Source organism: Ranitomeya variabilis, chromosome 1 (genome assembly GCF_051348905.1).
Source record: "Ranitomeya variabilis isolate aRanVar5 chromosome 1, aRanVar5.hap1, whole genome shotgun sequence".
Taxonomy (NCBI): Eukaryota; Metazoa; Chordata; class Amphibia; order Anura; family Dendrobatidae; genus Ranitomeya; species Ranitomeya variabilis.
In genome coordinates this window covers 798,661,931-798,806,109 of record NC_135232.1, presented here as the reverse complement: position 1 = coordinate 798,806,109, position 144,179 = coordinate 798,661,931, and the positions used below count along the sequence as shown (strand labels likewise).

Here is a 144,179-nt window from a genome sequence, read left to right as displayed (position 1 = left end):
AATCCGTGGCGTTGCAGCGTCCTGGATAGCGATCTCGTTGTGTTTGACACGCAGCAGCGATCTGGTTCCCGCTGTGCCATCGCTGGTCGGAGCTAGAAGTCCAGAACTTTATTTCGTCGCCAGGTCGGCGTGTATCGTCATGTTTGACATCAAAAGCAACGACGCTAACAATGGATGTAATGGAGCTAACAACCAGCGAGAACGAGAAGTGAGTCGCCGTTACGTCACTGGATCGCTCCTGCATCGTTCTGGAGTTGCTGTGTTTGACGTCTCTACAGCGACCTAAACAGCGACGCTCCAGCGATCTAGTTTAGGTCGGATCGTTGTCTATATCGCCGCAGCGTCGCTGAGTGTGATGGTACCTTTAGAATGTTAAAACTGGTGCCTGAGAGCATTTGCAGTAAGAAGCTCCACAACTGTGACCTGGAGTTCACCTATGTCACGTACTGTCATTTAGAAACACAGAGTGGCCAATCAGTATTAGGAACCTCTTCTTACCTCAGCACTAAAGATGAGCGAACCTTTCAAGGTTCGGATCAGTTCGATTTGACAAACAATTTGACATTTGATGAACATGTTCGACGAATGTACACGAACGCTATTATATTCGATGGGAGGCCAAATCAAGAAGTATATACAACACCTTAAGGGGTGACAAAAAGCTTCCCAAACAGTTAAACTTAGGGGCAGACACCATGAAAACTGGCATTAATTGACCCACGGTAGACATTTGCAAATGGAACAGTAGCAGTCAGCCATGGGTCATGCATGAGGTATCAGGGTCTGGCCCAGCATTTACAGTTTGGAATTGAATTTTCAATGAGGACCTGATATTAAGGGAGCTGTTTAAGCCTTCTTAGCTGGGAGACCTGATACCCCATGCAACACCTCCAATTTTTTTTATTATTCCAGCCACACTCAGATGGCACAAACATCAGTTTCATAGACTGCTATTGGTAGAAAAATGTAAGAATAGTAACACAGGTAATTGACTGATCAATTGACCCACAGTAGAACCTTTTATAATGGCACAGAAGCTGTTAGCCATGACCAATGCATGAGGTATCAGGATCTGACCCAGCATTTACAGATTGGAACTGTTTGCTGTGCTGGGATCCCTGATACCTCATGCAACAGCTCAATTTTTTTTTCCAGTCAGACTCAGGTGGCACTAATATCAGCTCGAAAGAGCACGAATGTTAGAAAAATGTAAGGATAGTAACACTGGTAGTTAACTAAAACTAAGTGCAGGCCTTCCAGTCTGGGAGCCATACTGCAACAGGCACCACACATAAAGTAGACCCAACTTTGAGTATAAATATTCCCCAACATTAGGGGCAGACAACAGGAAATGTGGCATCAATTTACCTACAGTAGAAATTTGATAATTGCACAGCAGAAGTCAGCCATGTGCCATGAACGTTGAGGTATCAGGGTCTGGGCCAGCATTTAGACCTTTGAATTGAAGTTTCAATTAAGACTTGGTGGTTAAGGGAGTGTTGTAAGCCTTCTTATCTGGGAGACCTGATACCTCATGCAACATCTCCAATTTGTTTTATTTTTTTTTGCAGCCACACTCAGATGGCACAAACTTCAGTTTCATACAGTAATATTGGTAGAAAAATGTAAGGAAAGTAATATAGGTAGTTGACTGAAAGTAAGTGCAGGCCTGCCTGTCTGGGAGCCCTACTTACATGGGCAACCCACCAGAGGGAGATCCAACTTGGAGTCTCCACATTTCAAAAAATAATTGCCACACATCACTAAAGTAGCATCAATTTCCACAGAGTAGAAACAGTATAATAGGCCTCTGACACATCTTCTACTACAGGCAACCCACCAGATGGAGATCCAACTTGGAGTCTCCACATTTCAAAAAAATAATCATCACACAGCACTAAAGTGGCATCAATTTCCACAGAGTAGAAACAGTATAATAGGCCTCTGACATCTACTACAGGCAACACACCAGATGGAGACCCAACTTGGAGTTTCCACATTTCAAAAAATTGTCTGTAACATCAGCAGCAGTAGCAACAGAAGGCACAGAAGACACCACAAAGATGGCACAGACTGCAATAACACGAGATCTATACATGACAGTAAAAACAACACCATCACCTAGTCTGCTCAATCTATGACTGAGGTGCAAAATTAATCGGAGATCCATGACTTGTTCATTTTGATGAAAGTTAGGCAGTCTACACTTTCAGGTGACTACTGGATGCACTTATCCATCGATACAACACCAGCAGCTCTGAAGACACGTTCTGAGAGAACACTGGCTGCCGGGCATGACAAAACCTCCAAAGGCGTGACAGGACAAGCTCAGGAACTCTTCCAGTTTTGAAGACAAAAATGAAAAAGGGTCCAAACCCCACCTGATGGATGGCATTGATATTGAGCTCCAGGTACTACTGCACCATCCTCTCTAGACGTTCACAATATATCAGACTTGTACTCTGTTCTGCTGGTGCAGGGACTGGTCTAAAAAATGTTAAATGACTCACAGAAATTGCTTATGCCACTTACACTGCTGCTGCTAATGTTTTGGCGATGACACCTTAAGGTTTCTGGGGTTGGATGTCTAGAACTGGGATGCACACCATGTGCCTCACTGTTGTCTTGGGGAAAACCACTCTTGAGATTGTCTACAAGCGTATTTAGATACTCCAGCATGCACGCAACCCTTTCCGGGTGGGAAGCATCTGGCTAAATTTACTCTTGTACAGCGGATCTAACAGAATGGCAACCCAGTAGTTTGCACTATTTCTAACCCTAAGAATACATCATGTTGAAGATAGTGCAGCAAGAAGGCGCTCATGTGTCGGGCGCTTCCATGAGGTCTAAGTCCATACTGTATTGGTGGTAACACTCAAGGTTGCTTCCTCCATTCCCTCCTGCCAACCATGGATCGGACAACAGAGAGCGGATCATTATCCTCTTCATCTCCTGAATGTTGCGCATCCATCATCTTATCCTCCTCAATTTGTTCCTCGGCTCCTGCATCTTAACTAACAATTTGTCTTGTACCATGAGCCGCCCCTTGGTCGTTGCAAACCACCCTCCCATGGCACCTGCCTGTGCAACGACAGTCCGGAAATTTGAGATATTGTTATACCTTCCGCATCCTCCTCTGTTTCCAACTCTTCCTTTAGGAGCGTCAACTCCTCATGAAGACTATTCAAAGTGTGCTCCAGCATGTAGATGACAGGAATAGTGATGCTAATTACGGCATCGTCAGCGCTAACAATCTTAGCCATTTGAAAACTGTGCAGAAGGGTGCAGAAGTCCTTCACTTGTGCCAACTCCACAAGCGTGATTTGCACCACGACTGGACTGCTCTGGCTCAGGCTATGCAAAAGGACATACTGCACCAGGGCTCGCCACTGCTGCCACAGCCGCTGCAACATGTGCAGAGTGGAATTCCACCATGTCGGAACATTGCTAATCAAATGGTTAACCAATAGGCCGAAATACCTCTGTAGCGATATCTGTTCTGTCCTTGTAACAGGACAGGGGTTCGTTCCATGCATTAAAGGTTAATTACTATTAGTGTTTGGTTTTTGCTGTTATAGCACCACCCAGTGGTGGATAAATTTATAACCTGTGTTTTCCATGTAATAATAGAGTGTTGCATTATGGGATTGCACCAAAGCATCATGGGACAGGGAAATCCCCCATTTTCTCTCTGTGCATCTCCCTGGACACACGTGTTATCTGCTGTTGGAACTACCTCACTTACTTCTCATCCTTGTTAAGTTTATCCGGTAAGATCATTATCCCTGTTCCTACAATGTAGTGTTGTACAGAGTGTGATTAACTGTATAGCAGCCAGTACACAGGAAATGTGGTTACCAGGAACCTGCTGTATGTAGTTATGTAGAAGTTGCACCATACTGTATGTTTCCCTGTTAGTTGCAGTTGTGTTATTGTTTAGCCCAATACTTATACATATCATTTGTATTCTTCTAGTTTTACCGCGCTCATGTTTACCAATAAACAAGTTAGACTACAGAGGACAGTCTGCTTATTTGGGAGACAGAAGTGGTTTATGCCTTATGTCGGATCACACACACCGTAACAACGTGTATGAAGACAGAACAGTAAAACGGAAGCTAGGCGCCGGGATTACAGTAAAGGGAGGCTAGACGCCAGCGATAGCAAATACCACCTACGCAGCCGCTTGTACCACACCGCACTGCCTGCAGATACCGCAGCGGCCGCCATACAGTCACAAGTACCGAGAGTGCAGCCCACCAAGCACTACACGTCTCAGTCCACGCTGAAGCCACCCCTACCCGCTCTGAGACGTCCTACAGCCTGCAAACGGACATAAAATGTCTGCAAGTCAAACATCTTCACTCAGGACGAGGTCCCAAACAAGCCGCTCTAGCAAGTCTTCCTCGAAAAGGTCTGCCACCCTCGCCCGAGCAGAAGCTGAGGCGGCGAAAGTGAGATCCTCCTTCGCTGCACAAGAGATGCAGTTAAAGTTAAGACAAGCAGACCAAGAAGCAGAAAGAGCTCGCCTGCAAGCAGAGCAAGAAGCAGAAAGAGCCCACCAAGAAGCAGAAAGAGCCCGCCTGCGAGCAGAGCAAGAAGCAGAAAGAGCCCGCCTGCAAGCGACCTTAGAAAGGCTTTCCGCTGAAAAAGAAGCAGCAGCCGCAATAGCCAAAGCTGAGTTTTTAGAAGCCGTGGAGTTTCCTGAATCCGAGCGAGGCAGCGACATACGCGGACCAGACCTTGATCATCAGGACCCTGCTCAACGCGTCTCAGAATATGTCTGCCAACATCCCAAAGTGGAAGACAACTCTGATCCGTTACACCAACCAGCCTATACAGATTACCAGAGATCCTTCCTCCAAACACCGTACTGGAAGCAGGAAAGTATACTGCGAAACGACATTGATCACCACTTCCGTCCTACGGAACAGAAGGTACGGCCTCCGCCCAGACTAACAGGGACACCCTTCGCCACTGAACGGGTTTATACAGACTTTCCTATGCCAGAAGCTCCTATCAGGTATGAGGATGCACCACAAACACCGCATAACAACAGCACACCAGCTCACGTTGGCACAGACTCAGCCACTATGAACTTTGCAAGGTTCTTTACCCGCCAGGAGCTGGTGACCAAGGGACTTGTAAAGTTCACTGATCGAGCTGAAAGCTACAGAGCATGGCGAGCCTCTTTTCAGAATGCCATCAGAGACTTGCATCTTTCCAGTAGTGAAGAGTTAGATCTATTGGTTAAGTGGCTTGGGAGCGAGTCAGCTGAACATGCCAAAAGAATCAGGAACATTAACATAAAGTACCCACACACAGGACTTCGTATGGTGTGGGAGAGACTCGAAAAATGTTATGGGTCAATAGAAGCTATAGAAAATGCTTTGTATAAAAGAATTGATGATTTCCCCAAGATAGCAAATAAGGGTTATCAAAAGCTCAGGGAACTGAGCGACTTGTTAATGGAGGTACATGCTGCTCAGGCAGAAGGTGATCTACCAGGGTTGGCATTCCTGGACACTGCCAGAGGTGTCAACCCGATTGTCCAAAAGCTCCCTTACAACTTACAAGAAAAGTGGGCCAGTCACGGGTCCCGTTACAAACAGGCTCATAAGGTACCATTTCCTCCCTTTGGGGTGTTTGTAGACTTTGTTGCTCAGCAGGCGAAAGTTAGAAATGACCCTAGTTTCGATTTCACTATGTCATGTACCGCTGCCTCTGGTGTAAAACCCAGTAAAACACCAGTGGCAGTCCACAAAACTAATGTTACCTCCACAGGTTTTCCTTACAGGGCAAGTATGTCCTCTCCAGAAGAGGACAAACCGCAGGATCTCATCAAACACTGCCCCCTACACAAGAAACCTCATCCTCTACTAAAATGTAGAGCCTTCAGGGAGAAGTCTCTAGAAGACCGTAAGAGTTTCCTAAAGGAAAACAAGATATGCTTCAGATGCTGCGCGACAACCTCACACTTCGCCAAGAACTGTGAAACCAGTGTGAAATGCACAGAATGTAGTAGTGTGGAGCACAACACAGCCTTACATCCTGGACCACCCTCAGGGGTATCGTCGCGAGTAGAAGAGTCTGCCGAAAAACAGATGGACACTGACATGGACACCCCAGTGGTCACTTCTCAGTGCACCGAGATCTGCAAGGAACTCGTAGCAGGAAGATCATGCTCAAAGATCTGTCTTGTCAGAGTATTCCCAGCGAGCCAACGGGATAAGGCGATCAAGGTATATGCAATCTTGGATGATCAGAGCAACAGGTCTCTAGCTAAGTCCTTTCTCTTCGACACCTTCAAAATTGCTGGTCCCGGCTCTCCGTACTCCTTGAAGACATGTGCAGGTACTGTCGAGATGGCGGGGAGGAGAGCAACTGGATTCAAAGTAGAGTCTATAGACGGTCAAACCTGCTTATCCTTGCCATCAATACTGGAGTGCAACCAGATTCCAGACAACAGGTCTGAGATACCTACACCAGAGGTAGCAGCTCATCACACCCACTTGAGATGTATAGCTCACCTGATACCAGAGCTCGACCAAGGAGCTCCTATCGTCTTACTTCTTGGAAGAGACATACTACGGGTCCACAAGGCTAGAGGACAGATCAACGGCCCACAAAACGCCCCATATGCTCAGAGACTTGACCTAGGATGGGTCATTGTGGGAGATGTCTGTTTGGGTGGAGCACACAAGCCGACATCAGTCAACAGCATGCTCACCAATACCCTCGAGAATGGACGCCCGTCTCTCTTCCAGCCATGCGAGAGCAGTTTCCTGATTAAAGAATTGCCACACCACACCCCTCCACCTTGTCCGTTAGCTGATCCTTCCTGTGAAGACCATGTATGCGACGGTGAGCAAGATCATATAGGGTGCACAGTTTTCCACAGGACAAGAGAAGACAACCAGGTAGCAATGTCCATAGAGGACAGACTGTTCTTGGACATCATGGAGCGAGAGATAGTAAGAGATGAATCAAAGAGTTGGGTCGCACCTTTACCATTCAAACCACAGAGGCAACGCTTACCCAACAACAGAGAACTTGTCTACAGTCGATTTGTCTCCCTTACGCGCAAACTGCAGAAGGCACCAGAAACAAAACAACACTTCTTTACCTTCATGGAGAGAATATTCCAGAGTGGCCACGCGGAAATTGCACCTGTACTTCAAGATTCCGAGGAATGTTGGTACTTACCTATTTTCGGCGTGTATCATCCGAAGAAACCAGGTCAGATAAGAGTGGTATTTGACTCAAGTGCCAGATACGAAGGTGTTTCTTTAAACGACGTCTTCCTGTCTTGTCCAGACCTCAACAACAGACTTCTGGGAGTACTTCTTCGTTTCCGCAAAGACGCAGTAGCATTTATGGCCGACATACAACAGATGTTTCACTGCTTCCTTGTTAAAGAAGAACACAGAAACTACTTGAGGTTCTTCTGGTACCGCAATAATGACCCCTACAAGGACATCGTGGAATATCGTATGAAGGTTCACATCTTCGGGAACAGCCCTTCCCCTGCTGTCGCTATCTATAGCCTTAGGCCGGCGTCACACTCGGCGTAAGACAATACGCCACGTATTATACGTCCGTACTACGGCCGTAATACGGAGAAATGTTCCCAAAATAGTGATCCGTAGTCAGGGTGTGTCAGCGTATTTTGCGCATGGCATCCTCCGTATGTAATCCGTATGGCATCCGTACTGCGAGATTTTCGCGCAGGCTTGCAAAACCGACATCTAATGGATTTATGTGCTCAAATGTTCATTAAAACATATATACAGTATATATATATATATATATATGTCATTGAGACACATATATATATATTCTGTATTTAGATTTCATTCAGCGCGATATCTGTGAACAGCCGGTAATTCAATTGCCGGCTTTTCATTTCTCCTGCACAAACCCGACAGGATATGAGACATGGTTTACATACAGTAAACCATCTCATATCCCCATTTTTTTTGCATATTCCACACTACTAATGTTAGTAGTGTGTATGTGCAAAATTTCAGCGCTGTAGCTGCTGAAATAAAGGGTTAAATGGCGGAAAAAATTGGCGTGGGCTCCCGCGCAATTTTCTCCGCCAGAATGGTAAAGCCAGTGACTGACGGCAGATATTAATAGCCAGGAGAGGGTCCATGGTTATTGGCCCCCCCGTGGCTAAAAACATCTGCCCCCAGCCATCCCAGAAAAGGCACATCTGTAAGATGCGCCTATTCTGGCACTTGGCCACTCTCTTCCCACTCCCTGTAGCGGTGGGATATGGGGTAATGAAGGGTTAATGCCACCTTGCTATTGGAAGGTGACATTAAGCCAGATTAATAATGGAGAAGCATCAATTATGACACCTATCCATTATTAATCCAATTGTTGGAAAGGGTTAAAAAACACACACACACATGATTAAAAAGGATTTTAATGAAATAAACACAGCGGTTGTTGTAATAATTTATTGTTCTCGCAATCCATTTCCAGGCCCTCGCTTGGCAAAATAATAAACGCACAAGATACATACCTTCTGATGTCAGATCAGGTCCCACGAAGTAATCCATCTGAAGGGGTTAACTAATATTACAGGCACGAGCTGCGATAAACCACTCGCTGGTACCTGTAATCCCCGGGTGCTGAAAGGAAAGCAGGATCTGTACTTACATTGAGTCGCGGTGATGCGCCCTCTGGTGGATGTTCTCATGAACTGCAGCCTGGGAACTTTTTCCCACGCTCCAGGTCATATGAGGACATCCACCAGGGGGCGCCTCACCGCGACTGAAGGAAATGTAGGTCAATGACCTACATTTCATTCATTCGCCGGGGATTACAGGCACGGAGCACACAGCTGCATTAGCAGGGCTCCTGCCTGTAATATTAGTTAACCCCTTCAGATGGATTACATCGTGGGACGTGATCTGACATCAGAAGGTATGTATATTGTGCGTTTATTATTTTGCCAAGCGAGGGTTTGCAAATGGATTGCGAGAACAATAAATTATTACAACAACCGCTGTGTTTATTTCATTAAAATCCTTTTTAATCATGTGTGTGTGTTTTTTAACCCTTTCCTACAATTGGATTAATAATGGATAGGTGTCATAATTGACGCCTCTCCATTATTAATCTGGCTTAATGTCACCTTCCAATAGCAAGGTGACATTAACCCTTCATTACCCCATATCCCACCACTACAGGGAGTGGGAAGAGAGTGGCCAAGTGCCAGAATAGGCGCATCTTCCAGATGTGCCTTTTCTGGGGTGGCTGGGGGCAGATGTTTTTAGCCATGGGGGGGCCAATAACCATGGACCCTCTCTAGGCTATTAATATCTGCCCTCAGTCACTGGCTTTACCACTCTGGCGGAGAAAATTGCGCGGGAGCCCACGCCAATTTTTTCCGCCATTTAACCCTTTATTTTACAAGCTACAGTGCACAAATTTTGCACATACACACTACTAACATTAGTAGTGTGGAATATGCAAAAAAAATGGGGATATGAGATGGTTTACTGTATGTAAACCATGTCTCATATCATGTCGGGTTTGTGAAGGAGAAGGAAAAAGCCGGCAATTGAATTACCGACTTTTCACTAACACCGCTGCGTATTTCTCGCAAGTCACACTGCAGGTCCGTGTGGAATCCGTATTTTTCTCGCCCCCATAGACTTTCATTGGCGTATTATTTGCGCAAATCGCTGCGATTTTGTACGGCCGTAGAAAGCCGTATAATACTGAACCGTAATATACGGCTAATAGGAGCAGCCCCATTGAGAATAATTGTGCCGTATGTAATGCGAGTTTTACGGACGTAGTTTCTGCGCTCTTACGTCCGTAAAACTCGCCAGTGTGACGCCGGCCTTAGACATTCAGCCAGAGAAGGTGAAGCGAAGTATGGATCGGATGTAAGATCTTTTGTGGAAAAGGATTTCTACGTAGATGACTGCCTGAAATCCACACCCACAGAGGAGTCGGCAGTCAGTCTCCTGAAAAGGGCACGAGAAATGCTCGCTTCATCCAATTTGAGGTTGCACAAAATTGCTTCCAACAGCCAGAAACTAATGGCAGCCTTTCCCTCTCAAGATTACTCAACCGATTTAAAAGACTTGGATTTAAGCACGGACTCCCTTCCCATGCAGCGGAGCCTGGGTCTACTCTGGGATTTGAAAAAGGATGCATTCACCTTCCAGATCAGCGAAGAAGAGAAACCCTTCACGCGTAGAGGAGTCCTGTCCGTTGTGAACAGCTTGTACGATCCTCTGGGATTTGTAACTCCTGTAACTATCCAAGGTAAAATGATGTTGAGAGACTTCACCCAAGAGACATCCGATTGGGATGATCCGCTTCCCAGCGATAAAAGAGAATTGTGGGAAAGATGGAAAAATTCTTTAGAAGCCCTGTCGAGTCTCTACGTGGCACGACCATATGCTTCTGTGCCTTCATCAGAAATCAAGGTGCAAAGGCTTTGTATCTTCTGCGATGCTTCAACCAAGGCAATTGCAGCAGTGGCGTATTTGAAAACAACTGACATCAATGAACAATGCCACGTAAGGCTTGTTATGAGCCGGACAAAATTGGCCCCACTCCGTGAACACACAGTACCCAGACTGGAACTCTGTGCAGCTGTGCTGGCAGTAGAGTTAGCTGAGCTTATCTCGACAGAAATGGACCTGGAAATCAAAGAAGTCGAGTTCTACACTGACAGCAAGGTAGTGCTGGGGTACATTTGCAATGAAACTCGTCGCTTCTATGTCTATGTCAGCAATCGGGTGCTAAGGATCAGGAGATCCACCGAACCTAAACAGTGGCACTATGTGTCCACGCACCACAATCCGGCGGACCACGCAACCAGATCCGTTGAAGCAAGACACCTTAAGGACATAACCTGGTTCACCGGCCCTACATTCTTATACCGTTCGATGCCATATGTGGACGAGTCAAACATCTTTGAACTGGTGGATCCAGAGGCAGATGAGGAAATCCGCCCTCAGGTATCCGTTCTACGTATGGTGACTAAAGACAATCACCTCAAATCCCACCGCTTCAACAGGTTCTCAACTTGGGACTCACTTGTTCGTGCCCTCGTTTGTTTAATTCATGTGGCTCTATCCTACAAGTCAACGTCACCCGCCATCCAGAAACCTTGCAAAGGTTGGCACCACTGCAAGTGTGCCTTTACCGTTCCAAGCTTGGAAAATGCCAAGAACTTTATAATCCGTACCATACAACGTGAATGCTACGCCAAAGAAATAGATAACCTCGATAAAGGCCAACCTGTTTCTAGAGATAGTGTCTTGAAGAAACTCGATCCAATCATTGACCAGGATGGGCTGTTAAGAATTGGAGGTCGTCTTCAAGAAGCTGAAGTGGAATTTGGGGAGAAACACCCTATAATAATTCCTGGATATCATCATGTCCCGACCCTGCTTGTGCAACATCACCACGTCTTGGTGAAACATCAGGGCCGACTGTTCACCGAAGGAAATCTACAAACTGCTGGACTATGGATAGTCAGAGCAAAGCGATGCGTGAGTAAACTCATTTACAATTGCGTGATTTGTCGCAAACTCCGTGGCGGGACTCAAAAGCCGAAGATGGCCAATCTCCCACCAGACAGACTTAGTACAGAACCTCCCTTTACCAACGTCGGACTGGACGTATTCGGGCCATGGTCTGTGGTTGCACGGAACACTAGAAGAGTCCAGGCCAACGCCAAACGCTGGGCGGTTATGTTCACCTGTATGTCCGTTAGAGCAGTCCACATTGAAGTAATTGAGTCCATGGACACTTCAGGGTTTATAAATGCACTCCGACGTTTCACCGCCATCAGAGGTCCCGTGAAGCACATACGCTCCGATAGAGGTACCAACTTTGTAGGAGCAGTGAAAGAACTTCAAATTCCTTCCAACCTAGACACCACCAGTGTGGAAAGATACCTGAGTGAGCAGGGATGTACCTGGACTTTCAATCTACCACACTCTTCTCACATGGGAGGTGCTTGGGAGAGGATGATAGGAATAGCACGCAGAATCCTTGACTCCATTTTCTTGCAAGCAGGTAGTGCAAGACTCACACACGAAAGTTTGACCACATTCCTAGCAGAAGTTTCGGCCATCATTAATGCCAGACCATTGACTTCACTTTCTAGTGACTCTGAGGATCCGACCATTCTCACTCCTGCCATGTTACTTACTCAGAAAGCCAGCGTTCTCAGCGCTCCACCTGGAGAATTTAGCAACAAGGACCTCTACAGACGACAGTGGAGACAAGTCCAAAGTCTCTCCAATACCTTCTGGGACAGATGGAGGAAGCAGTACCTCTCCACCTTACAACCAAGGAAGAAGTGGCAGACCGACAAACCAAACATCAAAACCGGTGATGTCGTTCTCATGAAAGACAGCCAGTCACACCGTAATGAGTGGCCACTAGGCCTCATCACTAAAGTATTCCCAAGCAAAGATGGGAAGATCCGTAAGGTCGAGGTCAAAGTAGGCAAGTCCGGGGAAAGCAAACTATTCCTCAGACCAGTGGCGGAACTTGTCTTACTGTTTTCGCCAAAAGAACTTGTAGGTGGCATCGGTTGATGCCAAGCGGGGAGTGTTCTGTCCTTGTAACAGGACAGGGGTTCGTTCCATGCATTAAAGGTTAATTACTATTAGTGTTTGGTTTTTGCTGTGTTATAGCACCACCCAGTGGTGGATAAATTTATAACCTGTGTTTTCCATGTAATAATAGAGTGTTGCATTATGGGATTGCACCAAAGCATCATGGGACAGGGAAATCCCCCATTTTCTCTCTGTGCATCTCCCTGGACACACGTGTTATCTGCTGTTGGAACTACCTCACTTACTTCTCATCCTTGTTAAGTTTATCCGGTAAGATCATTATCCCTGTTCCTACAATGTAGTGTTGTACAGAGTGTGATTAACTGTATAGCAGCCAGTACACAGGAAATGTGGTTACCAGGAACCTGCTGTATGTAGTTATGTAGAAGTTGCACCATACTGTATGTTTCCCTGTTAGTTGCAGTTGTGTTATTGTTTAGCCCAATACTTATACATATCATTTGTATTCTTCTAGTTTTACTGCGCTCATGTTTACCAATAAACAAGTTAGACTACAGAGGACAGTCTGCTTATTTGGGAGACAGAAGTGGTTTATGCCTTATGTCGGATCACACACCGTAACAACGTGTATGAAGACAGAACAATATCAGTCGATTACCTGCGGGGTGCAATCGTCGAATGTGAGCACACAGCGACCAAGCTTTCTGTAGCAGCGCATCCAGGCCGGGATAGTGATGTAGAAATTGCTGTACCACCAGGTTGAGGTGGTGAGATATGCAAGGCACATGTGTGAGGTTGCGGCTGTGTAGAGCCACCACCAGGTCTGCACCGTTATCGCACATGGCTTTCCCTGGCTCCAGGCTTAGTGTAGAGAGCCATTGCTCTTACTCAGCCTGGATACCTCTCCACAACTCTTGAGCTGTGTGACTGCGATCTCTAATGAATTTTGATTTAAACACTGCCTGATTGTGGTGAGCCATGGCTGTGCAGTATGGATGTGGGGGAGTTTCTATCGGCACTGTTGAAATTCATGTCTGATTAAGGGAGAGGTTGAGGGCACAGGTGGAGGACCTAGAGGAGGTGGAGGAGGCAGAAGCAGTGGAGGAACTGTTAGATACAGAGGTTTGCCTGCAAACCTTTGGGATTCAAAGAATTGTGGAGCAGCCTCTTGACCGCCTGCCCCACAGTCACCAGAGTCACCAGTGCCCAGTCAGCGAAATGTAACGTCCCTGCCCATGTTTACTCTTCCACGTGTCAGTGTTGAAATGCACCCTGGTAGACAGAGTTTTTCAGGGAACGGGTGATGTCGGTGACATGCTGGTGTAGCGTAGGCACAGCTTTCTTAAAGAAGTAATGGCGACTGGGCAACTGGTACTGGGGGACTGCGATGGCCATAAACTTTCGGAATCCATCACGTGTAAAGGTAGCATTTCCGCGGCCAACAGTTTGCAGATGGTGGAGTTCAGCTTCTTAGCTTTGCCATGTACAGGAAGAACAATCTTTTACGTGACTGCAACTGCGGGACTGAGGGTTTTCTGCTGTGCTGAGAAGGGGCAGAGTTTGGAGAACAGAACAAACTGCTGAACTGTGAGTGAGGTGCAGCAGTCATGTCTACTTCCGTAACAGCTGACTCACTTTCACCCACCCGGACTGTGGTGGGTAAACAATTGTAGTTTCTGCAGCCGGAGACCTGTGTGTGAAGACTTGGAATGGTGACAGAGGAGAAAGAAACAGCAGATGAGGTTGATGGGACAGCTGATGGTTGGCAAAGCCCGCTAGTCCGCATTTTAGCGCAGTGAGATTCCCACACTAAGGCATGTTGATCACGCATGTGCAGGTTCATGCATGCAGTTGTCAAATTATTGCAATTTTTTTTTGCAAATTTGACTGATAACATGTGTTGGGTCATCCTTTGCAGTCTGAAAAAACACCCAGACTAGGAAACCCTTGCCACCCCTGTGAACTGCACACTTGCGACCAGTGCTGGCCACAGCCAAAATTGAGCCTGAGGATGCCGTGCTTGTCATGGTTGCATAACTTCATGTATGAGTGGGAGGCCGCAACATAACCTCCTCCCCTTACTCCTCCTTCATCTCCTCTGCTGAGCTACTTAGCTGCATACCTCAGGGTTCATACCAAGTGGGATCTACAACCTTATCGTCATCCTCTCTGTTTTCACACTCTTCACCCTGAAAGTCATCCTTCTCCTCTTCCTGCCCTAACACCACAGTACAGTCTGTGTGTGCCTCTGGTATCTGAGTCTTATCAGGAACACCTCCACCCTTGGTAGTTAACGTATGGTGACGGATCCAACATGAAAAAATTTTGGACATTGGTGCAGATGTTTTCCTCTTCTAGATTCTGTGATTTTTCAGAGCCAACCTCTGATGTCCATGGAACAGAATGTGTGAGTAAGGGTGATTGGGGCACCATCTCTGATGACTGTAATATGTGTGATGATAAGGTGGAGGAAGAGGAGAGGCCACTTGATGCAGCTCCATCCACTGGAGCACATGCTCTTTCTGAACCTCATCTACAAGGTGTACCGCTGTGCGGCTGCCAAGGAAAGGGAGTCGAGTAGGCCGGCCAGTAACAGATGTTGTCAGTGGCCTTTGGAAAGGACAAGGCGGTGTTTGTTCAGTTGAGCTTTCCTTCACATTAACACCTAACCCATGTACACATCGAACACCAAGCCTATTCCCCCTTCCAGCACGACCTCGCTGTTTCCCACTCATGTTGTAAGCAGCCTTCCACTCTTGTACTGTTTCACAACCTCAGACTGTCACCTGTCACTAAATGAACAATCACTATTTATTTTCTTACATAGTGTGCCTGGATAACACTTGTTACGGCCACAGGGCATGATGATGTATAGTGGACTCACTAGACCACTGATGGTGCAGTGATAGCTGTATATCCGATACTCAAAAGACAGGAGAATGAGCTTAAAAAAAGCAAATATATTTATTAAAGGAAGCTTAACAAATGGGAAAAGGTGCCTGAGGGGAGAACCTTCTGGGCCATAACACTGAACCACGTAGTGGAGCACCAGGCAAGGTATACCCCTATACAGGGATTCCCCCATTGCAACACCAGGTTGCCTAAATGCCACGACACGTGGACCAGAGCGACGACCCGTACAGACCGTATAGATGAGACTGTGGAATACTGGCTCTGTCAGTGGAGAGAATCCCAGAAGCTCCATGTAATCCCGGAAAGGCTGATCCAGTCGGCAGTGATATCTGGATGGTTCAGTGAGGAGAGGCTTGGTCAGTCTGGAGTGGAAACCGGAGAGTCCAGAAGGATCCAGGATAAGGAGCTAACAGCAGAGGATTCTGAGGAGACAGAGGTATTAGTAAAATACAAAGAATCAGCCTTCAGATCGCAGAGCACAGCAGAGTGTGGCCTGAGCAGGAGGCAACGATCCTAAGGAATGAAAACGTTGCCCAGGCACCTCCTGTAAGGTGCCCTGCTGCTTTAAGTATGTGCAGAAAGCGGGGCGCGCCTCTTAAGAGCATTTCCAGGAGATCTGCCAAAGGGATGCAGGTTCCTAACAGAGAAAGGAGCCATCGATCATCTGGAGCAACGGACAGGGTGAGCAGCACCAGTGGAGCTGCGCAATAGGTGCCGGTCTCCCTGCACAGCGGAGACCGGTCCCGTGGCTGAGGGCATGACAACACTGTTATGCCTAACGACTCTTAAGTGGAAATCTGGCCTTCTAAATTTTACACTGAAACACATTTTTAGCACAAATGATTTGGAGTAGCTAATTGGGCCTTGTGGCTGCACCACTAGATTAGGCTGGTTTCACACTTGCGTTTTGATCTGCAGCGTTTTTTAAAAAAATGCATGTGGTGAAAAAACGCATGAAAACGCATGCAAACGGTGCGTTTTTTTGACGCATGCGTTTTTGTGCCAAAAAAAAAAATTGCGGCAAAACGCGGCGTTTTCCCGCGTTTACATGCGTTTTTTCCCGCGTTTGCGTTTTTGAAACGCATGCTGAGAAGTGTGTGCCAGCTGCCAAACATCAAAATCAACTAGAAAACACACTATTAATAGAATTAGCTAGGGTTAGGGTTAGGGTTAGGATCCCTAGGGTTAGGGGTAGCTTTTTATTAGAATGTCCTGGTCACCAGGTCACTGATAAGCCACCCCCCACCATCAAGGTGATAAAGGGATCCAAACCCTAACCCTAACCCTAAGCCACCCCCCACCATCAAGGTGATAAAGGGATCCAAACCCTAACCCTACCCCTAACCCTAACCCTACCCCTACCCCTAACCCTAACCATAGGGATCCAAACCCTAACCCTAACCCTAAGGGTTAGGGTTAGGGTTAGGATCCCTATGGTTAGGGTTAGGGTTAGGATCCCTAGGGTTACTAGGGATCCTAACCTTAGGGTTAGGGTTAGGGTTTGGATCCCTATGGTTAGGGTTAGGGTTAGGGTTTTCTTGTTTTTTTGTGTGTTTTCTTGTGTTTTTCTAAAAAAACGCATGCGTTTTTAACGCAAATAAACACATGTGCTTAAAAACGCATGCGTTTACATAGACAGCAATGCATTTTTTTGCCGCAAAAAAACGCAGCTAGAAATTAGGCTATTCACATTTGCGTTGTGCGCCGCAGCGTCGGCGCCGCAACGCACAACGCAAACAAAAACGCAGCAAAACGCATGCACAACACTGCGTTTTGCGCCGTATGCGTCCTTTTTTTGATTGATTTTGGACGCAGCAAAAATGCAACTTGCTGCATCCTCTGCGCCCGGATGCGTGCGCCGCAGTGACGCATGCAGCGCAAAACGCAAGTGCGACGCATGTCCATGCGCCCCCATGTTAAATATAGGGGCGTATGACGCATGCGGCGACGCTGCGGCGCCCGACGCTGCGGCGCAGACCGCAAATGTGAACGTAACCTTACTACAGGTTGCATTTCTGCAAATGAATGCACGCGTCAAAAAACGCATGCGTTGCCGAAAACGCGTCAAAGCGCATGCGAAAAAACACATGCGTTTTTAATGTTAAGTATAGGGGAAAAAACGCATGCGTTTTTTGCGTTTTTTAGCGCTAAAACGCAGCTTACAAAAACGCAAGTGTGAAACCAACCTTAGGCTTAACAATTTTTATGTGGAAATCTGGCCTTTTGATTTGCCGCTGAAACACAGTTTTAGCACAAACGATTTGGAGTAGCATATGGGGTTTCTGGGGATGCTGGAAGATTGATTTCACACAGGACAGGATGCTGCCTATTTCACTGACAAGTTCACTTTCAGCACTAGCACTAGCACAGGAGCGACCTCTCTGCACTGCGACACTTAGAAAATCACGCTGGCAAAACAAGATGTCCACTTTTTATTTGGCCAGGGACTTCGACAGCCAATTACAGATGATGTAATGACATGATGTTGTGGATGGTTTCTGTGCCCTGATTGGTTGCTGGAATCAACACACATAAATGGTAAAAAAAAAAGCATGCGCTGCTCCTGTAATCTCTTCATGCGCTCCTCTAACCTCTCCACACCCCCTCCCCTCATTAAACACATCCCCCCCCATCTCCCCGCTCATCAAACAGCACCACTATCCTAGCCAAAGTAATAACAAAAGCATTATTGGAAACGCGATGATTTACCGAACTGTGACTGACTTTTGCCGACTTTGAGTAAAAATGCTCGTGAAAGCGAACACGAATCCGAATGTTCTACGTTTTGTGCTTAACTTGCGATTGGCGAATGTTTTTCAAACATATTCACTCATCTCTAGATCTAGTATTAGAGCGAAAAAACAGGGAGCACAGCAGTTTCTTCTTATCTCAACACTCCTGGTATCACCAGTATTAGGGTGGACAGCAGTGAGAGCAGCCTCTTCTTACCTCAGCACCCATGTTATCTCCAGTATTAGCTCAGATAGGGTGGACATGAGTGTGGGCAGTCTCTTCTTACCGGAGTACTCGTATTTCCAGTATTATTATTAGTGTGTGCGGAATGCGGATACTTCTTACCTCGGCACCCTTGGTATCTCCAGTATTAGATCAGAAAGACAGGATGGACCACAGCATGAGCGGATTCTTCTTACCTCAGCACCCTTGGTATCTCCAGTATTACATCAGATACACAGAGTGGACAGCAGTGTGAGCAGTAGGGTGCGGGAAGGGGAACCTTACTTTCAGCAGGGACAGATTCTGGCTGTGTAGAGTGCAAGGGGAATGTAGTGGTCTGGGTCAATGTACCAGCAGACTCATCTAGCAGTGGCTGGGCAATGGGCAGGATGAGGAGGAAACACATATATAGTCCCAAAGAATAAAGTAGGCTAAATGCAGTTCAAAATTGGTAACAGGACCAACCAGGCGGCATTGCTTTGTTCAGTGGAGGACAACTGTAATGAGAGGCAGACACAGTTAGTAGGCCCAAATAATAAAGTGGGCCAAATAAAGTTAAAAATTGGTAACAGGAGTAAACAGGCGGCACTGCTTTGTTTAGTGGAGAAGAACACCAAAGAGCGGCAGACACCGTTAGTAGGAACCAACCAAACTAGTAGGCCAAATGCAGTTTAAAATTTGTAAATATAGGCCGAAAGCCTGAAGATTGAAGCTCAGCTTTGTTCAGTGGAGGAGAACACCAAGGAGCGGCAGACACCGTTAGTAGGGCCCAACCAAACTAGTAGGCCAAATGCAGTTTAAAATTTGTAAATATAGGCCGAAAGCCTGAAGATTGAAGCTCAGCTTTCTTCAGTGGAGAACACCAAGGAGCAGCAGATACCGTTAGTAGGCCCCAAACAAACTAGTAGGCCAAATGCAGTTTAAAATTTGTAAAGATAGGCCGAAAGCCTGAAGATTGAAGCTCAGCTTTGTTCAGTGGAGGAGAACACCAAGGAGCGGTAGACACCATTAGTAGGCGCAACCAAACTAGTAGGCCAAATGCAGTTTAAAATTTGTAAATATAGGCCAAAAGCCTGAAGATTGAAGCTCAGCTTTGTTCAGTGGAGGAGAACACCAAGGAGCGGCAGACACCGTTAGTAGGCCCCAAGCAAACTAGTAGGCCAAATGCAGTTTAATATCTGATATAGGCCGAAAGCTTGAAGACTGAAGCTCAGCTTTGTTCAGTGGAGGAGAACACCAAGGAGCGACAGACACCGTTAGTAGGGCCCAACCAAACTAGTAGGCCAAATGCAGTTTAAAATTTGTAAAATATAGGCCGAAAGCCTGAAGATTGAAGCTCAGCTTTGTTCAGTGGAGGAGAACACCAATGAGCGGCAGACACCGTTAGTAGAGCCCAAACAAACTAGTAGGCCAAATGCAGTTTAAAATTTGTAAATATAGGCCGAAAGCCTGAAGATTGAAGCTCAGCTTTGTTCAGTGGAGAAGAACACCAAGGAGCGGCAGACACCGTTAGTAGGGCCCAACCAAACTAGTAGGCCAAATGCAGTTTAATATCTGATAAAGGCCGAAAGCCTGAAGATTGAAGCTCAGCTTTGTTCAGTGGAGGAGAACACCAAGGAGCGGCAGACACCGTTAGTAGGCCCCAACCAAACTGGTAGGCCAAATGTAGTTTAAAATTTGTAAATATAGGTCGAAAGCCTGAAGATTGAAGCTCAGCTTTGTTCAGTGAAGGAGAACACCAAGGAGCGGCAGACACCTTTAGTAGGGCCCAACCAAACTAGTAGGCCAAATGCAGTTTAAAATTTGTAAATATAGGCCGAAAGCCGGAAGATTGAAGCTCAGCTTTGTTTAGTGGAGGAGAACACCAAGGAGCGGCAGACACCGTTAGTAGGGCCCAACCAAACTAGTAGGCCAAATGCAGTTTAATATCTGATAAAGGCCGAAAGCCTGAAGATTGAAGCTCAGCTTTGTTCAGTGGAGAAGAACACCAAGGAGCGGCAGACACCGTTAGTAGGGCCCAACCAAACTAGTAGGCCAAATGCAGTTTAATATCTGATAAAGGCCGAAAGCCTGAAGATTGAAGCTCAGCTTTGTTCAGTGGAGGAGAACACCAAGGAGCGGCAGACACCGTTAGTAGGCCCCAAACAAACTAGTAGGCCAAATGTAGTTTAAAATTTGTAAATATAGGCCGAAAGCCTGAATGTTGTGAATTTACCTTTTGGCTCCCTCTGGTGGCTACTAGTGTTTTTACTCTGGGTATGTCTTTCATCCCTTGTATGCTCACCTGGGTCGTTAGGTCAGGGGTGTTGCTATATTAGCTCCCTGGACCTTCAGTTCAATGCCTGGCAACGTTGATATCAGAGCTAATCTGTAGTGCTCTTGTCTACTGATCCTGGTTCCTGCTTGATTAAGCTAAGTCTGCTTTCTTGCTTTTTGCTATTGTTTTTGTTTTGCATTTTTGTCCAGCTTGTACATAATCTGTATCCTATCCTTGCTGGAAGCTCTAGGGAGGCTGGAGTTCTCCCCCCGGGCCGTTAGACGGTTCGGGGGTTCTTGAATCTCCAGTGTGGAATTTTGTTAGGGTTTTAGTTGACCATATAAGTTATCTTACTACATTCTGCTATTAGTGAGTGGGCCTCTCTTTGCTAAACCTAGTTCATCTCTGTGTTTGTCATTTCCTCTTACCTCACCGTTATTATTTGTGGGGGGCTTGTATCCAACTTTTGGGGTCTATTCTCTGGAGGCAAGAGAGGTCTTTGTTTTCCTCTTCTAGGGGTAGTTAGTCCTCCGGCTGGCGCGAGACATCTAGCGACCAACGTAGGCATGTTCCCCGGCTACTTCTAGTGTTGGCGTTAGGAGTAGATATATGGTCAACCCAGTTACCACTGCCCTATGAGCTGGATTTTTGTACTTCGCAGACTTGCCGATATCTCTGAGACCCTCGCCATTGGGGTCATAACACCTGAAGATTGAAGCTCAGCTTTGTTCAGTGAAGGAGAACACCAAGGAGCGGCAGACACCTTTAGTAGGGCCCAACCAAACTAGTAGGCCAAATGCAGTTTAAAATTTGTAAATATAGGCCGAAAGCCGGAAGATTGAAGCTCAGCTTTGTTTAGTGGAGGAGAACACCAAGGAGCGGCAGACACCGTTAGTAGGGCCCAACCAAACTAGTAGGCCAAATGCAGTTTAAACTTTGTAAATATAGGCCGAAAGCCTGAAGATTGAAGCTCAGCTTTGTTCAGTGGAGGAGAACACCAAGGAGCGGCAGATACCGTTAGTAGGACCCAACCAAACTAGTAGGCCAAATGCAGTTTAAAATTTGTAAATATAGGCCGAAAGCCTGAAGATTGAAGCTCAGCTTTGTTCAGTGGAGAACACCAAGGAGCGACAGACACCGTTAGTAGGCCCCAACCAAACTAGTAGGCCAAATGCAGTTTAATATCTGATATAGGCCGAAAGCCTGAAAATTGATGCTCAGCTTTGTTCAGTGGAGGAGAACACCAAGGAGCGGCAGACACCGTTAGTAGGCCCAACCAAACTAGTATCCCAAATGCAGTTTCATATTAAAAATATGGGCCGAAAGCCTGAAGATTGAAGCTCAGGAAAAAAAACCTGGAGAACACCAAGGAGCGGCAGACACCGTTAGTAGGCCCAACCAAACTAGTAGCCCCAATGCAGTTTTCAAATTCCTATAGGCTGAAAACCTGACAATTGAAGCTCAGATTTTTTCAGAGGAGGACAGCTGTATTGAGTGGCGCAGACACAGGTAGTAGGCCTTAAACAAAAAAGTTGGCTCAATGCAGTTTAAAAAAGGTTACAGGGGTACACAGGCAGCATTGGTGTGGTCAGCATAGGACGATTGCAAGGAGGGACCGCAGACAGACTTACTAGGCCTAAAATAAAAAAGGAGGCTCTATGCAGGTTTAAATAGGTTACAGGGGTACACAGGCAGCATTGGTGTGGTCAGCGGAGGACAATTGGAAGGAGTGGCGCAGACTTACTAGGCCTAAAATAAAAAAAGTAGGCTCTATGCAGTTTTAAATAGGTTACAGGGGTACACAGGCAGCATTGGTGTGGTCAGCGGAGGACGATTGCAAGGAGGGACCGCAGACAGACTTACTAGGCCTAAAATAAAAAAGGAGGCTCTATGCAGGTTTAAATAGGTTACAGGGGTACACAGGCAGCATTGGTGTGGTCAGCATAGGACGATTGCAAGGAGGGACCGCAGACAGACTTACTAGGCCTAAAATAAAAAAGTAGGCTCTATACAGGTTTAAATAGGTTACAGGGGTACACAGACAGCATTGGTGTGGTCAGCGGAGGACAATTGAAAGGAGTGGCGCAGACTTACTAGGCCTAAAATAAAAAAAGAGTCTCTATGCAGGTTTAAATAGGTTACAGGGGTACACAGGCAGCATTGGTGTGGTCAGCGGAGGACGATTGCAAGGAGGGACCGCAGACAGACTTACTAGGCCTAAAATAAAAAAGTCGGCTCTATGCAGGATTAAATAGGTTACAGGGGTACACAGGCTGCATTGGTGTGGTCAGCGGAGGACGATTGCAAGGAGGGACAGCAGACAGACTTACTAGGCCTAAAATAAAAAAGTAGGCTCTATGCAGGTTTAAATAGGTTACAGGGGTACACAGGCAGCATTGGTGTGGTCAGCGGAGGACGATTGCACCGAGGGGCAGACACAGTTAGTAGGGCCAAAAAAGTAATAGGCAAAATGCAGTTAAAAATAGGTTACAGGAGTACGCAGGTGGCCTAGCTTTGTTCAGTGGAGGACAACTGTAAGGAGTATCTGACACAGTTAGTAGACCAAAATAATAAAGTGAGGTTAATGTCTGGCAAAAAAAAAATTCACAAATAAACAGGTGGCATACCTAGGTACAGGGGTGGGCTCCTCTGCTGACTTGCAGACAGTGGTAGTTGGCGCAAAGTATTAACTGGTGTAAATGTAGGACAGGGCCCCTGAATATTTTTACTAGCATCAATCATGTCAACAAATTGGTAATGGCAGTGCCACTGAAGGATTTAACAGCACAGACTAAACAGTGGTGGAGCAGTGAGAGGTAATTTTGCAAGTGGTAGAGCACTGTTTGAGCTGGGGGGGGGAACACTCTCTCGTGGGCAGTGGTACTGGCCCAGGGCCCCTCATGTTACGAAGGTGTGTCTGACGTTGGGTGTGCACCACCACTACCGCCAGAGACACTTCATTGTACTATGAGGGACCCTGTGCCAGTGCCGTCGCCCAAAATTGGGCACACCCACCTGTTCAGCCCAACAGCACTCGCCCGGGTGCTTGCGCCAAGTGGTGACCACGGCCCCGTGGGGGGAGTCAGCCCATTTAGGGAGGTGTAAAAATGGCCTATGGTGGACATACAGCAGCTGCAAATGGAGGAACTGGAGAAGTCAGTAAGACGAGTCCAAAAGCAAGACCTTTTTACAGGAAAGCTAGGTGTCAGCAGGGAAAGGTGGGGCCAAATAATTAGAAATCCATGATTGGTTCATTTTAATGAAGGTTAGATCATCAACATTTTGGGTAGCCAGACGAGTCCTTTTTTCGGTCAGTATTGAACCAGCAGCACTGAATACTCTTTCTGATAGCACACTAGCAGCTGGGCAAGCAAGCTCCTGTAAAGCATATTCTGCCAATTCAGGCCAGGTGTCTATTTTGGATGCCCAATATTCAAATGGGAATGACGTGTGAGGGAGAACATCGATAAGGGAGGAAAAATAGTTAGTAACCATACTGGACAAATGTTGTCTCCTGTCACTATGAATTGATGCTGCAGTACCTGTCGTGTCTGCGGTCATTGCGAAATCACTCCACAACCTGGTCATAAAACCCCTCTGTCCAACGCCACTTCTGATTTGTGCACCTCTAACACCTCTGCCATGTTTCCCCCTGCAGCTCGTGTGAGAACCATCACCGCAGCTGTGTGCTGGGAATGCCTGAACCAAGCGGTCTACAAGAGTTGCTTGTTTGGTAGCCAATATTTGCTCAAGGTTCTCATGTGGCATGATATTTTGCAATTTCCCTTTATAGGGTGTATCCAGGAGGCAGGCCAACCAGTAATCGTCATCGGTCATCATTTTGATAATGCGGGGGTCCCTTTTTAGGATACGCAAGGCATAATCCGCCATGTGGGCCAATGTTCCAGGTGTCAATTCACTGCTTGTGCTGGGTTGAGGAGCACTTTCTGGCAAATCAACATCACTTGTCTCCCTCAAAAACCCTGTACCTGACCTTGCAACGCCACCAGTTTCTATTGCCCCCTGAGAAGCTTCCTCCTCCCATAAATATTCATCCCCATCATCCTCCTCCTCCTCCTCTTCGTCCGCCACCTCGTCCAGGAGACTTCCCTGAGCAGACAATGGCTGACTGTCATCAAGGCTTCCCTCGTCCTCGGCTGCAGACGCCTGCTCCTTTATGTGCATCAAACTTTGCATCAGCAGACGCATTAGGCGGGATGCTCATGCTTATGATGGCGTCGTCTGCACTAACCGGGCGTGTGCATTCCTCAAAACACTGAAGGACTTGACACAGGTCTTGTAGCTTCGACCACTGCACACCTGACAACTCCATGTCTGCCATCCAACTGCCTGCCCGTGTATGTGTATCCTCCCACAAATACATAACAGCACACCTCTGTTCGCACAGCCTCTGAAGCATGTGCAGTGTGGAGTTCCACCTTGTTGCAACGTCGATTATTAGGCGGTGCTGGGGAAGCTTCAAAGATCGCTGATGGTTCTGTATACGGCTGGAGTGTACGGGCGAACGGCGGATGTGTGAGCAAAGTCTTCGCACCTTCAGGAGCAAGGCGGGTAACCCCGGATAACTTTTCAGGAAGCACTGCACCAGCAGGTTCAAGGTGTGAGCCAGGCAAGGAATGTGTTTCAGTTGTGAAAGGGCTATAGCAGCCATAAAATTCCTTCCGTTATCACTGACTACCTTGCCTGCCTCAAGACGTACAGTGCCCAGCCATGACTGAGTTTCTTGCTGCAAGAACTCGGCCAGAACTTCCGCAGTGTGTCTGTTGTCGCCCAAACACTTCATTTCCAACACAGCCTGCTGATGCTTACCACAAGCTGTTCCATAATGGGACACCTCGTGTGCAACACTGGCAGCTGCGGATGGAGTGGTCATGCGACTGCGGTCTATGGACGAGCTCTCGCTTCTGCTGGAGGACGAGGAGGAGGAGGAGGGGTGGCGAACGCCTACAGCCAACTGTTTCCTAGACCGTGGGCTAGGCAGAACTGTCCCACTGGGGCTGTCCCCTGTGGACCCTGCATCCACATTAACCCAGTGTACCGTGATGGACACGTAACGTACCTGGCCATGCCTACTGGTCCATGCATCTGTTGTGAGGTGCACCTTTCTACTGACAGATTGCCTGAGTGCATGGACAATGCGGACTTTCACATGCTGGTGGAGGGCTGGGATGGCTTTCCTCGCAAAGAAGTGTCGACTGGGTAGGTCATAGCGTGGTACTGCGTAGGCCATCAGGGCTTTGAAAGCTTTGCTTTCAACAAACTGGTAGGGCATCATCTCTAACGAGATTAGTCTAGCAATGTGGGCGTTCAAACCCTGTTTATGCGGATGAGAGGCTGAGTACTTCCTTTTCCTAACAAGAGTCTCTTGTAGGGTGAGCTGGACTGGAGAGCTGCATATGGTGGAACTAGCGAGGGCGGTGGTGGACATGGCAGACTGAGAGAGTGTTGGTGATTGTATTCTTGCTGTTGGCCTACATACAGTGTTTCCTACCAAGAACCTGGTGATTCCCTGACTGCTTTGGCCTTGCGACGATACCTCCACATTTGCTGCAGGTGGTGTCGTAAACGGTGGGCTTACAGCGAGGGAAGAAATGTTGCGTTGCTGACTAGCTTCATTGTGAGCGGGTGCAACAACATTACGGGACGTTTGGTAGTTAGTCCAGGCTTGCAAGTGCATGGCAGTTATATGTCTACGCATGCAAGTTGTATTTAAATTTTTGACATTCTGACCTCTGCTAAAGGTCCTTGAGCATTTCTTACAGATCACATTGCACTGATCATTCGGATCTTGGTTAAAAAAGTGCCAGACTGCACTCTTCCTACTATCGAATACCTTTTCAGGCATTGCACACTGTGCTACTTTAACCGGATGACCACGCTGTCCTACAACTGTTTTTGGTTTTGACACACGTTTTTGGCCAGACACGGGCCTGCCAGATGAAAGCTGTTGCGATGTTGATGCCTGCTGTGGCTCGTCCTCCTCCGCTTCAGAGCTACTGCTAGCGGCACCCTGTTTCCCCAATGGCTGCCAATCGGGGTCAACAACTGGGTCATCTATCACCTCCTGTTCTATGTCCTGTGCACCTTCCTGTGTGTCACCGTGTAAGCCGGTGCTATAGCGTTCGGGACGGGGCACCATAATCTCATCAGGGTCAGATTCTGGCTCGGTACACTGCGAGGGCAATGTTGTGATCTGAGTCAATGGAACAGCATAATAATCTAGCTGTGGCTGTGCATCTGTGCACTCCATGTCTGATTCATCTTGTAATGGGCATGGCCTGTTAACAATTTCCCTTTCTAACCCAGGCACGGTATGTGTAAAGAGCTCCATGGAGTAACCTGTTGTGTTGCCTGACGCATCCTTCACTGTTGTTTTGGGGGAAGGACACAAGGAATCAACTTGTTCCTGACCGGGAGCATCCACCGACGACTGGCTACTTTTCAATTCTGAACTATCCGAAGAGGAGGCGAAAGAGCTAGAGGCAGAGTCATCAAGGAAAGCCAAAACTTTTTCCTTCTGCTCCGGGTTTAACAGCGGTTTTCCTACTCCCAGAAAAGGTAGCGTTCGAGGCCTTGTGTAGCCGGACAATGACGCTGGCTCAACAACTCGAGACTTAGGTGCTATTTTGATTTTCCCTCTACCACCCGATGCTCCACCAGCACCACCACCACCACCACCATCAGCATTACCAGATGGCAATGACCGCCCACGGCCACGACCTCTTCCACCAGCCTTCCTCATTCTTGGGAAAATGTAACCAAACTAACAACCGTTATATGGTACTGAAAAACAAGGTAGAAGGTGTATGTTAACTTGTGAATATAAATCTCCCTTTTTATGTGTGGCTGAGTGGTGAATAAATCAGGCCCACTGTATGACAGTATAGTTTCTGTGGCAGAAAATGACTGACAGAGATACCACAGACAGAACTGGCACAGATTTGCCAATATTAATCTCCCTTTTTTTTTTATATGGGAGACTAGTCAATAAATCAGGCCCACTGTATTACAGTATAGTTTCTGTGGCAGAAAATGACTGACAGATACCACAGACAGGACTGGCGCAGATGCACAGATTTGGCAATATTAATCTCCCTTTTTAGGTGTGGGACAGTGCAGAAAAATACAGGCCCTCTGTTTTACACTACACAGTTTCAGGGGCAGAAAGTGGCTTGAAGATATATATATATATATATATATATATATATATATATATATATATATATAAAAAAAAGGGACTGTAATACAATTACTATCTCCCTACAATAATCTCAGAAAAGTATGGCAGGCAGCAATAAAAAGGACTGCTGCACACAAAAGTGTGGACAAACAAACAAGATAGCTGTGCAGAAAGGAAGGAGCAACGGGATTTGTGCTTTTAAAAAAGCAGTTGGTTTGCACAGCGGCGTACAAACAGCAATGCAGCTATCAGGGAGCCTTCTAGGGCAGCCCAATAAGCTACAGAGCTGATGAAGAAAAATCTAGCCTCCACTGTCCCTGCAAAGAAAAGGTGGTGTTGGACAGTGGAAATCGCTACAGCACAAGCGGTTTGGGGGTTAATGTACCCTGCCTAACGCTATCCCTGCTTCTGACGAAGCGGCAGCAACCTCTCCCTATGCTCAGCTCAGCGGTCGGCGTGCACGCCCCTTTATAGCCCCTGTGACGCCGCAGAGAGCAAGCCAATCACTGCCATGCCCTTCTCTAAGATGGTGGGGACCAGGACCTATGTCATCACGCTGCCCACACTCTGCGTCCACCTTCATTGGCTGAGAAATGGCGCTGAACGTGTCATACGAAACGCGACTTTGGCGCGAAGATCGCCGACCGCATGGCCGATCCCACAGTGGGATCAGGTCGGGTTTCATGAAACCCGACTTTGCTGAAAGTCGGCGATGTATGAAAATGACCGATCCGTTTCGCTCAACCCTACTCCTCATAACTAGTTGTATCCTTAAAAAAATGAATACAACACGTATGTGAAACACGGACTTCTGAATAAGGTCACATAGACATATATGAGGCAGTCAATAGATCTGCGGACATAGTCTGTGCTTGGACTGTGGCACATGGATTTGTGTATATGACATAAGGCCTCATTCACACATCCTTCTTGTGTTTATGTGTTGTATCCTTTTTCTTTTTTCACGGATACAGTACGGACCCATTATGATCTATGGTGCTATTTATATGTCCGTGTTTTTTTTCAGGCATTAAAGGAAAAGAGAAAAAAAAGTCTTTGGGTCCATGAAAAACACATATAGCACACGGAAGGCATCTGTGTGCCATCTGTGTGCAACATTGGAAGTATAAGAGAAGCTTTGTCATTTATTTATTTATTTGTGAAAAACACAAATTTTTCTTTTTGGGTTTCATACTAGCTGCACTTCATTTAATCTCATCTAATAGATAGACAAAACTATTTTTTAATCCAATTAGACTATGTCTCCACGTTCAGGATGGCCGGCGGTATCGCCGCTCGACGCTAAGCCCCGCCCCCTTTCTGGGACGCGATCATGCCGGATGTGTTAACTCTTCACATCCGGGATGATCGCTCTGTCCCATAGGGCCCTGTGATATGCCTTGCGGGGACGCTGCGTCCCCGCAAGGTGTACGGACATGCTGCGATCTGAAAAGACGTGCAGCATGTCCGTTGTCGCAGGGCCGCCGCGTGCGGGTTTCCACGCATAGTGGAGACGGGATTTCATAAAATCCCCTCCACTATGCTGGAACATCTGGACGCTGCTTGTTTGACGCTGCAGCTCTGCGCAGCGTCAAACAAGCAGCGTTTCCTGAACGTGGAAACATACCCTTACTCTTTAGCCATGGATAAGATGAAAATGGATGGAACGCTGAAATACAAATTACCATATGTCTTCCGTGCTTCATCCTTTTTGGAATGAACCCCATAAAAACCTTAAAGACGGAGTCTAATCGCAAAATGGATCAAAATAAAACATGTTCTCATGGATCCGAGACATGAATCATTTTTTAAGTTAGACGTGTATATGATGGGTCCGTATGCTGTGTGTGAGAAAAGGGACAGAATACGAACGTGTCACACAGATGTGTGAATCCAGCCTTAGGCCACAATCACACTCTCAGTATTTGATCAGTTTTTTACCTCAGTATTTGTAAGCCAAAACCAGGAGTGGGTGAAAAATGTAGAACTGGTGAAGTGTTTCTAATATACTTTTCCCCTGATTGTTCCACTCCTTGTTTTGGCTTACAAATACCGAGGTAAAAAAATGACCAAATACTGAACGTGTGCATGAAGTCTAAAAGTATGGTAAGTACAATTTTTTCAGGCACATTTGGAGCGGGTCAGGTTAAAAAAACACTTCAAAGCTCAGAAATCACTAAAAAAAATAGTCTTACTATTCATTTCTATGTAAAAAACTATTTGTGTTCACCTGTTGAGGCTTTTGAGCATCTTGGTTTCCATAAATGCCCAGTGGATAAAAGATGTGTGCTGACCATTTTTCAGGTATTTTATACTAGGAAGATGCTAGATGCTTTTTAAGGTCAGGGTCACACTTGCGAGTTCAATGTGAGTCTTTCGCATCAATACCCGGCACTGCCGCCGGCAATCGGGACCGGAGCGTTCAGCTGTATAGAAATACATGCAGCCGCAAACTCCGGTCCCAAGTGCCGGCTGCAAAAATGACAGTAAAAAAAGCGCTCTAAAAATGTAAAAAAAATGACACTTTAGGTTTACAAAACTTTAGAGATGAGTAGCAATTCCTGAAGAGTCTTCTGCTTGAAAAATTTTCATTTTTGACCACCTGAAGAAACTCTGTTGTGTGAACATAGCCTAAGGGTATGTTTCCACGTTCAGTTTTGCTTCAGGCTTTGGTCAGGATTTTATGCAGGTAAAATCCTGACCAAAACTGCACCTGAGGTCACTGGCAGGTCACCTGCGGTGTACCTGCATGTTTTGCTCATAGTAGTAACATGCTGCGTTTAGAAAAAACGCACCACGCATGCGTTTTCGCGGCAAAAACGCATGCGTTTTTTAACGCATAGTGGAGTCTGGATTTCATGAAATCCCATCCACTATGCTGTAACATCTGGACGCTGCGTTTTTGACGCTGCGGAAAAACGCAGCGTCAAAAACGCAGCGTTTCCTGAACGTGGAAACATACCAAGCAATAGATCTCCTTACTAATTCCATACATAGAGCTTAAACCACTTTCTTTGGATGATCAGGTGTGGCAAATGTTTGGCTAATACTGAATTGTCAGCAGCTGGCACAGGATAAATAGTAGTGCTACTGAGACTTTTCTGTGTTTTTTTTTCTTTTACTTTTCATTCTCTAGTCCAATGTTGTCTTAGTTCAGTAAGCTGCTTATGTAGACGTGCCATCTAGAAAACAATGTCGTGGATATGTGCCGCATGGCTTTTAGGTATTTTTACTGGACTTTTAGGCAATTTGGTAGCAGGTGAGTAACTGGTCACACTCAGTAAAGACCTCAGAGTATGTGCACACGTTGCGGAATGGTGTGTGGATTTTTTCCACTCTGTTTTTGTAAAATCCGCAGGTAAAACGCACTGTGTTTTACCTGCGGAATTCCTATGGATTTTGTGCAGATTCCACCTGCGGTTTTACACCTGCAGATTCCTATTGAGGAGCAGGTGTAAACCGCTGCGGAATCCGCACAAAGAATTGACATGTTGCGGAATAAACAATGCAGCGTTTCCATGCGTTTTTTTTCTGCAGCATGTGCACTGTGGATTTTGTTTTCCATGGGTTTACATGGTACTGTAAACTCACGGAAAACTGCTGCGAGTCTGCAGCGGCCAATCCGCTGCGAATTCCGCAGCAAAATCTGCAATGTGTGCACATACCCTCAATCTATTAGAAGCATTTTTTTAAAATTCTTCCTAAACCGCTAGAAAAGAAAGCTTTGCCCAATAAAACTTTTTATTTTTTATTTTTACAATTCATGGTGAAAATAGTCTAAAGGCCTGTGCACACGAGGCAGATTTAGTGCAGATCTGCAGCAGATTTTTCTGCTGCAGATCTGCACTGTGATTTACAGTACAATGTAAATCAATGTGAAAAAAAAAAAAAGCTGTGCAGAAAAATCCATGCAGAAACGCTGCAGCTTTCAAAGAAGTGCATGTCACTACTTTTGTGCGGATCTGCAGCGTTTTTGCACCCCTCCATTAATCGAAATCTGCAGTGGTAAAATCTGCAGTAAATTCCGCACTAAAACCGCATGAAAACCACGGCAAATCCGCAGCTGCGGATTCTGCCAGGAGATGCGGATTTTGTGCAGAAAATTCTGCACCTCTTTTTTAACGTGTGCACATAGCCTATTATGTTCACACTGTGTTTTTCTTGTTTTGAAAAATGTGCTTTATGTAACTCTTCCTTTTTCCTGGATTCTTGAAAACCTGAAACATGTATGTGTGTTTTGTTTTTGTTTTTTTGTTTTTTTTTATCTTGGTGTCTCGAGACACTGAAGCATTTTAAAAGCACCCAATAGTCTGAATATATGATCAATGAATATAATTTTTTTATTTTTTTTAATTTTGCCTAGTTGTACAGTGCTGTTATTCTGTAGACCTTTACAGAGATCCTGGCTTCCTTTGGGGCATGCCATCTAAATTCTTTTGCTCGTCATTGTAATATATATTTTTTTGGTGCGTTTTCCACGCTAAAACAGCGGAAAAAGATGTTGTATGATTATACACTGTTTTGTTTTTTTTTTGGTTTGTTTTTTTTTCTGCTGAGTTTTAGGCTATATGCAGACGTTCAGGATTTTTTTTGCACTTTTTCGTCCGTTTTCCGCCGAGAAAAAAAAAAGCTGATAAAAGCTTACATAAGCATCCCATCATTTTTAATGCATTCCGCATTTTTTGTGCATATGCTGTGTTTTTTCTCACGGCGGAATTGCATTCCAGAAAAAACGCATCATCATCAATTCCACACAAGGCAATCATGCCTTACGCAGGCGTGTACTATGGAGGACAGAGAATGAACTTCAATCCAATATTGCAGCCAGCGGGTAAGGAAAGGGTGAATCAAACACCCGAAAACCCCGCCCATATGGCTGAAAATTGTTCCCTCCAAATTCAGGTGAGAGTCCCTTTAAGATGTCGGCATATCTGCTGAATCGGTCTGGGTTTCTCAATCAGAAATTGCTTCAGGGAATACTTCCCCTCCGCCCCTCCAACTGTTCTCTGTAGTCTCTTGTTCGGACAGCACCTAGATTGGAGAGGTTCTCCTCAATATCATCTTCAAAAAATGTTTTTAATTTTTTTTGTAATACCTTTAAAATCCCAATACAAAATTAACACTTGTAATGTATCTCATGTAGCACAAGCATTGTGTATGAGCTACCTTGTTACTACTAGGAGTAGTGGCTAGGAATTATGAAGATTGCTTCATACAAATGGAACTTCCTATTTTTATTTTTTTTAAATATAGTCTTCTAATGTACGTACGTATGTTTCCCAGACCCTTCAGGATGCAGTGTTCTGCAGCAGTCTGTATGTAAGGATAAATGCATTCCATTCTCTTGGTTGTGCAATGGAGAAAAGGATTGTCCTGATGGTACTGATGAGCTATGTGGTAAGGATTTTTTTTTTTTGTCAATTTAAGTCTGATGTAATGGCATCTAATAATAATATAATGGTAAAACGCAAAGAAATGGGCAGTGGCAAAGATTGTTTAGAAACTGCCACACGCCTATCAGGAAAAGTCAGCCCAAAAACAGCCAAGGTGGAAAGCTATAGTGTGCATGTAGTGTGTTTTTGTTTCTTTTTTTTGTTTGCCCCTGTATGTACTTTCAGGACCATAGTACCATATTGTATATGTATATAACATAAAACAAATTTCTGCCACAAAATGTCTTCTGCACTAATCAAAGATTTAAGGATATTCTGACACGGAAATCCTCACTGGAACACTTTACTTATTGAATGTTGCCTCTGGTCTAATGTGAAATTTCTTCCTGCAATTCTTTGCAAAATTTCTTTACAGATCTACCTTGCCGTGGAGATACAAGCGCTTGGCAATGCGACAATGGAAAATGTATTTCTAACAACTGGAAATGTGATGGTGTTAGTGACTGTCCAGATGGTTCGGATGAAGCGGACTGTGGCAAGTAGAACATAGTGCCTGGCCATTTTTGCGCTTTTTTTTTTTTTTTTTTTTTTCCCCCCCCCCCCCATTTAATTCCAGGACTTTTCTTTGTCAATACAAAACAAACTGGCTCAGGATTTATTCCTACAACCAGTGGACATTCATTAGAGGAAAGGAAATCCCTCAGCTATACAGGAAGGGTTCAGGCACTGCGGAATGCCCAACCACAAGAGGTAGTAATGGTGGACCCTATGGCTATGTGCATACGTTGCGGATTGGTGTGTGGCTTTTTACGCACCGTTTGTGCAAAATCCGCAGGTAAAATGCACTGCGTTTTACATGCGGGTTTCCTGCGTTTTTTTTTTTTTTTTTTTTCAAATGCTGTTTTACACCTGCGGATTCCTATAGAGGAGCAGGTGTAAACCACTGCGGAATCCGCACAAAGAATGAACATGCTGCGGAAAATACAATGCAGCGTTTCTGCGCGGTATTTTCTGCAGCATGTGCGCTGCAGATTTTGTTTTCCATAGATTTGCATGGTACTGTACATCGCATGGAAAACTGCTGCGAGCACAGCAAAATCCGCTACGTGTGCACATAGCCTATAACTGCATTTTGTATGCAAAAAATCTAGATGGTTTTTTTTCTTCTTAGAATTAATGACCTAGTCCTAGTGGATTATAAATGATCTAGTGATAATGTATAACTGGTTTCTCTCCCCAATCCTATGGAACTATGAATTAAATTTTGCATATTGCAGATGGAGAAATTAACAGCATGTCAACCTTTTGGGAAAATACCCTAACTGGAGTATTGTGCCCATTCACGTGGTTGCTCCATTCAATGTTGCACTTGTTTTATCCCTGCTCCCACCACAGCCATTAATTGTTTTGTATAAGTCTATTTTTGAACAGCACTAAGGCTATGTTCACACGGTGCGGTTTTTGCTGCGGATCCGCAGCAGTTTTCCATGTAGGTTACAGTACAATGTAACCCAATGGAAAACAGGACCCGCTGTGCCGACGATCCTTTTTTCCACAGGCAAATCCGCAGCGGTTTTGCCTGCAGAAAAAAGAAGTACCATGTCAATTCTTTCGGGTTTCCAGCAGCACCAATAGGAAACTGCATTTGGAAACCCGCAGTGGAATCCGCAGAAGAAAAAGGATCAAAAACCGCAGCTAAAATCAGCGCTGAATTTAGCTGCGGTTTTTCAAAACAGGACCTGAAAAAAAAGGATGAAAAAAAGGAACGTGTGAACGTAGCCTCAGGGCTCGTGCACATGACAGTATTTTTGGCCTGGGTGCGACAAAACATCAGATAAAACACAGACCAATGTAACTCTACAGAATGCCAGAGTTTGCTCTGTTGGTTGGATCGCACTCAGCCATGCAAGTCACTGAGTCTGGAGAAACAATTGGACTGCACTTGGATGACATCTGAGTATGGACTCACAGAATGGAGGGTTTTTTTGTTTTTTTTCTTTCTTTCCCTTCCATAACCTGGCTGACTCTCCCGGATGACAGAAAATTGTATGACCCTAGCCTAAGGATTACTGTGACTTTTTTGAACTGTTATATTGGAACTGTATTGTTTGGCTTTTTTCTCTATATATTGTTAAGCACTTTTAGTAGAAACTGTTTCACCCCAAAAAATTTCAGATTCCCAGTTCAAACAAATTCCCCCCCCCACAAAAAAAAAAAAATTTGTCCCAAGAAAAAAAAAACATACTGTATATACAGGCAGTCTTGTAGTTTAGTTGGTTAAACAACTTTTTCTAGTGTTTCCCAGTAGGCTTAAAGTCTATTGTAGATCTATTGTGTTTAACAGACTTTTTTTTTTTTTTTTCTCCACTCAAAGGTTGCACAGATAACAAAATCCAGTGTGTTAACAGTGATGAATGCATTCATGTATGGGAAGTTTGTGATGGTTACCATGACTGTGAAAATGGTTCTGAAGAACAGAACTGCTCTATGCAAAGCTGTATGGATCATCAAGTGCAGTGCAAGAATAAAGTGTGCATCATGGCGTCCTGGCAATGTGATGGAATAAATAGCTGTGGCGATGGGTCCGATGAAGAGTCTTGTGGTTAGTATTTTCTAATCCAATGCTTGTTAGGTATGTAAGGCTGCCCATACACAGGTTTTACAGCACATCGCTATGATTAGGCATATGCTTTTTTATTTTGCCATGCAGGAAGTACATGGGAGACGTTAAATACATGCTTTGTGGCTTAATTTGCATACTGTATTAAACAAACCATTCTGTATGGGGGTTTGCTGGGCTTAATACTCCAGAAGTATTAGTAATAACTTAAATGCTGCAACGGGTGAGATGAAAATACTAGAATGAGGGGGGAAAAACACAACTTTAACGCCTGAGCCATGTTAAATATTTTGGATTGCTTTTGTACCTTTGCCCAACAAGGGGGTGATTTTTCTTTAAACGTGTGTTTTTTATTTTTATTTATTTTTTTTTAACGGGCAACACAATGTGCTGTAACTTGTGCCAAAATTATTTTAGTTACAGGACTTTGTGCTGATGGCTTCTATCAATGTGGAGATGGAAAATGTATAAATGACAGCAAAGTCTGTAACCGTAAAGTGGACTGCCTTGATCGCTCAGATGAATCAGATCTTTGTGGTGAATAATTTGATTTTTATTTTTTTTGTTCCCATTCTGTCATGTTCTTGAGTAGGTAGCAGAATATAGTACTAATCTGTTAAATTGCTGGATGGGTCAAGAGTAGCAATGAGTGGAACTTCTAAAGTTTAACTTGCTATGATGCTCTTTATTGCAGAGACTAATTTCCCAGGTAATAAGGGATAATGCTGATGTCGGCGCACAGGCTAAAATGTGCACACTGTCTATGGGTCTCCTACCTTGGCTCAAAAGCATCATGGGCATCTACGAGGCTGTCTAGTTTAGGCTATGGAAACCCATGGATGGACAGCTTTACCTGTCTCTTAAGGTGCTGTTACTGCAGTGTATCACATCAGTTCAGTCACACTGACTATACAGCTTCAGCATCTCCCCCCCCCCCCCCCCCCCCAATATCACTTGAATCATTGGATTAATGGGAGACTACCACTCACATTATTTTTCAGTGTACATCAGCACTGCAGTAGTATACCACAATCTGATTTGGGCCCTCTACAATACCGGTCATGAGATGTGCTTTATGGCCACCATTATCTAGCCTGTAAAATCCTTAAATTGTCACAGCCTTTCCTGCTCTCCTCTTAGTGCCTGTGTGCCAGTTTCTCATATTAATATCCACTTGCGCCGCAGCAATCGTCAAGAGTATAAAATTGTGCAAATTTAATCTTGTGCTCGTCTGAAGTTAACTTAAAGCCTATGGGCATTTCCAGGTTGCGTTTTTTTTTTTTTTTTTTTTTTTTTTGCAATGGGGTTTAATAGCCTAGAACACAGTGCAAATCCATGAGTGCATTCTGGCGCCAGACTAATAGCTAAGCTTCACTTCTCATGGACATCTAACTGACTAATCGTGATGTTAACTCCCAATAGTCTGTTATATACAATAATTCATAAATTGTTAAAACAGTTTGGTTTCTACAATTTAACCTTTTCTAAAACCCTATTGCAAAAAAATGCTTTCTATAGCTTTAGAAAAAAACAAATTTTATCACAAGTCACTGTCTGAGTATTGCTCTTGCCTAGGTCGCCAGTGCTCAGATAAAAATGGTGGCTGCTCACAGGCATGTAAAGATGCTCCATGGGGTGTAACTTGTTCCTGCTTGGAAGGATGGAAACTTAAGCAAGACCGCCATAGTTGTTATGGTAAGATCAAAGTCTCATTGTTTAATTGCGAAGAGGATAATCCTGGACTAAAGCATGGCTACTCTTCCAAACACCGAACCACACCTGACTTAAAGACTTTTTTTTTTTTTTCGTAGACATTGACGAGTGTTCTGTAGATTATAGTCCTTGTCATCAAATTTGCAGCAACTCAAAAGGGTCTTTCACTTGTGGTTGTGTTAAAGGATTTAATCTAAAAGGATCAGTATGCGAAGTTATAGGTAAGTACCCACACTTTGGCTATATAGCATCCTTTGGTGGCTTAAGAATAAGCCGGATTACTTACCGGTAATGCTCTTTTAATGAGTCCACGACAGCACCCCACATGAGAGAGAGGGATCCGCCCCATAGGAACAGGAAACCTACAGAATAAAAGGAGGCGGTCCCCTCTCCTCCTCAGTTTAGTTTACAGAGTATAAAAAGGAACCGCAAAAGCTTTAGTATTAATTCTTATTCAGCAACATAAATATCTTAAACTCTATACAACCATTATTTGTGAACTTGAAAGAGCTGTGCATAATTTTAGGGAGGGTAGTAAATGGGTGCTGTCGTGGACTCATTAAAAGAGCATTACCGGTAAGTAATCCGGCTTTTTACCCTTCGCCACAACAGCACCCCACATGAAAGATTTTCAGAGAGTCATTATTTGGGTGGGATTACTGTACTAAGAACAGCTCTACCAAAGGTCAGATCAGAAAATGTAGATAGATCGAGTCAATAATGGTTGTAAAAGGTAGAAGGTGTAGACCAGGTTGCGGCCTTACATATAAAATGGATCGGTACATCTGCTTGTTCCGCCCAGGAGGAAGCCATGGCTCATGTTGAGTGCGCTTTAATACCCGCTGGAGGAATCTCGCCTTTTGATGTATAGGCCAAGCAGATAGCATCTCTGATCCATCGAGATATGGTAGCTCTCGTGACCCCATGTCCTTTCTTGTGGCCCTGAAAGGAGATAAACAGAGCCCTACTCTCCCTCCATGTCTGAGACCTTTCTATATAAGTCAGGATGGCTCTTCTGACATCTAAGGTGTGGAATTTATGCTGTTCTGGAGTTACAGGTGAATCAAAAAAGGAAGGGAGAAATATCTCTTGGGACCTGTGGTAGGTGGATGCTACCTTAGGGAGGTATGAGGGGTCTGGTTTTAGGACTATCCGATCATGGAATATCAGTAAGAAGGGTGGGTCTACTGATAGGGCCTGGATGTCGCTAACCCTTCTAGCTGACGTTAGGGCTACCAAGAAGGCTACTTTATATGTTAGGACATTTAAAGGTATGGAATCTAGTGGCTCAAATGGGGAGCTGGTTAAGGCCTCTAGTACTAGATTTAAATCCCACGGAGGTAGACGGGGAATATGGACGAGTTTACTACATTAACAAGATTTTATAAATCTGGAGATCCACCTATTAGCTGCTATATTGCATCCATATAGGGCTCCTAATGCCGAGACCTGAACTCTTAAGGTATTTACAGATAACCCTAAATCTCGGCCTTTTTGCAAGAACTCTAGAATAGGTGTGACTGGAACTTGCTTAGTGAACGGTACTGTGTAAAAATCTAAAAATTTATTCCATACCCTACTATATATTAGGGTGGTAGATCTTTTTCTGCTCAATAAGAGGGTGTTTACTAGTTCTACTGAGAACCCTCTTGAACTTAATAGTTGCCTCTCAAATTCCACGCCGTCAAGTGAAGACCTTTCACTTGCGGGTGGAAAAAGGGGCCTTGGAACAGCAGCTCGTTGTCTGATGGGAGAATCCATGGGTCACATAGACACATGGTCTGGAGACAGGGGAACCATGGTCTTTTCGGCCAGAACGGTGCAATGAGGATCACTCTTGCTTGCTCCCTCCTGATTTTTCTGATCATTAGTGGAATCCGAGACATTGGAGGAAAAGCGTATGCCAGTTTGAACTTCCAAGGATTGTGGAGAGTCCAACATATCTGGGTGATCCATGAAGTTCAGGGAAACTAACTTTTTTACCTGCCGGTTGTCTCTTGTGGCAAACAGGTCTATTTGTGGTGTACCCCATGATTCTGTTATAATTTTGAATATGGATTTGTTTAAGGTCCATGCTCCTTGACGTAACTCGTTTCGACTGAGGTAGTCTGCCCTGATGATCTCTGCCCCTCTGATGTGTAGGGATGCGAGATGAGTCTCTGCTAGCTGGAAGATGTCTGCTGCTATGGTCATCAGACTTCCTGACCGTGTACCACCTTGACAGTTCACATATGCCACTGCGGTGGAATTTTCCGAGTAAACTTACATGTGCTCCTTGAATCTGCGGAAGAAAATGATTTAAGGCATATTCTACCGCTTTTAACTCTTTCCAATTGGAAGAATATGTCAATTCTGCCAGCTCCCAAGTATCTTGGGCCAGATTATCTTCCATATGTGCACCCCACCCAATAGGGCTGACGTCGGTGGTAATTATTTTAGAAGGGTCTATTATCCATGGTGTTCCATATAGAGCCACCAGGATAGAGATTCTAAGACCTCTTTGGAAAGAGTTAATTTACTTTCCAGATGTCCTTCTTTTCCCTGAGCCGACAATACTTCATACTGTAACTGCCGGGTATGAAATTGTGCCCACGGTACAGCTGGGATGCACGAGGACAATGATCCCAGTAAGGACATGGGTTTCCTTAGTGTCATATAGGGGTTGTCCATTGCCTCTGACACTTTTGATTGTATAGTCAGTCTTTTTGACTGGGGAAGGAAGCATTTCTGACTTACAGAGTCTAGCTGGATTCCTAGGAATGTTTGAACGGTCTCTGGATTCAGTCTGGACTTTTCGAAGTTGACGATCCAACCTAACTCCTGTAGGGACGAGATCGTATTAGATAAACGAGCTTTACACTGAAGTATAGAGTTTGATAATACCCTACCTAGATGATTTTCTAGTAGTAGCAAAGTGTCCAGTCGGCGTAGATGAGCCATCACCTCTATTATTACTTTAGTAAAGATGCGGGGAGCCATAGAAAGCCCAAAGGGCATTGCTATGTATTGGAAGTGACGAACCTGTCCCGCCAGGATGACTGCAACCCTTAGGTACTGCTGATGTTCGGCATGTATGGGAAGATAGTAGGCATCTTTTAGGTCTATCCCGGCCATGACACACCTAGGGAATAAGTTTTATGGTAGAACTAATGGATTCCATTTTAAAGGTATGATTACGCAGAAAGGAATTTAGTTTTTTGAGATTTATGATGGTTCTGAATGAACCATCTGGTTTATTGATCAAGAATAAAGGAGAATAGAACCCCTTCCCTTCTTGATCCTGGGGAACTTCTATCAGGACTTTCTTAGAAGAGATAGGATCTCTGATTCCAGAGCCCTTTGTTTCTCCCGTCCTTTTGGTGATGTTAGTATATAAGAATCCCAAAGGATTCGATCAAATTCCAATTTTAGGCCGTATTGCACAATGTCCAAAATCCATTGGCTAGATGTTATTTGTTCCCATTTGGGAAAGAAAAATCTTAATCTGCCACCCACTTCATGGTTAGCGGTATTTGTTGCGTTTAGGATTATAGGCTCCGCTAAACAAAGTACCTTTTTGTTTCGGATCTTTCGACTCCCATCGCTCCCTTTGTTCAACCGGTTTGTTCCTGGTAAAGGGGCGTCTTCTGAAGGCTCTCCTGTAAGATGGAAGATATTGGTTAGGGAAGCCTTTCTTCCTTTCACCTGCTTTATTCTGGAGTTCATCCAACGTCTTCCCAAAAAGGAACTCACCCTGGCAGGGGATCGCACAAAGTTTTGCTTTTGCCTGTGCGTCCCCTTTCCAGTTTTTCAACCAGAGTGCTCGCTGCTAGGCGTAGCGAATCCATGGAGGCATCTGCCAGGAATGCTACTGCTTCTTTAATTAGAGGGATTTTCGGCAAGATTGATTCTCTCGAAGTTCTACCTCTAATCTGTTCCTCCAGCTGTTCCATCTACACTAGTAGCGACCTTGCAGTGCAGGTACTAGATATAGCGGGCCTGAAAGCCCCCGTGTTAGCTTCCCACGATCTTTTTAATAAGGCTTCTGCTTTCTGGTCCAGTGGGTCTGTCAGGACCCCTGAATCCTCAACTGGTAAGATCGACTGTTTGGTTGTGGAGGCTACTGCGGCATCAACCTTTGGCACCTTTGACCAGGAATTCAGCTCCTTGTCGCTGAAGGGATAGCGTCTTTTAGAGGATGATGGTAGAAAACCTCTTGTGTTTTGCTTATCCCATTCTTTTTTTAATAATTTCTTTAATAGTTGGTATGACGGGGAAGGATCTACGTTTTTTCTGTCCTAACCCCGCAAACATGTCTTGAGCTGATTTTTTTTTTTTTTTTCCCTTTCTCGTCTGGGCACCCCATTGTGCTCCGGACAGATTTAACTAAGTTATCTACACTGCTATTGGGTAGACAAAGCCCCCCTTCAGTTTCGGATGAGCTCGGCTGAGATCCCGATTTCGTCCGAGGATAGATGTACATACTCTGAACTAACTGGAGATCGGGACCTGCTAGATTGACGGGTACTGGTGCTACTTGTCTGCGCCAAACCCTGCATTTCTTCCCGGATTATGGCTCTGACATCTGATGGAGTCATTATATTTTCCTGCCGCAAGGTTTGTATGATACATTCTGAACACAATCTTTTAGCATAATCATCCGGGAGGGGCTGTGTACATAAAGCACATTCCTTGTGCTTGGACTTGTGTGTCCTTTTCTTAGTCTAGAGGAAGGGATACAGGAGGAACATATATCAGCATATAGGAAGAGGACTCTTTTTTTAAAAACTCACCCAGTGAAGCTGACAGGTACCGGTTCTGGAGGCGGATTCTGTTTGGTGGTAGATCTCTTTTCTGGAGGTCGACCACCACTTTTTGTGCTGCTCCTAGCGCTTCTCTCCTTGCTGGGAGAACGCTGTTCTGCTGCGGGCAGGTGCGCTTCGTCGGCCGGTGAAGCCATCTCACACACCGGTCCGACGCCAGCGCTGCTTTTTAAATCTGGCACCGAATCTCCTGCCTCCCCGGACCAACCCGGAAGTGCTCCAGCGACTTCTGGGTTAGACGCGCAGCTCACTCACCATGCTGCGGCCAGAGGTATTAAGCTGGCCGCCGCAGCGCGTGAGTCCTCATGGTGCCGGGCGGACCCACGGTGACCAGACCATGGATGTTCGGCCAGACGAGGGGGGGAGGCTGCAAGCAGGGGCTCCCCCGCCGCTGCTTCTGGAACCGCAGCCCCTGCCGTTCCCTCAGAGACCGACGCAGGTGGGTGCATGGCCCAGGGATCCTCTTCATCTGTAGGTAAGCAGGGATTCCTATAGGAACAGGAAACCTAAACTGAGGAGGAGAGGGGACCGCCTCCTTTTATTCTGTAGGTTTCCTGTTCCTATGGGGCGGATCCCTCTCTCTCTCATGTGGGGTGCTGTTGTGGCGAAGGGTAAAAAAGTATATGAATGTATAACAATAATGGAGCTAAATTTATTTTACTCTTATTGATCTGGGTTATGTAGAAAATAAAAATGCACTTTTGAATATCATTTCAAATGAATGGCCAACCACATATCCAAGATGGAAGGAGATCTCTACTTCATGAAATGGGTCCCTAGCCAGGTGACCCCTCTTGAATTTGTATGTACCACCGTAGTCTTCAAATAAGTGTACACTTCCTGAATGCCTTTTCAGTTGCATTTAGTGGTCAACACCATTTCAAAGGTTTTCTGCTTATTTTTGGGAAATGTTTGCGCTATATACAGTAAATTCTATTTCTCTAGCTATTGCTTACTATCTATATATTAAGCCTCAAGGCAGTTTTGTATGCAATGCATAGTAAATCCTGTCACAGAAATTCTCTTCTACTGCCAATAGTTTACATATAGTCCAGAATGGTATCAGATCATGTTAGAAAATACAATATAATCTAACCAATCGAACCAAAATAAAATAAACTGTTCATTTCTATTCCTATTCCAGACAATGCCACAGTTATTCTGCTTGCTAAAAAAGATGAAATTGGTGTAGTGGATGCTAGGGGTGGTGACTACCAGTATCTCTTTTCGGTCTGTGGTCGACCTACTGCTGTTGCCTATTACTTGTCTAGTGAATCATATTTCTGGATAGGTGAAGACAAAACTCTGCAGTCTTTTGTAATTGGTAGAAAAAATTCAACTTTACTCTATCCAGGTATGTTTAACCATGAAATGCAAATTCTTTACATCCTACTGCCATCACTTGAATATAAGCCATTCCTGCTCCCCTCCTACACACCCGCTCTGGTTAGCAACAACTAAAACTGAACTGGTTATGGAGGAATAACCAATATGATGGATTTTGTAGGACGGTCTTCACTAGCCTTTCTCCTAGCCATACACATCAGTCTGAGGCCCCCCATCCCACCTAAAAAAAAAATAGAATCTTATGCTGTGATTTCCTCCAGTTTCAAGAGAAAGGAATTACACTTCTGAGCTTATAGTTATAAGAACCACCATGCTTGTTGCAGACCTGTAAAATTTAGGATGAGGTGTCGAGATCCAGGGGAAAGTGTCGATAACCTTAGATCTCAAAATCCAAGTATTGCTGTATAGCTTTCCAGAGGTGCTGCATCTTTAATTCGGTTCTTGCTAAATTTCTTGAGAGCCACAGATCAGTCACTTCTAGAACCCATGCTTCAGAAGTTTCCCCCCCCCCCCCCTCAGAACCAAGAACATCTAAAGGAAAGCAAATGCAAAAGATATTGCAGACCTTTTCTAGTTGGTGTGTGCTTACATCTTGTTTCATTCATCCAAACTACTTGAACTTGGATTTCTTTCTAAATGGTTTTTAAATAAGATTAAAACCTAATGCGTTCATTCAGATTTCAGCCTCAAGTTCAAAGCTTGATCATGATCTAGCAAGTCATCACTGCATATAGATTACAGCTGCCAGTTGTATGTTTCATTAAACTCTAGAGTTCTTTCAAATGTCTTACTTGTAGCATATCCTTTCTCCATCATTGATTTATCATTAAAATGGCCTTTATTGGTCTAATCACGGAAGCGTAAGTCTCTTGGGTCTTATTCTAGAGAGACCATATCTACAAGTTCAAGGTGACAATCATTCTCTAAGTTGTGTTCCAGCTCAAGGAGGTTTCTAATTTCCATGTCACAAAACAGTTTTACCATCAACTAAGAAAATTCCAGTTTCTTGATATCTGCAGAACTATTCTCCAACTTAGAAGTTGGAGTCCTTTTGAAAAGTCTTTCACTGTTGTGGTCCTGACAAAAGGGATGAAGATGCAAAATTGCCACAGTCAAATGGATCAAAATCTGTGAAGCTTACCAGATACAGTATACATCTTCCCTGGAGAAACTGCATTCAAGCAGAATGCTCTCCTTGGTTCAGAAGACTAGTGTTTCTATCCAAATCAACATGTGTCCAATAATACCTGGGGCACTTCATCATCAAAATGTATCAACATGTCCCACATCAATAAATTTATGAGACAAAAAGATCCCAACCATATAAAAATAAATCATCAATTTTTATTAATCCAATCCAAAAAAGACAATAGACAACCATAAAAGATAATAATAATAAAAGCAAAATGCCGTCTAGGGGACGCCAGAAAATCCCCCACACACACAATAGGGTCAGTAAACAAGTTTAAACGCTTCTTATATCCAGACTGGTGGTATATAATGATATTCAAATTCAACATAAGTATTAAATATGAAGACGTTTCTAAGAAAGTTATATTTTCTCAAACTATCATGCCTTTTCATAACAGATAATCATTAGTCAAATATCAGAAAAGGAAATTCTATCACCAGTCATATATTTCAGCATCACATAGAGACGTGGGAGATCTATCCTACTAAACAATCATGCAGTCTCCACTAAGTATATTGTTTTGCCTAGTGAGTATAGCTGGGATACAAAGATGTGGCATAATAGTTAAATATGTACCTAAAAATTGGTGTGGAAATTAATATTTACCTGCAGTGTGGATGCTCCTGGTGTCCTCTCACCCCGACGCGCGTTTCGCCGCCTGCTTCTTCCGTCCCCTAGATGGCATTTTGCTTTTATTATCTTTTATGGTTGTCTATTGTCTTTTTATTGGATTAATAAAATTTGATTTTTATATGGTTGGGATCTCTTCTTTGTCTCATACATTTATTGATGTGGGACATGTTGATAGTGTTTCTATCCAGCAGATCCACAGGGCTGTCACATGGCCTTCAGTGCAAGCCTTCTCAAACATTACAGATTAAATTTTGTTAACCCCTTCACAATCGATAATATACAGTATATGCTTCATCAGTCGTGTCCCTGCCGCTGATGCCTGAGCCTACATCTTTCCCTGCACTTGGTGGCTGATGTAATCATGGAAATTGACATTACATTTGTGTTTTGAGTCCCCCTTTAGTGGAACTGTAACCTGTTGCTGAACAATGGTTTTTGCAAGCAACATGAAGGTGATGCTTTCAAACATCGCTGGTACAGATTTCCATGTAGAAATTTAGATGTACAGGGTGGGCCATTTTTATATGGATACACCTGGGTGGGCCATTTATAAAGTTGCATCCAAAATGGCTGACTTCAAAACCATCGTCACCACACATCTTAGTTTTCCCCCTCCCATATACTAATGGGCCACAAACAGGAAGTTGATATCATCAACCATTCCCATTTTATTTAGGTGTATCCATATATGTGGCCCATCCTGTATAATAGTGTTGCAGGGGACAAGGTACTAAATATCAATATTGCTAATTTTTATTTTTTACTTGCAGATGTAAGGAATATTAACAGCTTATCTGTAGACTGGCTTACAGGACAACTCTTTTGGGCAAGTAGTGCAGACAAAACCATTTCTGTTGGCCTGACCGATGGGCGAGGCTATGTCCATATTATTGAAAAGGGCATTGTGCCAGATCAGCTTGTAGTCTTTCCACAAGAACGGTAATGTGAATTTTTATTTTTTCCATCTTTGCTGCAAATATCTCACTTTGTGGCATTAATCTACTCAGAATGCATTGCTTACATTACACGATTACGAAGTGTCAGAAAAAATGTTTCTGCTGAACTGATAAAAACTTTCATTGTTTAGAGAGGGTTCACCCTTAAATATTCTTGTTTACATACCAAAACCTAAAAAGATTGTAGTACTTAAATAATCAAAAATTAACACATGACAACTTGCACTGTTTAACAAAGCCTAGGCTAAAATGCAGAAGTTGTGTGAAACTTAAGTACACTCTTACTGCTTTGAAGTTGCAAAAAAATGCTAGTGGTAAGTACTACAAATTGGGCTTTATTGTTGATCAGCAAGTATAACCACCTATATAAAAGCAGATGTTTGGGCAGTTTGCTGGACTGAAGCGTTCAGGCATGTGTTTAACAGTTATCCAGGACTCTGGTTACTTTCTACTGTGGAACGAAGAACGAACAGGCTGGTAGTTAACTACTGGATAGTTCTACTCGGCAATGATCTCAGGTGGCAATTCCCCTGCTTAATTTTGCCTCTCAACAGAGCAGCACCTTGTCTTGTCTGATCTGTCGATGGGGCATCAAAGCCTAAGTTATGCTGACATGCAGCTCCCTGCAGTTAAGCAGTGCAAGGCTGGCTGTCATTTACCATTACATCGGCAGTGAAGCCCTGTCAAAGAAGCTAGTACATGGGATGTCGCTGGCAACAGCAGTCCATGACAACTCTGATGGCAGAGATCCGTTGCTGGGTAAAAAAGGCAGGTAATGGGCAACTACCTTCTGATAAACTCTTGGCTCTATAGAGGGGAAAAAAATTAAAGTCAAGTTTAAATAAAGACCCTTTAATTCCAAGGATGTAAGGGTACTGTCACACAGTGGCACTTTGGTCGCTACGACGGCACGATCCGTGACGTTCCAGCGATATCCATACGATATCGCAGTGTCTGACACGCTACTGCGATCAGGGACCCCGCTGAGAATCGTACGTCGTAGCAGATCGTTTGAAACTTTCTTTCGTCGTCAAGTGTCCCGCTGTGGCGGCATGATTGCATCGTGTGACAAAGGTGTGCACGATATTGTATACGATGTGCGCACAGTAACAATGGCTTCTACATCGCAAATACGTCATGAAATGATCGCTCCAGCGTCGTGCATTGCAAAGTGTGACCGCAGTCTACGACGCTGGAGCGATAATCATACGACGCTGCAACGTCACAGATCGTACCGTCGTAACGACCAAAGTGCCACTGTGAGACAGTACCCTAAGACATCAGGAATTATCTTGAAGATGGTATTGTTACAGCTCATCAATCTTGGAAGGGTTATAACTTAACTTTTAGACAATCATTCATGCCCTTAGGTTTTTCTCATGACTACATGCTTTAGAGACTAGTTTTATCTGGACTGCTTGACAATGATTACCCTAATCAGCTTGTATATGCTGGATGTTTTACATTTGCCAATCAAGAACGTTTCAGCAAATACCATCACTTTGCACAATCTTAAAACTTGAAACTTTTGGAAGATGTCAGAAGGAAGAGGTAAGTCAATAAGATTCTGACTTTCTATTTTTTCCTCTTTACTCATCCATCCAGGTACATGTACTGGGTAAATTATGGCTTAAAGGGTAATACCACTCTGCAGACTGCAGGAATGGATGGATCAGATTGGCATGTGATTTTATTTATACCTATGGAACAACCAACAGGCCTCACTATTGATTACATTACATCTCGGTTATACTGGATCAGTGAGTACAAGGAGGTAATTATTTAACCTAATCTTACAGATGGTTTTCCAAATGTAACTTGACTGAGTGCTAAAAATTCAAAGTTGAGACTAAACCTAATTGTTGCCATTCTTGTGTTGCTCTTCTTTCCCCATATCATATGTCTTTCAGTCCTATGGCCCTGAACTGTGGCTCCCACTGAACTCGTATCACTGATCCCTGTCCAACTCACTAAAGGTACCGTCACACTAAGCGACGCTGCAGCGATAGCGACAGCAATGCCGATCGCTGCAGCGTCGCTGTGTGGTCGCTGGAGAGCTGTCACACAGACCGCTCTCCCGCGACCAGCGATGCCGAGGTCCCCGGGTAACCAGGGTAAACATCGGGTTGCTAAGCGCAGGGCCGCGCTTAGTAACCCGATGTTTACCCTGGTTACCAGCGTAAAAGTTAAAAAAACAAACAGTACATGCTCACCTGCGCGTCCCCCAGCCTCTGCATCCTGACGCTGACTGAGCTCCGGCCCTAACAGCAGAGCGGTGACGTCACCGCTGTTGCTTTCACTTTCAGTTTAGGGCCGGCGCTTTAGTGTCAGGAAGCAGAGGCTGGGGGACGCGCAGGTGAGTATGTACTGTTTGTTTTTTTAACTTTTACGCTGGTAACCAGGGTAAACATCGGGTTACTAAGCGCGGCCCTGCGCTTAGTAACCCGATGTTTACCCTGGTTACCAGTGTAAAATATCGCTGGTATCGTCGCTTTTGCTGTCAAACACGGCGATACACGGCGACCTAGCGACCAAATAATGTGCAGACCTTCTAGCAGCGACCAGCAATTTCACAGCGGGATCCAGATCGCTGCTGCGTGTCAAATACAGCGATATCGCCATCCAGGTCGCTGCAACGTCACGGATTGCTGGCGATATCGCCTAGTGTGACGGTACCTTAACGCTAAACCAGGAAGTGTCCCAACTAGAACTACTCCCACCCCTCCCAACTGGGAAATTCCCTCATGCTCAGAGAAGCACGTGGGTGCCCTACTTATTGGTAGCAGGTTCTTAGGCCAGTCACACGTTCAGGATTTTAGTTTTTTACCTCGGTATTTATAAGCCAAAACCAGGAGTAGCTGAATAATGCAAAATTGGTGTGCATATTTCTACTATGCTTTTTCCTCTGATTGTTCCACTCCTGGTTTTGGCTCACACACGGAGGTAAAATACTGAATGTGGCCTTACTGATGTTTTGGAATCTTTAATACTGGAGTTGGTGATTAAGTTAAAGCCAAAAGTAGATAGTCCAGGCAGAAATTAATTATGAATGCAGCCAATCTGGACTCTGCTTTTAACATTCAAGAATTATTAAAGGGGTTGGTCAAAAACATGTATGCAGTCACATGCCATGAGGTTTCTCCAGTCTCGGCGCTGGGAATGGAGATTGTTAGTGTGCGATATGCATACTCCAGGCCAGAATTAAACTAAATGGATGTGGCCTAATTCAATGCAAGCATATTGAGCAGGGCTGGAAACTGCCTAGTCAGAATGTGGCCAGGAGTACAGAAACCGCATACCTGTAGTCGTGTAACTACTGTTCTCAGCACGGACGCTGTAGAACCCTCAGTGCCCAATGTGAGAATTCACGTCTGCAGTCAGTGACTGCAGACTTGTCTTAGACTGGACAACCCCTTTAAAGAGTCTGATTTTCATTATCAACATTACCCCTGATAATGTTACGCTTCTCTAGTGACTAGTACAGGAGAGCATTGTTCTATGAAGTACAAAAGTTGTGATATAAACTTGTGTTTTCATGACTAACTAGAAGCCTGGACAGGACGATGGCTGCACATAGTTTCTTGGACTTTGCAAATGTTTCTATATATTGCATATAGACCCCCCCCCCCCCCCCATGGGTACATTGAGGTACATTGGTTAAGAATGTCTAGTTTGTGCTAGTTTTCGATCCAATTACAAATGCTACACCTAGAACGTTGTGGTGAATGACTGCTGCTGACTGTCCTCCAGTAATTGGTGTACTCGAAGGTTCAGGACAGTCAATTAAATTATTTTAAAGATAGGTTTAATATCATTGCTTCTAATTTTGTAGATGACTAATGTAACTTACAAACAACATCTTTCACAGAATACATGTTGACCTGAACTGCGTTTTTAGACATTCACTTTCCAGATGAGGTACTATGTGCACCACATTGAACATGTCCTAGACTGAAGGCATATATGTTCTAGGTGAAATAAAACAAAGTAACTTGCAAAGAGGGATCCCAGCACTTCTGGCAAATGCCTGAGGGGATTGGACTACATCAGTTTCGACGTTGATGGTATTGTTCTCAAAATGCCAGTTTGCAAGATACTTTTGGCCTGCTGGAAGCCAGTGCTACACAGGTTGTTGGTGTGATGGCGTCACTGCATGGTGATGCCGGCATCCACTGCACACAATAGATTTGTAAAGTAGCAGCTGTGGTAGATGTTGGGGCTGGATTAGGTTAGGGGAAATATATATTTAATTTTTTTTTTTTTTTTTTTTTTTTTGAGCTATGGTGCCCATATAGTATTGTGGTTGTGAGGGGACAATCATTCTATATGGTGCCTGTAGGGGACCATCAAATTTTATTGGGTTTGAGGGGGGATCTTCATACTACATGGGGTGTGACCATTATTCTGTATTGGGGACTGTAGAGGCCCATACATGGTGGGATCACAATCGCACTGTATTGGAGCTGTGGGAGGACGCCAATTGTACTGTATTGAGGCTGAGAGACCATCATGCTGTGTGGTAACATTAATACTATGTAGGGCACTGTAGTGGAGCCGATCATGCTGCGTAGGGGACTATGGTGAACGTTGTACTGTGGAGGTCAGTGCTGGCAATCCTAATGTGTGGAGGGTTGGAAGACTCTTGTATGGGATTTATGGGTCCAACATGCTGTGTAGGTAGAAGAATGTAAGAACCTGCTGAGTATACATATATGGTCTGCAGAGCACTGGTTTAGAACAAATACGAACATATGGTGAGATCAGATCTAGTATAGTGGTTTTAGTTCAAGAAGCACATGCAGCTATATAATTTTTATTAAAACGTGTATGGTGTGTATTCTACTCATGTACCGCACCTTTCTGCTTCTCTTCTTGGTGATATTACCACATCTCCCACTAATCGGCTAACAGCATGCGTGACCCGGCAATGGCTTTTACAATGGAAGCCAATGGTGCCTCGTTCTGACACTCCTTAATCTTGCATTATTGGGAATTGTGGCAATCACTGAAAAGTGAAGAGTGGTAGGAGTAAACTACTGTAATACTTACACTACATGCATAAATGTAGGTGGGAGTGCTTCTTTAACAAACAAGGCAGGATTATCACGATTATAAATGCTGATATTTGTTATATTGCATTACCATTATTAAATCTTTTATATAGCGTGGTTATTGGAATTAGTAGCAGAAAATTATTTATTTCCTGCAGGCATGATTTAATTAATGGAGACCCTAAACTCCAGAAGGGGATGGAGCCAGCATGGGCCTCTGAGATTTCCAATTGCAGGGCTGAATTTTATCAAAGTTGTCCCTGAATCAGTGCGTACTTGTAGATTAACATTATGCAATATCAGGAGGCGTCTTCTAAGGTCTGCAGGATATTGTCATGTATTAGTGACTTGAAGAAGTTGGGCAGTAATAAAATCCTAATAACTGCAATGGCACAGAAGGTCATGTAGGGCTCCTAAAGAGAAGCCTTGTCTTGAGTGTTTTTGTTTTGTTTTTTCTTTTATTCACACAGAAATGTGCAATGTTTGTAGCATAAAAAAATTAATCTTATGGAGTGCATTTTTTTTTATTTTTTTTTTATTTAAACCTTTAGGTAAACGCATAATTCTTGTTCTGATTAATATAATTGACACTTGGGATCTGAAGGGAATATTTAATCTTTTAGAACGGGTAGCACTCTAAGGGTATGTGTCCACGTTCAGGATTGCGTCAGGATTTGGTCAGGATTTTTCATCAGTTTTTGTAAGCCAAAACCAGGAGTGGAACAACTAGAGGAAAAGTATAACAGAAACATATGCACCACTTCTGCATTTATCACCCACTCCTGGTTTTGGCTTACAAACACTGATGAAAAATCCTGACCAAATCCTGATGCAATCCTGAACGTGGACACATACCCTTAGGGTATGTTTCCACGGTCAGGAAACGCTGCTTATTTGACGCTGCGCAGAGCTGCAGCATCAAACAAGCAGCGTCCAGATGTTCCAGCATAGTGGAGGGGATTTTATGAAATCCCGTCTCCACTATGCGTGGAAACCCGCACGCGGCGGCCCTGCGACTCCGGACATGCTGCGCGTCTTTTCAGATCGCAGCATGTCCGTACACCTTGCGGGGACGCAGCGTCCCCGCAAGGCATATCACAGGGCGCTATGGGAGAGAGCGATCATCCCGGATGTGAAGAATTAACACATCCGGCATGATCGCGTCCCAGAAAGGGGGCGGGGCTTAGCGCCGAGCGGCTTCGCCGCTGCGGCGATACCGCCGGCCATCCTGACAGTGGAAACATACCCTTAGGCTGCTTTCACACTAGCGTCAGCACGGGGCAGTCGCTATGCGTCGGCCCGACGTGCGCGTTGTGAAAAGTGCTTCCGCTGCCCACGTCAGGCATCAGTCTTACGACGCTTCCGCTGCCCCATTGTAATATCCGGGGAGGAGGGAGCGGAGTTTCGGCCACACAGGCGCGGTCGAAAATGGCAGGCACGACGGGCAAAAAAAGTTACATGTAACTTTTTTTTCTCAGTCGCCCATGACAGCACAACCAGAGATGGAGTCCGCCCTTCAGGGACAGGAAACCCTACAGGATAAAAGGGCGGTACCTCTCTCCTGCCTCAGTTTTGTTTCCTGTCCCTGACAGGCGAACCCTCAGGATCGGTACCTGTAATCCGGAGCCGACCAGTGGGGGTATGACGGCGGGGAGGCCCCTGTCACCGCTGGCTCGGTGTCCGACGCCGCCGCTTCTGGGTCCGATGGGGCTGCAGAGCGAGCGGAGGGAAGCGCCGCTGCCTCCCCGGATCGGGGTAGGAGCCTTAGGGACCCGGCGTGCCTCTGCTGAGAGGCCTGGTCCGGAGCGGCAGCCTGGTGTGTGTGAGAGCACCAAGAAGGCCGCCGCACCGGATATAGATGCGTCTACTTCCGGGTCCCGGGGAGCGTGCATGCGCACTGGGGACCAGCGCTTCCCTGCAAACGCAGCCTGGAGGAGGGGTGACCGGCGCGCCTTTCAAAAACACAGCTGTGAGAACACTCGTCGCTGCATACAGTCCCATTATGGCGGACAGCGATGAGCAGCTCCAGTCAGCGCAGCCCTTACAGCCACCGGTGCAACAACAACGTCACCACCAGCGCAAGGTGGGCGGAAGGACCTCTGCAGGCACCCGAAGTTCCCGTTCCAGGAGCCATTCTACGCCGCAGAGTAAAGCCTCCAATATATCCAGCCAGCCGGCACCTTCTACTTCGGGTCTCATTCAAGATCCCGTGCCTCCTCCAGAACTGGTACTTGTAGCTGCGCAAGATGGGTGAGTGATCTTCGTGAAAGTTCACTAAATAATTAGGGTCCCCCTTTTCCGTTGTTTTTTAGGCAAGGAAAAAAACGGAAAAAACCAAACATAGAGACTGCCCCCTATGTGGAGAACCCCTAGCACAGAGCTGGGATAAAAAACTATGCGGTTCCTGTATAGGTCAAGTCCTCTGTGAAGAAACCCCCAGTTTTGCCTCTGAATTACGTTCGGTAATTAGATCAGAGGTAGAAACAGCATTTAAATCCCTTAAAGGGGAAGGGGTTAAGGAGAGATCACCTGTCCCCCTGTCTCACTCTGATCCTTCTAGTGCTGATGAGGATGTGTCAGACAAGGAAGGTTCCTCCTCCTCCTCAGACACTGAGAGTGGAGGCCGCCACTGCTTCCCCTTAGATGAAATTGATGCCCTGGTAAAGACTGTAAGATCTACAATGGGGGTTATAGACCCACGTCCTGACAAAACGGTACAGGACATTATGTTTGGCGGCCTGGGCCAGAGAAAACGCAGAGTTTTTCCACTTAATGAAAATGTGCAAGCCCTGATTAAAAAGGAGTGGGAGAAGCCAGAAAGGAAAAATTCATCCGTACCCTCCCTTAAAAGGAAATATCCTTTTGCGGAAGATGACTCTATAGCATGGGATAAAGCCCCTAAACTAGACGTGGCAGTCGCTAAAGCGTCAAAGAAATTTGCTCTCCCCTTTGAGGACATGGGTACGCTAAAAGACCCCCTTGATAAAAGAGCCGACACCTTCCTAAAAGGAGCCTGGGAGTCAGCAGGGGGATGTTTAAGGCCCGCCATAGCGGGAGCATGTACTTCCAGATCTCTGATGATTTGGTTAGACAATCTGGAGAAACAGTTAAGGGATGGAGTATCCCGGCAAAAAATAATTGAATCAATTCCCATGATTAGAGGGGCGGCAGCCTTCTTGGCTGACTCTTCGGCGGATTCCATTAAGCTGACTTCAAAATCGGCAGCCCTGTCTAACGCGGCGCGTAGAACGCTGTGGCTGAAAAATTGGCCAGGCGATCTACAGACAAAACAAAAACTTTGCTCAATCCCATGTGAGGGAAAATTTCTGTTTGGCGAGACTCTAGATGACATTTTACAAAAGGCTGGAGATAAGAAGAAAGGATTCCCTAACTTGGCCGCACCATATCTCAGACGGCCCTTTCGGAACAGAAAATTTTTCCGCAGGCGCCCCCCTAGAGAACAGAACAGGTGGGAGGAGGGGAGGAATAGAGACAGAGGCTTCCTCTTTGGCAACTCCCCCAGAAATAAAAAAAAACCCTAAATGACACCTCACCCAGGGTGGGAGGGAGACTGTCTCAATACCTTCCGGCCTGGGAAAAAATCTCCTCCAGTTCCTGGATTCTAAATCTAATAAAAAGGGGCCTTCAATTAAACTTTACCACCCTTCCCCCCCCAACACTATGCGGTCACTCCATTTAAACCTTCAGGGCGGCAACAACAGGCCTTGGAACTAGAGATCTCAAAACTAATATCCAAAGACGTGATCCGAGAAGTTCCGTCATCGGAAAGAGGGAAAGGATTTTTTTCCCCATTGTTCCTGATTCCAAAGCCGGACGGCTCGTTCCGCACAATAATAAATCTCCGGAAATTGAACAGCTATGTAAAGAATCAAACATTCAAAATGGAATCGATAAGGTCCACAATAAAAAACCTGTTTCCAAATTGTTTCATGGTAGTGTTGGATCTCAGCGACGCGTACTATCACGTCCCCATCCACAAAAACTCACAGAAATTCCTCAGACTAGCAGTAGTCATGGAGGGAGTAGTGAGAGAATACCAGTACAAGGCCCTCCCGTTTGGCATTTCAGTAGCGCCCCGTGTTTTTACCAAGGTGGTAGCAGAAATGATGGCCCACATAAGGGAGGAGGATGTTATTATAATACCATACCTAGACGACTTCCTGATTATCAGCGATACAGCCCAACATTGTCGCCAACAGTGCAGCAGAGTGATAAAAACTCTAACGGAGTTAGGTTGGCTCCTAAATCTCCAGAAATCAAAACTAGAACCGACCATGGTACAAGAGTTTCTGGGCCTAACTCTGGACTCGGTTCTACAGGAATGTCGCCTTCCAGACCCAAAGATACAAAAAATACTAAGCATTGTGTCCGCAGCTCGCTCAAATCCTCATATGACCTTGAGAGGAGCGATGTCACTGCTGGGGTCCCTTTCGGCCTGTCTCCCGGCAGTACAGTGGGCTCAGATCCACACAAGAGACCTCCAGTGGGATGTCCTAAAAAATCAGCTTACACTGAAGGGATGCCTGGAAGGTCGCATGACTCTAAGTTCAGACACTATTCGTTCCCTAGACTGGTGGCTAGATTCCAACAACCTATCAAAGGGAGTTCCGTGGGTGATAGATACACATCGAATAGTTACCATGGACGCCAGTCCTACAGGGTGGGGAGCTCACCTGGGAAACAGTGTTACTCAGGGGGTCTGGACAGATCGAGAATACCAGGTATCCTCAAACCAAAAAGAACTTTGCGCAGTAAGCCACGCTCTGTCAGTTTTTCTTCCCAAACTACGGGGACAGCATGTCCGGGTTTTCTCGGACAATCAAGTAGTAGTGGCCTACCTGAACCACCAGGGGGGAACCAGATCACGAGCCCTGATGGATACTACTTCCCAAATCTTCTCCTTGGCCGAACATCACTTCCTATCCCTCTCGGCATTACACATAAGAGGCGTAGTGAACAAAAAGGCAGACTTCCTAAGCCGTACCCAGCTGAAACAGGGGGAATGGGCTCTGAACCAAAGGGTCTTCGATCAGATCACAAAAATCTGGGGGGTACCAGCAATAGACCTTTTCGCCAGTCTAGAGAACAGGAAAGTAAAACAGTTTTGTTCTCTAGACCACAGAGGGAACCCCCGAGCTCTGGATGCATTCTCGATTCCCTGGACTCACGGTCTGACATATGCCTTTCCCCCTTATATACTGATACCGGCAGTCCTACGGAAGATAAGACAGGACAGGGCGAGAATCATTCTAATAGCCCCGTTCTGGCCCAAAAGAGCCTGGTTTTCTTGGCTGAGAATCTTATCGGTCACAGATCCCTGGATCCTCCCGGATCTTCCAGACCTCTTATCACAGGGGCCGGTGTTCCACCCTCAGTCGGCAAATCTACACTTGACAGCGTGGAACTTGAAAGGTCACTGCTAAGGGCAAAGGGCTTCTCAGATAAGGTAGTGTCCACACTATTAAAAAGTAGGAAAACAATAACTACTAGAATCTATGGTAAAACTTGGAAAAAGTTTCTGTCCACCTCCGGTGTAAGACTACAAGATGGGGTTCCAATAAATAAAATATTAGAATTCCTACAGAAAGGCTTGGATATGGGCCTAGCGGTGAGCACCTTAAAGGTACAAGTAGCGGCCTTAGGGGCATTATACAATGATAGTATTGCCACTAATCCATGGGTAGCAAGGTTTATTAAAGCCGCAGCACGTTCTAGGCCAATAAAAATCAGAAGCCCTCCATCTTGGGACTTAAACTTAGTTCTTTCGGCTATGACAGAACCCCCATTCGAACCCATAGATTCGATACCACTTAAAGTCTTATCCCTTAAAATGGCCCTTCTTACAGCCCTAACATCTGCCCGTAGGATTAGTGATCTTCAGGCTCTATCTGCAAACCCTCCCTTCACACAGATAATGGATGATAGGGTAGTATTGAGGACAGATCCTGCTTATCTACCCAAAATGGCTTCCAATTTCCATAGATCCCAGGAAATAATCCTTCCATCCTTCTGCCCAAACCCGAAAAATCAAAAAGAGGAAAAATTCCACACCTTAAATGTGAGAAGGTGTCTAATACACTACCTAGAGTCCTCCCGTCAGTGTAGGAAGGAAGGCTGTCTTTTTATCTGTTTTCAGGGGCCTAGAAAAGGACTCAAAGCCTCCAAAAGCACTATAGCTCGTTGGGTCACTGATGCGATAGCCTTGGCATACTCGTCCACGGGAAATGCAGTTCCTGAAGGACTCAAGGCACACTCTACAAGGGCTATGGCGACCTCCTGGGCCGAAAGGTCGGAGGTACCAATAGATAAAATCTGTAAAGCGGCCACCTGGTCAACACCTTCAACCTTCTTTAGGCACTATCGTTTAGACTTAGCCTCTTCGTCGGACTTAACCTTCGGAAGAAGGGTCTTACAGGCTGTGGTCCCGCCCTAAGCAATAATCTCTGCAATTCTCTCTGGTTGTGCTGTCATGGGCGACTGAGAAAGTCGTAGTTACTCACCGATAACGGTGTTTCTCAGAGCCCATGACAGCACCTGCTTATTCCCCCCCCTATCACGTGTGCGGTGAGCACCTTATTATATGAAGTGTGTTCGATTTTAGACACGGTGTAATCTTCATAAGTTTTTGCTAAAATATGTTTATTTCTTGTTGTCACTAACCTGGAGGACCTCTGATGCTCTGTAAACTAAACTGAGGCAGGAGAGGTACCGCCCTTTTATCCTGTAGGGTTTCCTGTCCCTGAAGGGCGGACTCCATCTCTGGTTGTGCTGTCATGGGCTCTGAGAAACACCGTTATCGGTGAGTAACTACGACTTTTTTTTGTGCCGACGGTCCGCCAAAACACGACGCAACCATCACACGACGGATGTGACGTGTGGCAATGCGTCGCTAATGTAAATCTATGGGGAAAAAACGCATCCTGCGGACAACTTTGCAGGATGTGTTTTTTTTTTTTTTCCCTAAACGACGCATTGCGACGTACAGCAAACAACGCTAGTGTGAAAGTAGCCTAAGCTACAGTTCATTTAACCTATCCCCAACCTTGGTTTGACCTTGATGCCATATACTTTTTATTTATTTATTGTTTTCTTAATGCACCTTACTCTTTAACAACCATCAAGTGACATAAACAGGGTTAAGTCACATGTCAAGTGTGACAACCTCCCACCCCCCTCAACTGATCCTCCACATGTGCTCCTCTCTGGGGTCTTTGGATTCCCATATAGGGTTATTAACTCACAAAAACTACAGTTTCCATCTGCATTGCAAATCCAAGTGTTAGCACTGATGCCATGTCCTACTGGCTGATTCAAATCATTGCTTCTCGCATGGTACATGTGACAACATCCATGTTGGCGGGAATAAATTAAGCCTACGACATGTGATGTACTTATGGCATCTAGGAAGGCACCTTTGGGGCAAGTAATTAGTATAAGAACAGGAGACCTGGGAACTAGGAGTAAAGTGAATATCAAAATTTTAATTAATTTTTTTTCAGAAAAATAGTCCCCAGATGCTTTGCTCTGTAATGCTAAAACTCTGCCTTAGGCTGGTTTCACGCGTCAGTGGCTCCGATACGTGTGGTGACCGTTTCCTCACATACCGGAGACACTGACATGTAGACACATTAAAAATAAATGTGTCTCTGCAGATGTCAGCGAGTATTCACGGACCATGTGTCCGTGTGCAAAATACGGAGAATTGTCAGTGTTCGTGGGAGCACACGGACCCATTAAAGTCAATGGGTGCATATAAACAATGCTTTAAGTCATAGTTAAAATTGAAACAAATTGTTTCAATACACGGACAGCACACAGGTTGCACACACGGATAGGACACACGAATAGCACATGGATGGCCTACGTGCACACACGGACATGGATAGCTCCGGGACCGTTTCTTCCGGTACCGGAAGAATCTGGACGTGTGAGACTGGCCTTACTCTCCTTCCTCAGGTTCAGCAACAGCTCACTGCTGCTTCAGTGATTGTCTGCAAACCTGTTGATGTGACATCAGCACTACAGCTAAGCACTGCAGACAAATGATATCAGGGCTGCTGTGCAGAGCTGATGCTGGACCCACTAGGATGAGTAATGCGCTGTGATTATATGCCACAAGCTGTTCCTAAGCACAAAGGCTTCACGAAAATGGAAATGCTAGGGTGTTGATTATTTAAAAAAAAAAACTGAATAAAAAAAAAAAAAAAAAATTGCTTTATGGTGCACTTACGCTTTTGTCTTCAATCTAGTCAATAGAAACCATTAAAACTGATGGAAGTGGAAGATTTACTTTCCCAAATGTCCTGCACAAAGACCAGAATGTCCTGGGTTTGTCAATCTTTGAAGGATGGTTCTTTATGGCTGATGAAAGTCACCTGTTTTCGCTGTTAAGAAATAATCCAAAGGAGAGAAGGCTATTAATGAACACGTCTAATGTATCGGCATTCACTGTTCTACATGAGCTGCAGCAACCTAATGGTGGGTGTTCATGTCCTCAGTCTTTATATAGCGAATGTCAATGAGATGACTACAATTTAAGGTCAGAAGGGATGCACCAAGGCATATTGCTACAAGAAATGCTGTGTGAGGTTTTATCTAGTCCCCAGAAAATGCATGCTATGGCTGGCTTCACAAGTTCTCCTCTCGGTATGTGTGGGAACCATGATGGTTGGACTGACCGTAGGTCGCCTGACTCTAGCTAAAAGCTTGATGAGGAAATTTGACACTGGTTCTGTGCAATAGACCCATGGGCCATCGCGAAATCATGGTTTGTACACAAATATGCTTTAAATGCCTGCCGGTGAATATTTTTGTACTTGAAATAAAGTTTGAATCTGTATGTGCTACACAGATTTTGCAATGGAAAGGGTGAAATCTGCATTGAAATGGCACAACTAATTGACATGCTGCATATTTAAAAAATCTACACTGCATGTCGAGTTGCATGCATAAAATATCAGATGGGATTTTGCATCTTTTATATAAATTGCTAAGGTTCTACAGTATGGTGTGTATTTTCTGCACGCATATCATGTGGAAAATCCAACATGTGAACTAGTGATGAGCGAGAGTGCTCGGATAAGGTGCTATCCTGAGCATGCTTTTGTGTGAAGTGTCTTCGGCGTGCCTGAAAAAATATGTTCGAGTCTCCTGTGGCTACATGCATGTACAATTAAGCAATCCCTGCGTGCTATGGCTGCAGAACAGCTGTGAGATATGCAGCCACGGGAACTCAAACAGTTTTCAAGCACGCCAGTCGCTCATTTAGCATACGAGCGTGCTCTGCTAACTCCTTACGCGAGCATGTTGGCTCATCACTATTGTAAAATAAACATACTGGTTCCCTTGGGACATCCACTCCCATCCAAACCTTTATTTATTTTAAGTTTCCCAAAATTTGCTTAAGTTGAGAATGTGAAAATGTGGTACACTTTTTTTTTTTTTTTTTTCCCCCATGTACGTATCTAACAAATAAAAATTTCCACTCGCTAAACTCTCATGGATTGACTTTTCTGTAGAGCACTCTCAGGAGTAAAACTGACAGTGCCTGCTTACCCTCCCTCTACACAGTGACCTCTGCATATGGCACATGCCCAATGGAATCCATGACTTTGTGATCTCTGTCCCTGTGGCTGATAGAAAACCAAATTCTGAACTCCGTGGCCAAGCAAAGTGGCTAGCCCCACGATTTGCTATGAATGATGTAAGCTGATACAATGAGAAGTAAACCTTTTAATAACTGCATTTAACTCTTCTAGAGGGCCCATCTCCATGTTCAATACGGACCTGTAGTCATATCTGTCTGCTATCGCCTGTCATGGCCAAATCCTACAAGTGTGCATGTCCTGCAGGACTGTTTCTCTTGCCATCGGGAAAATGTGAAAGTGAGTACACTTATAAACGTGTGTCATTGATAAACTTTGAAGTCAAGTTTTCATGTATTATACAGAATTTTTTTTTAATTTTTAATATAGATTTTAAGCTTGTATATGGAAAGCGTGATGGAATTTATTTATTGGAACTGGGATTTCAGGGCGTCGTTATAAAACACGCTATTATCTGGAAGATGCCAAAGATAAATTTGATGGCTGTTGACTGGAAAAGAGACTTTGTGTACTGGACAGATGAGCATGGTCTTCTCCTGCGGTCTGATGGCTTCTCTGAAAATCCTAGAGTTATCCATACTAGTGGTGCAGGTATTTTCTGTATGTATGTGCTTGAATAATGTGTGAATACTGGCAAAAGGCATGGGAAACTAGAATTTGTTGTAGATTAAACTTTTTAAACACTTTTTCAAAACTGGACTAAACAACATTTGCCTTTAGCAAATCTTTTTCTTTTTCCTCCAGTGTGCGTGGTGAAAATAGACATTGCTACAGGAAACATTTATTGGCTTCCTTGCGAAAAGAACAAGATATGTTTGACCAAGCATTCTGGATCCGGGACTAAGGTTATTTATGAGTCCAAGAAGTCCATACAGCACTTGCTGCTTAACTGGGAAAAGGCATTTCTGTATGTAGTGGAAGATGACCATCTAATCCGACAAATGAATCTTACTGGTGGTGAAGTGGAGAATGTATTGAATGGCACAACATTTACACACATGAGTTTGGATATCAAATCCAATAGCATTGTGTGGACCTCACCAGATTATAGTAAGTATCCTCAAATACTTGTAAAAATGAAGTGCTTGCTCTGTATCTTAAACTAAGCTGGGACTGGCTGGTGAATTTCGGTATGAGGTAACGCAGACTGCACTGACTGCCAGTGAGTAGAAGCCCATCCTAGGGGTATGTGCACACGGAGTTTCTTCGCATGAAGTTAAAAAACTACAAGTTGTGATTGGACAGATTCTGCTCTAAAAACAAGGCAAAAAACAGTGTGAACACACCCAAATACAAGTTGGCCATTCTTATTAAAATATGGGTGAAAATTACACTTACATGCTGAGATTAGTGATTCTTTTAAATGCCGCTGTATATCTCATTGCGGCACAGAGGCGTGCCATTCTTAAATGAATGGTGACACTCAAAAGTAGAACTCTTGCTAAAACAAAAAGCCTTCATACAGTAATTTCCAAAGAAATATGCTTATGGCCTCTTAGAAGAAGGCAAAGAAAATGGTAAGGGAAGAAAAATCCTAGAAACTGTTAGAAGGCCAATTCTGACCAATTTGGCATTAATGAATCTACAGATGAGGAAATCAACGGTCAGATTCTAAAAGCTGAATGTTCAAGTTTGACAGTACAATTAGATGGAGATGGGTGGTCTGTAAGGGTTGTCAGAAAAATCTTCTTTACAAGCTTAAGGCCACATTCACACATTGAGTATTTGGTCAGTATTTTACCTCGGTATGTGTAAGCCAACATCAGGAGTGGCACAATCGGAGGAAAAGAAATAATGGAAACAAGTCACCACTTCTGTATTTATCACCCGCTCCTGGTTTTGGCTTACAAAATACAAAGGTAAAAATACTAAGCAAATACTGAATGTGGCCTTAACTGTACTGTTAGGTTAAAAACCTAAAAGGTGAACTGTAATATTAGTTGGGATGCATGTTAGGACTGGCACTAAACATACAAAACCTAAGACTAAAGCAAAACTAGCAAACACCCTGCAGTAAATTTTAAAATACATTTTAATGGCAATAGTGCATGAAAATAACATGGCTTACTGCAATCAAAAACTCAGGCAGATCAGCCCAACAGATGCCCCTTTTACCATGCCGAATACGCCAGGTTATTGGAGTAACACTCTCTCAGCTCTCTGAGCTCAGAGGATAAATGAGTGACCCACCAGCCATACAACCTTTGAGCCTGAGGAAATGGAGAAAAGAAAGTTAGCTCACTGCAGCAAAAGCAATTGAGGGCGAATGTACAACTTACATTTTTTAGACTGCCATCTCCCAATTTTTTCTGAGTTAAGGAATTGCATAAACCTAAACTAGCAGCAGTAGTACCCTCTCCAATCCTGAATGAATGGGAAGTGAACCCAAAACCATCCAAGTGAAGCAGACTCAAGCACTTCTTTAAAATAAAATTGAACTGATAAACAGTTGCAGGGCAACCGTTGCTATGACAAAAAAACCAGGGACGACTCCCCTACATTTTAACCAAACTTCCACATTGCTAACTGGGCAAACTAAAGAATCTGGACAACGAAAGTGACTGATGTACCTCTACCACACTGGTCTGTCTTGGACTTTTTGTATGAAAATCAACATATTAGACGCAGAAACCTTGACATCTGACAAACACAAATGAACTTTGGAATCCGAAATTAATTCACTGACCCGGAGTGCAGCAAAAAACTCCGCGACGAAAGCCACATGAAAGAGCAACTTCATAATCGTCACAACATACCTTCTCTAAAGCACTGCACTCCGGTGGCTTTCCAGGATATCTGTCCAGCTGTGCACTTATTCACACATCATTTAACCTATGGTAAGATGTTAATGCTAGAGGTTAGGACCAGTCTTGACTAGGGTCGCCTTAATGCAGTGGGATGGAAAAGTGTGTATGTATATATGTATATATATATATATATATGTGTGTGTGTGTGTGTGTGTATATGTATATATGTGTGTGTGTGTATATATGTGTATGTGTGTGTGTGTATATATATATATATATATATATATATATATATATATATTTTTTTTTTATATTTTTTTTTTTTTAAATGTCGTGTAAGTTGTGTGCACTGTTGCTATTTCTGAATTATTTTTTTTTCTTGGGTTTTGTATGTTAAAGTTGTATCCAGATGTTGCAATGGACCAGTAAGCCCAGACCTCAACCCAAAGGAAATTTTCTGTGGACATTTAATATAGCTGTACATAAATGCACTACCATTCAAAAGTTTAGGGTCACTTAGAAGTTTTCTTATTTTTGAAAAAGCAGTTTTTTTTTCCAATGAAGCTAACATTATATGATTCAGAAATACGCTTTAACAATGCATAATGTGGTAAATGACTATTCTAGCTGCAAATGTCTGGTTTGTAATGCAATATCTTCATAGGTGTATAGAAGCCCATTTCCAATAACCATCACTCCAGTGTTCTTATGGTACTTTGTGTTTCCTAACTGTGTAAGAAGGCTAATGGATGGTTAGAATACCCTTGAAAACCCTTGTGCAAGTATGTTAGCACAGCTGAAAACAGTTTGGCTGATTAGAGAACCTATAAACCCAACCTTCCTTTGAGCTAGTTGAGAATCTGGAGCATTACATTTGTTGGTTCCATTAAACTTTCAATGGCCAGAAAAATGAACTTTCATGTGAAACTCGACAGTCTATTCTTCTTAGAAATGAAGGCTATTCCATGAGAGAAATTGCCAAGAAACTGAAGATTTCCTCCACCATGTATACAGTGTGTACTACTCCCTTCAGAAGAGAGCACAAACAGGCTCTAACCAGAGTAGAAAGAGAAGTGGGAGGCCACGCTGCACAACTAAGCAACAAGACAAGTACTTTAGTCTGTAGTTTGAGAAATTGATGCCTCACAGGTCTTCAACTGGCAGCTTCATTAAATGGTACACGCAAAATGCCAGTTCAACGTCTACAGTGCAGAGGTGACTCCGGGATGCTGGCCTTCAGGGCAGAGTGGCAAACAAAAAGCCATATCTGAGACTGGCTAATAAAAGGAAAAGATTTATATGGGCAAAAGAACAGACATTGGGCAGAGGAAGATTGGAAAAAAGTGCTATGGACAGACAAATCCAAGTTTGAGGTGTTTGGATCACACAGAAGAACATTTGTGAGATGCAGAACAACTGAAAAGATGCTGGAAGAGTGTCTGACACAATCTGTCAAGCATGGTGGAGGTAATGTGATGGTCTGGGGTTGCTTTGGTGCTGGTAAAGTGGGAGATTTGTCCAAGGTAAAAGGGATTTTGAATAAGGAAGGCCATCACTCTATTTTGCAACACCATGCCATACCCTGTGGACAGCGCTTGACTGGAGCAAATTTCATCCTACAACAAGACAATGACCCAAAGCACACCTCCAAATTATGCAAGAACTGTTTAGGGAAGAAGCAGGCAGCTGGTATTCTATCTGTAGTGGAGTGGCCAGCACAGTCACCAGATATCAGCCCCATTGAGCTGTTGTGGGAGCAGCTTGACCGTATGGTACGCAAAAAGTGCCCATCAAGCCAAAACAATTTGTGGGACGGGCTTCTGAAAGCATGGGGTGAAATTTCTCCAGATTAACTCAGCAAATTAACTGCTAGAATGCCAAAGGTCAGCAATGCTGTAATTGCTGCAAAGGGAGCATTCTTTGAAGGAGAGAATTTATTTCAAATAAAAAAATTTTTTTTCCAACCTTGTCAATGTCTGGACTAGATTTTCAATTAATTTGGCAACTCATTTGATTACTTAAAGTGAGTTTTCATGGAAAACACAATTGTCTGGGTGACCCTAAAGTTTTGAACCGTAGTGTACATGCTCAAACATTAGCTTAAATATATTTTTATAATAAAATGCAAGAGAATTCTTCCAGAACAGACCGAATCATACAGAAAATTATAACTTCATGTCATCTACAAGCTAATTTATGGGTTGTACATACTTTTTTGGGTTCTTTATTTAGGCATAGTGTTGTGGTTGCATATTATTTTTTTTTTTTTTTTTTTTTCCGTTCTGATTGTGTAGAATCGTGACCATACATGTTTGCTATTTTTCTCCTAGGTTTGTATTCGTTTAGCCTTCTTAAAGATAAACTCCTCTATTTAAAAGAGAACTTCACAAGCATACTAATGGATTCCTTTGAACCATATCTGATTTCTTACAAAAATCTGTTTATTGAAATTTGGGACCGAAAAACCATGAGGCTTGTTTCCACTTTCAATGAAGCAAATGTTACCAAACTTGTAATGGCATCCAGTTATGTTAAAGGTAATACTTTCTTAGTGTCTCAAAACCATATTATTCTGATGGTTTGTTGCAAATTAACTTGTCTTTGTATTTTAAGGAAGCCACTCTGCCTGCAGTGTGGACAATGGTGGCTGCACATCAGAAGAAATCTGTGTTCCTGGGTTTAAAGACTCTAAACACTGTGTATGCCCAGATGACCGGGTTAGCTGCTCCAGAGGTAAGTTTTCCAGGTTGCTGCTTTTTAACGTGCAGGTATTGTAATGGCCCTCAATTGATCTATTCTGTTTATCTTTAGAATCAATCCATTTATACCTTTCAACAAAACTGCAGGAATAACTTCAAATTTAGTCACAACCACAATGTCTAAAAGCAGGTTCTGAATTCCCGCATTCTTTTTGAGGTCAAAATTGTCTTGATGGCCTCTGATGCTATAAACTAATTCCCTGTGAACAGAGTATTGAGTGATTTAATTTCTGATCCATAAAATTTGTCAACTTAATTCTTTGTATTTAAGTATGCGTCTTTAGAGGTGTAATACAGTTCTACGAGGCACTAAGTATATTTCTTTTAACAGGGAACCTGTCAGCAGGATTGTGCACAGTAACCTACAGTGTCGGGTTGGCACCGTTAAACTGATTACAATGATACCTGGGTTGATGAAATCAATATTGTGGTTTAGTCTTTATTTTCAGTTTTGAGTTGATATGCTCGTGCTCTGAGGAGGCCTGTGGGTTCTGATCTGTAAGGTCACTGACCTGCCCCCTATCAGAAGCCAATCTTGCATAATGATTATGTATCTTGAAAGAAAAAAAATCCCCTTCTGCAAGCACCTGCGCCGCAGCATGATTGCATCTGTGGATGTAATCCTTTGCTTTCATGTTCATAAAACAGAAAATTGCGCCGCCTGTGCAGTAGCGGCTATCTGCTATCTGATAGCTGCTACTGCGCAGGCGGCACCATCTTGCTAGAGCGAAAAAAAGATCTCCACGAAGATTGCAACACCTGCACAGTAGCAGCTACAGGATTGCCGATAGCGGCTACTGCGCAAGCGCGGCCAGTGCCATTTTGAAGCTTTATTTTTTTTATGGATAACTAAGAAATGAATTGCATACACATTATAGATGCGATCATGCTGCAGCGCAGGCATGTCTGCCTGCTGAAGAGGATTTTTTTTTCTTTTCAAGATATAACTATATACAGTACAGACCAAAAGTTTGGACACCTTCTCATTTAAAGATTTTTCTGTATTTTCAGGACTATGAAAATTGTACATTCACACTGAAGGCATCAAAACTATGAATTACCACATGTGGAATTATATACTTAACAAAAAAGTGTGAAACCACTGAAATTATGTCTTATATTCTAGGTTCTTCAAAGTAGCCACCTTTTTGCTTTGACTGCTTTGCACACTCTTGGCATTCTCTTGATGAGCTTCAAGAGGTAGTCACCAGGAATGGTTTTCACTTCACAGGTGTGCCCTGTCAGGTTTAATAAGTGGGATTTCTTGCCATGGGGTTGGGACCATCAGTTGTGTTGAGCAGAAGTCTGGTGGATACACAGCTGATAGTCCTACTGAATAGACTGTTAGCTGCTTTTTTCTTGCCATGATGCAAATTCTAATTAAAGAAAAATGAGTGGCCATCATTACTTAAAGAAATGAAGGTCAGTCAGTCCGAAAAATTGGGAAAACTTTGAAAGTGTCCCCAAGTGCAGTGGCAAAAACCATCAAGCACTACAAAGAAACTGGCTCACATGAGGACCGCCCCAGGAAAGGAAGACCAAGAGTCACCTCTGCTTCTAAGTTTATCCGAGTCACCAGCCTCAGAAATCGCAGGTTAACAGCAGCTCAGATTAGAGACCAGGTCAATGCCACACAGTTCTAGCAGCAGACGCATCTCTACAACAACTGTTAAGAGGAGACTTTGTGCAGCAGGCCTTCATGGTAAAATAGCTGCTAGGAAACCACTGCTGAGGACAGGTAACAAGCAGAAGAGACTTGTTTGGGCTAAAGAACACAAGGAATAAACATTAGACCAGTGGAAATCTGTGCTTTGGTCTGATGAGTCCAAATTTGAAATCTTTGGTTCCAACCACCATGTGTTTGTGCAACGCAGAAAAGGTGAACGGATGGATTCTACATGCCTGGTTCCCACCGTGAAGCATGGAAGAGGAGGTGTGATGGTGTGGGGGTGCTTTGCTGGTGACACTGTTGGGGATTTATTCAAAATTGAAGGCATACTGAACCAGCATGGCTACCACAGCATCTTGCAGCGGCATGCCATTCCATCCGGTTTGCGTTTAGTTGGACCATCATTTATTTTTCAACAGGACAATGACCCCAAACACACCTCCAGGCTGTGTTAGGGCTATTTGACCAAGAAGGAGAGTGATTGGGTGCTACGCCAGATGTCCTGTCCTCCAGTCATCAGACCTGAACCCAATCGAGATGGTTTGGGGTGAGCTGGACCACAGAGTGAAGGCAAAAGGGCCAACAAGTGCTAAGCATCTCTGGGAACTCCTTCAAGATTGTTGGAAGACCATTCCCGGTGACTACCTCTTGAAGCTCATCAAGAAAATGCCAAGAGTGTGCAAAGCGGTCATCAAAGCAAAAGGTGGTTACTTTGAAGAACCTAGAATATAAGACACAATTTGTTGTTTCATACTTTAAGTATATAATTTCACATGTGTTAATTCATAGTTTTGATGCCTTCAGTGTGAATGTACAATTTTCATAGTCATGAAAATACAGAAAAATCTTTAAATGAGGTGTCCAAACTTTTTGGTCTGTACTGTATTATATTCATTATGTAAACTAGAGGGCAGGTCACTGAAAGATCAGTGACCTGTCAGAAGCCATACACATGAATAATCAGAGCACCACATGCAGACCACCCACAGGCCGCCCAAAGCACGGGTATATCATTAACTCAAAACTGAAAACTAAGATTAAACCACAAGATGGATTTCGTCAATCGAGGTATGATTGTAATCAATATAATGGCGCTGACCTGACACTGTGTATAGGTTACTGTGCACAATCCTGCTGACAGGTTCATTTTAAGAAACTCAATGTGCAATGCTCAAAATAAACACATGCACACTTGTGAAATTCCAACAATCTAAACCTGAATGCTCATATAGATGGATTCAGAGTTAAATAAAACCTAGGTACTGTATGTGATCTTGTTTCTTATGCCAAAAATCCAATTTTATTTAAATAAGCTGTTAAGATCCGTGGGCCGGACACTGATCTGCCTCCAGAGCCTAATTTTAAATGAAAGGGGGGGGGGGGGGGGGAGTTGGTGATCACTGATTTGTGGATAAAATAAAATAAATAAATAAATAAATAAATAAAACCTGCATAACACTCTTAATCTGACTGTTTTATACTTGAATCAATTAAAGTTTGAATTTAAATATCCCTCGAATTAAAAATTTATTTTCCTTTTGACCATTGACTAAATTGTGTAATTTTTCAATTTGACTTTATGCATCAAAGCAAAATGACATCTTTAAGTACTGTAGTTTTTTTTTTGTTTTTTTTTATTTGACATGTGCATGGCAGGTGAAAATGCTTTAAAAGGAAAACTCTCGGAGACCTTGACTTGTCAACGTGCATTTCTTCCATGTCGGGATGGAAAAGAATGTGTGGCTGTAGAATTTATTTGTGATGGTGAAGAAGATTGCTTCGATGGATCTGATGAGCAAAATTGCACGAGCTATTGTAACAAAGCAGGTAACGATTGCTTGGGGAAAAGTTTTTATTAAAGCTGATCTTGCAATACCCAGTATTTTCCAATCTATGCACACTAATCAAAACACAGTACAAAGTTTGATTTATTTTTGTTGTTTTTGCATTATTTTTGAACACTAGCTTTAGAACTACAATGCAACAATTGGAACTAAATTACATCAATCGAATAGAAGATTTTAACATGGTCATGAAATTGACAGGCTATGTCCACGATGAGTTTTTCAATTTGATGCTGTGTTTTTTCGCTGCATCGACCCAGTCTTGCAATCTCAGCAGAGTGGATGGGATTTATAGAAATCTGATGCCCACGTGCTTTCTTCACTCAGTATAAACCTGTGGGGTGCTTCAGAGCTGCAAAATAACAATTTCTCTTGGTTACGCTGAGTTTTATCTGCAGATTTTCTCCATAGACTTGTATTTGTTGCAGATAATCTGCAGGTAAAAAAAAAAAATGTAATCAGCACATGACTGTATCTAGAGGTAGAGGTTCGTAATGGCCAAATAACAGGAAATATTAAAAATACAGCTATTTTGTTTCACATGACACTAACACACAAAAACGGGGATAAACGCAATGAAGAAATGCAGGTAATACAGAAAATTTGCAAAGTCAAACGCATTAAAAGCTCAATGTGGAAGCATTGCCTAAAAAGGTCTAGAATAGTGGCATTTGGATGTTTCATCAGCAGTTAACAAAAACTCTAATAACTCGAAGTGTCGGACTGGATTGTCAAGGGCCCACCAGTATCCAACTCCAGGGCACCACTTTTCACCTACATGCAAATGTGACTATCGTCAATCATAAATTTATATAACAATGAACTGGGTAGATTAATAAATGAGTATAATGCTGCTTTGGTCTGTACATAGGGATTCAAGTATATTGTGTCAAGAACTGCTCATATAAGAGGGTGGTGGCCCACTCCTGCACAGGGGCCCACCGGAGGATTCTCCTGTGGACCAGTCCAAGCCTGCATGCACATATCACTCAGCAAGACCTTGGTCTTACAAATTGTAAAGTGGCTATGCACGTCAGTGCTGCTAGACCATATGGCTTAGTCACAAATAGAAGAAATGATTCTTGGCCATATTTGAAGAATATCCCAATCATGGATAAGACAGAAAAGGTCTGTTAAAGATTTGTGCTCATATTTTATTTATTTTTTTTTAAGGAATGTTTCAATGTATAACCGGTAATAAATGTATTGAAGATCGGTATCACTGCGATGGTGTGCGCCACTGCCTTGATGGCTCTGATGAGGAGAAATGCTGGAGTCCCTCAGAGAACTGTGCCATGCGCTGTGATAGAAACACTCGTTGTATTCCTCAGAGCTTTATATGTGATGGAAAACCAGACTGCTTTGATGAGACAGATGAGCAAGTCTGTGGTAAGCTTTATTTTATATTTGGTTTAAGTTCCATTTAATGTATGCAAACGCTCAGTATATACCGTACAGTTAACTCCAGAGTAATAATCGGCAAATCCTCCAACTAAAGCAGTTTTCTCTTGCTTTGACTGTACATCCACTACTCATCTGCGCAAAATGTAAAATCTACTTCTGACCATTTGCAGAGCACCCTTTCCACTTCCCCCCCCCCCCCATTTGTACTGTAATGATGCCCCCCTCCTTGTCCTCCAGTAACTGTATATTCCCAAATAAAATGATACAGCAGTGTTGTCCCCAATAAATGTAATGCTTATTGCCTTTTGTATATGATTACAATTCAATTTCCCCCACACTTGTGATGTACCTCTTCATAGCCTCCAATAAAGTAATAGGCCCCATGCATTAACAATATCCTCATAATGTGGACCTTATGTAGTACTAATGCTTACACTAGTTATAAACATCTCAACTGAACCCACTCCCATGCTAAGCAGGTTTTTCTTTCACCTTCTGCTGGACCAGTACCTGCCCCATACTTGCTTTATAGCTTCAGGCTCATAAGAGACCCAAAGCTGCAAAGCATGTTCCCGTACTCTGCAGTTGCAGGCTTCTGATTGTTGTATTGAATGACTCTTGTTATCCATTGACTATTTTGTTCAAGTAGTCTGTGTTTTTTTTTTTTTTTTTTTTTTTTTTTTTTCACAGGCTTCTGATTGGCCTGTGACTATAAAGTGTGGGACAGGAAGCCAGTGGCTCTCTAATCCACAATGGTTTTCAACTGGTAGCTCACCTGATGGACTCTATCCACAGTTACGGTCGCATTCCCTGTGATGGCGATGATTTTGTTCCTGATTTTGTGGATGTAGACTCTCGCAATCCTTTCTCTCATCATGTAATTACAAACAAACTCTGTTAAGAACATGGCTCTGTAGGGGCCATATCAGCCCTTCCAGGACTCCTGGTTCTTCATGCTGAAACATTGGGTCATTGTCCTGCTGCAAAATGAGTTTGCATCCAAAGATTGAAGCTAATTGGGTGCTGTTGGTGTCGGAGGCAGAGCAAGGATTAACGTGGGGTTTACTTTAACAGATCTACTCCTCACAGGGAAAAAATGGAAGAAACTGCATAAATGAACAAGTGGTTTGGAACTCTGGGTAAATGAGTGTAGGGTATAAGATAGAAAGTTCAAGAATAGCAAAACTTATCAGTCTGACTTCAGAACGCAGTTTGAGTGGTGATTGTTGGCGCCAAGACTCTGGCGCATAAGGGGTCCAGTGTAGTCCTGGAAGAGATGGCGTACTGGATCCTGGTGGCAGCGGTGAATCCTCGTGGTCTGGTAGCCGATCAGGGGGGTCTAGGAGCGGTGAGCAGGAAAGAACACTGTCCTTTGCCTTGTCAGTCCAGAGACAATAATTGGTTGAAAGCAGGTGTAACGGGAAACCACTCACGGCAACTTCCTCGATGATACGTGTGTGCGTCATTGTCCTGACTACAGGACTTGACACTCACGGTCAATGCTGTCAGACGAGGCCAAATACGTCTTTGTCGGCAGTGTCTGTTACGGCTCTCAGACCACTCTTGCTGTGGTCTGCTTTCTCCAACAGTAGGAGCCCTGACATTGCCCTCCTGTGCGTTCCCGCGCGCTGCAGCTCTTTTCACTTGGCTTCGCCCCCTACACCCGAGTGCAAAGGTCAATTCGGGGTCTTATGCTTTCCCCTGTGCAACCTGGGTGGCAGCCCTGATAGTTCCAGATCCGTCAGAGTAGCTATGCCTGATCTGGGTGTTCCCCTTACATTGGCTTTAAGAATGGGTAATATTAAGGATGATGGATGTGCTGGTTCGGTAATTTTAATATGAAGATGACCATTAATGCCATCAGTGGGACCAAGCTGCACCTATCTTATGTCTGTAGAAGTCTGGCCAGAAGTGGTCATTGAAAAGTTGTGACTAAAAACCTTTAACATGAAACAAATGTCCAGGCCAACAAAGTGACTTTTGTGCAGAAACGTGAAGAGGTGCACTGAACTGAGTCAAAAATTTGATATGTCTGTAACAGACAATTTGTCATAGAAGGGCAAGTCGGCTGTAAAAAGAGGAAGCATGACTTGGATTGCCTGCAAATTTGGGGTTGCTAATGGCATTTTGGCAAAAATTAATGGTTAATGCTAGGAAATGCATGCAGATGCATATACATCATGCATTAAAATCAGGATTGTTCATTGTTTGCTCCCATTTCATTTATTCAGCAGGGCAGCAACGCCAAAAAATGTCTTTAAGAATTATTCTTGGCTTAAAGAACCATGAGTCCTGGAAGTGATTTTTCTATGGGCTCTAGAGCCCTGAACTAACCTTGAATCCATTTGGGTTTGCATGAAGATGCAGAAGTGTTTGCAGAAGCCTACATCCACAGAGAATCTGTAGCAAGTCCTTGGAGGTTTAAAACTACCAACCTGCCAAGTTCCTTCAAAAACTGAGTGCAACGGTGGCGAGAAGAATTGATGCTCTCATGTTATGAAGGCAATGGGGACGTGCGTAACTCAAATATTGATTTAAATTTCTTTTGTTAATTCACTTAGTTTATTTTCCAATTAAAATGCAAACAGTTTTTGTTAGCTTTTTTTTTTTTTTTTTTTTTTTTTTTTACTTTGAACCATTTTTCCATACCTGCATAAGACTTCAGCTGTTATACAGTTTGTGTGATATATTCTGAGAAATTCAGCACAGGGTTTTGGACCTAAAACCTCACAGGTAACGGTAGGTGGAGCTTCATTTGAGGGCAAATCTCTGACCATAATCTGATTTTACTTCCAGTGCCTAAGGAGTGTAGCAGGGGCAAGTTCCAATGTACAAGTGGACAATGTGTTCCCTACAGTATGCACTGTGATGGAGACAACGATTGTGATGATCACTCAGATGAACTAAACTGCATAATCTCTAAACCTGTACACTGTCAAAATGGGGATTTCAGGTGTCAAAGTGGTGAATGTATCTTAAAAGAATGGAAATGCGATGATACCAAAGACTGTAAGGATGGAAGTGATGAAAAGGTAAAAATGGATGATATACTAAACCCTCACACTGCTTCAGTCTTTCCTTGTGCACTGAACCCACAGTACAATGCAAGTGAAAGGAGTTGAAATCTTCCTTTGTGTGCATTTTATAGCAGATGGCCTTTCAGTGTTGCATATTTCATACAGTACAATAAATGATTAACTGTCAAAGGGGACATCCACTTCTCAGACAAACAATCTTGCATTACAATTTTCCTTAACATGTTAGGATGGTGCCGATGCCAAGAATAAGGTTTTTCATTCCATCAGTGCAAGGTCTTCTGGCTCCCACGGCCTGCATGATGTTATGTCACACGAGCCCTGCAGCCAATACGTGACTGCTAATGGACCGAATCACACTCCTTCCTTCGGACAAAACTGGCATCCCGAAGTCCATGGGCAGGGTGTTTGGTAGGTCTCACCTCCAATATGGCACAGTGCTTCCACCCAAATCTTATCGGGAGCAGTAATGGGATGCCGGAGGGTCTTCCACTTCAGCCAGGGGTTGACTCCTATCAACACTCTGTATACAATCACAAGATGAGCTTGGGACACTTTAACAGGTTTATTTATATAGTGGAGAAATGGTGACCTATTGTTACTTGTGATCTACAAGTACAAAAGCAATACAGGGCTTTGCAGTTAACCTGAATACTTCCACTTTGGCTGCAGCAATGGAAAAAACACAGTTCAGTGTTGAAATGGCTGCTGCGGGTGATGGTGCGATGGAAGTCTGCTGGTGCATGTAAAGCCATAGGAACAAGATGTCCCTCCACAGCTGGTTCAATTATAACTATGTTAAACCACAAGTCCCAACAATGTTCCCTTTATAAATGGCTCTTGTGGTCTCACTGGGGTCAATTATAAAAGTCCCAGCAAGCTATGCACTCAATGTGGCAGTTCTGCAGTCACACAGGGTTCCAGCCATGAGCTGCAGGATTCAGTTGCTTAGGGGTGCAAGGTAGTTCTTCATGGGAAGCCAGGAGGAGATGGGCAGCTTGCCTGGACTGTAGTTGTGGTGCAGCTCCAAGGCTCTGTCCTCACATGGAGCTGCAGGACTATCGGTCTGCACACTGCTCTTCCTGGATCACTGCTGTCTCCTCTGGTAATGGCGGCAACCATCATGTTCTGTTACTGTCTCCTCCTCCTCCCTTCTCCAGCTTGCTCAGCCAATCAGCCCTGTCCTCTCCTGTTCCTCCTCTTACCAAAGCAAATTTTCAAAACCTGATCCTGTGTCAATCGACTGGATCAGAATAAAGAACAAGAATTTTACACACTTTCATAAATGGTTTTTTTTTTTTTTTTCTGCAAGAAATTAAACACGCGAGACTTATTAAAACCAATGACTGTTCCCACTTTGACCCGCTGTTGAGATGGACTATTTCACAAATTAATAGTTAATGTAAGTGGTAACTGAAAAATAGATATGTGGCAATGTGTTTAAATATGTCCTGTGTATTCACTAGATCTTGAAAGACCACAGCACAAAGATCTTTAAAAAATTGTGTGGATTTATTACTCTGTGTTGGGCCGAAACATCGCGCAAAATGAGCCTTTCCCAAGCTTTAGAGTGGCTCATTGCTGGGCCTAAATGTCGCGTGCACCCACAAGCGATAAGTAATCCAGTTTTTCAGTGTTTCGAAGCTCCTGGTGTCGTCATATCTGTAGGCGACTCTCAAGGCATTGTTGCACCTTTTCTGCCACTATGTGCGTGGAATACTGGTTGACAGCAGATGGTGAGCTGCCTTCAATATATGTAATCTTTAATTCTGTCTTCAGGACTGTAATTTAGAGAAGGTACCTTGTGAAAAGCAACAATGGTCTTGTGCTGGTGAAAATCAATGTATCCCATCTTTTTGGAAATGTGATGGAAAAAAAGACTGTGAAGATGGCAGCGATGAAGTTGGATGTAAGTTGTTTTGTGCAACAAAATAGTGACTTTTTTGTGTAATGTGTAAAATTGTTTCTAAAACGATCAAGAGGTTGATATAGTAGTTTGTGCCAAAGACCTATGTAAAAAAAGGAAGAATATTTTTCCAGGGGTATAATCTCTTGCTGCCCTAGACACTGAGCCACAATATTCTCTTCAGGAGCCCACTGCTTCTATGCATCCTGGCTTCCCATTTGTTGGTGCAGTGAGCTCCTGCGTAGTAATAGTTTACTGAGCAAAATGCTGACCAGCTCGCTTTAAACTACAGTTGGGTTGATGCAGTTATACTGCATAAAATGATACCTGGGTTGATTAAATCCATCTTGTGGTGGTTTATTCTTTGTAGTTTTCAGTGCTTTGGGGCGGCCTGTGGTGGAGGGAAGGCCTTGTGGTGCTCTGTTCACATATTCATCCTTTACAGATGACAGGTAACTGATCCCTCAGTGACCTGCCCCCTATCTAACATAATGCATATATAGTGGGCTTACGAAAACTTACATCCAGCAAAATAAATTTGGCTGGAGCTATATGGCTGTGCTTGCATCTGTCATTTTTGCTCAATGCAGAGAGAAAAAAATACCCACAATGATATGCAGTATGTAAAATTGTGGGCAGATCACTGAAGGATCAGTGATCTGTCCTAAACCATACTGATGAATACCTAAGTGGAAGGCCGCCCTGGAGCACGAGCAGATCATTATTAATCTTTGTTTAACTGAAAACTGAGAATAATCACAAGACTGATTTCATCAACCGAGGTATCATTTTACTCAGGATAATGGCGCCGACCTGACACTGGCTTTACTTGGCAAAATCCTGATGACCGGTTTGCTTCAAGTTAGCAGTGTGATGGCGCTCTCTAATGCTGCAGCATGGGAGGACGTGTGGACACTAAAGCTGGACAGATCGTGTGATCCAGCCATCTTTAGGCCCGTTCAGTCCTCTGAGTACATAAACACTGAGCGTGCTCTTCTAGACTGCAGAGGTGGCTGGTAACCTAGCCCATAAACATAATGAAGAAAAATCATTATTTTTAAATTGCTTCCTAACTTTAACCATTATTGTTGAAATACCTTTCATCAGTTTTTCTCTGTTAAGCTGTTAACCCCTTAATTGAGCAAATTATCATTTTTTGCACCTTAATTATTTTCCTCCCTCTTCCAAGAGCTGTAACTTTATTTCCCACTGACAAAGCAATGTGAGGGCTTGTTAGTTTGTGTGATTACTTGTACTTCTGCATGACCCCATCCACCCTTTTTCCAGAACACCATATGGTAAAATGGGAGGGGGGAAGAATACACCCTGCAATTCCATATTTGTCTTGTTTCTGTTTTTTTTTTTTTTTGTTTTGTTTTTTGTTTATACAGAAAATAAAAAAAAATAAAAAAAAAAAACCTCGTGCCCAACCATTAATGGTTTTCTTGTTTTGGTAACCCTTGGTTGCAGTGTTTTTTTTTTTTTAAAGACTAAGTGTTTATACACTCCCTCCTGGTCCAGCGCTGGGTCTCTGCCTCTGCTCCCAGTGTCTATTGATTGTCTGTAGCGCGGACACAATATAGACAACACTGCAGCAAACGGCTGAGCTAAGCGGCTCTTGACTGAGTCGATGGCACAAGCTGCTGACCTTATAGATTGGCTGCAGTAATTTCCGTGCCGCCGCTAATGACTGATAACATGAGATGTATATTCCTAATTTATTTATATAATGTTTTGGCTGGGGACATACAAGCATAAGTTCACCCTGTCACCACACTTACAACTTTCCTTGTGATATGGATTATCTTACTTAAAGCTACAAATGAGCACACTGTTTACAAACCACCTACAACACCACACACATTACAATCAATTGTTTGGTAGACAAAATTCAACCAGATATGTATATTAAAATGAATTAAATATTCAAAGAGGGATGGGAAAAAGTAGTCTGGACCACATAACCATTATCAGATGCATATAGATCAATAGTGAATATGCTTTTAGTAGTTAAAAATGAGGTGCAAGTGTAACAAAAACAAGATAATTATAAAGCAGTCATTGACTATAATATTGATGATATAATCGACTGGACCTATAGATCACAGTATATCATACTACATCCCTATATTAAAGCCAATTGACAGTACGTAAATGCAGAAATAGATGTAATAAACTGCTAGTGCAACTGAGGTAGATCATAACAAGAAATAGATGATTACCCATAGTGTGAGTGGATTGCACACTATAATGTGCCCGGACACGTGTTTCGCTATTGCTGCTTTTTCAAGGGAATGTTCTGGCATCTCTTGAATGTGCCTGAAGCAACAACCTCGTGTCATGGGTGCATCACGTTTGGGTCCAGAATCCCCTTTTTCATTCCTTTTAATCTAATTTTAATATGCATGTCTGGTTGAATTTGAATTAAAAAAAAATTATTGATTTTTAACATGTGTAGGTAGCTTGTGTAGATTGAATGACTGATAGTAGCAGTGAGGTTCTGAACTGGACCTGTGGAGGATGAGCAAGGAAGTTTCTTTTTTAAAACAAACTGGAGACAAGTTGTGGATTTTTCCAAACTAGACCCCCTATGTGCCCACATTGTAGATTTTGATGCATTTCCGTGGTGTTTTTGGACGCGTGGAATTGCATCAAATCCGCAGTGTAGTGCAGATGCGATGTTAGTCGATGTAAAACTGAGACTTGTTGTGCACATGCTGTGGGGGAAAAAGCGCACGGAGTTGCAGCCATTTTTTTTCCGCAGCATGTCAATACTTTTTGTGGCTCTGCAGCATTTCTGCATCCATTGACTTCCATTGTCAGGATCTGCGGATTTGCTGCAGATGTGCCTGAGAGAAATGCTGCAGATCGGGAGGGGAAGTGTGTGTCTGTGTGTGTGTGTGTCTGTGTGTCTGTCTGTCTGGCTGTGTGTGGGTCCGGGGCTGTGTGTGTGTCCGGGGCTGTGTGTGAGCAGGTCTGTGTAGGCAGCCATCGTCCGATGGGACTTCTAGTCCTATCTGGCTGTCTGCTACATCGACAGGTAGCTGGATGATGGGACAGCAGTAGTCCCATCTGGCTACTGTGTTCAAGTGTGTAAAAACACATACACACATTACTATACAGTACATAAAACATACAGTGTATATACTCGCAACACAGCTAATCCCTGAAGCCAGGGGTATAACCAGTGCAGGGGTTGCAATTGCACCAGGGCCCTAGAGCGTAGGGGGCCCTTAAGTCCCTTTGGCCTATAGAAAGACTATTGCTATTAAAGATTTAAAATATTTGGGGGCCCCGCTTTCGCATCGGGGCCCATGAGTTTCAAGTTACACAACTGCCTGAAGCAATCGATCACCGGTTAAAAATAAAAACACATAATAAACCAACAATATACTCCCTGATCTGCAGTAATCCATGTAATAACGAGTGTCCCATGACGATCTCCCGTGGAGAGCTGTCACATCTCCAGATGCGACCGCTCTCCAGGGGCTCCGGCGATACAATGACTGAAGGTATCCTTCTGCACTGTATCCCTCCGCTGCTGAATGCACAGTTCATACTGTCACTTGCAGCACCGCTGGTTGGGAAAATTCTTATGCAGCAGTGCTGTAAAGTGAGAGGCCATTGAGGCCTCAGTGATAATACTGCAGGAGCTGGATGTGTCACTGGATGCTTATACAGCGGTCACGTCTCCTGATGTGACAGCTCTATAGGAGAGATCATCGTGGGACACTCTTTATAAAATAGACTGCGATGGACCAGGGAGTATAGTTTACTTTTTTTTTTTCCAGGAGAACGAGTGTGTCGCAGGAATGAGTATACAATAAAGATGGCAAAAAATGTGGTGTTTTTATTTCATTAAAATGCAGAGTAAAGTGTAGTAACTATAGGATTGGTAATGGATAGGTGTCTTATTGACACTTCCATTACGAAGCTGGCTTAATGTCACCTTACAATCAAAGGTGACATTAACCCCTTATTACCTCATATGCCACTGCTAAAGGACAGTGGGAAGAGAGGCAAAGTGCTGGAATTGGCACATCTTACAGATGCACCATTTCTGGGGTGGCTCTGTGCTGGTGTTTGCAGCTGGGGGGGGGAGGCAATATCCATGGTCCATTCCTAGGTTTTGAACATCAGCCCGCAGCTGTCTGTATAGCCTTTTCTGGCTATAAATTATAGGGGGACCCCGCGCTTGTTTTTTGTTTGTTTTGGGGGGCCCCCTATTTTAATAGCCAGTAAAGGCTAAATATATAGCTGCGGGCTGATATTCATAGCCTGGGAAGATCCATGGGTATTAACCCATTCCCAGGCTATAAACATCGGTCCCTAGTCGCTGGCTTTCCTCTCTGGCGCAGAAAATTGCACGGGAGCCCACGCCGCTTTTTTTTTTTTTTTTTTTTTCTTTCAATAGATATTGCATTTAAGGCTGGGGTCACACTTGCGAGAAATCGCACGAGTCTCTCACATCAATACCCGGCACTCAGGATCGGAGTGTGCGGCTGCATGTATTTCTATGTAGCTGAACACTTCGGTCCCAGTGCTGGCATCAGTGCCAGGTATTGAGGTTCGAGACTGAGTTTCTGCAAGTGTGACCCCGGCCTAACACAGATTTTGTGTCTTTATTTAACTCTTTAGTAATAAACATTAATAAAATGTTACATAAACATCGGGCTTGGTATTTATCTATAGATCTATCTATAGATCGATTTTGATCTGTGTAAACATTATTCAATGGAGTATGTAAATGAAGAGATTGGACAAGAAATTACATCACAATTCTTTTTTTTTTTTTTTTTTTTTTTGTTCAATAGATCTTCATTTAGCTTTCAAAACTCATGCAAATCTTTATGGAAAAAAAAGGCATGAAAATCTGCAACGTGTGCACATACCCGAACAGATTGGTGCCATTTGCTCAGCTCCAAACTACCCCACCAGTGAAGTTGCAGATGTTGCTTTTTTTCCAATAAAAAGTTCCCGTTAAACATGTTGATTAAACTCTTCCACTTTTAGGACCTGTTTCTGACACACCAATATCTTAAATTTTTAGGCTGTCATTATAGGTTCTAAAATTGCTGATTGCAGGATGTAAACATGTCAATTTAGTCTGCACAAACATTGCTACATGGGCATTCAGCTCTATTCTTTTCTTGTGTTCTTCAGGTGAACCCAAAAAGTGTGACCGTCACATGTACCAGTGTAGCAATTTTGACTGCATTTCTATAGCTGTAGTTTGTGATGGGAAATCTGATTGCTCAGATGGTTCAGATGAAGGAGGAAAATGTAAAGTCCCGTGTGACGAAGGATGCACCCATGTCTGCCATTTCTCCCCACTTGGTCCAGTAAGTGTAGACAACAGAATCTGTGAATTGTTTCAATACAATCAACCCTCCTAAGCTGTCTGTGTGTGTGTGTATAGGTCAAAAGAAGTTGAATAAAATGATACCTTGATATCGGCAATCTTTTTATTCCAAAGAAATGGACACTTTTTGTAAAATGTAATGAGCTGTTAAGATATATGGGTCAGACCCAGATCTCCATGAGGATCTGCCTTCATGGAGTCTTTTAAAGATGGCATTACCATTTGGAGAGATGTAATGACTGACGGACAGTCTGACCTCCTGATCTCACTGCAGAGCTGTATGTGAGTAGAACACAGTAAAGCAGAGCTGAACTTTGTCTTATTGCAAACAAATTTGCAGCAGAAGTTGTCCTCTCATTGTGCTGTCAGTTGTAATCATGCACAGCTCTGTAGCAGCAGTACAGCCTAGCTGAATCTGGTCTTTTTACTAGTGTTTAGCGAATGTGCTCGAATAAGGTGTCATCCAATCACGCGAAGGTTGTTAACAGTCTTTGTTCTTGAATACCATGTTAGAATCACCGCGGCTGTTCGACAGCTTCAACACATGCATGGACTGTTAGTCAATCCCTTCGTGTTGTGGCAATCGAACTGCTGGAAGACATGCAGCCGCGGCAACTTGAACATGGTATTTGAGCATGACGAAGATGCTGCTAGCCCCAGAGCGTGCTCGGATAACCTTATCTGAGCTCATTCGCTCAACCCTACTCTTTACAAATACATTTACAGTTGTACTGTCGGCTCTACTGTGCTTGTTTTCGCTCACACTTCGGCTCTGTAATGGCAGACAGTTCTTCAGTGAGATCGGGCAAGTAGACTCGGTCTACATGTCTCAATGGTGACACCTTTTTTTTGTGTAATTTAACAGCACGAGTATCTGCCTCCAGAGGTGTTCTGTCCAACAGATCTTACCAACTAATGTCTTCTAGAAAAATTCACATTTTTATCAATATGTACATCTGATTGTACAAATCAGTCATTTTATCCAACTTTCAATGACCAATTCCCTTTCATCTCCACTAAGCATTATTAAACATCATTCAGACCTAACTTGAAATATTGCATTTCTATGGTAAAAAACAAGTATAAGGAAGGAAACAACATTTTGTTAGTTTTGGGCCAATTGGCTATGTACTCAAATCAGTTAGTGGACCAGAGGCTGCACCTGAGATTTCATCAAGGATTTACTGAATTTGACTTATTACAATCCTATTTTTGCCATTGGTTACTCCTCCTAGGTATTAATGATTTAAATTAATAACTGGGTGTTGACAGATGGGTTGGTAGTGGTCTACTGAGCAATCTGTTCCGATTGTGCCAGACTGTAATAACGGTTATTCTCAGAGGCAGCTACCTATTTCATATGTAGTGCTTCTCTTGGGTCCTCTTCCCTGCATGATGGCAATCCGTCACGGTCTGAATTTAAGACCGAAGTGTCACTTTTGGAATTGCATAACAAATAAAACTTGTATTTACTACACCTGGAATGCTGGATTCCCTTTCTTAGTCTGTATTAACACACCCTTGGCGCTAAAATGGCAGCTCCCAGATCTCATTTTAATCCAAATTTCTTGGAGATGTAAGTGAGGATTTAGCAAAATGAAACAAAAAAGGTAACTTCAGATTTTTGCATGGTTAATTTCCATCATTTGTTAATCACGTCAGGAGTAGTTACTAATCCCCTTTTGATTTTTGGCTTTTTGCATTTTTTTTTTTTTGTTTTTTTTGTTCCTTTTGTCATGTTTTAGGAAGTGATCTCTAGCAAACTTTTAGTGTTTTTATAAGCTATTTTAAATATTAAGCATAAAATTCAACGCCTGTCCTGGTGGTGGTCTGTGCATTTTAGATTTTTTAATTAACAATTTTTTTATTTTATTTCAGAAGTGTATGTGTGACAAAGGGTTCAAGTTTAAAGGTAATGGGAGTCTTTGCGTTGACATAAATGAGTGCAAAGAACTTGATCCTTCTCCATGCAGCCAGTCTTGTATCAACCTTAATGGCACATTCAACTGCACTTGTCATCCAGGTTATGTTCTGCAGCGAGACGGTCTCCAATGTAAAGTTACAGGTAAACATGTCTTTTCACTAAAGAATCCTTATGATTTCAAAAGAAAATCCACTGAAGTGTGGGTTTTTGACTGATTTGACATGTCGTTTAGTAAAGCTGGTTCTATTACAGCTAGAGTTTAGAATTTTTGGAATAGTATTGGGTTTTGGCTTACAAATACTGATGCAAATAATAACCTGCATATTTAAAGCAGTAACTTGCATTTTATATGTAGGGTGTGTGGTTTTTTGTTTTTTGTAAAGGCTCTCAAGTAAGTTTTTGAAATGAGAACTTCAAAACTGAGCGACTGTTATGGAATTGCTGAAATGTTTCCAAAAATTCATTGAACATTTAAAAAAAATAAAAACTAACAAAAATCAACCACAAATTGCACTTTTCTGAAAAGACCTAGCACTCAAAGACCTCCTAGGAGTTTATCCAACCTTTTTCAGGCACTTAAGATCATGTTAATGCAAACAGCCTTGGTAATCTTTAACTTGTAATGGCTATTGGTAAACTAATGGTAGTAACCAACACTCATGTACACTAATCTTCACTGTAGTGCAGTCACTTTGTTTCTTCTGTGTTTGGTTCCTGGCTACTCTAAGCAACTACATACTCATTATCTAGGTTCACCACAAAATGGCTGCTGCATTTCCTTCCCCTGCTTTTATACAAGCCTTGAAAGTCCCTCCTAACTGGCTGTACTATACCACGTGATAGCCACAAAGCATTAAGTGGAAGCCTGGCTTAGCTATAGGCCATGTGAAATTTCTCTGGCTGATGTAACCTTGAGCAATGGCAGTGGCTGTACTAAAATTTGCCGGGTTCTGTACATGCCTACAAGTTTGACACAGATTCACTTCAAATCAATTTACTCATCTCTACTAATTTATATAAAATGAAATCTTGCAATATCCTATTAAGTTCAGAACTGCAAAATGTTTTTCGTAATGGGCATCAGTTGAAAGTGACCTGCATAAGACTGTAGACTGATAATTCAATGGCCAAAAGTGTTTTATAATCCTTGTTGACAACAGAAAACATGCTTTGACTGCCAATTCAACTCTTGTCGTTCTAGTGGTGTACTCTTGTTAAATTTCCATAGTATACGGTGTTTGGTGGGTATACATACTTGGCAGTTCATGAAGTAGTGTTTTGATTTCCCCATGTGGTGTTTTTTTTTTTTTTTTTTACATTTTAGGTACAGAACCAGTTTTGCTGGTAGCGGTGCAATTTGATCTTCTAATATACAAGTTACGGTCATTTGATGAAGAGATTCTTGTGTCTACAGATAAAAGCTCAATGATATTTTCTGTAGATTATGACCTAATGGAGCAGAAAGTTTTCTGGATGGACCTTAATGCTGAGAGCGTCAAGTGGCAAACTCTGGGCACAAAAGCTAAAGGAACCCTAGTTAAAGGTAGGGAGCTTGTTTTGCATGTTTTCATACTATACTCTGTGTATAGCTGTCCATAGCTGACAAGATGTGGCATGATGTTCATGTTTTTTTGTTTTTCTATTCAGGAATAAAATCTGATTGCATTGCTGTTGACTGGGTTGGCCGCAACCTATACTGGACAGATGGAATAGCTGGGCAGATCCTTGCAACAGCTCTCAATGCATCATGGAAGGGCTTTCCTGAATACGCAGTAGTGCTGGATGAAGATGTAGATCAACCACGTTCTTTGGTTTTACAGCCACTTAGTGGGTGAGTTGTTCGTGCTCGGAAGCAAAAAGTAAACCAATCTGTAACCATGTGACTTGTAAAGTGAATATCGTGATCTTGAGGTAAAAATCTTATCCTCCAATGAAAAAACTAATTTACTTGTGCTTTTACAGACTTATGTACTGGTGTGAAATTGGAACTCGGACGCAAATTGAATGTGCTGGTATGGATGGCAGTCACAGAAGAGTTTTAATTGCAGAACAACTTGGTTGGCCAACCGGATTAGCACTTGATCTGCTGAGTTGGAGAATTTATTGGTCTGATGACAAGTTTCACGCGATTGGTTCAGCCAGTTTGGACGGGACTGACATTAAGGTAGCTACTGTAACTGTAAGTTGTAGCTTGCTTATACATGTTTAATACCGGGTACTGGCCACAATGTACCCATTCTCCCAATACACACTAAACTGAATTGGGAAATTGCCAACAATGTTAAATCCACATCCCCTTCAAAGTACTATTTTTAAGGAGCAAATGGTCAGACATGATGAGCATGCATGCTAACAAGAGTCTAGAGCCTGTTTCTTCCCATTTAGACTAACCTTTTTTAAATCTGTAATAACTGCTTTACAATAATTGGAAAGTCTTGGTATTTTCCTCTTCAAATCAGGTGGTTCAGCTAAAAACTATTCAAAGTCCCTTTGCCTTGGCTGTGTTTGAGGACGAGATCTACTGGTCTGAAATAAAAGCAAGGACTGTTCAAAAAATCAGTAAAAAGACTGGCAAGAACTTATCTGTTCTGATGAAGCGCCATGGACAACCTTACGGCCTTAAGGTACTTTACCAAGGGTAACAAGTCACAATTGTGAAATTTATGGTCTGCCACTAAGCAGATATAAAGGGGGTGGGGGGTCTGTCAGCACAAAATAGCTATTTGAACCAAACGTGTTTGAAACACATTCTCAAAGTCCATTGTGGGCTTATGCTTTGACAACTAGCCTCCCTTTTTTAACATGTTAGGTAGAGTTGCCTTTGCAACTGGTTTCCTTGGGCCCAAAAAAAAAAAGTTCTTCTAGGGGGCCATTGTCCTATATTATGAGTACACAACATTTTATGGTTTAAAGGCCACATTTCCATACTGAGCCACTCCCAAGTGCTGCAAAACATGTATAAAGGGGTTACTTGCATAAATACATCACCAGAACCACAATCAGTACATTAATACAACACCAGAACAAAGTTTTAAGTATTTGAGGCACATTTGGAAATCCTGCATCTGTGCAATCCAACTGCTGTTGCTCCTCTCCAGTGTTCTATCCTTCTATGAGCACTAGCATGTAGATTCTGCTCAGTTGAGTCACTGGTACTTCTGCTCTGAGTGATTTTTATTAAACTGGGGCATTGGAAATGACATTCTTAAACTGCAAGGAGGGGAGGAAGTCAATCGGGAGTGCACCTATTCTACATGCTAGACATCACTGGGAGCGAAAGCACCACTGAAGCCAATGCCCATAGGAGGGTGTGACATTGATGAGGAGTGACTGAAGTCAAAATACACAGGTGTGGTATTTCCGGTCATACACCTGACATCTCAGGGACAGTGACTATGGAAAGAGAGAGGAGGGATAATGAAGCGATGAGGCAGCTTATGCCCCATAGCCTGGAAGAATGAATTGACTTAAAGTGATAAATGATTTGGCCACAACAACCCGTCTGATGTGAAACGCACAAATAGGTATACAGGTTCTAGAATGTTCAAAAGTCCTATGTTAAAACATCAAACACTCAAATGTTGACAGATTGCCTTTTACAGAGTCAAAAGAAGGAACAGGGACAATTAAATGTCTCTTAAACTTGTCTCAACACTTTCTGTATACCCATTTTAATTGGCTTAATATTTTTGCCTTTTTTGTGTAGGTCTTCAAGTCAAATGCTATAATGTATACACTTACTTTACTGCGAATATTTATATTAAACTTTTTTTAGGTGATGCATGAAGTTTTACAACCAGCAGTAGACAACCCCTGCCGAAAACTGAGTTGTTCTCATATGTGCCTAATTGGTCCTGGATTAAAAGCAAGCTGCTGGTGTCCCATAGGACTTATGCTTTCAAGTAATTTGCTTGTTTGTGTTCTACTTAAGGATTTGCCATTTCTTCTTATTGCATCATCGTCATCAGTCAATCAGGTACACTAGCTATAAGTCATGACAACATTCAGATGTAGCCTTAGTTTGATCATATGCTGCTCTGGTCAGGGATTCAGAATGTACTTGGTTTAGAATAAGTGCCATTATTGATAAAAATGTTCTGTTGGGTTGTGACTACAAATCAATGCAGAGGGAGAAGTGGCTTAAAACAATACTACGGTAGTATTTTATTCATTTCATATGAAGATTCATCTGAGTCTGTAGAAATTGGACTGAAAAATTACGTTTTATACAGTTGGTCATACAGGTGGCAATTGAGTCCATCAGCACGCATCTGCATACAGCCTCCAAACACTACTGTAAAGCTATGTACATGAGGTTTTGGTCAACCACTGAAATGGTTTCCTAATACTAGATGCAGACTGATTTTTGTCTGGGCAATAAAGGTTATTAACACTTTAAGGTTACTGAAGCCAATACAATCCAAGATGCACGCCAAACAAGTAACCTCATCATACAGGGATGCTCTAATCTCGTATAATCACTGTAATACTAAAAATCATACAAGGGCAAACTAATGGCAAAAATCCTTGTTCAAAGAAAAAGGTCATACTAGATGGAGCTGAGCTTATGTTTGTATGGGGACTGTCTAAAGACAGATGTCATAAGTTCTCTAAGCCAGCTCTGTTGTGTATGGCCATGTTCCACAAATCCAGAATTCCTGAACTTTCCACAGGTCACCTACACCTCCTTCATATAAGCTTATGAGGCTGTTGGTTCTGGTCAGGCGAGCCATGGCCTCTTAAGAAGGATTCCATCAGCACATGACTATTGAAGCCAAGTACAGGAGCTTGGTGCACAAGGACATGGCCAAACATTTGAAGGAAACCTGTCATCATGAAAATACAGTACCATCTGCAGGCACCTTGTTGGAGTAGGTGCAGTGGAGTAGACTGATGGCTTTGTGAGAAAAGACTCAGTATAACCTCTGACTTGGGGCTCATACTCGTTAGAAAAAAACGGTCCGTAATCTGGACCGAAAAAATTGGATGCAAACTATGCGATTGTCATGCGAGTTCAATGTGACTTTTAATCGCACCATCCGTTTTACATCTGTATGACATCCGTATGCAATGCGTTTTTTTTTTCTCTGCAACAATTTTTATACAATCATTTACAGGACCATTTACAAAGTTCTATGCCACAGAATGGTAAGGTATCGGTAGAAAACGGATGGTCTGTATTCCGTCCGTTTGTTTTTTTTCACACCCATTGACTTGCATTGGTGAGACTCGCAGCATGCTGCTTCCCCCCCGTCCGATTTCGGCTGAGAAAATCGGAAATGAGATGTCACCTATTGAATAACATTGGTCCGAGTGCAATCCGCTTTTTTTTTTTTTTTTCTAGGATTGCACTCGTTCGTTTTGCTCGCAAGTGAGTGTGAGCCCTTAATCAGACAAACCACTTTCTGGTTCAATCGGTGATTGACAGCATTCTTTTGAGTGCATGCAGAAGAAGTCAGTCACTGGAGCTGCCTAGTAGACAAAAATCCGCAGAGTAAAAAATGATTAAGAAAGATTATACAGAATCTTTTTTTCACTATAAGAATAGCTCTGTGCTGCTTAAAGGAACTCTGAAGCACAGAGGACCTGTACTTTGCTTGGTCATTCAGTGCGGATATTGTGGGGCCAATCATTCATATACACCTTCCCAACTGCTTGTTATCCCTCCATTACCACCCTCCTCTGGCTCTATGAAGCCACAGCTGTCAAAGGGCTGGAGGCTGAGGGGAAACGAGCCGGTGGGGAGGTGTATATTTATAACTGAACCCACCATGAAGCACTGAGCGGTGGGACTTTGAACAGTCACGCTGTGCTGAGTTCCTTTTTAAGCATTGTGGTTTTTCAAACTCTAGGCACAATAAATCTAATCCCCTCTTGTTATGAAGCATATAATGAGCATGTGCCAAGGTCATTGTGGGGGGCTTCAGTGGGATCAGGTATGACCCCATCTTATGATGGGTCCTGTGTCATCAACTGTGTATGAGGTTACCAGTCATTGTAATCCTCCCTCGGATAAGGAAACCTAAAAGAATAGTAAGACCTGAGTTTAAAATAAGCCTATTGGCCAAATGTGAAATTTGCATATATAATTCCTTCCGGTCCTGGGTCTGAAACTGTCAAATTCCCACAGAGCAAAGTGCGTGCCCTGGGGGGATTCATAAGACTGCAGTCAACCCCATTAATAGACTTGGCAAGTACTGCCCTTTAAACGGTACAATGTGCCATGGATGGTTAATAAACTTGATCTGCTTCAATATGTCAATGTATTAATTACATGTTAAATAATGAACCAAAATAACCCCTTCCCAGTGCAACCAGGTTGTTCAAGATTTGTCATTTGTTTTTTTGTTTGTTCACACAGGGCGTTTTTGCTGCACTTTTTTTGCTGCTTTTTTTATGCTAATTTTCTGCTGCTTTTTACAATACTGGCAAAGCCTATGAGATTTCAGAAATCTCATGCACACTTTTTTTTTTTTTTTTTGTTGTTGTGATCAGTGTATTTTGCTTTGCTGCGTTATTTTGGACGTAGAGTATGTCACTACTTTCAGCTTTTTTGCTGCGTTTTTTCACCCATTGACTTGAATGGGTGTCGATTTAAAAAGGCAGGTATCATTTGCTGCTGAAAATCCAAGGACATTAGCCTGGACAAAGAGGGAAAAAAACACACCTAAACCTGTGTTTTTGGCGCAGCTTCTTTCCTGCCAAGATCAGGTTTTGCTGCATCAAAAACGCCCTGTGTGAACTTACCCTTACTGATGATCACATGTTAACTTGTATATGTTGCACATTACGGTATTGGTGATGATAAAATGGTAATTCTTTTTAAGGGCTTTGGTTAACCCCTTCCTGACCTCAGCCGTACTATTACTGCGAAGGTCAGGTCCCCTGCTTTGATGTGGGCTCCGGCGCTGAGCTCACCTCAAAGCCAGGACATGTCAGCTGTTTTGAACAGCTGACATGTGCCCGCAATAACGGCAGGTGAAATTGCGATTCACCCGCCGCTATTAACCAGTTAAATGCCACTGACAACGGCATTTAACCGGCGCTTCTGGCCGCGTGGCCGGAAATCCTCGCATCGCCGACCCCTGTCACATGATCGGGGTCGGCGATGCGTCAGGATGGTAACCATAGAGGTCCTTGAGACCTCTATGGTTACTGATGCTGGCCTGCTGTGAACGCCACCCTGTGGTCGGTGCTCATAGCAAGCCTGCAATTCAGCTACATAGCAGCCATCTGATGATTGCTGCTATGTAGCAGCCGATCCAGTTGTGCCAGCTTCTAGCCTCCCATGGAGGCTATTGAAGCATGGCAAAAGTGGAAAAAAAAAAAGATTTAAACTTTTATACTTTTTTATTCATATTTTTTAAATCACCCCCCTTTCGCCCCATTCAAAATAAAACAATAAAAAAATCAAACCTACACATATTTGGTATCGCCGCGTTCAGAATTGCCCGATCTATCAATGAAAGGATTAACCTGATCGCTAAATGGCGTAGCGAGAAAATAAATTGAAACACCAGAATTACGTTTTTTTGGTCGCAGCGGCATTGCATTAAAATGTAATAACGGGCGATCAAAAGAACGTATCTGCACAAAAGTGGTATCATTATCATCAGTATCAGCTCAGCACGCAAAAAATAAGCCTCACCCGACCCCAGATCACGAAAAGTGGAGACGCTACAGGTAACGGAAAATTGCACAATTTTTTTTTTTTTCTAGCAAAGTTTGGAATTTTTTTTTTTTTTTACCACTTAGATAAAACGTAACCTAGACATGTTTGGTGTCTATGAACTCGTAATGACCAGGAGAATCCAAATGGTAGGACAGTTTTAGCATTTAGTGAACCTAGCAAAAAAAGCCAAACAAAAAACAAGTGTGGGATTGCACTTTTTTGCAATTTCACCGCACTTGGAATTTTTTTCCCGTTTTTTAGTACACGACATGCTAAAACCAATAATGTTGTTGAAAAGTGCAACTTGTCCTGCAAAAAATAAGCCCTCACCTGGCCATATTGACTGAAAAATAAAAGTTATGGCTCTGGGAAGGAGGGGAGGGAAAAATGAGAACGCAAAAAACTGAAAAGGGCAAGGTCATGAAGGGGTTAATATTCCAGAGATCCAATCGGTGCTATTTTATTTTGGAGGAGCTGATGAGGTTGACAGATGAAGCCCCTCTGTAAGCACCTACTGTAGCTGCCATAGTCGCGATTGACTGACATCTAAAGGGTTAAATCACTAAGATTAGTTCTCACTGATTCTGCTGCATGTAAAGGAGTTGAACCCATACCTTGCATTACCTGCTATATCAATTTCTGTACATATACAGCACTTTAAATATTGCGATTAATTGACGCAATGAGTTTTAATCTAATAGCTTTCTAATACTTGGGAAGCCCACACTAGAAAATGGCTAATCTAGTATTCTTTTGCCCCTAGGTTGATATGCAAAAACTTAATTTGCTAGATGAGAAGGCTCCTCCTCCAAAGCAGAAGATTGCAGCTCTAACTAACGTTAACCAGATCTCGTCTATTGATTACATCCTACAAGATCGATCCCTTGTTTTTTCTGTTAAGTATGGTGGATATATTGGCTTGACAAAAGTCAAAGATTTCGAATCTAAAGACTGGAAGAAAGTTGTTTTTGTTGAGGACAGCGTGACATGTATTGCTGTGGACTGGGTAACTGGCAATATTTTCTGGATTGGCACATCCAAAGCAGCCATTCAAGTGGCAACTTCAAATGGGATGTATAAAGCTGTAGTAAATGAGGACTTGTATAAACCATCCTGCCTGGTGCTCAACCCAGCCATTGGCCTGATGTGCTATTTTGATGCAGGAATAGAGAATAAAAAAAATAGCTTAAAGATAGAATGTGCCAATATGGATGGAAGTAACCGGAGAGTTATGTGGCGGAAGAGCAAAGCTGTGGTAGGTCTGACATTTGCTGACTCCGGGACCAGACTTTATTGGGCCGATAAAGGTAAAGCTTCAATTTTTATCTCCTTAATGTAACAAATGTAGCTACAACTTAAAAAAATTTTCACTATACTAAACTCTGAGTAAATTTATTTTGACTTACTGCAGGATTTGGTTCTATTGAATCTATTATGGCAGATGGATCAAGTTACCAGCTGCTCCGCAGTGGGCTCCATGGCATGAACGTGTTCACTGCTGGGGGTGGTTTACTATTCTGGACCACTTCTGATGATGGTAAGTTAATTAAAACTACATTCCCACAGTGAGCTTTTGGAGAGTTTTTGATCTTGCAGACTTAAGTAGGTTACTTACATTGAAGAAGAAAAAAAAAAAAAAGTAGCATCAAACTTCAAAAACGCAACATGGGCACACAGCCTTACAGGACTTCAACAATTCTGGTAAACTGGAATTTCTTTGGAGGGGTTAGGTGGGATGCCCCATGAAGTACATTTTAACCAACGGCTCTTGGAATAAAAATAAAAAGAATTCACAATTGTATGTGTTTTTACAAATAAGTGCCTTTGCTACATACTGTGTAATGGCTGTCTGACTGTGCAGGAACATGGTCTAATCATAGCACAGCTCCTGGCCAGGGGAAGGAAGCAAGAGTACACATACAAGACAGCATGGGAGAACGGCTTATTTCCTCGTGAGATAAAACGTGAACATAAAAAGGCAGGGAAAGGTTTTAACTCGGAAAGCAGCATTTGCAAACCTATGCTGTCCTGTCTATACTTTTGCTTCCTCCCTTGCCCAGGAGATGTGGTATGATCAGAGCATGTTCCTGCAGTCATACAAATTACGCACATTTTAAAAGTTTAAGACTAAAATCTTAAGTAATCTGAAAAGCTGTCAGAACTTTAAAAGTACATGTACCACAAAAGCCTGATATTTAAACAATAGAATATATATTATATATTATATATATATTTTTTTTATTTATTTTTTTCTGCGGAAGCTCGCTTGCTGCTCTCCTGAGTCTTGGCTTGCTTGGGGTGTGCTCCTGACTGACCATTCGGGGCGGTAGCAGCATAATTGATGTTGCTGGCCAGAAATGTGCTCTGATGTAAGCTGAGGCTGCTTTACCTCTGCAGGATCAGTGGAGCACACCAGAGCCATAGATTTGGCTGGGCTTAGTAATCCACTGGAAAATGGCTTGTAAGCACTGAAGTCCTTGCCTCGGAGAATGCCACAGACTGAAGCGTTGGGCATTAACCTCGGAGAATTTTTAATTTTATTTGAGGAGCATTTCCAAGTAAAAACTTCTTAATGGATTTTATTATTATGGATTTATTATGGATTCTTTCACATTCTCAAGAACAAAGTTGCTTATTTTAACTGTAACAACTGTGGTTGTTGGCCTCAACATTTGTGGGGACTCCCTAACAGGCAATCTGCGCATCTGCTGTAGCTGTCTAACAGCCGCAAATGGTGCAGCTGCAGGGACTCTAACATAATATACGAGCACGCCCAAGATACTTGGATAACACCCGAGCATGCTCAGATAAGAAGTTATCCGAGCAGGTTTGCTCATCGATATTAGTATAATAATTTTATTAAATTTGTCTTTGACCAGGGTTAGGTATTTGAACTTGAATCTTTTCAAACAGTAGCCCATATCCTGACCAGGAGATGGCATATTCTCTGGTCAATGCTAACCTATAGTATGTCCAGTTCGTCAAGGGCTACAATCGTATTGCTCGCAATGTTTTCTTGTATAGATTTTTATTTAGTTTTCTTTTCTTTAGAAACGGGAAGAATTTGGTTTAGCAAAATTGGTAAAACTGAAAATAAATATTTTGATACAAACCAAAAGGTGGTGGATCTAAAAGTATATAGCAGACCAGCTCAGCAAGGTAAGTTGGTATAATATATACCGTATATATTGTAGAGTTTGTTAAAAAAAAAAAAAATCTAATAGTGCAGAGGTTTTGTCCAATAACTTGGTTCAGCATCCTCACAACACTTTTGCCATGTTCTCTGAAAAGGTGTGCTCTGTATTCCTCTTTTGCCAAAGTAATTTCCCCAATGAAAACAAACCCCCAAATGTATGCATTTGAGACAAATAGGCCTCTACTCAACCTCCAACCCATTCAAGTATAGTATACAGGTACTCGTATTGGTCTCCTCTCATCCCATGCAGGACGACCAGTGTTGTAGCTGGCTGTTCTGAATGAAGGGCATGTCTTAAGTTATCTCTTCTGGATCAGGGACAATTTGCAATTCTCAGAAGAACTTCTTACTACACTGCAGATAACATGTACCTAAACTCACAGGCCATAGCTTTTGCTTCTTTGCCATGCAAACATCTGTTAAACTACCATGGTGGTAAACTTCTGCTAGTTCCTGGAGCACCTATCCCTGTCAACTATCGGCATGCTAATGCTCAAGATATATGAATGATCCAGATAGTCATAACCCAAGTTTGTGGGGTTTTTACTTTTTGAACTACTAGCGCTTGTGTTTTTTTTTTTTAAATTGAACGTTGTAATTAATTTCTTCCTCTTATACCAGGTAACAATGGATGCTCCCAAAACAATGGTGGATGTAGCCAAATTTGTCTGCCAAACCTTGAAAGTCGTACATGCCTCTGTTCACCTACGTACCATCTAGTGAATGCAACAATGTGCCTCGAGGAACCGAATTGTCACAAAGGGTATATGCTCTGCAAAGATGGGTTAAAATGTGTCCCTAATAACAAGAGATGTGACATTCAGATGGACTGTTTGGATGGTTCTGACGAGAGAGGCTGTAAGTGGCTTTAGGGATGTATGAACATATCCAATAACTATGCTGTCTATTGCATGTCCTCCTTTACATTTTAAAAAGCTGGTATTTCAGAGGTACTGTAAAAAATAAGACTTAAGTTGACATGGCTAATTGTTCATCTTTTGGTCATTGTCCATTTAAAAATCTTGTTTGTAAGAACTTCTTTAAAGGTGTTTTGGCATTATCAATGTATTAGACTCCATACGAAGGACAGCAGCAGTGGACCGTAATTTGGACTATTATTTTGACACTTATGGCCAACTTAATTTGCATGAGTAAAACTGAAATTTACAAACTTTTTTAAAGGTAAAAAATAAGTTATGGAACTCTACAAATCACGTTTTATAGGGGAATTCTTATAAGCATGTGTCCCCCACCCACCATAAACCCTTAGTCCAGTTGTCTGCATTTGGCTATCGGAACATTCTCATTTGGAGTACTGATGCTGGCAGTGAATGGTCAGCACCTGTTGTCCTGAGTGCTTGGCTTACATAAACTGGGCCTGTCTCCATAGTGGAGTTCAGCCACACTGCTTCTGTAGCTCCTATCACCTTGCTGTGTGGCTGGATGAACCTGCAGCATTATCTGTCTACCTACACTCCAAATGGTGTATGTAATGTGTCCATAACCGGACTTGTACTGTCCCCTGTATACTGTACTATACTACATTTCTAATTGGAGTTATTTGCAAATATTACACCTACTACATATTGGTATAGGATCATGGAGATGGGAATACCTCTTTAACACTCTACACAAGCTGACTAACAAAACGGACTACTCCTTCATGAACTCTATTAGGTCTGTCATGCATTATAGGTAACATGTATATGGACAAAAAAAATTTTTTTTTGTCATAACTCCTGGGTGGGATTGAAAAATTAACAGCACTAGTCGTGAGGATGCTCTTTGACCCTCTAACCATTGACTAATGGCTCAGTCACTGGGAGGTCGAAATATAGTATTGACCGATCTGCTTTAAAATGGCTGTGTTGTCATCTGAAGACTTTTACTTGATTCCTCCATATTGAGATGTAACACCAATAAACTATTGCTTAATGAAAATTTGACTCTATTGATATCTCTTCTTTTCAGGTACCTATAGCAGTGATAAAGGCTTAAAGTCTGTGACCTCCCCAACAAAATCCAAAATGCCCACCAAGGGCATGGTTCCTCCAAAACTTGAAGCGGGTACTGTCGAAACATTGTTAAAGACCAAAGCACCATCCCCAGGAAAAATGTTCCCTGATTATTTTGAAGGACGTGATGATGATGATGATGATGATGATGATAGCCTGGATAATGAAGGGTTTGGAAGAAACATGGAGTCTAGGCCATGTAACGCTGAAACTTGTAACATGAGGGGAGAATGTATAGTAGATGCTGGTGTAATCAAATGCAGCTGTTTTCCAGACTACAGTGGAGACTTCTGTGAACATGGGGTGAAACCTATAGCAGTGCCCCTGACTCTTGGAACAGTGGCAGTTCTATTTGTGTTTGCATTGGGGGCTGGAGTCTTTGTGTTTGTGACCCAAAGAAGAGCCTTACAGAGGTCAGTAGCTTTAACAGATCACTGAGTATTGGGGCCATGGCATCATAGCACTTATAAAAAACCAGATGGCTTCACTTTGTTTTTAAACTGATGGCCTGTCCAGGTGAATGACTTAAAATATGGCTGACCCCTTCAGTCGGTTTGTAGGAATCTGAAAGTCAATGTAAGTGACAGAGCATGCAGAGCTGCAGCCCCTTCAAACAGGCAGGAATGCTGAGATTTGGACCCCACCTGCTGTAATCTTTATAGCCCATCCTAAAAGGTGGGAGTGGTGGCCAACCATGGGCTGTGTTTCAAAGCTTTGCTATTGGGCTTTTAATGGAACCTGCCACCAGGTTTCTGCTTCCTAATCTGAGAGCTGCATAATGTAGACAGAGCCTGATTTGAGATGTCACTGGGCTAAAAGATTGTTGGAGGACTAGTAAACCTGCTGCCAGGTAGTCCTCCATATTCATGAGCTGTGTAACCCCGCCCACACCACTGATAGGAAGGTTTCTGTGTACATGGGTGGAAACCTTCCAATCAGTGATGTGGGCGGTGTTATACAGAGCTTGGAATTCAGAGATCTGCTGCAGATAAAACAATGATTTTATCAAAATGACAGCAAGCAGCCCAATAAATGATATTGTTGGAATCTGAGTCTCTGCCCAACATGATACTGCTCTCAGATGGGGAATCTAATGTATGTAATTTGAAAATGTCAGAATGGACCTAGAGTACTGTTGAGTGCTCTCCATAGATGGATGCCTGAGTGTTTGTAGTCAGTTTGTACCCTCCAAGCCTGACCGCTTTATTGAACAGTGTTATCTGTGACATTAAAGCTGCTGAGCATTTAAAGGGGGTTATCCACTACAGGACATCACCCAACATAATCCGTTTAGAACAGCAATTCAGATAAACATATACTGTTTCACCATTGTCGGTGCTGCTGTTCCTGGTGTGTGATGGAACCTCGTTGAGTCACATGCCCACTGCAGCCAATGAGGCTGCTGTTTGGCCACAGCTTTTTACATTAGAGCCGCCGTCCTGGAGTATTGATGAGCTGCAGCCACGTTACTAATGCTGGAAACTGCACTGCTGTGCAAGGTGAATATACTTTGTTTTTATTGGGGATCTGAATCTATTATGCTGTGGTTGTCCCAGCATAATTTTGGTACAGCTATTCTGACGTGAATTTCCTAAATACACCAGCCTCATTGTGTGTAGATCTATTTTTAATATACAGTATGTAATTGTGGAAGATTCATCAACCTACTGCAAATGCTTAACGCTGATCTGTTTGTATTATGAAATCTGTTCTGACAGAATTCAATCTTGCATTGACTCTGAAACTGTCTGTGTTCATCCTTTTCTACACCCCCATCCATATACTTTTAGGACTTCCAGCTCAGCTTCTTCAAGGACCCTGACTAGGCATTCTGCTAAGGACCTGGAACCTCTAGACATTCAAAACACTGAATCTTCTGAAACCTTCCTCAATGATGCATTTGATGATGGTGGCACCACTGCTGATCAGGTAGAGGCTGTTCTTCAGAAAGCCTTTGAAGGCCAGTGCCTAGGGTGGCAGGTTGTGTTAACTACATCAGCTGAAAGGAGGGGGGGAACCCTTCATGTTTGGAGCTGGAACAGAATGTTGCTACATTCTCCTGACTTGGCTGAAAGGGTAAACAGCCAATGAGCACTGACCACCCAGCAGCCACTCTTGGGAGACTTCACGTGTGTGTGTGTGTTCGAGATTATAATTTATTACACAGCATATGGAACTCCCGCCACGACCGTAGGGATACTCTGTACCGGGTCTGGTACTTAAAGGGATGTGTCAGGTCTGTGGCCCCAGGCGCCCATGTAAAAGGGAAATTGATTAAAGTTTGTGACACCACCTGTGGTATTCGGTCAGTGGGGACCGACGCTGCTTAAAGGGGTCCTCTGAGGTGATGGTATGGCAACTAGATGGTATAACTTCCCACAGGTGAAGTAGGTCCCCAGGGCTCCCGTTGTATAGGTGAAGATGGTGAGAGGTGCAGTGAAGAACGAGGACACGGGTTTGCAGTCTTAACCTGGTTAACTGAAGCTCCAGGCAACCGCAGTCCAGGGCACCAGATCACAGGTACAGGCAAGGTCCGGCCGGCTTGGAAGCGAATCCAGAGTCCCCTTTACCAGGTGGAGATGAAAGCCCTCCTCATAGCGCGGTGGTGTTGTAGTCCCTTACTGCCTATGGCTTCTGATAAGGTCCTCAGTTCCTCTGTCCCCCATATAGGTTAGGACACAAACCCGTATGACAGTTGACTAGAGCCTTTTTACAGGGTCTCTATCATGACCTGGGCTCTGTCACTGTGCCTCCTGGGTGTTAAGGCAGACAGATGAAACCGGCTAGACAGCTGGACTTTAAGTTATGTCTCTTAGAGTCTGACACTGCCTCGGGCTTCTGGAATCTGCGCACACCCAGGGAGGTAGCCAAATCACTGCTCTGCTCCCCTAGTGTCATTCTCCTGTGCCTTTTCTCTCCTGCACACTTTCCACAAGCTGTCCTTTCCTTAATTCTTTCTATAGGAGCTGTAGCAACTCTGAGTGTCGGAAAGACTGAAAGTCTGTAGCCACTGTCCGACTGCACTCTCCTCTGTCTTCTGGCAGACTGCCCACTAACTTCCCCACCAGTCAGAATATATTAGGGAAGTTCCCCTTAATTCTGGTTCAGAGCTCCCCCTTCTGGCCTTGAGTATGAACGTGTTGTGCGTAACAGGTCTTTCATCGCTTCCAAGCGTGACATCGCTCTCCCCGTGAGGAAAGCAATGGCACTGTGATGACCAGGAGCCTGGGGCATAACACTTGCACATTCTTCATTGTCCTCACTTTATAAAACATCATGAGATACAAATGTTTAAGGGCGAGGTGTCTCAAAAAAATTTTATATAGTAAATTTAATTGCATCAGTTTTTTAATCTTGATTATTCACTGGGGACTGCAATTTTCACTTATTACTGCAGGTGTGCACAACATATACAAATACAAAAAGCCAAAAGGGTTCCTTGCATGAATACTTTACAAGAACCACAATCAGTATGTGAATACAAAAAAATCAATAGTCAAAATTTGGTTCTGGTGATGTAACAAGCTCTCAATCCTGCTCAGTGTGAACACGCACTAATTTAGAGACTTGAGATTATGGAGGTGCATTTGGAGAGTTTGCTCTAAAAAACACACACAAAAAAAACCACAAAAACTTAACTTGGTCATGAAACTGTTTATGGATTGCTAAATGTGTACAAGATCAGAACCACCATCAGTATATGAATGCATGCAGCATCAGGACCACACACTGCCCTGCTCCAAAATATCCCACCTACACTACCCTTCTCTAGAATAACCTCACACACTGCCGCCCTTCAAATTATCCCTCCAATCTGCTCCTCTATATAATCTCAACTACATATCCCTCTCACAACCCCTCTCCATAATATTCCCCCCCCCCCCCCCATATAGTGACCCCTTCCATATCGGCACCATAATGTTGCAAATTGCCACATGTTAGATGAGTGGCTGGGGTAATGTTACTACGAGGACACAACACTACCTTTTAATCCTTGACTCCTTCATGGAGCACTTGCCAGAGCCGGAGGTCTCCTCTGCCTGTGCGAGACTGACAGCAGTGCGGTGAGGTTATCAGCGTGCTGACCTAAACATGCTGCATTTCCCGGCAGGGGCTGACTAGTGTTTTCTTTGGTCCTCTTTCGGAGGTGCAGTCTTCAATATTAAGGGGGGGGGGCATTTTCCGGACAGCTCCGCAGGCTGCACGCTGCATGTTGTGTAGGCCTGTGATGGTGCATTGGTGTTACTGCTCATAGGCCATAGGGTCACACACAGATCACTTTTGCAGTGTCAATCTCCTTTGTTATTGCCACTCCAGCTGTGGACTGTGCACCCTCATTTCATGAACAGTTCACAGCTGTGGAGGGAGCCAAACGCCATTTTATTGCAGTATATTGCCCTGTGAGCTGCAGTTTCCATCATATGGCTTCTTGTGGTCCCCACTGATCACTGAAAGTTTGGGCAACAGCTGTGAGAACATGTTGGGTAGCCTATAGTGATGAGCGAGTGTGCTTGTTACTCTAGATTTCAGAGCATGCTCCGGTGGTCTCCGAGTATTTTGGGCGTTCTCGTAGATTGTTTGTGTCCCTGCAGCTGCATGATTTGCGGCTGCTAGATAGCGTGAATACATGTGGGGATTCCCTAACAAACAGGCAATCCCTGGATGTGTTCAGGTTGTCTAACAGCAGCAAATCATGCAGCTGCGGGGATTCAAACATAATCTACGAACGCCCAAAATACTCGAACACCCAAGCATGCTCAGGAAAACTCAAGTAACGAGCACACTCGCTCATCACTAGTAGCCTGCCATTGTATACTAAGGCCAGGTTACAGACTTGTTCCTAAAAGCCTCGAAGGTTAATGCTGTTTCTGCAAACTGAAAGTGCCGAAAACTAGTTCACCTTGTAGCCAGTGACCGTTGTCTTGTTACGTGTTCTTTGCTATGACAGTGTAACTGCTCCCTCTGCAAAGCTGTGTAGCAGTCCTGATTTGACTTGACTGTGGCACTCTGCATAGTGAATTTATTTATATTACTCATTTTATATAGTGCCATTAATTCCACAGCGCTTTACATTATCGGCACTGTCCCCATTGGGGCTCCCAATCTAAATTTCCTATCAGTAGGTTTTTGGAGTGTGGGAGGAAACCAGAGTACCAGGCGGAATCCCACGCAAATATGGGGAGAACATACAAACTCCTTGCAGATGTGGTCCTTGGTGGTATTTGAAGCCACGTCCCCGGTGTGGCAAGGCTGCAGGGCTAACCACTGAGCTGCACTGTAGTTAATACAAAAAGTGTTTAAAAAAAACAAACAAAAAAACTAAAACTAAACCCACTTCTCCCCTTTTAACCTTTTTGTGACTGGTAAATCTTCGTCTTAAAGGGAACCTGTCACCACGTTTTTGGAAGATGGGATAAAAATAGCGTTAAATAGGGGCAGAGGTGGGCGTTACATTAGTGTGTGTGTTATGCGTTTATTACCCACCTAAGTTGCCGAAATAACTTTGCAAAGTCTCCGTTTTCGCCTGTCAATCAGGCTGGTCAGGTCACATGGGCGTGGTGTCTTCCCCCAGATTTGGCGTAGTTTTCCGTTGGTGGCGTAGTGGTGTGCGCATGCCCAAAGTCCGGAATCCTCTTCCAGGGGATTTAAAATAGCGCGGTGTTCGTTATTGCATTGGTGATCGGTGGGCGCGGCCATCTTCCTTTGGCCGCGCGTGCGCAGAAGCGGCGCTCTGCTGGCCGCGGCTTCAGGAAAATGGCCGCGGGATGCCGCGCGTGCGCAGATGGATATCGCGGCGGCCATTTTCCTGAAGCCGCGGCCAGCAGAGCGCCGCTTCTGCGCACGCGCGGCCAAAGGAAGATGGCCGCGCCCACCGATCACCAATGCAATAACGAACACCGCGCTATTTTAAATCCCCTGGAAGAGGATTCCGGACTTTGGGCATGCGCACACCACTACGCCACCAACGGAAAACTACGCCAAATCTGGGGGAAGACAACGCCCATGCGACCTGACCAGCCTGATTGACAGGCGAAAACGGAGACTTTGCAAAGTTATTTCGGCAACTTAGGTGGGTAATAAACGCATAACACACACACTAATGTAACGCCCACCTCTGCCCCTATTTAACGCTATTTTTATCCCATCTTCCAAAAACGTGGTGACAGGTTCCCTTTAAGCTTCTATTTTTCTACTCCACTCTAAGTCCTAACGTATTTTATTATTTTTTTTCATGCCCTTAAATCAGAGATATGTCACACAAAATACTTAAGTAACATTTCCCACATGTCTACTTTACATGATCACAATTTTGGAACCAAAATTTTTTGTTAGGAAGCTAAAGGTTAAACAGCGATTTTCTCATTTTTACACTTTTTTTTTTTTTTTTTTTTTTTTGTTTGGGACCACATCACATTTGAAGTCCCTTTGAGGGGATGATGATGATGATGATAAAAATAATTAATAATTAAAATAATATACATTTTTATAGCACCATTTATTTCATGGCGCTTTACATGTGAACGGGCCAAATATAGACAAGTACAATAAACATGAGTAAAATAAGGCACACACAAGTACAGGAGGAGAGGACCCTGCCTGTGAGGGCTCAGTCTACAGGGGATGGGTGAGGATACACTAGGAGAGGGTAGAGCTGGTCATTTGGCGGTTCAGTAGACTGGGGATCACTGCAGGTTGTAGGCTTGTCTGAAGAGGTGGGTCTTCAGGTTCCTTTTGAAGGTTTCTGTGGTAGGTGAGAGCCTGATGTGTTGGGGTAGAGAGTTGTGGAAGAGATGAGAGGAGATCATGAGACTATCGAAGGTTGCGTGTAGGTAGGTACTGGGAGACCATGTCACAGATGTATGGAGGAGTCAGGTTGTGAATGGCTTTGTATGTCATTTGTTAGTGTTTTGAACTGTAGCCTCTGGGCAATAGGAAGCCAGTGAAGGGCCTGGCAGATAGGAGAAGCTGGGGTGTAATGGGGAGACAGGTGGATTAGTTGGGCAGCAGAGTTTAGGATGGATTGAAGTGGTGCCAGAGTGCTAGAGGGGAGGCCAGAGAGTAGGAGGTTGCAGTAGTCAAGGCGGGAGATAAGGGCATGTACTAGTGTTTTTGTGGTTTCATGGTCAAGGAATGCATGGATCCGGGAAATGTTTTTGAGTTGGAATCGGCAAGAGGAGGCAAGGGCTTGGATATGTGGCTTGAGAGGGTAGAGTCAAGGATCAACCTGAGGCACCGAGCGTGCGGGAACGGGGAAAGTTGGCAGCCATTGACATTGATGGATAGGTCGGGTGGAGGGGTAGAGTGAGGTGGGAAAGATGAATTCTGCTTTGTCCATGTGAAGTTTTAGAAAACGAGCAGAAAAGGATTAAATAGCACAGACATTGTGGGATTTTGGTCAGTAAGTGAGGTCGGGTCCAGATGGGTAGATCTGTGTGTCATCAGCGTAGAGATATTGTAAACCGTGGGATTCCATGAGCTGTCCCAGGCCGAAGGTGTAGATGGAGAAGAGTAGGGGTCCTAGAACTAAGCCTTGGGGAACACTGACAGACAGGGGGCAAGATGAGGCGGTGGTGTGGGAGAGGGAGACACTGAATGTCCGGTCTGTTAGATATGATGAGATCCATTATAGGGCCAAGTCTGTGATGCCAAGAGATGAATCTGTAACAGGAGGGAGTGGTCCACAGTGTCAAAGGCAGAAGACAGGTCCAGGAGGAGGAGGACAGAGTAGTGTCGCTTGCTCTTGGAGGTTAGTAGGTCATTGGTCACTTTAGTTAGGGCAGTTTCAGTGAGTGATGTGGTCGGAAGCCAGATTGTAACCGGTCAAAGAGGGAGCAGGAGGAGAGGTGGGAGGACAGTTAAAGATGGACATGCTGTTCCAGTAGTTTTGAGCTGGACACAGAGGATGGGTTGAGGGAGGTTTTTTGAGGATAGGTGTGATTGATGCATGTTTGAAGGATGAGGGGAAGACACCTTTTTGTAAGTGAGACGTTGAAGAGTTGTTAGGGTTGGGATGAAGACTTTTGTGAGGTTAGGGATGAGGTGGGACGGGAGTGGGTCAAGCGTGCAAGTGGTGAGATGTGATCTTGACAGAAGGGTAGAGAGCTTATTGTCTGTCATGGTGGAGAAGCTGGCTTTGGAACAGGCTGAGAAGTCAAGAGGAGGGGCATTGGGGGCTGCGGGCCAAAGCTTTGTCTGTTTAAGCAGAAGATCGGTAACATCGATAACATCAAAGAGGCAAATTCTTCAACAGAAATGAGAAGAGGGAGGTCGATGCTAGGGGATGGAGTAGAAAATTGAAAGTGTTGAAGAGCTGTTTAGGGTTGAGAGTCAGGGAGGATATGAGATGAGAATTAAGTTTTGTTTTGCGGCAGTGAGCGTGGACTTGAAGCTGGCGAGGGACTGCTTGTATGCAGTGAAGTGCTCAGCTGAACGAGATCTTTTCCATCTCCGTTCGGAGACCCTGGAAGCCCTTCTCAGTTCTTTGGTCAGGCTGGTTAGCCAGGGCTGCCTGTTGATTCTACGAGTTTTGCTATGCATGAGCGGGACAGCCAAATCTGTTGTGTTGCTGTTATTGTGATATTATAAAAAGTGTCAGCAGCATCTGCATCATGGAAGGAAGCTATGTCTGTAAGAGGGAGAAGGGACTCGGAGTGAGTGTAAATTGAGGTGTTCGAGATTTCTGCAAGGGTGAGTGAGTTTGTGGAATAGAGGTTGCGCACTAGGATGGGAGAGAAGAAAATCTCAGCAGGTTGTGGTCAGACAGGGGGAGGGGTGAGTATATGATAGAACATACCCAAAAGTGACACCATTCTAAAAACTGCACCCCTCAAGGTGCTCAAAACCACATTCAAGATGTTTATTAACCCTTCAGGTGCTTCACTGGAATTTTTGGAATGTTGAAAAAATTGTGAAAGGAAAAAAAGGTGTATATATATATGTATATGTATATATATATATATATATATATATATATATATATATATATTCTTATTATTCTTATTATTCTTATTATTCTTATTATTCTTCTTATTCTTCTTATTCTTCTTATTCTTCTTATTCTTCTTATTCTTCTTATTCTTCTTATTCTTCTTATTCTTCTTATTCTTCTTATTCTTCTTATTCTTCTTATTCTTCTTATTCTTCTTATTCTTCTTATTCTTCTTATTCTTCTTATTCTTCTTATTCTTATTATTTTTATTTTTTTTCTCTTCGCCACGACAGCACCCACTGAGAGAGGGGATCCGCCCCTAGGAACAGGAAACCCTACGGAGAGGTAAAAGGGGCGGTCCCCCTCGCTCCCACAGTTTGGTTTCCTGTTCCTACGGGAATCCACGGAGAAGAGGATGCCTAGCCTGGATGCCGCTTGCGCAGTTTACCTGTGAGGACGGCAAGGGCTCCAGAGCTGGATGCAGCGTCGGGGGTTCCTTTTTCAGCTTCCCCCCCCTCTGCTGGCAGGCGCCGTGAGGCCAGAACTGTGGGAGTTACTGGCTCATGGAGATCCACCCGGGGAACGTCTGCGGGACCAAGCGCGACATATGAGGACCGCTTGGTAAGCGTTCTGGCAGCGTGGAGGTCCATTGTTTCCCCGGGAGGATTGCGGTATCCTCCGGGGTGAGGGAGGAGACAGACGGCACCTGCGCTGATTCCGGTGGCAGCACAGGCGCATAATGCAGGGCCGCGACCCGGAAGTGGTTAGCACTTCCGGGTTCAACCGGAAGAAGATGGCGGCCCCCATATGAAAAGGACGCCGGCGCATTGCCCCAGCGTCCACAATGGATTCATCGCAGATCCCTGCGATGCCTTCGGTAGAAGACACCGCCGCATCCACCCCACGTACACGTGGCAGCAGCAGTCGCTCTAAGCAGAGCGGATCCTCAAGGAAAAAGTCGGACCAGGCTGGTCCTCCGCCCCGGTCTCCCCCTCGTCAATCGGTACTGTTAAAGCTTCACTGGGGTAAGTGTGCATCTACCCGCATAGGCTGACTATTGTTCCCTTTTCCTTCTACACACCCTAGGGAAAGAAAACTGAAAAAACGAAACACAAACAGTGTGCGTTATGTCTCCAACCCCTCCCGGATAGTTACAAAAAGAGGCTTTGTAAGTTATGTATTGATTCCACCTTGCGGGAGGAAGCCTCAGTTAAATCAGAGGACATCAGACTTTTAATTAGACAAGAGTTACAAGCCTTACATAGTTTAGATAAAGAACCGCGTGCCAAGGGTAAAAGAGGATACAAATCCCCTATATCTGATCCATCCTCTGACGTGGAGAAAGCAGACTCTGATATTTCCCACGAATGTGTCCTCTGAGGAAGACCAGGATACATGCTTTCCCACCGACAGTATTGACAACCTTGTCAGGTCCGTGTGTAATACGATGGGCATCGAGGATTCTAAAGTCCCCAGAACACAGCAGGATATTATGTTTGCCGGCTTATCGGAAAAGAAAAGGCCTTCTTTTCCGGTGATAGCAGCAATAAAAACTTTAGTTAAAAAAGAGTGGGAAAGCCAGGGCCAAAGAGGATTGCCTCCGTCCTCAAAAAGACGGTATCCCTTCAATGATGAAGAGTTTTCGACATGGACAAAAGCACCCAAAGTGGACGCTGCGGTAGCATCCACATCCAAAAAATCCTTGCTTCCTGTGGAGGATTCTGGCTCATTACAAGACCCGTTAGACCGTAAAGCCGACTCACTATTAAAAAGAGCCTGGGAGTCGTGTACGGGAGCCTTCAGGCCATCTATCTCCGCTACTTGCACCGCCAGGTCTATGTTGGTCTGGCTGAGTGACTTGGAGGAAGGACTTAAAAATGGTCTTTCTAGAGACAAACTGTTGTCCTCTATACCCTTAATTAGAGGGGCTACAGCTTTCCTGGCGGATTCATCTGCCGACTCTATACGCCTGGCGGCCAAATCGGCAGGTCTCACAAATGCGGCACGTAGAGCCCTATGGCTTAAGGGCTGGAAAGGCAATCCCCAGACGAAGTCCAAATTATGTGACCTCCCATGTCAGGGAAAGCATTCCGGAAGCCCATATTTAATAAAAGAAAAGATTTTAAAAACCAAGATCGCTGGACCCCTAGAGACACCAAACAGAGGGGTGCATTCTTTGGGAAGCGCCCTTTTAAAACTGAAGACAAGCCCCGTTAGGGCAGATCTACCTGTGGGAGGTAGATTATCCTCCTTCTCAAACCAATGGAGAAGAATAACATCGAACGTTTGGGCAAATAGTCTCGTCACCGATGGCTTAAAGTTAAAATTTGCCCGAGTCCCTTCGGACTCATTTCTATTGACTTCTTTAAAGTCAGTCTCAACAGGAGGCATTACAGCAAGAAGTAATGAATCTTCTATCCAAAGGAGTTTTGGTGGAGGTTCCATTTCTTCAGCAGGGGAAAGGGTTCTATTCCCCGCTATTTCTAATTACAAAACCTGATGGATCATTCAGAACCATCATAAATCTTAAAAAACTGAACACCTTCTTAGAAAATCAAACCTTTAAAATGGAATCTATTCGATCCACCGTAAAACTCCTGTTTCCCCATTGCTTTATGGCGGTTCTGGACTTGAAAGATGCGTATTACCATCTGCCAATCTTTAAAGAACATCAACAGTTTCTCCGCGTAGCGGTTGTGTTGAATGGATGTATCCGGCACTTTCAGTATACGGCAATGCCCTTTGGACTATCAATTGCTCCAAGGGTATTCACTAAACTAATGTCAGAGGTCATGTCATATCTAAGATTAAAAGACACACCCTCATAATCCCATACCTAGACGACCTTCTAGTAGTGGGAAAATCCCCCTCACAATGTCAGCAAAGATTATGTCATATGATTTCATCCTTGCAGGACTTAGGATGGTTAATAAATTGGGAAAAATCTAGGCTGATCCCGACTACTCGGCAGGTATTTTTGGGAATTATATTAGATTCTGTAAGTCAAAAATGTTTTCTCCCGGAAACTAAACAAATAACAGTCAGGAATAAAGTTCAGTCTATACTAGATAAACCTATAATTTCCCTCCGGGAAGGCATGTCCTTACTTGGCTCCTTCACGTCATGTATCCCAGCGGTTCCATGGGCCCAGTTCCATTCGAGGTGCCTACAGTATACAATTTTACATGAGGAGATAAAATTACAAGGGCGATTAGACGGTAAAATTTCCCTTTCTAATGACGTAATCCAATCCCTAACCTGGTGGCTACAACCAGATCATCTAGTTAGCGGGGTTCCCTGGGAGATTAAACCCTCAAACATAATATTTACGGATGCCAGCCCTCATGGTTGGGGGGCACACTTGGGGGACCAGGTTGTCCAAGGGTTGTGGTCGGTTACGGAATTAGACGACTCGTCTAATAAAAAAGAACTAAAAGCCATCTATCATGCCCTATGTGAATTCCTCCCACAGTTGCACGGAACACATACCAGGGTACTCTCAGACAACATGACATCAGTGGCTTACGTCAACCATCAAGGCGGAACGAGATCAGGCACTCTCATGTCTATAACCGAAGACATCTTGACTATAGCCGAAGATCATCTTCTGTCCTTATCAGCACTTCATGTCCGAGGGATAGACAATGCAAAAGCAGACTTTCTCAGTCGTCATACCCTCCATCAGGGGGAGTGGGTGTTAAATCGTCGGATATTCAAAATGATAACTATAAAATGGGGTATGCCCGACATAGATCTCTTCGCTACAAGAGACAACAGGCAAGTAAAAACATTCGCCTCAATGTTCCGAACCGACAACCCCGATATTCTCGATGCCCTCCAGATTCCGTGGACGTTTCAGAAAGCATATGCCTTTCCCCCGATGGTTCTTCTTCCAACGGTAATCAGGAAGATAAGAGAGGACAGAGCGAATATAATCTTAATTGCCCCGTTCTGGCCAAAGAGACCATGGTTTTCCCTGCTCAGAGCCATGTCCGTCTCGGATCCATGGATTCTCCCACAGAATCAAGATCTGCTTTTCCAGGGGCCCTTCAACCACCCTCATGTGAAGGGTCTACGGTTGACAGCCTGGGATTTGAGAGGCAGCTATTAAAGCTAAGGGGCTTCTCTGATAAAGTAATTGATACCCTATTGCTGAGTAGGAAAAGATCCACTACATCAATCTATGTAAAAGTATGGAAGAAATTTCTAAGCCTCTATCCCTCAGCCCTGTCAAAGGAAATTCCAGTCTCTATTATTCTTGAATTTCTTCAAAGAGGACGTGATTTAGGCCTTTCAGTTAATACCTTAAGAGTGCAAATTTCTGCGTTAGGGGCGTTGTATAGTCACAACGTTGCAGGAGATAGGTGGATATCCAGATTCATTTCAGCCTGCCAGAGGGCAGAACCAGTCCATATTCTCCACTCACCTCCTTGGGATGTTAATCTGGTCCTTGAAGCCTTAACAGATCACCCATTTGAGCCTCTACATTCTGCTCACATTAAACATGTCTCCCTCAAGACTGCTCTTCTTGTCGCCTTTGTCACTTACCCTTCTTGCCGACACTTACAGGCACTATCAGTAGATCCTCCATTTATGTCAATATTGCCAGATAGGATTGTCCTGAAAACAGACCCTTCCTACTTGCCTAAAATGTGTACTAAGTTCCATAGATCTCAAGAAATTCTTCTTCCTACCTTCTATAATAACCCTACAAATCAGGAGGAAGAAAAGTACCATACTTTAGATGTGAGAAGGGCTGTGATAACCTATCTAGACAGGACTAGCCCCTGGAGGAAGAGCAGGGCTCTTTGTTTCCTTCCAGGGTCAAAGGAAAGGAGCTGGTGTTACAAAAGGCACATTATCCCGATGGATTCGGGAGGCGATATACCTGGCCTATTCGTCTAAAGGGGAAGATCCACCTGAGACTGTAAAGGCACACTCCACCCGGGCGATAGCATCATCCTGGGCAGAGCGAGGGGAGGTTCCAATAGAACTCATATGTAAGGCCGCAACCTGGTCGTCTCCTACTACCTTCTATAGTCACTATAGAATAGATTTATCTGCCTCCACTGACTTGTGTTTCGGTAGATCATTTCTTAACACGATAATCCCCCCCCAAATAACTATCTCTGAAAGTCTCTCAGTGGGTGCTGTCGTGGCGAAGAGAAAACACCGGATTACGTACCGGTAATGCTCTTTTATAGAGCCACGACAGCACCCCTTCACTTCCCTCCCTTATATATATTAGTTTGCATATGAGCACTATTAAGGGTGATTCGGTTCTTGTAAATATACGTAATTTAGTTAAGATAAAATGTTAATATAGAATGACATACTAAAACTGGTGGGCGGTTCCTCGCAATCTCTGTAACCCAAACTGTGGGAGCGAGGGGGACCGCCCCTTTTATCTCTCCGTAGGGTTTCCTGTTCCTAGGGGCGGATCCCCTCTCTCAGTGGGTGCTGTCGTGGCTCTATAAAAGAGCATTACCGGTACGTAATCCGGTGTTTTTTTTATTTTTATTTTACAAAGAGTAACAGGAGAAATTAGACCCCAAAGCTTCTGCAATTTGTCCTGAGTATGCTGATAGCCCATGTGTGGGGGTAAACCACTGTTTGGGTGCATGGCAGAGCTCGGGAGGGAAGGAGCGCCAGATTTTACAGTCATGGTTTGCAGGTGCCATGACTCGCTAGGAGAGCCCATGAGGTGCCAAAACAGAACAGCCACCCCCCCCCATAAGTGACAACACCTCTCAATAAATTCATTTAGGGATGCAATGATCATATCGACTCCATGGGTGTCACAGAATTTTATACCATTGGACAGTGAGGACAAAATAACTAAATTTCCAACCAAAACATTGTTTTAGCCAAAGATTTTACGTTATCACTCAAGTGGATAAAAAGGCAACAAAATTTGTTCCACAATTTCTACTGAACGTGGCAATATCCCATATGTGGCTGTACAGTGCTACTTAGCCATGCGGAGAGACTCTGGAGGAACGGAGCACTATTTGCCTATTCAAGTGACTGGGTCTGTGCACATGTCAGTGTTTCCACAGACCGTGTCGTGGGCAAAACATGCTGACATGTCCATTTTTTAATGTCTGCACCGGCTATAAAATGTCCTGCACATGTGCATACACATAACACACATGGATGTCATCCATGTGACACACATAGGCGCCGGGGAAGAAGCGTTACAGTAAGCGCTGTTCCCCAGCGCCAGGTGCTGAACACTGCTCTCCTCATTCTTCCCTCCTCTGCCAGCGATCGGCGTGAGCAGGGGAGAATGATGAGTTACATTTAAGTAATAACAGGCAGTGGCTGATGGGACTATTACTCCCATCAGCCACCCCTGCTGCTGCTAACAGTGACAGCAGGAGCAGCGGGTGGGATTATTCATCTGCCACTCCTGCACTGTAAATAAGTACGGTAATTGGGGGGGGGGGGGGGAAGCATGGGTACCCCCCCATTTTTTTGATAACCAGCCAGACAAAACTCACAGCTGGGGGCTGCAAACCTCAGCTGTGAGCTTCAGCAAGGTTGGATATCAAAAATAGAGGGGTGCAGTCTCTTTACCTGTTTTACTGATGGTAGCAGGTAGCCACAGTCCAGGGCACCAGATCACGGGTACAGGCAGGGGCCGGCCGGCTTGGAAGCGCGAGTTCCCCTTTACCAGGTGGAGTTAAGCCTTCCTATAGCGCGGTGGTGTTGTAGTCCTACTGCCTATGGCTTCTGATAAGGTCCTCACAGTTCTGCTCTGTCCCCCATATAGGTTAGGACACAAACCCATATGACAGGTGACTCAAGCCTTTTTACAGGGTCTCTATCACGACCCGGGCTCTGTCACTGTGCCTCCTGGGTATTGAGGCGGACAGGTAACTTGCAGTTCAGCTGTCCTGCCGGTTTCTGCTGTAAGTCTGAGTCCCTCACAACCTTGGTGTTCCAGCTACCGGTAATATGCGCTTCACAGGGAGATGGCTCATTCACAGCTGTCCTCCCCTGTTGTCATGCTCCTGTGCCTCTCACTCCTTCATGCTCACTGAACAATGTTCTTTCCTTTTCTGTTCTTTCTTGAGGGGCTGTAGTACCTTAGTGCCAGAAGGTCTGAAGGGGCCCTGTAGTCTGTCGGTCTGCTCTCTTCCTCTGTCTGACAGTCTGCTCAACTCACTCACCCTTCCCTCCAGATCAGAATGTATTTAGAGGGGAGTTCACCCTAAACCCGGTTTAGAGCTCCCCCTTCTGGCCTGGAGTATGAATATGTTGTGTGCATTGTGATTACCTGATAAAGAGAGATCCTTCCAAGCGTCACATCACTCTCCCTGTGAGGAAAGCAATGTCACTGACGACCAGGACCCTGGGGCGTCACACTTGCTTCCGAAATGCTACGATTGTTAGATCGTAGAATTTGGGGGGTCAAAGTGCTGGGAGCGGTCTCGGACCTCTCCTGGCACCTAGTACCGGGTGTCCGCTATGAGAATCAGCTGACATCCGGCCACAGTCAGCCTCGCACCCCCCGTGTGCACGGCCTATCGCAATGATTTACTATTCCGTCCATGGGTAGTAAGGCCCAGGTCACATGGACAGAATAGTACGTCTGATGGCAGAGAGGGGTTAAACCTCCTAAAATGCAAAAAAAAAATTACATTTTACTAATGGTGCTGATGTAAAGTAGATGTGTAGCAAATGTTAATGTTTTTCTGTGGTATGACTATCTGGATTAAAGGGATAATCACTCAGTTTGAAATTTGCTATTTTTTTTTTTTCATTTTTGTCAAATTTTTGATATTTCTTACAAACACAACCTATTGACCTAAATTTACCATTATTATAAATTCTAATGTGCCACGAAAAAATCTCGATCACTGGGATTTGTTAAACAATTCCAGAGTTATTACCACATAGTGACCAGGCTAAACTTTTGAGATCTGACCAGTGCCACTTTAAGGGGTTAAAGAAACGAATTTGAACAAGCACTAGTGTGTTGGTTTTTTTTTTTTTTGGTTTTTTTTACAAACCTGTCCAGTTGCTCCCCCTAGTGTTTAAAAGCATCAATTTTAAATTTTCAGATTTTCTACCACTTAGTTTTAAAACTAAACTTTTTGTGATTTGAGTTATGACTTATTGCTGTCAGAGCTATTGCCTCTATAAAGGGATGAACTCTAGGTCTTCAAAATTATGTTTATAGATTTGTACATAAATTATGCATGAGCGTTCATAGTTATTGCTCCAAATAAGGAATAAATTATTTTCTTCCCATTAGACATAATTGTGAATGAGCCCATGTTACAAGACAATGTCCTCTTGGTGTGAGCCGCAATGCCCAGTTGTCAATCCCAATGCTGTTTCCCAGTATCTGCCACTTGCCCCCATATGTACAATACCCCTAATTGTCAGCCAAAAATTGTCCCCTGCAACACCGTATCAAGGGGACCGGAGCAGTACAGAAAACACGTGGCAATCGTGTGCGGGTGTCAGCTGTCTGTGATAGCTGACACCCCGCAGCAATGCACCGATCGTGGACATTAACATCTCTGATGCCGCTGTAAGTAGTGACGGAGGCATAGAGAAGCATCGCTCAGGGAGGGAGCTCCCTGCACGCTTCCATTGGAAGGCGATGAGATCGTGGTATCACGTTGTTCTGATGGTCTCCATGGAGACCCCTGGCACCAAATGGCCCCGGGGTCCTGCAGGGAAGTGGCTTGAGTGTCTAAGAGCAGGCGTCGGCATGCTGCCATCCCTGCCTCTCAGATGCTGATCTGACACTCTGCGGTGCAAAGTGTCAGATCAGCGATCTGCTGTAATATCCCATACTGGGATAATGTAATAAAATTAATAAAGTGTAAAAATATTTTTTTTATTAAATTCCCAAATAAAGAAATTAATATATTCCCCATAAATAGTTATTTATTTAAATAAAAAAAAAATTAAACATTTGGTATCGGCGCATCAGCAACAACCCGCTCTATAAAACTGTCACACTAGTTTAACCCCTTCAGTGAACACTTTAAAAAAAGGCAAAATACAATGCTTTATCATACCTCCAAACAAACTGCAATAAAATGCGATCAAAAAGACGGATGTAAATAAAAATGGTACAGCTAAAATCGCCTTCTTGTCCCGAAAAAAACAAGCCAAAATACTTTTATTTTTCTGCTGATTGAGCTGTAACAGCTCAGACTAAAGCGATGCAAAAATATTTTTTTTCTATAAAATAGTGTTAAAACACCAAAACATAAAAAAAAAAATATAAATGAGGTATCGCTGTAATTGTACTGACCCGAAGAATAAAGCTGCCTTATCAATTTTACCAAACGCAGAACGGTAAAAAAATCAATTCCTGAATTGCTAGTTTTTGTTCATTCCATCTCCCAAAAATGGGAATAGAAAGCTATTAAAAAATGTCATGTGCCTGAAAATGCTACCAATAGAAACGTCAACTCGTCCCGCAAAAAAACAAGCCCTAACATGACTGTCGGACAAAATATGGCAAAAATTATAGCGCTCAAAATATGGTGACTCTTTTTGCAATAAGTGTCCGTGTGTGACGGCAGCCAAACAGGGCCGTATTTAGAGTTTCTGCTGCCCTAGGCACTTTTCGTGCTGCCTCCCCCACTGGTCAGTATGACTAATGCAGACACTGTCGGCAGTGACTTGGGCTACTTTCACATCAGCGATTTTTACCATTCGTGGCCGATCCGGCAGTTTTTCTGCATCTGCCACGTAACGCATCACTTACGGCAACACTGCGTTCGGTCTCATTCATTCCCTGTGGGACTTGCGGACATGTGCCGCACTTGCAGTTTTGCCGCGATCCGATAAATGCGGTACTTGCAGCAACGGAAAAAAACGCTGCTAGCAGTGTTTTTTTGTCTCATCGTAAGTGTAAAACCGCAAGTGCTGCACATGTTCGCAAGTCCCATAGGGAATCAGTAAGGGGTCCAAATCTATGTATATGCCCATGTAGCTCTTTCAAAGACAATTCCAGCAATATTTTTACATGTTCAGTCCATTCATCTGAAATCAGTTTGCATACATATGCAAATGAGGGAGTAGATCTGTTACTCCAACTCTATACCCCCTCAGTGCTGTATTATATAGTATATAACACAGCCACATAGTATATAAGAGCCACGCAGTATATAGCACAGCCCACGCAGTGTATAGCACAGCCCACGCAGTGTATAGCACAGCCCACGCAGTGTATAGCACAGCCCACGCAGTGTATAGCACAGCCCACGCAGTGTATAACACAGCCCACGCAGTGTATAGCACAGCCCACGCAGTGTATAGCACAGCCCACGCAGTGTATAACACAGCCCACGCAGTGTATAACACAGCCCACGCAGTGTATAACACAGCCCACGCAGTGTATAACACAGCCCACGCAGTGTATAACACAGCCCACGCAGTGTATAACACAGCCCACGCAGTGTATAACACAGCCCACGCAGTGTATAACACAGCCCACGCAGTGTATAACACAGCCCACGCAGTGTATAACACAGCCCACGCAGTGTATAACACAGCCCACGCAGTGTATAACACAGCCCACGCAGTGTATAACACAGCCCACGCAGTGTATAACACAGCCCACGCAGTGTATAACACAGCCCACGCAGTGTATAACACAGCCCACGCAGTGTATAACACAGCCCACGCAGTGTATAACACAGCCCACGCAGTGTATAACACAGCCCACGCAGTGTATAACACAGCCCACGCAGTGTATAACACAGCCCACGCAGTGTATAACACAGCCCACGCAGTGTATAACACAGCCCACGCAGTGTATAACACAGCCCACGCAGTGTATAACACAGCCCACGCAGTGTATAACACAGCCCACGCAGTGTATAACACAGCCCACGCAGTGTATAACACAGCCCACGCAGTGTATAACACAGCCCACGCAGTGTATAACACAGCCCACGCAGTGTATAACACAGCCCACGCAGTGTATAACACAGCCCACGCAGTGTATAACACAGCCCACGCAGTGTATAACACAGCCCACGCAGTGTATAACACAGCCCACGCAGTGTATAACACAGCCCACGCAGTGTATAACACAGCCCACGCAATATATAGCAGTATAGGCACCATATCCCTGTTAAAAAAAGAATTAAAATAAAAAAGTTATATACTCACCCTCCGGCGTCCACCGAAGCTGTCCCGATGCGCGTGATGCTGCCGCCAGCTTCTGTTCCCAGTGATGCATTGCGAAATTACCCAGATGACTTGGTCATCTGGGTAATTTTGCAATGCATCACTGGGAACGGAAGCTGGCGGCAGCATCGTGCGCATCGGTGGACGGCGGAAGGTGAGAATAGCACAATTTTTAAATTTTTTACTTATTTTTAACATTATATCTTTTTATTATTGACGCTGCATAGGCAGCATCAATAGTAAAAAGTTGGTCCGGGATGGGGCGACACACTGGCACTGACAGCTCCGCACATACGTACAGCTCCACACACACACACATACATACAGCTCCGCACACGCACACACAGCCCCACACACACATACAGCTCTGCGCGCACACACACATACAGCTCCGCTCCTTGCACACACACATACAGCCCCACACACATACAGCACCACACAGACACACACAGCACCGCACAGACACACACATACAGCTCCACACACACAGCCCCACACACACATACAGCTCCGCTGCTTGCACACACACACACATACAGCCCCACATACATACAGCACCGCACAGACACACAGCCAGCTCCGCTGCCAGCCAACACACACATAAAGCTCTGCTGCCCGCACACACACATACAGCTCCGCTGCCCGCACACACATACAGCACCACACACACATACAGCACCGCACAGACACACAGCCAGCTCCGCTGCCAGCCAACACACACATAAAGCTCTGCTGCCCGCACACACACATACAGCTCCGCTGCCCGCACACACATACAGCACCACACACACATACAGCACCGCACAGACACACAGCTCCGCACACACATACAGCTCCGCACACACACAGAGCTCCACACACACATACAGCACCGCAGACACACATACATACAGCTCCGCACACACAGAGCTCCACACACAGACACACACACACAGCTCCGCGCACACAGAGCTCCGCACACACAGAGCTCCACACACACATACAGCACCGCAGACACACATACATACAGCTCCGCACACACAGAGCTCCACACACAGACACACACACACAGCTCCGCGCACACAGAGCTCCGCACACACAGAGCTCCACACACACATACAGCACCGCAGACACACATACATACAGCTCCGCACACACAGAGCTCCACACAGACACACACACACAGCTCCGCGCACACAGACAGCTCTGCACACACAGACAGCTCTGCACACACAGAGCTCCGCATACACAGACAGCTCCGCGCACACAGAGCTCCGCATACACAGACATACATACAGCTCCGCACACAGACACATACATACAGCTCCGCACACACAGAGCTCCGCATACACAGACAGCTCCGCGCACACAGAGCTCCGCACACACACATACATACAGCTCCGCACAGACACATACATACAGCTCCGCACACACAGAGTTCCGCACACACAGACACACACATACAGCTCCGCACACACAGAGCTCCGCACACACACACATACAGCACCGCACAGACACACATACATACAGCTCCGCACACAGAGCTCCGCACACACAGACACACACATACAGCTCCGCACACAGAGCTCCGCACACAGACACACACATACAGCTCCGCACACACAGAGCTCCGCACACAGACACACACATACAGCTCCGCACACACAGAGCTCCGCACACAGACACACATACAGCTCCGCACACACAGCTCCGCACACACACACATACAGCACCGCACAGACACACATACATACAGCTCCGCACACAGAGCTCCGCACACACAGACACACACATACAGCTCCGCACAGAGCTCCGCACACAGACACACACATACAGCTCCGCACACACAGAGCTCCGCACACACAGACACACACATACAGCTCCGCACACACAGACACACACATACAGCTCCGCACACAGAGCTCCGCACACACACACATACATACAGCTCCGCACAGACACATACATACAGCTCCGCACACACAGAGCTACACACACACACAGAGCTCTGCACACCAGCAGTGGCAATGATTGCTCCCAGGACCCAGATAGTGAGTGAGGGTGTATTATACCCCACCCCCACCACTCACTCTCTGGGTCCGTCTGCCGGGAGGAAAGATCAAACAGATATCATCCATTCAGGGCTGCTGTGTTTGCACGGCTCCTCCAGCCTCAGGCACTACAGGAAGAAATGAGGCTGAGGAGGAATGTGAGGGAAGAAGTGAGCACCGTGAGGTGAGTCACAGACAGCCGTGCAGCAGGCAGCGCGCGGGCAGGAGCAAGGAGGGAGATCGTTACAGACAGAGTCACAGAGACAGTACACTACTTACTGTGCATGTACTGCTCTACTGTCTGCGAGTCCTCCAGCTCCTGGCCAGCAATGTGCGAGTCCAGGACAGGACACAGGGTCGGCACACAGGGCGCCGCCGCTCCACCTCAGCAGTCACATTCCGGCCGGCACCACCAGTGAGGCTGTGAGCATGGGGTCAGTGAGGTCACTGTGAGGGGGAGTAGGGAGAGTCGGCACCAGCACCACGTGTTCTGGCTGCCGCTCTGCCGCCCCCTGTCTTCAGGAAGGGACCCACAGAACTAGTATTCAAAAAAAAAAAAAAAAACGAAAAAAAAAAAAAATACACTTGCTCAGGTGCCGCCCCCCCCGCCTGTCCCCGCCCTAGGCACGTGCCCTCAAGTGCCTAGTGGCAAATACGGCCCTGCAGCCAAATATAAAAACGAAGAATAAAATCGTCAAATCACTTATACTGCACTAGGAACGAGGTAAAAAAACAATTCTTCACCTGCTGTTGAGGTGTTTGTTTTTAAATTCTGCCTCCCAAAAAAGATCACAGTAAGGCTCGGCGCACATTTATCCTGCGTTCTGAGCTTACACCAGGGTTTCTGTGTAAATCTCTGAAATACATGATTCAGACAAAACCGCTGGTTGAAGATTCCCTATGAGGCAGATGGAGGCACTGTGGATGCCATCTGACCTGTGATCCGGTGGTGTCCGTTTTTTAGGATTGTATAAAAGTGCTGTTGGCCACAGCTTTGTGCACTTCTGAATAGAAGGACACTGCTGAACAGAGGCCAGATGAAGTCCAGAGTAACTCTGCTGCCTCATTATAGTGAATGAGTGACATGATTCAGATAAAACCCCTAATGGATCAAGAGATTTAGATGTGATCCAAGTAGTAACCTTTGTCCTTGTGGAGAGTGACATGTTAAGCATGCCAAGATGAGACTTAAATTTGCAATGCTCCTCTGGGAAATATGCAAATAGTCTCTCTAGAGAGGAAGTGGACTAGAACTCTAGTGCCACCTAGACTATTTGCAGAGATTTAGATGGAAACGCCTGATAAATATGATCCCAAACATTATGTAAAATGTGCTCAATAAAAGCTTCCACGCAATCCACGAAAAAAAACCCACTCAGATCTGTCATCTGTTAACGGAAATATAGCAGGCTTTCACGTTACTGGTAGCACAAAGGCTCTGGAAAAGCAAAATGGCTCCTCACCCGCCCAAACAAACTCTGCAAATTCTGCACTGCCAAATCCAAATGCCCCCCTCCCTTCTGAGCCCCAGTGTGCCTAAACCACATATAGTGCCCATATGTTTGGCATTCCTGTAGTGATGAGACTCCACCAAATTTACAGGTGTGTGTGTGTGTGTGTCTCCAGAAGCATGGGCTGGGCATAATGTACTGGTGATTGCAATGACAGTTTGCAATTTTCACTCAGCAACATCCACTGCTGCCTTTTTCTGGATAACACCCATGAAGTCAAAATCATCACTACATTTGTAGATAAATTCCCAAAAGTGCTAGTTTCCAAAATGGGGTCACGTATGTGTGGTTCTGCTGTTCTGGCACCTCAGGGGCTTTGTCAATGTAACATGGCACCCTCAAACAAGTGCAGCAAAATATGCACTGTAATATGGCGCTACTTCAGTCTGATCTTTGCACTGTGCCTCCAAAAGTAGTTTTTGACCTCATGTGGAGTATCTGTGAATTCACGAGAAACTGCACAACAAACTTTGGGGTCCATTTTTCTCCTTTTGCCCATGTGAAAATACAAAATTTATAGCTAAAAAAAACCCGTGAAAATAAAACAAACATTTTTTCCCACAAATCTTATTATAAACTTCTGTGAAGAACCTGTGGGTTCAATGTGCTTAACCCCTTCATGACCCAGCCTATTTTGGCCTTAATGACCTTGCCGTTTTTTGCAATTCTGACCAGTGTCCCTTTATGAGGTAATAACTCAGGAACGCTTCAATGGATCCTTGCGGTTCTGAGATTGTTTTTTCGTGACATATTGGGCTTCATGTTAGTGGTAAATTTAGGTCGATAATTTCTGAGTTTATTTGTGAAAAAAACGGAAATTTGGCGAAAATTTTGAAAATTTTGCAATTTTCACATTTTGAATTTTTATTCTGTTAAACCAGAGAGTTATGTGACACAAAATAGTTAATAAATAACATTTCCCACATGTCTACTTTACATCAGCACAATTTTGGAAAGAAATTTTTTTTTTGCTAGGAAGTTATAAGGGTTAAAATTTGACCAGTGATTTCTCATTTTTACAACAAAATTTACAAAACCATTTTTTTTAGGGACCACCTCACATTTGAAGTCAGTTTGAGGGTTCTATATGGCTGAAAATACCCAAAAGTGACACCATTCTAAAAACTGCACCCCTCAAGGTGCTCAAAACCACATTCAAGAAGTGTATTAACCCTTCAGGTGTTTCACAGCAGCAGAAGCAACAAGGAGGGGAAAAATTAACATTTAACTTTTTAGTCACAAAAATGATCTTTTCGCAACAATTTTTTTATTTTCCCAAGGGTAAAAGGAGAAACTGGACCACGAATGTTGTTGTCCAATTTGTCCTGAGTACGCTGATGCCTCATATGTGGGGGTAAACCACTGTTTGGGCGCACGGCAGGGCTCGGAAGGGAAGGAGCGCCATTTGACTTTTTGAATGAAAAATTGGCTCCAATCTTTAGCGGACACCATGTCGCGTTTGGAGAGCCCCCGTGTGCCTAAACATTGGAGCTCCCCCACAAGTGACCCCATTTTGGAAACTAGACCCCCCAAGGAACTTATCTAGAAGCATAGTGAGCACTTTAAACCCTCAGGTGCTTCACAAATTAATCCGTAAAAATTAAAAAGTACTTTTTTTTCACACAAATTTTCTTTTAGCCTCAATTTTTTCATTTTCACATGGGCAACAGAATAAAATGGATCCTAAAATTTGTTGGGCAATTTCTCCTGAGTACGACAATACCTCATATGTGGGGGTAAACTACTGTTTGGGCACATGGTAAGGCTCGGAAGGGAAGGAGCGCCATTTGACTTTTTGAATGAAAAATTATCTCCATCGTTAGCGGACACCATGTCAGGTTTGGAGAGCCCCTGTGTGCCTAAACATTGGAGCTCCCCCACAAGTGACCCCATTTTGGAAACTAGACCCCCCAAGGAACTTATCTAGATGCATAGTGAGCACTTTAAACCCTCAGGTGCTTCACAAATTGATCCGTAAAAATGAAAAAGTACTTTTTTTTCACACAAAATTTGTTTTTGCCTCAATTTTTTCATTTTCACATGGGCAACAGGATAAAATGGATCCTAAAATGTGTTGGGCAATTTCTCCTGAGTACGCCGATACCTCATATGTGGGGGTAAACCACTGTTTGGGTGCACGGCAAGGCTTGGAAGGGAAGGCGCGCCATTTGACTTTTTCAATGGAAAATTAGCTCCAAACGTTAGTGGACACCATGTTGCGTTCGGAGAGCCCCTGTGTGCCTAAACATTGGAGCTCCCCTACAAGTGACCCCATTTTGGAAACTAGACCCCCCAAGGAACTTATCTAGATGCATAGTGAGCACTTATAACCCCCAGGTGCTTCACAGAAGTTTATAACGCAGAGCCATGAAAATAAAAAAATATTTTTCTTTCCTCAAAAATGATTTTTAGCCCGGAGTTTTTTATTTTCCCAAGGATAATAGGAAAAATTGGACCCCAAATATTGTTTTCCAGTTTGTCCTGAGTACGATGATACCTCATATGTGGGGGTAAACCACTGTTTGGGCGCACGGCAGGGCTCGGAAGGGAAGGCACGCCATTTGGCTTTTTGAATGGAAAATTAGCTTCAATCATTAGCGGACACCATGTCGCGTTTGGAGAGCCCCTGTGTGCCTAAACATTGGAGCTCCCGCACAAGTGACCCCATTTTGGAAACTAGACCTCCCAAGGAACTAATCTAGATGTGTGGTGAGCACTTTGAACCCTCAAGTGCTTCACAGAAGTTTATAACGCCGAGCCATGAAAATAAAAAATTATTTTTCTTTCCTCAAAAATGATTTTTTAACCCACAATTTTTTATTTTCCCAAGGGTAACAGGAGAAATTGGACCCCAAAAGTTGTTGTGCAGTTTCTCCTGAGTACGCTGATACCCCATATGTGGGGGTAAACCACTGTTTTGGCACACGTCGGGGAGCGGAAGGGAAGTAGTGACGTTTTGAAATGCAGACTTTAATGGAATGCTCTGCGGGCGTCACGTTGTGTTTGCAGAGCCCCTGATGTGCCTAAACAGTAGGAACTCCCCACAATTGACCCCACTTTGAAAACTAGACCCCCAAGGGAACTTATCTAGATGTGTGGTGAGCACTTTGAACCCCCAAGTGCTTCACAGAAGTTTATAACGCAGAGCCGTGAAAATAAAAAATGTGTTTTCTTTCCTCAAAAATATTTTTTTAGCCCAGAATTTTTTAATTTTCCCAAGGGTAACAGGAAAAATTTGACCCCTAAAGTTGTTGTCCAGTTTCTCCTGAGTACGCTGATACCCCATATGTGGGGGTAAACCACTGTTTGGGCACATGGCGGGGCTCGGAAGGGAAGTAGTGACGATTTGGAATGCAGACTTTGATGGAATGGTCTGCGGGAATCATGTTACGTTTGCAGAGCCCCTGATGTGCCTAAACAGTAGAAACCCCCCACAAGTGACCCCATTTTGGAAACTAGACCCCCCAAGGAAATTATCTAGATGTGTGGTGAGCACGTTCAACCCCCAAGTGCTTCACAGAAGTTTACAACGCAGAGCCGTGAAAATAAAAAATAATTTTTCTTTCCTCAAAAAAGATGTTTTAGCAAGCAATTGTTTATTTTCACAAGGGTAACAGGAGAAATTGGACCCCAATATTTGTTGCCCAGTTTGTTGTGAGTACGCTGATACCTCATATGTGGGGGTAAACCACTGTTTGGGCGCACGTCAGGGCTCGGAAGGGAAGTAGTGACATTTGAAATGCAGACTTTGATGGAATGGTCTGCGGGCGTCACGTTGCATTTGCAGAGCCCCTGATGTGCCTAAACAGTAGAAAAAACCCACAAGTGACCCCATTTTGGAAACTAGACCCCAAAAGGATCTTATCTAGATGTGTGGTGAGCACTTTCAACCCCCAAGTGTTTCACATAAGTTTATAACGTAGAGCCGTGAAAATAAAAAATAATTGTTCTTTCCTCAAAATTATGTTTTAGCAAGTAATTTTTTATTTTTGCAAGGGTAACAGGAGAAATTGGACCCCAATAGTTGTTGCCCAGTTTGTCCTGAGTACGCTGGTATCCCATATGTGGGGGTAAACCACTGTTTGGGCGCACGTCGGGGCTTGGAAGGGAGGGCACACCATTTGACTTTTTGAACGCAAGATTGGCTGGAATCAATGGTGGCGCCATGTTGCGTTTGGAGACCCCTGATGTGCCTAAACAGTGGAAACCCCTCAATTCTAACTTCAACACTAACCCCAACACACCCCTAACCCTAATCCCAACTGTAGCCATAACCCTAATCACAACCCTAACCCCAACACACCCCTAACCCCAACACACCCGTAACCCTAAATCCAACCCTAATCCTAACCCTAATTCCAACCCTACCCACAACTGTAACCCCAACACAACCCTAACCCTATCCTTAACCCTAACCACAAGCCTAATCTTAACCCTATTTCCAACCCTAGCCCTAATTCCAACCCTAAGGGTACCGTCTCACATAACGATTTACCAACGATCACGACCAGCGATACGACCTGGCTGTGATCGTTGGAAAGTCATTGTGTGGTCGCTGGGGAGCTGTCACACAGACCGCTCTCCAGCGACCAACGATGCCAAGGTCCCGGGTAACCAGGGTAAACATCGGGTTACTAAGCGCAGGGCCGCGCTTAGTAACCCGATGTTTACTGTGGTTACCAGCGTAAAAGTAAAAAAAAAAAAAACGTACATACTCACATTTCGGTGTCCTTCAGGTCCCTTGCCGTCTGCTTCCCGCTCTGACTGAGTGCCGCCGTACAGTGAGAGCAGAGCGCAGCGGTGACGTCACTGCTGTGCTGTGCTCTCACTTTCCGGCCGGCAGACAGTCAGAGCGGGAAGCAGACGGCAAGGGACCTGAAGGACACCGAAATGTGAGTATGTACGTTTTTTTTTTTTTTTTTTTACTTTTACGCTGGTAACCACGGTAAACATCGGGTTACTAAGCGCGGCCCTGCGCTTAGTAACCCGATGTTTACCGTGGTTACAAGTGAACACATCGCTGGATCGCTGTCACACACAACGATCCAGCGATGACAGCGGGAGATCCAGCGACGAAAGAAAGTTCCAAACGATCTGCTACGACGTACGATTCTCAGCAGGGTCCCTGATCGCTGCTGCGTGTCAGACACAGCGATATCATATGGATATCGCTGGAACGTCACGGATCGTACCGTCGTAGCGACAAAAGTGCCACTGTGAGACGGTACCCTAACTCTAATTCCAACCCTAACCCTAAGGCTATGTGCCCACTTTGCGGATTCGTGTGAGATTTTTCCGCACCATTTTTGAAAAATCCGCAGGTAAAAGGCACTGCGTTTTACCTACGGATTTACAGCGGATTTCCAGTGTTTTTTTGTGCGGATTTCACCTGCGGATTCCTATTGAGGAACAGGTGTAAAACGCTGCGGAATCCGCACAAAATTGACATGCTGCGGAAAATACAACACAGCGTTTCCGCACGGTATTTTCCGCACCATGGGCACAGCGGATTTGGTTTTCCATAGGTGTACATGGTACTGTAAACCTGATGGAAAACTGCTACGAATTCGCAGCGGCCAATCCGCTGCGGATCCGCGGCCGATCCGCTGCGGATCCGCGGCCGATCCGCTGCGGATCCGCGGCAATCCGCTGCGGATTCGCAGCCAAATCTGCACTGTGTGCATATGCCCTAACCCTACCCCTAACCCTACCCCTAATTCTAACCCTAATTCTAACCCTAGTTCTAACCCTAACCCTAGCAGAAAAAAAAATAAAAATATTTGATTTATTTTTATTATTCTCCCTATGGGGGTGATAAAGGGGGGGGGGGTCATTTACTTTTTTTTATTTTGATCACTGCGATAGGCTATATCGCAGTGATCAAAATAGATCTGGAACGAATCTGCCAGCAGGCAGACTCTGCGGGCGCAGTGCGCGTGCGCCCGCCATCTTGGACAATGGCGGCGCCCATGGAGAAGCCGGACGGACACCGGGAGGCCAGGTAAGTATGTAGGGGGGGGTGATCGGATCACGGGGGGGGGACCGGAGCACAGGGAGGGGGCACCGGAGCACGGGGGGAGCGGGCAGGAGGACGGAGGAGCCGGCAGGCGGACGGAGGGGACCGGACCCCGTAACGGAGCACCGGGGGGGCGATCGGTGGGGTGGGGTGGGGGCAGGTTAGGTTTTCCAGCCATGGCCGATGATATTGCAGCATCGGCCATGGCTGGATTGTAATATTTCACCGTTTTTTTGGGTGAAATATTACAAATCGCTCTGATTGGCTGTTGAAAGTGAAACTGCCAATCAGAGCGATCGTAGCCACGAGGGGGTGAAGCCACCCCCCCTGGGCTGAAGCACCACTCCCCCTGTCTCTGCAGATCGGGTGAAATTGGAGTTAACCCCTTCACCCGATCTGCAGGAGCGCGATCCCTCCATGACGCATACGCTGCGTCATAGGTCGTTTTGGCACCGACTTTCATGACGCAGCGTATGCGTCAAAGGTCGCTAAGGGGTTAATAAACATCTAGATAAGTTCCCTAAGGGGTCTAGTTTCCAAAATGGTATCACTTGGGGATTTCCACTATTTAGGCACATCAGGGGCTCAAAGTGAAATGGCGCTCTTTCCCTTCTGAGCCTTGCCGTGCGCCCAAACAGTAGATTTCCCCCACATATGGGGTATCTGCATGCTCAGGAGAAACTGCACAAGAAAATTGGGTCTAAAGGAAAATTTTTGTGAAAAAAGTTAAAAAAAAAATTTATTTTCCACATTTCAAAAATTCCTGTGAAGCACATGAAGGGTTAATAAACTTCTCGAATGTGGTTTTGAGTACCTTGAGGGGTGTAGCTTTTAGAATGTTACTTCTGGGTATTTTCTTTTATAGACCCCTCAAAGTGACTTAAAAAAAGTGTAAAATTTGTTGAAAAAATTAAAGATCGCTGGTTAACTTGACTCTTAACTTCATAACAAAAAATGTTGGTTCCAAAATTGTGCTGGTGTAGAGCACACATGTGGGAAATGTTTAACTATTTTGTGCGATTTGACTCTTATTTATGGGCATAAAAATTAAGTTGGAAATTTGGTGAAGATTTTGAAAACTTTGTAATTTTCAGGTTTTTTTTTGTTTTTTCCCCCACTTATAAACGCAAGTCATACTGAAGAAATTTTTACCTTTATCATAAAGTACAAAGTTTTTTCGTGACAATCTTCGAATCTAGGATCCACTGAAGCGTTCAGTTATGACCTCCTAAAGTGACATTGGTCAGAATTGTGAAAACTGACCTGGTCATTTAGGTGAAAACAGGCTGGGTCCCAAAGGGTTAAAAAGAGAAGTAATTCAAAATTTTTTTCTTCTAATGCACCACTTGGAATTTTTACCAGTACATCACATAATTAATGAATGGTGTCGTTAAAATTTACACCTCATCCTGCAAAAAAGCAAGCCCTCATATGGCTATGTTGATTGGGAAAAATAAGTTATGGCTCTTAAATGGGAGATGCAAAAATGGCAATGTCAGGAAGGGGTTAAAGGATGCAAATTGTCAAATTATATAATTTAACATTTTCCATCTTCTCCATACTGACAACTTTTTAAACACAAATGGTTCCAAACAGATAAATCAGTAATTCACAGGTGACCTCTTTATTAATTTGCCTTTAACCTGCATCTGATCAATATGATATGTCCAGCCAAAGTATACCTGTGTGATATCTGACCATTTTTATTTAGTTTCCGTGTAGTCAAATTATTCACTTTCAGTCTGGAGGTGTAATCCAGCCCTAGTGTGCAGTATTGATCAGACATGGTATAGGAGTATTATCCAGGCATGGCGCTGGTGGTGTTTTCCACTAAGGCTGTGGTGGTAACGTAGTCACTGCATTCTGAATAACGTTGGGCATATTTTATATATGCACACTGTCTGGATAGCATTGTTATTTATTTTCTTCAAGAACACTGAAATCTTGGTGAGCCCAGTGCACACTACTGGACCTGGCTGTGATCTAGGAATAGATCATTGGGTTAAATGTCATTTATACATTGTGCCACAGTAGATGATCAATGATAAACTATACAGTAGGCCATTTATATGGATACACCTAAATAAAACGGGAATGGTTGGTGATATCAACTTCCTGTTTGACACATTAGTATATGGGAAGGGGGAAACTTTTCAAGATGGGTGGGGACCATGGTGGCCATTTTGAAGTTGGCTATTTTGGATCCAACTTTATTTTTTCCAATGGGAAGAGGATCATGTGACACATCAAACTTATTGAGAATTCCACAAGAAAAACAATGGTGTGCTTGGTTTTAACGTAACTGTATTCTTTCATTAATTATTTACAAGATTGACCACTTATAAAATGTGTTCAAAGTGCTGCCCATTGTGTTGGATTGTCAAAGCAACCCTCTTCTCCCACTCGTGAAACACTGATAGCAACACCGCAGAACAAATGCTAGCACAGGCTTCCAGTATCTGATGTATCAGATGCTGCACATCTCGTATCTTCACAGCATAGACTTATCTTTGGGGTCATCTGAATACAAATGTCGAAGGGTATGTACACACGTTGCGGATTTGTGTGGATTTTTCCCTGCCGAATCTGAAAAATTCGCAGGTAAAACGCCCTGCGTTTTACTTGTAGATTTACCACGGTTTTTGTGTGGTTTTCACATGCGTTTTGACACCTGCGGATTCCAATTATGGAACAGGTGTAAAACGCTGCAGAATCTGCACAAAGAATTGACATGCTGCAGAAAATAAAGTGCAGCGTTTCCACGCAGTATTTTCCGCTGCATAGCACTGCGGATTTGGTTTTCCATAGGTTTACATGGTACTGTACAACGCATGGAAAACTGCTGCGAATCCGCAGCATCAAATCTGCTGTGGATCTGCAGTCAAATTCACAACGTGTGCACATACCCTAAGGAGGTCAGTTTGGGAGACCTTGGTAGCCATTCAACTAGCCCTCGACAACCAATCCAGTTTCCAGGAAACTGTTCATGTAGGAATGCTCGGACCTGACACCCATAATGTGGTGGCGCACCATCTTGCTGGAAAAACTCAGGAAAATTGCCATCTTCAGTGCATAAAGAGGGCAACACCTCATCATGTAGCAATTTCAGATTTCCAGTGGCATTGAGGTTTCCATTGATGAAGAATCATATACCACACCATACCCATACAACCCCATCCAAAGATATGGATATCTGAAATGGCTACATGATGTGTTTCCCTCTTTATGCACTGAAGATGGCACATTCCTTGAGTTTTTCTAGCAAGATGATGCACCAACACATTATGGTGTCAGGTCCCAGCATTCCTACATGAACAGTTTCCTGGAAAGTGGATTAGTCGTCGTGGGCCAGTTGAATGGCCACCAAGGTCTCCAGATCTGACCCCCTTAGACTTTTGTCTTTGGGGTCATCTGAAGGCAATTGTCTATGCTGTGAAAATACAAGATGTGCAGCATCTGAAACAATGGATACTGGAAGCCTGTGCTAGCATTTCTTCTGCGGTGTTGCTATCAGTGTGTCACGAGTGGGAGAAGAGGGTTGCATTGACAATCCAACACAATGGGCAGCACTTTGAACGCATTTTATAAGTGGTCATAAACTTGTAAATAACTCATGAAAGAATAGTTACATTAAAACCAAGCACACCATTGGTTTTTGTTGTGAAATTCTCAATAAGTTTGTGTCGCATGACCCTTTTCCCATTGGAAAAAATAAAGTTGGATCCAAAATGGCTGACGTCAAAATCATCTTGAAAAGTTCCCCCCCCTCCCATATGCTAATGTGCCACAAACGGGAAGTTGATATCACCAACCATTCCCATTTTATTTTAGGTGTATCCATATAAATGGCCCACCCTGTAGTACTGAAAATAATTGACTAACCGGAATACACACCAAAAAGACAATGGCAGCAAGAGATGAATACGGCCCTGGGTGTCCATTTATTCTAAAACAGATGGGTGCTACTTACTATTTCCCCCCCCACTGGACAATCTTAAGATTCTTCCAAGTCCAGATGATAAGGTCTTGACACGAATGTTTGGTATTCTGCCGTTTCAGAAGATCCACCTAATGTACACATGTGTGAGCACTGGCACATCGCACAACACGATTGTATGTTGATGTGAACAAGTAGTGGAGCACTTCCTCCTATTTAGCTACAGCAAGATAAAAAAAATTAAAAAAAAGTCACCCTAAAAATAGTTGACCTAATGGCTAGAAGAGATCCCTCTTCATCACTGTTTTTGACCTGTGCAGTGGTGGGAATAGCCATGTTTCCTTTTTAGCATGTCATCTCGCATCCAGATTCTTTGAGTATGACCACTATCGGCAGGCCGTCTGGGAGGGCATCAAGACTGTGCACCATAACAAGCGTATTCTAGCTAGATGGACAGATTTCAATTTACTTTTCTTTTTTTTTTTTTTCTGCCTTCAACCTCCCTCCCGACCCCGTAGATTTACATCGAGAATCAGATTTGGCGCAACTGCAGATTAGTACATGACATAATCAAAAAAATCTTCTGAGATGCCTGGATGAAACTAATTTTCATCAGTGTTTTTAAGTCTGTGTGAGATCAGTTTTCTTACAATTGAGCTAAAAAAAGGACATAAACAAATGGTTTGCTAGGCTAACAGTAATGTATCCATAAATCAGATGCCAGTTGGATGTTGGTGGGATCAGTGTTATAATTATTTTTTTGAAAAATACACTTCTATTTCTCTTGGAAACTATATGATCATGTACATTTATGCATTCAGACTGGAATGGATGAGCATCAGATGTATTCATACGAGACTAAAAAGAAAGTCTTGTATGCTGTGGTTTTGTTTTTTTCCTTAAGGACCGTTGGAATGAAAAATCTGATTGCGCACATCCGATTTATACAGTAGTCTGCATGAGCCTTTAAAATTGTACACTCCTGTAACACATGAAGTACAAATTGTTAGTTGTGCGCTCCTTTTTGACTTGGTCAGGTATGCAGGGGCAGACATATCTTTGGTGCAACCGGGGGCCACAAGGTAAGGGGCCCACTTCCACCTCCAAAGCTAGTGGAATTGTGTATTATGATGAACTATTGGGCTACAAAGGGCCCGTATATTGTTCTTACCTAAGGGCCTTTTCTGTCTGCCACTGTAGGTACCAAAATTATATGTGGTGGTTGAGGTAGACTGTTATGCCTGGTGTACCTTGAATAGATCACCTGTGGAAAAGAGTAAATGGTTAAAAAAATAAATAAAAATAAAATAGAAATCTAGTTGAAAGATCTCCAGGGAATAAGTATATGTAGCTTAATCTATTTTCTAATATTGTATATTGAAGCCTTCTGTTTGAGAGTTTGGTTTGTGGACTCTTCTTGCATTTTATTTCTCTTGCCTCTTTAACATTGGTTATATTATGATTTTTTTTTTCTTCCTTGTAGGACCATTCTTGACACAGATTAAGAAAAATAAGGTACAGCATTTTGTTAAAATTTACAAAAGTTAATTCCTCAACTTGGATGTTGTATTTCATTTAAAAATTTATTTTGCTGATCTATTCGATAGTAAGAAATTGTCAGCCCAGATATAGCCCTATTTCTGGACAGTTTATCAAATTACAACAGGGCTGTAAAAATTACATTGTGAAACAATGGTAAATCATTAAATTAGAATTGTGTATATAGACATATCACTCCTAAAGGGGTTGCCCAACCATAGGCTAGAAGTCTGCAGTCACTTTTTTTTCTTATTTAAGTCATTTTTTGCTGACAGTACCTAAGTACAGGCATTCTGTGCACCTATGGCAGGGCCAAACATTCAAGTGCTCCTTGCCAACAGCTTGTTTTCTGCTATAAAGCCAGAGCTGTCAATCAGGACAGGGGAATGGACAGGAGTAAAACAATGGGAAGATGCACTTAGATGAATCATGGTGTGACCAAAGATTCATCACTTGGTTAAAAGGACTGTTAGGCTGTTTTCACACATCAGTTTTTTTGCCATCAGGCTCAATCCGGTGAATTCTGAAAAAAAACAAAACAAAAAAAAAACCACTGATCCGGCAAAAGTTGCCGCTGGATCCATTTTTTTTCTTAGACTTGTATTAGCGACGGATAGTCTCTTGTTTCATCTGTTTTTTGCCGAATCCATAATTTTCTGAAAAAACTGACATAGTAACATTTTTCTCTGTCGAAAAAACTGACAGCAACGGATCCATTGCCATCCGTCCGTCATTTGCTACAATGGAACCCTATGGCACCCGATCCGTCAAATGACTGAATCTGGCGATGGATTCTGCTTTTTTAACGGAGCATGCTCCAATTTTTTAGGCTCCAGTTTGACGGATTCGACTAGCTGATCCAGCTAACGGATCTGGCACATCAGTTTTTCACAATTTGCGACTGTTCTTTTTAAACATTTGACCGATTCTGCCTGCAAAAAACTGATGTGTGAAAGCAAGCCTTACAGAATGATTGTTCAGATCAAATAATTTCACATATGTATTCTGAATGTAGTCTAATCTATTGTATTTGTTCCTGTAGATAAAAAGCTACACGAAGTTCCACAAGACTCAAGAATTCAATCTAGAACGCTAGAAAAAATAAATTAATAAATACACGTTTACTAAACTGTAGTGTTCGCGTGTTCCCTTTACATATATATTATATACACATTCCTATTCTTGTTTCAGATCACCAATCATGAAAGTGACAAATATAAATATTAGACACAAATGACAAACACAAAATGCAGTTTTTAAATGAAGGGCTCTATTAATAGACAAAGAAATCCAGAAATCCAAACCTACAGGGCCCTGTGTGAAAGTGATCATTGTCCACAGCAATACAGTTCAATTGGATGTAAAAATGCAGGCCAAAAGTACTGCAGATTACTGAAGTCCTGTTACGAAAAAGAAAGCCTAGTGTAGAGGAGTTTATTTTTCTTGTGTACCCCTGCTCATTGTTCCTGCTTCCAGCACATCTTTTATAATCCGGTGACTAGTCTGATTTAGTCTGTTCTCTTAGAACGCCTTACAACAATATTCACTTAGCGGTCAGTGGTTTGAATAATACAGTTAGTGATAAGCGAATGTGCTCGGATAACATGTTTATCTGAGTATCTTGGGTGTGCTTGGATATCGTCAAGTCCCTGCAGCTGCATGTTTTAGGCTATGTGCACACGTCAGGATTTCTTGCAGAAAATTCCTGAGGAAAAACCTGAAATTTTCTGAAAATCTACATGCGTTTTTGCCGCGGTTTTGACGCATTTTTTTCCAGACATTTCCCAATGCATTTTATAGTGGGAAATCCGCAAAAAACCCGCAAAATTAATGAACATGCTGCGTTTTTTACTGCGATGCGCTTTTTTCGCAGAAAAAAAACGCATTATGTGCACAAAACATGCGGAATTCATTCTAAATGATGGGATGCATATTGTATGCTGTTTTTTTGCGGTTTTATAGCGTTTTTATCGCGAAAAACCGCGAAAAAAACAGGAAAAATTTGCAAAGTGTGCACACAGCCTTATAGCTGTTAAACAATTCCCGCATGAGTTGCAGTTGTCTCACAGCTACAAAATGTGCATCCACAGGGACTAACCTAATATCCGAGCACACCAAGACACTCAGATAACATATTACCCAAGCACGTTCGCCCATCACTAGTTACAACTCCACACATCCAGTTCTGTGATCTGCAGTATTTTTTTCTTTTTCTTTCAGGACACGACATAAAACTGATTAAGCAGACGCAGTAGTTCTTGCATCACCACAAACACCAGCGGAAACTGGCTAACTTCCTAGTGACTCTTTTGGAAATAATATTAAGTGGCAAGAGTCTGTTATATGACTTAAATTCCTAAGGAGAGTGTGTTCTTAATCTTATCCCCTTTCCAACTGGGATATTTTTTTGCATTCTTGTGCCTTTTTTGACATTCCGCCCCCAAATCAAAAAACGAGGACCTTTTTTTTTTCTTTATTTTTTTTATTTATTTTTTTGTTGGACGAGTAGTACTTTAAGTTTTTCCTTTTTATATGGTAAAATATCTGGCACATGCATTCTCCAGGTCAGTACAACTACAGCAATGCCAAACACACAAAATAAAAATGATACAAGTTTAATGTAAAAAAGCCTTAAGGTTTTTTTTGCACTGTGAATGTTTTTTTTTTTTTTATACAATTTTAAGGTAGAGGTGATTTTAAAGTGGCATTTTTACATTTTTTTTTTTTTGCACTGTTAAGGTAGATCAATACCCCCACACCCATTTTGTTGTCGTGTTTTTTTTCCTTCTCATTTTGCCCTTTACGGATGATTCAATTTAATATTTCCAGAAGTTTTACCCATTGAATCACCCTTTTACGCCCATTACAAAGAAATTTGATTCTTTCATCTCCTGTATTGAGATTTTACCCTCTATTTAGCAAAATCTGCAGTGAGTAAAGACAGATTTTCCCATAATGGAGATGACCTTTTTACGCTTTTTAAAAAATTCTATAGATGAGGGGGGAGCTAGAAGCAGCCTCCAACAAACTGCTGCAAGTTCTCATGGCACAAGTTAGTGACAGTTAGTTCTCCACAGGACTTAGATTTTTCCAATACTGAGATGGTTCTGTCTCAATTAATTGGTAAGCGATTATCATAATTAATCAATGACACAAACAAGCAGTCTAGGAGAAGACTGATACTCAGCAGTGACCACACAGTGAATTTGCAGCAGTCATACAGCTTGACTGCGAGCAGCGGGAAACCAGTTATTAATCAGCAGGAGGTCAGCAGTCACGCCCCATCAGAGTAGCCTGGAAGAGCGGCTTCCGTGGAGCAGCTGAAATGCTGGCAGGAATGAGGAGTACGCAGCTGGGTAAGGCTACTTTCACACACAGCATATTTGCTGCGTATTTTTACGCGCGCGTATTTTGCTGCTGCTTTACCTGCGTTTTTTTTACGCAGGCAAAAAACGCAGCTGCTTTCACACACTGCGTTTTTTGCTGCGTTTTTTGCTGCGTTTTTTGCAGCTGCGTTTTTTTTCAGCATTGTGTACTGAAATTAAAGTTTGTTTGAAAAGAAAAAAGGGGAAAAAAAAGAGTCATTGAGGTCATTTCCTGTCTTTGACTCAGAATACAATACACACTGGAGTTAACACTGGAGTTTTCCGGTACTCCACATTGTTTGCTGTACGTTATTCCTGACACTCCTGTGAGTTCTTCTACCATAGATATAGAGTGCCTTCTATTCAGCAGTTCCCCTCGTAGTATATCTGATTTCTAGGGGGTGTCCTCTATTCATGGCAAGTGGGTGTTATGTAATGTGTATTTTTGGCCATGGTCGACAAATCAAAGAAGCAGACTACATCATAGTTAAAAGTTCAAATATTTATTTGTAGTAACTGTCAAAATTGAAAAACTTTTCTAATAAAATTGAGAATAGAATGATTTTTTTTTTTTTTTTGTTATTAACAAAATTCCACACGTAAACACTGTAAACATCCCCAAAATGGGATTATAAACCTGTGGATGTCCAAGTCCACTCATTAATTGCCGCCAGGAGGGCATGCTTCCAGCTTTCATTAGTATTGCGCAAGGCCCTTTCCTCGTCACCACTGACGGTGAGTCATTCGGCACTTGCGCAACACTAATCAGAGCTGGAAACATGCCCTCTTGGCGGAAACTGAGGAGTGGAATTGGACATCATGGCGTTTTAAACATGAAAAGCAACATTATGCCTACTGGTCCTCATATAGGCTTTGTGAATATGAGTAGTAGCTCCAGTCTGGATGGTGTTCTTCAGACTGGGCTACTACTCTGGATGTTGGTGCACCTGCAGCAGCACTTGGAGCAGATGGCAGAGGTCTATTGAATGCTGCTGCAGGTGCAAGAGGAGTCGGCGTCGGTGGATGCCAGATGTGGTTTAGTGAACAAACCATTTCTTCAAAGGTTGGATTTATATGCGGATACTTCTTAAAACATGTCACCGCCATTGAAATATACGTCATGCAGGAGTCCTGGACCTCGGGGGACAGAGTACGCATTCTGGAAGCTAGAGTGGTTCCATATGCTGAGAATTGATCCTCTTCAGGTTGGCGATCAATTAGAGAAATTGCCCTTGCCAAGGCAGCCGTCTCCTCATCCTCCTTTGAAGAGCCTCTTTTCCTCTTCCTCTGTGTTGAGGCTGGAGGTGGAGGTGGTGGCGGCGGCGATGCCAATGAACTAGTCTCGGAGAGGGGCAGATCATCATTTTGGGTAGAAGGGTCAGGCCTTGGCTCATTTGGAAGAGAGCTGGTAGCAGGCTGTGAAGCATGTTCATACACTGGAGTTGTTGCTGTGGCCGGGATTTCGGTCATCGGCTGGACATTGCCTATGGTTCTGTAAAGAGAAACATCAAAACAATAGTTTTAATACATTTTATTTTCTATTCAAAATTAAAGACGTTACTGATACTTACGGTCGGTAATGTAGACTGCCGTTTAAAAATTGGAGTTCCTGTTCAAAACGCCCTTGAGAAGCAGGTGCCGCAGAGCCACTTGGTGCTTCTGACCGTGACCGTGTAAATCTGTCCCTCACCGACCTCCAGCGGGTTCTCAAGGCTGAAACTAAAAAGTGAAAAATTGAACCTATTAATATACTATTCAACTACATACAGACAAGAAATTCAAAAATACTCCTCCAAAATGGAAAATATTTACCAATTTCTTTTTGCCGCTCCTTTGGGTATGACTCGTACAGGGGATAGAGGGTGACACAGACCTTGTGCCAGGAAGCAGTTTTTGTATATTTGTTGGAAAACTCCCGGCACCCCTTATCCCAAAGACATGGGAAGTTTTGAACCTAAAAAAGGTAAAACATTAACTACTATTAGTTATACACACAAAATTTGACAAACTTGATAGAGGCAGAAAAAGTAACACAGGCTGCTGAGGAATGACAACCCCAACTGCTTATTACCTTCACACGCATACGGGACACACACGCACAGGGGACACACACGCACAGGGGACAGAAAATCCGGTGAAGAGCGTTTTTTTAAATAAATATTTTGCTAGGTTTAAAACTAAATTGGAAATAAATAGGGATTCAACGCAGGGCGCAGAGAACGCAGCAAGTTGCGTATTTAAGTGCCACGTGCCGCGTATTTCGGTGCCACGTATTTCAGTGCCACGTGCCACATATTTCAGTGCCATGTATCAAAGTGCCATGTGCCACGTATTTCAGTGCCACGTATTTCAGTGCCACGTATTTCAGTGCCACGTATCAAAGTGCCACGTGCCACGTATCAAAGTGCCACGTATCAAAGTGCCACGTGCCACGTATCAAAGTGCCACGTATTTCAGTGCCACATGCCACGTATCAAAGTGCCACGTATCAAAGTGCCACGTATTTCAGTGCCACGTGCCACGTATCAAAGTGCCACGTATCAAAGTGCCACGTGCCACATATTTCAGTGCCATGTGCCACGTATTTCAGGGCCACGTGCCACGTATTTCAGTGCCACGTGCCACGTATTTCAGGGCCACGTGCCACGTATTTCAGTGCCACGTGCCACGTATCAAAGTGCCACGTGCCACATATTTCAGTGCCACGTATTTAAGTGACACGTATCACGTATTTCAGTGCCACGTATTTCAGTGCCACGTGCCACGTATCAAAGTGCCACGTGCCACATATTTCAGTGCCACGTATTTAAGTGACACGTATCACGTATTTCAGTGCCACGTATTTCAGTGCCACGTATCAAAGTGCCACGTGCCACATATTTCAGTGCCACGTATTTAAGTGACACGTGCCACGTATCAAAGTGCCACGTATCACATATTTCAGTGCCACGTATTTAAGTGACACGTGCCACGTATCAAAGTGCCACGTATCACGTATTTCAGTGCCACGTATTTAAGTGACACGTATCACGTATAAGTGCCACGTGTCACGTATTTAATTGCCACGTATTTAAGTGCCACGTATCAAGATTTTCCATGGAGAACAGACACATCCAGAGATATGTCTGCTCTCCACGGCTGCAGCAACACACTGACAGGAGCCATAGTTCCTGTCGGTGTGTCACTGCGCATGCGCGAGCGAGTTTACCGGCGGTCATTGACCCCGGCACTCTCGCTTAACGGCAGTGCTGCGTGGGAAAGTTCAACGCAGCTGTACTGCTGTTAACCGAGACGCCGGAGCCATTGAAGTACGCGATACACTGCTAGGAGCTTCGCTCCTGGCAGTGTATCGCCGGAGAGCAGGGGATCGGCGTGGGACACTCGTTTTATGGATTCTGCGGACAGGGAGTATGGATTTGGTTTATTATTTTTGGATTTTTTCCTGGAGGATCGAGGGCTTCGCCTACAAGTGTGCTGTTGGTGAGTATATACTGTTATGTGTTGTATGTACTGTACTGTGTGTCGTGTATGTGTATTGTGTGTAGGTGTTTTGTGTAACTTTACAATTGTGCTAAGTCGCCGGACACAGGGACAACTCTCCCATCCTAATACCGGATGGGAGTAGTAGTCCCATACGGCGACTTAGCACAATGGTGGCACTAGCGTCGCATGGGGACACACACGCATACACACACACACACACACACACACACACACACACACACACACACACACACACACACACACATACACATACCGTCTCGATCAGCAGCCCCACGTTTATGGTCATTCTGTTGAATGACTCCATGCTGCTTCACTGGGGGGCGGGGGCTTCCCTCTTCCTGTCCGACGTCACGTCCGGTCCTGGGTGTCAACCCCTCCGTACAAAGACGCCGACACCCAGGACAAAGGCGCTGTGTGTGGACGGTAAGATGGGGCCCTATGGGGACACGCAGACACGCCGCTGTGTAAAGAATTGACATGTCAATTCTTTTTATGCCGGCGTGTTTGCAGACAAAAACGCCGCGTTTTTTTGCGGTGTGTCTGAACGGCAAAGTGAATTTCTCATTCACTTTGCCGGCAGACGAAAATGACATTGCGCATTTTTGAAAAGCGCCCGCAAAATAGCGCTCAAAAATGCGCTATGTCTGAAAGTAGCCTAAATGTTACAAAAAGGCTGAGTTCACACATAGCAGAATTGCAGCGGAAATTTCCACGGCAATTCTGCGCCTCCTGCTGCGGGTATATCGCATGCAGAATTTGCATGCATATACCCGCAGAAAACTAGCGTTTTGCAAGCAGAATTAGCTTGCAGAGTGCTAGCGTTTTCCAAGCGATCTGTAGCATCGCTTGGAAAACTGTTTGACAGGTTGGTCACACTTGTCAAACATAGTGTTTGACAAGTGTGACCAACTTTTTACTATAGATGCAGCCTATGCAGCATCTATAGTAAAAGATAAAATGTTAAAAATAATAAAAAAAATAAAAAAAAAGGTTATACTCACCTCAGCGGCGTCCGTTCCTAATGCTGTGTGTTCAGGACCTTCCATTGACGTAGCGGTCACGTGACCGCGACGTCATCGCAGGTCCTTCACACACACCTCGGAAGCCTCTGAGAAGGTCGGGCCGCCAGAAGGTGAGTATATCGCTATTTTTTATTTTAATTCTTTTTTTTTTTTTACCACTTATATGGTGCCCAGTCCGTGGAGGAGAGTCTCCTCTCCTCCACCCTGGGTACCAACCGCACTTGATCTGCTTACTTCCCGCATGGTGTGCACAGCCCCGTGCGGGAAGTAAGCAGATCATTGCACTCCTATGTGTGCAGAATCGCCGCGATTCCGCTATTTTAATGAACATGCTGCATTTTTTTCTGGATTGCGATTCCGCTCAGGAAAAAGATGCAGCATGTGCACAAAAAATGCGGATTGCAATCTGTTACATAGGATGCTTAATGTTAGCGTTTTTTTCGCGGTTTTATAGCGTTTTTATAGCGAAAAACCGCGAAAAAAACGCAAAAAATCTGCTACGTGTGCACACAGCCTAAAGGGTAGGGGGAAAAGTGCCAGGGAGCTCAGTCCTGATCTGGGAGAACCTAGTAAATATAAAACATACAAGAAACAAACAAAATAAACCCTGCTGTAACTAAATAAGTAAAAAACAAAAGTACATCTAAATAACGGTTATTAGTAATGCTGTTTTTGATCAAAACTGCCTAAAACCGGCCCTGGATGGCTTTTATGATAGTGGGGCCCTAGGCAAAAGTTTAAAATGGGGCCCCAAATGCTAACATATTGCACATCACACAGAAGCATTTCTGTTGTATTTACATGCGCTGATTTCAGGCCGCTAAACGAGTGTGATCAATACTGAAGTCGTTCGCTTGTTTCCCGGCCTCTTTACACCAACTGAGAAAGAATGATCTAATAGTGATTGATCAGTTCCCATCAATCTGTCCCTATACAGTATCATGTTATCAGCAGCAGATCTACAGTTTACACCGGTGATGTGCTGCTGTGAACAATTATTTTTGTTCCTGCATAAACAATCCAGTCTCTCGAAGAATATGCAGCATTTTGCTTCTTAAGTATAATACACCCCATAGTCCTCCATATATTATAATGTGCACCACGATCCTCCATATTGTAAAATGCACACCCCACAGTCCTCCATATAGTATAATACACTCCCCATAGTCCTCCATATAGTATAATACACTCCCTATAGTCCTCATATATTAAAATTCACTCCGCAGTCCTCCATATAGTATTATACACTTCTAATCCATGTAGTACAATTCACTTCCCATAGTATAATGCACCCCATAGTTCTTCATATAGTATAATGTATTCCCCATACAGTATAATGCAGCCCATATATAATATAATGCAGCCACCCCACAGAATATAATATAGCCCAATAGCCCACTCGTAGTATAATGCAGCCCCTCCATAGAATATATGGTAGCTGACTCAGAGTATAATGCAGCCCCCACACAATATAATGCAGCCCCCATAGAATATAATACAGCCCCCCATAGAATATAATGTAGCCCCATCAGAGTATGATGCAATCACCCCTCATAGAATGTAGGCCCTCATAGAATATAATGTAGCCCCATCAAAGAGTTTGATGCAATCTTCCCCAATAGAATATAATACAGCCCACCTTCCCATAGAATATAATGTTGCCAACCCCCTCCCCTCACTCATTCATATATTAAAAAAAAAAACACAAAACCTCACCTCTCCTCGCGTCCCGTGCTGCTCCCATTGCTCCAGGCTTGGCTCCGGTCTCAGCGGCTGCAGTCTGCCCGGTACACAGCAGGTACATGATGTGATGCCATCGCGCACCCACAGTGGCAGAGGGGAATGATGGGAGAGGGAGCATCAGCTGACGCTCTCTCAATCATTGCATTGAAATGTACTAGGGTCTTAGATGCCGGTATAGTTGAATGTTTCGGTGCTGGTGGCAGGTGACTGGCTGGGAGCTCCTGGTGGAGCGGGGGCCCTAAGCAGGTGCCTGGTCTACCTGCCGCTAATGCCGGCCCTGAAGCCATCCCACCATCGGCAAGGTGCCCTGATCGGGAAGGTCATATGCTGTCTAAAATTGAATTGAATTGACCTCAGTTTGTGAATAAGGGCAAACAAAAGGACCGAGTAAATATGCCTGTTTGGCTGATATTATGAATTCTAGGAGTAAATCCTGGGCTTGCAATCAGGAAAACGACTGCTGTAGGAAGGAGGGCCATAGGAGTGCAGCAAAGGCCAGACAGATGTTGGTGGTAGGGGACTCTATAATTAAGCAGAGAGGGTCATTTGCTGCTGAGACCATGAATGCTGAAAAATGTATTGTCTGCCGGGTGCTCAGGTTCAGCATATTTGGGATCGGATAGACAGACTGCTGGGAGGGGCTGGGAAAAACTCAGCTGTCACTGGTACCGATGTGTACCATGACCAAGTTAGAGGGGGGTGGAAGGTCCTTAAAAATGATTACAGGGAGCTTGGAGAGAAGCTGAATGCCAGGGCCTTCAAGGTGGTTTCCAAAATACTGTTGGTGCCACTTGAAACACAGCGGTTGCTTAGAAATTGGTGAAGGAAGGGTTTGGGTTAATGGAGAAGGGGGCTGACTTTTCTGTCTGCTACAGGCTCTACAGTAGGAATGGGTTACGCCTCAGTGGGGAGGGTGCAGCTGTGCTTGGGGGGGGGGGGGGAATGGTCAGATGGATGGGGGTGCTTTTAAACTAGGTCTGGAAGCAAAGTAGATGTGCTAAAAAGGATAGAGTAGATAGACAGTTGGGGTGACTTAGAATTTAGGAGGACTGGGTCCTGCAAGGAACATAGCACATGTATTAGGCTAGGGTCACATTGCGTTATGTGACCGCGTTTAACGGACTACGTTACACCGCGGCATAACGCGGTGTTAACGTAGTCCGTTAACGCCGCCATAGCCTGTAATGGTGAGCGCATCGCTAGCGCACGCCCACATTGGGCGGGCGCTAGCGATGTCGCGTCATTTGAGTGACGGACCTCGGACGCTGCTTGCAGCGTCCGCGGCGCGCCCGAGGTTCGTTCCTCGCTAGTGCAGATCGGGGATCTGCGCTAGCGGGGACGCCGAACGCGGACCCTAGAGAAGCATTGCGTTAGCGCAATTCGCTAGCGCTATGCGCTTAACGGATTGCCCTAACGCAATGTGAACCTAGCCTTACTCCTTCTCACCTTCCTAATAGTATTAAATGTCTACTGGTAAATGCAAGAAGTCTTGCAAACAAAATGAATGAACTGGAGGCTCTTATGTCAGCCAGAGAATGCAATGGGGTGGGCATTACAGAGACCAGGTTGGACGAAAGCCATGACTGGATGACAGAGGGTTACACTACAGTTAGAAAGGACAGGAAAGACAGATTTAATAAAAATATACCCCCCTCCACCTCAAGACCAGTGGTCAATGACTACATTGTCGCAACTCACCCCAATATAGTCAGTATGAGTAAATGTACATAGGTTTGTAGCAAACTTAAATTAGCAGTTTTCCATTATTGCTGTCCCTGTCATAGATCCCAGGAAGGATAACTTTATCATCCCTACCGCTCACACCAGTAAGTCATGAACCTGGGTTGTTTGGTTGCCCAGTTCTTTTATGAAGGGGATTTATCTATATCCCACTTCCGGTTTGGAACTTGCAGCTCTATGGCAGCCTCCTTACCCCCAGGTCAGACAGGGTACTGCACCTAGAATAATTAGTCGCCAGAAAGGCTGCCTTACTTTGTACTGGCACACTGCAGCGAGGGCGATATAACTACTCCCACTCAGGCGGGGACAATAATTATCAACGCTGTCCGTTGCTGCCAGTTTTCCCCAAAAATCCAGGACAACTTCGCTGCCACCAGCTCCGATTTCTTAATTAATAATGGGTCCGAAGCCAACCCAAATTAGTAGCGTAATTCATTTCAGAGGACGTGACAGTACATTATAGAGCAAGGAGAAACGAAGCTAGCAATTTTATATATTTTACTCCAAAAGATAGGCAGTGTTTACAAAAGGGTGAAAGGATATTATAAAATGAGACAATTATGTATATACAGACAATTACAAATAAAAAGGGATTAAAGTTGAAAAAAACACTTACAGTTCAATTCATTTCATGGACTCTTCAAATGGTATAAGTTGCATGGTACTGGTCCGATATGGCCTTGGTCAGATGTGCCATCATTTGAAGTGACATCTTTAAAGTGTCTTCAGAAATAGTGATTAGTCTTACCGTCTGGCCGATTTCTGGACTATCTTCTAAATTTACTTGCCTTTCTTTTCCTCCCCTGCTCTTTAACCATGCTCACATTATCCCCACCGCTTTTGCTCCACTAATCCTCACTTTCGTTCACCCACCTGTTTCCCTTTCTCCGCTTATTCTCACTGCTGGTGACAC

General features: G+C 43.9%; 2 protein-coding genes across 2 annotated transcripts; one reads left to right on the top strand and one right to left on the bottom strand.

Moving 5' to 3' along the window:
- The first annotated feature begins 30,990 nt into the window (after positions 1-30,990).
- LOC143785094 (low-density lipoprotein receptor-related protein 2-like) lies at positions 30,991-133,018 on the top strand. The gene is made up of 35 exons (XM_077273770.1): positions 30,991-31,154; positions 33,179-33,292; positions 33,704-33,823; positions 35,663-35,890; positions 36,326-36,445; positions 37,484-37,603; positions 37,720-37,842; positions 43,568-43,777; positions 46,366-46,534; positions 48,157-48,325; positions 59,873-60,101; positions 61,382-61,507; positions 61,598-61,819; positions 61,973-62,278; positions 66,306-66,512; positions 66,589-66,708; positions 70,060-70,230; positions 71,421-71,636; positions 74,448-74,683; positions 76,466-76,595; positions 81,756-81,934; positions 83,833-84,019; positions 85,203-85,421; positions 85,526-85,709; positions 85,841-86,042; positions 86,338-86,502; positions 87,654-87,854; positions 92,314-92,857; positions 92,962-93,087; positions 94,602-94,709; positions 95,368-95,604; positions 96,718-97,174; positions 98,552-98,690; positions 131,837-131,868; positions 132,935-133,018. Exons 1-34 carry the CDS (start codon positions 31,088-31,090, stop codon positions 131,846-131,848), a joined length of 6,363 nt encoding a protein of 2,120 aa, XP_077129885.1. The 5' UTR covers positions 30,991-31,087; the 3' UTR covers positions 131,849-131,868; positions 132,935-133,018.
- Positions 133,019-136,084: 3,066 nt separating this feature from the next.
- Positions 136,085-137,087, bottom strand: LOC143768402 (uncharacterized). Its single transcript, XM_077257111.1, has 3 exons — positions 137,070-137,087; positions 136,829-136,976; positions 136,085-136,749 (listed from the first exon to the last, which is right to left on the bottom strand). Exon 3 carries the CDS (start codon positions 136,725-136,727, stop codon positions 136,110-136,112), a length of 618 nt encoding a protein of 205 aa, XP_077113226.1. The 5' UTR covers positions 136,728-136,749; positions 136,829-136,976; positions 137,070-137,087; the 3' UTR covers positions 136,085-136,109.
- Between the last annotated feature and the right edge of the window lie 7,092 nt (positions 137,088-144,179).

Excerpts from the sequence above, each read along its gene's own strand:
- LOC143785094 (XM_077273770.1), top strand. The coding sequence starts at position 31,088 with ATGTCGTGGATATGTGCCGCATGGCTTTTAGGTATTTTTACTGGACTT. Across the intron at positions 37,843-43,567 it reads ATCAGTATGCGAAGTTATAG|ACAATGCCACAGTTATTCTG; the intron begins GTAAGTACCCAC and ends TTCCTATTCCAG. Across the intron at positions 86,503-87,653 it reads GACAACCTTACGGCCTTAAG|GTGATGCATGAAGTTTTACA; the intron begins GTACTTTACCAA and ends AACTTTTTTTAG.
- LOC143768402 (XM_077257111.1), bottom strand. The coding sequence starts at position 136,727 with ATGACCGAAATCCCGGCCACAGCAACAACTCCAGTGTATGAACATGCT.